The sequence below is a fragment of the Poecilia formosa genome, unplaced genomic scaffold (assembly GCF_000485575.1).
Source record: "Poecilia formosa unplaced genomic scaffold, Poecilia_formosa-5.1.2 Scaffold65, whole genome shotgun sequence".
NCBI lineage: Eukaryota > Metazoa > Chordata > Actinopteri > Cyprinodontiformes > Poeciliidae > Poecilia > Poecilia formosa.
In genome coordinates, this window is record NW_006800004.1 from 1,759,296 (window position 1) to 1,865,974 (window position 106,679).

Here is a 106,679-nt window from a genome sequence, read left to right on the forward strand (position 1 = left end):
GATGGATGGATGGATGGATGGATGGATGGATGGATGGATGGATGGATGGATGGATGGATGGCCTAATACAGACAGCTGGTCAACACAGTTACACAGGAAATAAATTTTATCTATTTTTTAATTTGTCTCATGACTCACCTGCTCTCTTTGAGAAAGGATTTATCCCAGCCGGGGATGATGGGAATGTGGCAGCAGGGAGAGCAGCAGGTGGAGGAGGAGGGTGGTGGCCAGCAGCTGGGAGCTGGTCCAATAGATCAACACATTAATATAAACCTAATTTTTTAAAAAGTGATTAAATCAATTATGTTTTCCATCTGCTGACATCTCACCGTCTGAGCTGGGATGTCTTTCTCTGTGTTTTCCTGGACATCTTTTGGTTTGGATTTGAACCAGCCACTGAACCACCCAGCCTTAGTGCTCTGTGTGCACAGAACAAAGACTGAATCCATGTCACCTCCTGTCTGCTGGCAGGAGCTGCACTTCCATTAACCATAAAAATGTGCACTTTGAAATTACAAAAATAAATTTGCCTAATGGAAACATTGCAATTTCAAAAAAAAAAAAAATCATGTTTTTAATAAAGTTTTTTGCACTAGGATGCAGTTTTACGGCCATATGAAATTAATTGTATTTTGCAAAACAACAATGGAAACACTGTTTTTTCCATCACGCAAGTGACACAATCAAAAACCAGATGTTACTACTGGCAAAAACCACAAAGAAGACGACAGGAAGAAGTAGAAGTATGATGGTTTGTTTTTGTTTTTTTCAATGTACAGCTGACTCCACCAGAGCTCTCACAGCATCACACTTCATAAAACGTTTTGTGTTGTTGATACATGTTGAATATTTTAACTCTTCTATAAAATAGCCAACTACAATTTCCCCAAAAAACAACATATGTAGTCACTCCCAAATAGGTGGGGCTTGTTGCTCCAACGGCTGAATAGGACGCTCTGATTGGCTGATAGATGATGAGCGCTAGCTCCATGGCTGAATTATGAATACCATAATATTTCATGTTACTGTTTACATCTGTTACTGTCATGAACAATGTGTGATTTTAATTTAATTTTTTATTTAATGGAAACATAATAATTGCATGTTCATCTCATATAGACCAGAATAAAGAGGCACATTAGTAATGGAAACACAGCTGGTGCAGCAGCTCCAAACACCCTACCTGTTTAGGAACCTCTTTGGGCCCCTCAGGCTCCTCCACAGCGCCAGTGATGACCCGCTGGTTTTGACTATGACCGAGGCTAACCTCCAGCATCTGATTATTCATTTCCAATAGAAAACAAAGAGCTGGTTTCTGAAATAAATCAACAATTGCTCTGCTGTTTTGAACACATAATGACTACGAAGAAACCTCTCACCATCCCGGCCCCGGAAGACGAGTCTGCCTCTGGGAATGAAAACAAAGTAGTTGAGCAGAGAGCCGACGGTTGTGAATGTCTGAACAGAGACAGGAATGAATGACGTTTGGCAGGGGATCCTCACCATCAGCTGCCAGAGAAACATTACTCAGAGGACAATGTGGCAAAGAACTCCTGACTTCAACACCATCCGTGTAATGATGACTGAAGTTTTGGCCGGCGGGGGCCAAAGGAGCATGAACTGCTATTGTTGGCATGGAGGGAGCATCGGCATGAGGCCTTGACAGAGTAACAAGCAGAGAATAGCAGAGCTGGTCAGAACTGAGCTGCCATGTATGAACCAACCTGAGTGATTTACAGTGTGCTAACAGTTCTCTACCTTTGCTGCATTTCTGTGTCAGTGTTTGACATCATTTCCTGCGTTTCCTCTCCACTCCCATGAATGAGGCTGTCCTGATGCTCAGAGCTTTGAAAATAGAGAAACTCAGGTTCCGGATTCTGGTTGTGACAACTTAAATCATCCAGATCAGATTCTGTACAGAGAGATGGATAAATTGATTTTTATACCAAATATATAAGAAATACATTTCAAACTAGATGTTTTCATATCCTTTATAAAAATAAAAAAAACAGACATTAAGTCAGATAAAACCTTTCCTGTTGTAGGTCACTTTGGATTTCTAAAAGAAGTTTGCTTAATGACAGAATAACTAGAGAAATATACATATATAAATATATATAGATATAGCTGCAAACATTACATAACCATTTGAAAATTATAAGTATCTACAACAGAAAATCTGTTGTAGTTTTTAAAGAACAATCATTTTTTGAGGATTTCATGTTTATAAATCTATTGGCAAATAGATTGTCATGATGTGATATGGTTGGCGGTGAGAATGGCGCTCATAGGCGCAGGCAGACATTTTATGAAGAATTTAATGATGACTCCACAGAACTCAAGCACAAGGAACGGAACAGACAGGTAAGCCAGACGAAGACAACTGACATGCTACGTTTGACAAGGACCCGACAAAAGACAAAGACAACAGATGGACTTAAATACACAGGGAGGGTAATCAGGGAATGAGACACACCTGGGAAGCAAACAGGGAAGACAAGACAGGAACAGGACTAAACACAGAAAACCTCAAAAATAACTACACAGAAAACACAGAACACAACATAGATAATACATCTCCTGTGGTCTGATAAAATTAAAGTCATCAGTTTGACTATTATAATCATTGTTATTTCTGAAAATAAAAGAGGGGAAACTAATATCTCATACTTTCCAACTGTGAAGTGTTGGAGTGGCAGCATCCTGCTGTGTGGTTGTTGCAGTTAAAAACGACAATATTCGTAAATATTAATGCATACATTTGTGAACTAAAAAAAAATTCTGAATTTAGCTGGTAGAAGTAATTCTGGCTAAAACAGGAAACGCTCAGTCTGATTCAGTGTCAGACAGTGAGAACAAATGATCTAGTTTTTCAAGTGTATAAAACTGCTCAGTAGTAGGAAACTTCACAGGCAACATTTGAAGAAAATCTTACCCGGGTCCAGTTGGCTGTTCTTGTAGGCCAAGGCATGGTTTGCACAAACTGCTTGATTTATATCAGTACCATCATAAATCCCCATCTGAGAACAATAAATGTTATCATTAGACTATGATAACATTACTCTTAAAGGTCTAACAGGGAGTAAACCTTTAATACAGCTATCTTAGCAGCTCTTTAAAGCTGCACTGTGAAGAATTTCAGCCTGGTAACAAACCCTAAAAATGATACATTATTTAACTTATTAAGTGCAAGTCAGAATGTGAGACATTTATGGAAATGTGACTGGTGTTTCAGGCATCTGATCATAACCCTGTGAGTGGTCAGATCGTAAATTTGATCAGATGCTAAATAAAACCCCATCGGTCCATCATTCATCCCAACCTGACGTGNTTGATAGGATGGGTTATGTAAACCATATTGCATGATGTGTGTTTACCTTAATAAGCTCCTCCATCAGCACATAGTGAGGCTCCTGCTGCCTGAGCACGGCCTGCCCTACCACCTCACAGTAATGGAAGGCCTGGGACGAAAGCCCACAATCCAACAGCCGACTGGCATACAGGACCTTATACACCTGATTACAGAGCATCAGACATAGCAGAATAACCCTGAGATGACTTTAAATTTATTCTTTAAAGTTCTAGCTAAAGGCGCAGTAGGTGTGAGTTACCTGAAATGATGGGATTGAAAATGACTTTCCTCCGAGCGTCTGACAGTACTCGTATAGCTCAGTACACTGGATGGCAGAATTTGACGCAAAGTTTCCAAAAGGCTGCCTGAAAGAGAGGACAGAAGTGTGTGAGTGAAATATAGGAGTTTTAAAAAGAAGTCTCTTTACCCTGGAAAAATTCATCCATCATCAAACGAAAGGGGAGATCCACCAAAGGCCTATTGACATTCAAGATCTGGTGAGATCATTTCACATTAAATCATTCATTAAAATTTCTTTTAAGTCATATTTGATATGTGTAGCATTTTTATAGCATCTAAAGATAACAGTTATTTGATCTGATTATGCTGTAAAATGTCATCATGTGCCTGGAGGTTTGAAGCACAGCTCACCTGTGGCTGCTGCCTAGAAGCACGAGTCTCTCTGCCTTCTGTGGAAACAGGCCAAAGGAAGCGGCAGCCGTCAGGTAACACACATGGGCCGCATGCGTCAGGCCCCTGGAGGCTGCAGGGGGAACAGCAACCCCACACATCAGTGTGTGTGTTTGTGTAGAACCACCTGTCAGTCAGTGTTTCTATACCAAGTGAGTCCCCCATGGTGAGGATGGCCTTCTGCTGCACGGCGCCACTTCCTGTCTCGTTGGACAGCATCACGGCCAGATGGGGCCGCCAGTCGCCCCACTTTTCATTCCCACAGCACTGGATAAGGAACAACATAATTAATGCCGTTGCTGGGGCTTCATAAAGTATTCATGAGTGGGACATGTGATCATTTTATTGCAATATTTTACCGCAGATGCAGCTGGGATTCTCCCAGACAGAAGCTGGAAGAGAGTCTGGAGGGGATCATTTGCTACCAGCTGGCTTGTAAACCTGCCGACACAGCATTTTTGTGTAATTTCACATCATAACACAGGCCAGCAGCACTTGGTGTCAGTTTTCACAGCCTGAAGCAGGAACTAACCTATTTAAACACAACCCTTCTGCCTGACTTTGGAGAGTTTACACAGTTCACCCCGACAGCTCAAACTCTGGCCCTCCTGTCACTCACAGATCTTAATCATGCTGGTCATCTGATGGCCCTCTCCCCACACATTCCTCCTCTGGCTACCCAACACATGCTGCTGTGTAATATGCTGCTGATTTTAAAAATAGTCTGAAAAAACGGACTAGATTGCATTAAATCTGTCACGGTTCAGGAAGGGAAGTGGGTGGCGAACACATGGTTTGTTTCTTGAACAAACTTCCAACTTGATTGTTTGAAATACATATTTCCAACAAAAAAATATAGACAAAACAATAACAAAAATATTCTTGCAACTTAGTTGAATCTTACAAGTTCAAAAAGTGGTTCAATAAATTATTGTAAAATATTTGACAAAGAAAAAAAATATCTCCACCGCGGCCTCAGATCCTCCGATGTGTTCTTAATCTCTGAAATTAATGGAAGGTGTCGAAAAGTTGCCAAAGTAACCTTAACAAATCTGAATACAAAATCAATTAAAGAGTTTGGTTCTAAACTGACATAAGTATATTCTAACTGCCTAAAAAATTAATAGAACATAAATGGATATAACAAAATTAATGCATACCTGTAGATTAAAACATTTTTTTCATTTTTAAAAGGTTTTGTTAATAAAATGTGGCTTTCTCTAATCAGATGACACCAGTCTGACTGATGAGCTGAGCAGAAACAAAGAGTCTTTCTGCATTCAGTTTTCCTGCAGTGTTTTGCTACATTAAAGTCTGGACCAGGACCAAGTCCTGATAAAAATACACACCAGTTACTGTTGTGTTGAGGCAACTTTAAAGCGCAGCAGACACATTAAAGCCAAGGCACAGGAAGACTTTTTGAACAAATTATCACTTCTGCACTTAAATGTAATCCAATTTCAAGAGCTATCCCATTTCAAAGGTCTTGGCATTTCTCACCTGTTCAGTACTGTGGTATATGATCTGCTGCCCATCTTGCTGGCCAGAAAAAGTGCATGCCCCCACAGACCGCTGGACATGGCAGACTCCAGGGCCTCCTGCTGACCACATGGGAAAAGTGAGAGAAACACAAAAAGCCAAGAATAATTACAGTTCTGTGGTATGAAACACACTTTAAAGACTCAGTATTATGTATTTTCAGGCACATTGTGCTGTAAAATGGCACAGACAACTGTTTGTACCATTTTGCAATGGTGAAGGCGGGGCTAGGTCCACCAAGCTGTTTAGCACAGCTGAACAGTTGCCATGGGAGATTAAAGGATTTCTTAAACATGCATGAATGAATCAAGGCAACACTCAAGGTATTTTTTTGATGATTGAATAACATTATAGCATGCTGAAAAGCTAAAAAAAAAAAAAGTAGATTTTAGATAGTACTGCGGCAGCAGTGGCTCATAAGGTAGGAGTTTGTCCTGTAATCATTCAAAACATTAGGAAATCCTCCAGGGCCAAATACACATGAACATCTAACTTGACGTTTGGTGGTGGTTGAAGTTTATGAAGATCTTGCTTCTGTTAGTCTGCCTCAAGGCAGCTGTGGCTACAATGTTGTAGCTTGTCAGCTATTAAAGGATGGGTACTCCCAGTTTATGCTAGTCCAGCATAAAAATTTGAATCACTATAATAACTATACTAAAATAAACATTTTTAAATCTAAAACTTCAAGTGAGTTACAGTAAAATACGGGACGACAGTTGTCATCACTGCATCCAGAAATATAACCTCAAACTTATCAGGTGTGGACACAAGTTTAGAATGAACAGAATGTATTAGCCTTTCATTTCCACAGCATTGGTGAACAAGGTGCTGCAGGAAAATAACACTCCCAAAAATCACTTCCCCACCTATTTAACAGTGGAGCACAAGATATCCTGAAACACAACTAACATGTTGAAAAACTGTTCCTCATGAGGCCACCATGCACTGCACACAAGTGCACCACTGCTGCAAAATCAATGCAACAACAAAAATCTCACATGATGCTCTCCAGATGCTGCACTCACTTCAGCATCTGAAGTGAGTGGAAACTGAAAGTGAAACTTATCATTTAGCAGCTGATCGATTTGGTTAATCTACTAATTTCAGGTCTTGGGGCGTCAATAGAGCACTGAATCATGGCATATGGAAAAAAAATCCCAGAAAAGCATACTACCAGTACTTGACGCAGCAGAACACTGTGCCGACACACAATTCAAAACATACGTCAAAATAGTTCAGAGATCTCCTTCCTTTCCTTTATGTTAGACCCAGGTATTTTTCAAAACTTCAGCATGCATGGCAACTCATGATAAACAAGGGCTTTGTGGCACAAAGAAGCTACATTCCAACCTGATTTTAGGAACAATGTAAGACGTTTGTGCCAAGCATCTTTAATAACACCAATGAAGCAGATGCAACCCATGTTTCCTTGATAATTTAAAGTAACTTTGCTTTGCACAGCACACAGTCCAGATTTATTTGTCATTGAAAATGAAAGGCAAGGTCATGAAAATAATAACCACTCTGTTCTCTATGAGTCAAACATGTAAACAAATATAAAAGTAAAAACTGAGACGTCAGACGACAGCTGGTAAGAAAATGACTGAACCTTCTTCCTTCCAGCCAGCAGCAGCTGAGTGTAGCTCTGCAGCGCCCTCTCTGGTCTCTCTGCACCAGCGGTGCTGGGACCTCCAGTGAGCAGATCGTCTCCGCCGACAGGCGGCGCTTCGGCAGCTGGATGCTCGTCGAAGTCGATGAGTGTGGGAACTTCTGGCTTCCAGCTTCCATCTGAATGGGAATCCTGCATCAGGAGCTCAGCGATATCTGAGCCAACTATTTGCTGGAAATATTAGAATATGTATTCACATGTGAGGTGGTGTGGAAACTGTAATCTCAGCTTTGACTCTTTTATGAAGAGCACACTTACTCCATTCTGTCTGCAGAGAAGTATCAGAAGGTTCCACAAGAGGGCAGCAGAGCGCCTATCTGGCAGCTGGCCGTCTCTCATGCAGGCTCCTGCCTTTTGTTGAGCAAAGTCTATTGCATCCACTTTATGCAAATCTTCCCTAGTAAAATATGCAGAGACATTTTCAAAGCAAATAATTTTTCAGATTCATTTTTGATTACATGTTCTGCAGTAGGCAGCATCTAGCATGCAAGTAACAAAGCAGTACCGAGTTAAAGGCCCTGGGAAGTTTCTCATCTCCTGCTGTTCCTGCGTCTCACTCAGTATGAGCTGTGCAGATGGAGAGATGATGTTTCTTCATTATCCCACATTAGAAATCCAAACTAAAATCTCCTGCATTTCAACACTGATTCATTTTGAACTAACTTCCAAACTGTGGATTTCCAGCGGACTGGATTTCTCCTGTGCTGTCGGGGCTGGAGTGACCCGTATGAGCTGGCCTGCAGGCCCGAAGCTCACAACCCCATGAGGGACTGAATACTTCAGAGGAACCGAGGTCTGACGTGCTGCAGGTAGGAAGCAGAACATGTCACTCAAGGTCACCTCACATAATTTGGCATAAAAGAAGACTCAAACTTGAAACACATAGTAAAATTAAGTACAAAATAAGATTTGAAATCCAACCAAAGGGCATAGGCTACATAAAACAGATACTTTTTGAGTTTGGATTTGAAGTGTGGCAAAGAGTCTATGTTACAGAGATCAGGGGGGAGTGAGTTCCAGAGTTTGGGAGCACAACGGCTGAATGCCATAGAAACAAGACGGGCTGTTACTATGGCATTCAATGAGATGACTAAGAGAAGAGGATCTGAGGGAACAGACGGGTGTAGCAATGTGAAGGAGGTCCAAAAGATATGGAGGGGTGAGGTTGTGGACACCTTTGAAAGTAAGAAAGAGCATTTTATAGCTGATCCGATATGAGATGGGAAACCAACAGAGTTGTTGTACAATCGGTGTGATGTGATGGATTGAAGAGGTGTGATGATACGAGCACTCACCTCTGTCAGAGCTGAGGACAGGCTGCATGTCTGAATCACAGACATCAGATCCATTCATGTACTGACTCAGCTCATAGCTGCTGGAAGACAAGCCCGAGGTTTTGGAACTCTCTAGAGTCCCGGGATGATAAGAGGAAATCTCCTCATTGTCTCTGGAAGGGTTAGTTTCATAATCACTGAGGTAATGCTGGGAGATGTCCCTCCTCTGGTCATATCTGAAAGAAGGAAAATCTGGCTTTAATCCATTATCATTTTACTAGAATAACAATGCGGCAAGCACATCTCTCCTCATATGGACCACAAGAAATCCTAATGTGGTATCAGAGGGGATGTACGGTACAGATGTACAGTTATCCCATTATGGTCACTTTCCAAACATCAACCTCTCCACTTTACCATCAAGACAGCAACTAGGCAGATCTAAGGTATCAGACACCATGAATGGAAGATTATTTAAGTTCTAGGACATGCAAACTCAGGCAAGGTCAAACTACCCATGGTTATTTGACCTCTGCTCACACTGCTGGTATTATCTCACATAAGTTTCTCTTGGGTCCACCAAGCAGATGTTGTGCACCACCATGACGCACAACATTGGACAATAAATGACCAACGGTCACTAAAAAAGCAAAGTGGATGCTTGATACCTGATTGGCTCTAAGGAGTTATCTGTTCTGTTCCCTTTCTATATTTCAGGCAATTAAATTCCCTATAGCTGATGACAGGTTTGCATAGTTTTTGGTTGAGCTCAGGATCTGTCATACCAAAGATGTGAAAAGTTTGGAAATGATATATTGCGGCCTCAAAAAACTGAACAGAGCCATTGTACACTACCAAACCCTGTTAATGCAGTTAAAGGAAATATTTGTTCTGTGGCTCACCTGTGCTCCTCTGAATTGAGGCTCGCTCCATGTCCCTGCACATGGGTCCTGTCAGGGTACTGATGGGTTTGCCATGATTCTTGGGGACCCCACTGTACACCATCTAAAGAAGTAGAACAACATGTCATTTTACAACCAGATGTCTTAGAAATGGGTCGAGCAAATCCAATGCCACGTATAGTCCTGATCAAGGCATTTCCAAACAAAGTCTCTAAACTCAACTCCCAATATCTGTTGTTGATATTGTGTATTATATGTTCAGCTAGCACTTTGTTGACCAATGTTTAAAATTCACAGCCTATTAACATGTACACTACTAGCAAAACTGTAATAGAGGTTCTTCATCTAACAAATTTGGGTTTTTGCTAGCTTTGTCTGTAAACCTGTACTTGCTGTTCATGTTCACCATATATGTGTCGTGTGCTAAGACAGCTGTCCTTGTTAGAAAGAGCAATACAGAAAGCAAATTCGTAGCCAAAACATTAAGCACATGAAGCANTACTGTATTTATTCTGGATTTTTAACTGAATAAGTAGAATACTGTTTAAAAAACTTAGACTAGTCAAGCTTGAGATTTGATGATGGCATTTGACAAAATGCAAAGTTTACTGCTTTGTTTAATAATTGGTTACTGTATTACTGGTGTGATGTACCTTGAACCAAGGTTAGTATAATTTCTAATATTGAGAAATAATTTTAATTAACTGGAATAAATAAAAACAGTAATTAATGGCCAAAACTATAGCTAACTAGAACTATAAAGTGCGTTTACAAAACTAACAATACTGAAATTATAGATCAAATATCCTCCGTTTTCATGTTTATGAATTTAGACTCTGGCCTTCCTGTCACTCAGTTCTATTAGACTTTCAGTTCTAAAGGCTAATAAATAGCCTTCCTCCCCCCATTTCCCAATAAATGTATACATGATCAAATTACAATAATTTGACCTTTGTGAATTCTCTACCAAAAAATTAATCTAAGTATGAGAAAACTTAAACTGCAACCATAACGAATAAAAAGTTAACTAAAACTAAATAATGTTTAACTACTAATAATAATAATGAATAACAACTATCAAACACACTAAAAACTAACTAAAGCTAACTGAATTAGACAAACAAAAAGTCACAAGGATATAAATGTGAACTATAATGAACAACTCAAAACTATTATAACCCTGCTTTGAACTGCCTTGTTGCTGAAATGGGCTATATAAATAAACAACTTGACTTAACTTGACATAAAAGAATAAAGCATTTTAATGGACATTAATAAGTCCAAGATCATTCTTAGTAACATCAGCAATCCGTCTACTCCTGATAACAAATTGGACTTCAAACTTGAAATAAATTTGCCTTCGTTACAGTGTCTGAATTCTGTGACGTTTAGAATTAAGGCCAAATGTCTTCCTTCACAGACCTACCCTTGGTCAGCATGGTGTGAAATGAACAGACTGGTCACCTGTAAGCGTTGGTGTCGTGTCCGAAGGTGTTTAAGCCACTCTGGTTCCTGTTCTGCTGCAGTAAACCCAGCTTCACTGTAATGACCCTCAGAGAACCTCAGTCTGTCTGACAGCTGCAGGGGAAAATACACACACACACACACACGCACACACACACAGCATATGCAGACTCTACTAGATGCAAAACGTTGATAGGATGGGTTATGTAAACCATATTGCATGATGTGTGTTTACCTTAATAAGCTCCTCCATCAGCACATAGTGAGGCTCCTGCTGCCTGAGCACGGCCTGCCCTACCACCTCACAGTAATGGAAGGCCTGGGACGAAAGCCCACAATCCAACAGCCGACTGGCATACAGGACCTTATACACCTGATTACAGAGCATCAGACATAGCAGAATAACCCTGAGATGACTTTAAATTTATTCTTTAAAGTTCTAGCTAAAGGCGCAGTAGGTGTGAGTTACCTGAAATGATGGGATTGAAAATGACTTTCCTCCGAGCGTCTGACAGTACTCGTATAGCTCAGTACACTGGATGGCAGAATTTGACGCAAAGTTTCCAAAAGGCTGCCTGAAAGAGAGGACAGAAGTGTGTGAGTGAAATATAGGAGTTTTAAAAAGAAGTCTCTTTACCCTGGAAAAATTCATCCATCATCAAACGAAAGGGGAGATCCACCAAAGGCCTATTGACATTCAAGATCTGGTGAGATCATTTCACATTAAATCATTCATTAAAATTTCTTTTAAGTCATATTTGATATGTGTAGCATTTTTATAGCATCTAAAGATAACAGTTATTTGATCTGATTATGCTGTAAAATGTCATCATGTGCCTGGAGGTTTGAAGCACAGCTCACCTGTGGCTGCTGCCTAGAAGCACGAGTCTCTCTGCCTTCTGTGGAAACAGGCCAAAGGAAGCGGCAGCCGTCAGGTAACACACATGGGCCGCATGCGTCAGGCCCCTGGAGGCTGCAAGGGGAACAGCAACCCCACACATCAGTGTGTGTGTTTGTGTAGAACCACCTGTCAGTCAGTCAGTGTTTCTATACCGAGTGAGTCCCCCATGGTGAGGATGGCCTTCTGCTGCACGGCGCCACTTCCTGTCTCGTTGGACAGCATCACAGCCAGATGAGGCCGCCAGTCGCCCCACTTTTCATTCCCACAGCACTGGATAAGGAACAACATAATTAATGCCGTTGCTGGGGCTTCATAAAGTATTCATGAGTGGGACATGTGATCATTTTATTGCAATATTTTACCGCAGATGCAGCTGGGATTCTCCCAGACAGAAGCTGGAAGAGAGTCTGGAGGGGATCATTTGCTACCAGCTGGCTTGTAAACCTGCCGACACAGCATTTTTGTGTAATTTCACATCATAACACAGGCCAGCAGCACTTGGTGTCAGTTTTCACAGCCTGAAGCAGGAACTAACCTATTTAAACACAACCCTTCTGCCTGACTTTGGAGAGTTTACACAGTTCACCCCGACAGCTCAAACTCTGGCCCTCCTGTCACTCACAGATCTTAATCATGCTGGTCATCTGATGGCCCTCTCCCCACACATTCCTCCTCTGGCTACCCAACACATGCTGCTGTGTAATATGCTGCTGATTTTAAAAATAGTCTGAAAAAACGGACTAGATTGCATTAAATCTGTCACGGTTCAGGAAGGGAAGTGGGTGGCGAACACATGGTTTGTTTCTTGAACAAACTTCCAACTTGATTGTTTGAAATACATATTTCCAACAAAAAAATATAGACAAAACAATAACAAAAATATTCTTGCAACTTAGTTGAATCTTACAAGTTCAAAAAGTGGTTCAATAAATTATTGTAAAATATTTGACAAAGAAAAAAAATATCTCCACCGCGGCCTCAGATCCTCCGATGTGTTCTTAATCTCTGAAATTAATGGAAGGTGTCGAAAAGTTGCCAAAGTAACCTTAACAAATCTGAATACAAAATCAATTAAAGAGTTTGGTTCTAAACTGACATAAGTATATTCTAACTGCCTAAAAAATTAATAGAACATAAGTGGATATAACAAAATTAATGCATACCTGTAGATTAAAACATTTTTTTCATTTTTAAAAGGTTTTGTTAATAAAATGTGGCTTTCTCTAATCAGATGACACCAGTCTGACTGATGAGCTGAGCAGAAACAAAGAGTCTTTCTGCATTCAGTTTTCCTGCAGTGTTTTGCTACATTAAAGTCTGGACCAGGACCAAGTCCTGATAAAAATACACACCAGTTACTGTTGTGTTGAGGCAACTTTAAAGCGCAGCAGACACATTAAAGCCAAGGCACAGGAAGACTTTTTGAACAAATTATCACTTCTGCACTTAAATGTAATCCAATTTCAAGAGCTATCCCATTTCAAAGGTCTTGGCATTTCTCACCTGTTCAGTACTGTGGTATATGATCTGCTGCCCATCTTGCTGGCCAGAAAAAGTGCATGCCCCCACAGACCGCTGGACATGGCAGACTCCAGGGCCTCCTGCTGACCACATGGGAAAAGTGAGAGAAACACAAAAAGCCAAGAATAATTACAGTTCTGTGGTATGAAACACACTTTAAAGACTCAGTATTATGTATTTTCAGGCACATTGTGCTGTAAAATGGCACAGACAACTGTTTGTACCATTTTGCAATGGTGAAGGCGGGGCTAGGTCCACCAAGCTGTTTAGCACAGCTGAACAGTTGCCATGGGAGATTAAAGGATTTCTTAAACATGCATGAATGAATCAAGGCAACACTCAAGGTATTTTTTTGATGATTGAATAACATTATAGCATGCTGAAAAGCTAAAAAAAAAAAAAGTAGATTTTAGATAGTACTGCGGCAGCAGTGGCTCATAAGGTAGGAGTTTGTCCTGTAATCATTCAAAACATTAGGAAATCCTCCAGGGCCAAATACACATGAACATCTAACTTGACGTTTGGTGGTGGTTGAAGTTTATGAAGATCTTGCTTCTGTTAGTCTGCCTCAAGGCAGCTGTGGCTACAATGTTGTAGCTTGTCAGCTATTAAAGGATGGGTACTCCCAGTTTATGCTAGTCCAGCATAAAAATTTGAATCACTATAATAACTATACTAAAATAAACATTTTTAAATCTAAAACTTCAAGTGAGTTACAGTAAAATACGGGACGACAGTTGTCATCACTGCATCCAGAAATATAACCTCAAACTTATCAGGTGTGGACACAAGTTTAGAATGAACAGAATGTATTAGCCTTTCATTTCCACAGCATTGGTGAACAAGGTGCTGCAGGAAAATAACACTCCCAAAAATCACTTCCCCACCTATTTAACAGTGGAGCACAAGATATCCTGAAACACAACTAACATGTTGAAAAACTGTTCCTCATGAGGCCACCATGCACTGCACACAAGTGCACCACTGCTGCAAAATCAATGCAACAACAAAAATCTCACATGATGCTCTCCAGATGCTGCACTCACTTCAGCATCTGAAGTGAGTGGAAACTGAAAGTGAAACTTATCATTTAGCAGCTGATCGATTTGGTTAATCTACTAATTTCAGGTCTTGGGGCGTCAATAGAGCACTGAATCATGGCATATGGAAAAAAAATCCCAGAAAAGCATACTACCAGTACTTGACGCAGCAGAACACTGTGCCGACACACAATTCAAAACATACGTCAAAATAGTTCAGAGATCTCCTTCCTTTCCTTTATGTTAGACCCAGGTATTTTTCAAAACTTCAGCATGCATGGCAACTCATGATAAACAAGGGCTTTGTGGCACAAAGAAGCTACATTCCAACCTGATTTTAGGAACAATGTAAGACGTTTGTGCCAAGCATCTTTAATAACACCAATGAAGCAGATGCAACCCATGTTTCCTTGATAATTTAAAGTAACTTTGCTTTGCACAGCACACAGTCCAGATTTATTTGTCATTGAAAATGAAAGGCAAGGTCATGAAAATAATAACCACTCTGTTCTCTATGAGTCAAACATGTAAACAAATATAAAAGTAAAAACTGAGACGTCAGACGACAGCTGGTAAGAAAATGACTGAACCTTCTTCCTTCCAGCCAGCAGCAGCTGAGTGTAGCTCTGCAGCGCCCTCTCTGGTCTCTCTGCACCAGCGGTGCTGGGACCTCCAGTGAGCAGATCGTCTCCGCCGACAGGCGGCGCTTCGGCAGCTGGATGCTCGTCGAAGTCGATGAGTGTGGGAACTTCTGGCTTCCAGCTTCCATCTGAATGGGAATCCTGCATCAGGAGCTCAGCGATATCTGAGCCAACTATTTGCTGGAAATATTAGAATATGTATTCACATGTGAGGTGGTGTGGAAACTGTAATCTCAGCTTTGACTCTTTTATGAAGAGCACACTTACTCCATTCTGTCTGCAGAGAAGTATCAGAAGGTTCCACAAGAGGGCAGCAGAGCGCCTATCTGGCAGCTGGCCGTCTCTCATGCAGGCTCCTGCCTTTTGTTGAGCAAAGTCTATTGCATCCACTTTATGCAAATCTTCCCTAGTAAAATATGCAGAGACATTTTCAAAGCAAATAATTTTTCAGATTCATTTTTGATTACATGTTCTGCAGTAGGCAGCATCTAGCATGCAAGTAACAAAGCAGTACCGAGTTAAAGGCCCTGGGAAGTTTCTCATCTCCTGCTGTTCCTGCGTCTCACTCAGTATGAGCTGTGCAGATGGAGAGATGATGTTTCTTCATTATCCCACATTAGAAATCCAAACTAAAATCTCCTGCATTTCAACACTGATTCATTTTGAACTAACTTCCAAACTGTGGATTTCCAGCGGACTGGATTTCTCCTGTGCTGTCGGGGCTGGAGTGACCCGTATGAGCTGGCCTGCAGGCCCGAAGCTCACAACCCCATGAGGGACTGAATACTTCAGAGGAACCGAGGTCTGACGTGCTGCAGGTAGGAAGCAGAACATGTCACTCAAGGTCACCTCACATAATTTGGCATAAAAGAAGACTCAAACTTGAAACACATAGTAAAATTAAGTACAAAATAAGATTTGAAATCCAACCAAAGGGCATAGGCTACATAAAACAGATACTTTTTGAGTTTGGATTTGAAGTGTGGCAAAGAGTCTATGTTACAGAGATCAGGGGGGAGTGAGTTCCAGAGTTTGGGAGCACAACGGCTGAATGCCATAGAAACAAGACGGGCTGTTACTATGGCATTCAATGAGATGACTAAGAGAAGAGGATCTGAGGGAACAGACGGGTGTAGCAATGTGAAGGAGGTCCAAAAGATATGGAGGGGTGAGGTTGTGGACACCTTTGAAAGTAAGAAAGAGCATTTTATAGCTGATCCGATATGAGATGGGAAACCAACAGAGTTGTTGTACAATCGGTGTGATGTGATGGATTGAAGAGGTGTGATGATACGAGCACTCACCTCTGTCAGAGCTGAGGACAGGCTGCATGTCTGAATCACAGACATCAGATCCATTCATGTACTGACTCAGCTCATAGCTGCTGGAAGACAAGCCCGAGGTTTTGGAACTCTCTAGAGTCCCGGGATGATAAGAGGAAATCTCCTCATTGTCTCTGGAAGGGTTAGTTTCATAATCACTGAGGTAATGCTGGGAGATGTCCCTCCTCTGGTCATATCTGAAAGAAGGAAAATCTGGCTTTAATCCATTATCATTTTACTAGAATAACAATGCGGCTAGCACATCTCTCCTCATATGGACCACAAGAAATCCTAATGTGGTATCAGAGGGGATGTACGGTACAGATGTACAGTTATCCCATTATGGTCACTTTCCAAACATCAACCTCTCCACTTTACCATCAAGACAGCAACTAGGCAGATCTAAGGTATCAGACACCATGAATGGAAGATTATTTAAGTTCTAGGACATGCAAACTTAGGCGAGGTCAAACTACCCATGGTTATTTGACCTCTGCTCACACTGCTGGTATAATCTCACATAAGTTTCTCTTGGGTTCACCAAGCAGATGTTGTGCACCACCATGACGCACAACATTGGACAATAAATGACCAATGGTCACTAAAAAAGCAAAGTGGATGCTTGATACCTGATTGGCTCTAAGGAGTTATCTGTTCTGTTCCCTTTCTATAGTTCAGGCAATTAAATTCCCTATAGCTGATGACAGGTTTGCATAGTTTTTGGTTGAGCTCAGGATCTGTCATATCAAAGATGTGAAAAGTTTGGAAATGATATATTGCGGCCTCAAAAAACTGAACAGAGCCATTGTACACTACCAAACCCTGTTAATGCAGTTAAAGGAAATATTTGTTCTGTGGCTCACCTGTGCTCCTCTGAATTGAGGCTCGCTCCATGTCCCTGCACATGGGTCCTGTCAGGGTACTGATTGGTTTGCCATGATTCTTGGGGACCCCACTGTACACCATCTAAAGAAGTAGAACAACATGTCATTTTACAACCAGATGTCTTAGAAATGGGTCGAGCAAATCCAATGCCACGTATAGTCCTGATCAAGGCATTTCCAAACAGTCTCTAAACTCAACTCCCAATATCTGTTGTTGATATTGTGTATTATATGTTCAGCTAGCACTTTGTTGACCAATGTTTAAAATTCACAGCCTATTAACATGTACACTACTAGCAAAACTGTAATAGAGGTTCTTCATCTAACAAATTTGGGTTTTTGCTAGCTTTGTCTGTAAACCTGTACTTGCTGTTCATGTTCACCATATATGTGTCGTGTGCTAAGACAGCTGTCCTTGTTAGAAAGAGCAATACAGAAAGCAAATTCGTAGCCAAAACATTAAGCACATGAAGCATAACAACTTTCTAAAATGGCTCCACTCTTCTAATGGAATCACACTAGAAGAGTTTACAAATCATATTATCAAAAAGTCTAGCTAAAAGAAAGTAATCTTGCTAATGTTAGCCTAGCATTCAGCTAAGTGCATAAAGATCATCAGTAGGATTGAGATGTTTTCATTATAAAAACTGCATGCGGCATGTTTAGTATGTCTTTAGAAACATCAGAGGCTGACCTGTAGAAACTGCTATGAAAAAATATAAATGTTAGAAAACAGAGACTGCCGCCTTCCAAACATCAACAGGAAGTGAGGTATCTGGGACAAAATCATAATACAAATGTAGACTGTGTCATACTGGAAATGTGTTCTTCCCGTAGTGCTACAAATTTACTAAACTTTCAAACTGATACAATGCCTTAACCAATTCAGGTCGTCAAACATATGTTAGAAGGGTAAAGGGAAAACCTGGGTAAATACAAAATCACTTGCCACACCCAGGTTCAATTACTTTCTGGCATGTATAACCAACAAATTACTTTTATAGACTAAAACCAGTGGCGCAAAAAGTGGGTATGCAGCGCATGCAACGCATAGGGGCGCTGCACCAAAGGGGGCGTCAAAAGCCCGTCTGGAGGGGGCGGGGTAGAACAAGCTATGTTTTCTACGCTCCTTCACCCTGACGTACCTTCGTTCGGGAGTGGGGAGGGGGCGATTTATGTTTTCGCATCCACTTGAATATTTTAGTCTATTTCATGTCTAAATAGACTAAATAGACTAAAATATTTCAAAAAGTGGAACATCACATTCCAATATAAGGAAGGAAAGTCAGTATAGAAAGTGTTGCACAGCCTTGGAAAGGCATTGTCCCATGATTCAACAATAATAAAGAGACTGGGCAAAAATGGTATCCAGAGGGTAGTCATAAAAACTCCTGTCAAGCCCAAAGAACACCAAAGATGTTTACCAAAAACATCTTTATGATCCCCATGACTTTTAGGGAAATATTCTGTGGACTGATATAAAAAGTGCAACTTTCTTAAACCTGCATCTGAAGAGAGAATAACATGCCACTTTAGAAAAGGATCTCATCTCTTGTCAAACATGGTGGAGGTATTGTGATGGTCTAGGGTTGTTTTAGTGCTGCTTGACTTGGATGGCTGATGCTAAGTGATGAAACCATGACTGTAGCTCTCTAGCAGAAAGTAATGAAGGATGATGTCTGGCCATGGATTTGCTACCTTTAAGCTCATGTGTGTTATGCAGCAGGATAGTGATTTAAAAAACACCAGCATATCCACATCTAAATGGCTCAAACAACTAAATGAAGGCTTTGAAATGGCATAGTCAAAGTTTGCATTTAAATTTAATTGCAACCTGCTTTAAACTCCTCCAACATAGCTGGATTAAAACAATTCTGGAAATAAAAGTGTGTCAAAAAGTGATATAAAAGACCTAGTACCAGTTATTGCAAGACCTTGATGGTAGTTGTAGCTGCCAAATATAGAACAACTAGATGTTAACTTAATGTTTCCATCAGAAAAATTTTTGAAAGTTACAGAAATGTGGAGGTGCAAAAGCAGGCGTCATAATTTGGAAATAATGTTGTGTGTGGCCAAAGGGCAGGTGCAGGGACAACACAAATGATGCACACCCCCTCACTCCCATTCAATGAGTCAACTACAAAGCTTAATCTATGTTTACTGTCACTGTTATTGATGTATAAATAAACTGTTTAAAATAAACAAAAATGGTGGGGGGCAAGTAAAGCCTTGTGGCCCGCCAGGCTTAAAATACACTCTGGGACATTACCGCTTCACATACAGTGGAGTAAGGTAATGTGAAACTACATTGTGTCCAGGTCATCTTTGCCTAATATTAAAATTTGTTTGATGATCTGAAACACTTGAAGTGCTGCAAAAAAAGCAAAACAGCAGAAATCTGTTAAGGGAGAAACACTTTATCACGTACATGGTACTATTGTTAATGAAGAAGCAAGTCAAGTTTGGTGTCTGTCATGTAAAGTACTACTTGGCCCTCCCTACTGTAAATATCTTGAGTTGCTTTGCGTCAAGATACCTTGCTGTGCATGGTGGCCTCTGTAGTAGTCATAATAGCCATAGCCGTCTTGGTAATCCCAGTGATGTTGAGAGGAGTAGTCATAGCCATGCCTACAAAAGAAATTAATAATCTCAGTTTAATCTGTGTATCGGCAGCAAGGTCTTACAGAACTGCACAATGCTGCTATTGGCATAAAGAGGAAACAGTCATTTGATTAGCACGCTGCAAATGTTGCTGACTGTCAAGATACAAAGATACAAAAAATTCACTGCAATAACCAAAACATTCAGTATATTTTTAATGTTTGCCTGCAGTAACTTATATGGAGAACTGACCTGGACTGAGGTCTGTGATGCTCCTGCCACCCATATCCATATGCATATTCCTGGGAGTTATATGGAAGCAGCTGAGGTCTGGCATGTGGGCTGGTGAAATGGCTCACGTAGTGGGCATCGGGACGACCCCAGTGTTGGTCCGGCACAGGGTAGTTCAGATCCCATTCCTGCTGAGAAGACCTGGAGAAATGCTCCTTGTCTTTCTTTCTGTGGGAGCGGCGGCCAGAATCAGACACCTGGTGACCCCTCTGGTCCATCTCCAAGACTAGACTCTAACGCCTTGTAAGTAGAACAAGGTGAGTTTTAGAAAGTTGGACTTATTTTTAAAAATACCATTCACAAAAAAGAATTGGGGTGAAGTGTTGCTGCGGTACTCACAGCTCAGACATGTCAGAGGAAGGCAAAGTACACCCACAGCTGCCACATCATTCAGCAGAAACACACAACATGAGCTGATAACTAGTCAGTCTGATAACAAGAGGAGAAAGTTCACACACTGTGACCCAAAATAGGAATTTGCGTGTGCAATTCAGCAGTGGCAGAAACAGTCCGAATGAGCATAAAACAGAATCAAACCTCAAGGAAAAAGTTTGCATTTTGAAAAGTACTATTTTGTTTTAAAGATTAGAGATTATTAAAGCAGGGTGTGATAGACCGACGGTGGTTGCCCTAACGATGAAAATTTCTTCATCCTTTGCATCCAATGAGTGTTCTCAGAGAGATTTAGGTAAACAGTGGAACACGCCCTGACTGACTGTTGTTCCTGCAGAGATCCATCCTCTGGTTGATTATAGAAAAAAAAATCACTCACATTCTCCATGATGTACAGGAAAAAACCGGGTCCTCGATAGTGGTTTCATGTGTTTGGATTGGGGGGAAAGGGGCAACTTTGCAAACACTGACTGTTGCCACGTTGTCGGTAGGAAGGTTGTGTAGGGGACGGTTACAATGAGCGGCGCAGAGAGGGCTGGTCTCAGGTCAGCCATGGTAAACGTTTCAGGAAATGGGAGAAACGGAAACTGACTTCAAAACAGATCTAAAAGCGTTAGAACTGCACGGCTTTGAGTCCATTTAACTTTTCTCCACTAGAGGGCGGAAGAGTATAAATTAAAGCGAACACTGGAATATTTCAATGTGCGTATTCCATATATGTCTAGATCCTGTTGCTCTAAACTTTGCAGGAGAGAGTGATGATAGTTAGGCTGCCTCTAGGGACAGTGAGAAATATTGAGTTGAACAAATGAACTGTTATTCTTGTCGCCTACTGCCAGTAGATGAACTTTGACATCTGACATTAAGCTGAATTTTGAACCGAACCGTATTCAGTTTCTAAATGTAAACACCAAATTTAAGGATTAAAACGGATAAAAATAAATAAATGAATAAATCGTTACTTAACCATGTAATAAATTAATGTTTAATTCAATCTTAATTTAATAGACAATAATGTATTAAAAATGTCATTACATGATAAATATGCAAACTTATAATATCTCTACAATTATATTAGTTTGCAAACTATTATAATGCAAACAGATATTATAAGTTTGCATTATAATATCATGCAAGTACCTTCAGGTGATGCTTATGACTCCTGTACCTACAGCATCGCCTAGAAACAATTTTATCTGTTAACCCTCCTATTAACATCGAGGAGCCGGGCTTACACTGACCTGTTGGACTTCATAAAGACCGGTACCTCAACTTTGATGGACATATATAAAAATATATATCTTCTACCTTAACACTCCATTTTAGAGCTTTAATGACATATAAATTCATTGTGTATCATGTAAATTATTAAACTTTTAACTAAGCTTTTAATTATTTCTCAGTACATATAATTAACAATTTAATTATGTATATATTAAATGAGTTTTTTAACCCTCCTAATATATAACTGTTAGCAAATACAAGCGAAGATTTTCATACATTCTGCACTTTTGATCAATGCAGAAACATGTTCACTAAGTAATAAATGTAAAGCAAATATTGCAGTGTGTGTAGAATGGATAGTGACAGAGTAAACAAATATATATTCGATAATATAATGCAAAATTAACAGTTTTAGCTGCAGCTGCCATTACATTTTAGCAGCAAGGCAGCCATTTTTAGATTTTAAGTTGAGGTTGGTGATTAACAAAAACTTCTGACTTCTGCGGATGTTTTCTGTGAAGAAACTGAATGTAAAAGTCTGACAATCACCGGTCTAAAGGCCACGAGTTCCCTATGATCACATGTTGTTGCATTGCACCCACAGGGGGGCGCTGTTTCTACACAAGTCCCGGGTTTAACGGGTTGAAACCTGGCCGTGTATTTTGCATGTTACCGGACCAACAGCCAATGGGAGGCCTCCATGTAAATGAGTTCTGGGCTCACAGGCTGTCTTACTACAGGGAACACTCAGTTCACCGGGCAAACAGCGAGCATCGCACCGCCGCCAGCCGCAGCTCTCCATCCGCTCTGGACTGTGTAGGACACCGAACCGCCTGGATGTGCAATATGACTTTTGAAGAAACTGGAGGAGAAAACTCTGTAGAAAGGTCAGCTCCTTTTACTACACTTCGAACATTTTTGCATTTCTTGTCCATTGAGTTTCTAAATTGTTTCTTTTATGTCAAAGTTTCTCACTTTTAAACATTGCGACGTTGCACCAACTGTTTTGCTACGGCTTCAGTTTGGCTAGTTAGCATTAGCTTCAAAATAGCTTTGGAAGCACAGCTGGAACAGCCGCTGGTTCTGTTCGCGTGTCTCTTCGGGCACAAGCAGTTCCACCCTGCATGCAGCATCACGTCACGGACTGACATCAGCCACAAATTAAAATGAACAAACAAACTTAAGCAACCACTAAGAAGTTAACAGTGCGCCTGCCGGCAGTATTGAACCCAGTTTCCCCGTTTCCCTCCAGGATGGAATCGGTGGCCCAAGCCCTGGAGGAGGTCCTGAGCTCCGCCTTGCCTCAGGGCTGTATCACTGTCGGGGTGTACGAGGCTGCAAAGTCCCTCAATGTGTAAGTTTATCACATCCTGGCGTGTGAGTGTGTGTGCGCACTCTTTAAAGATCCATGATCGAAGGTGATCACTCACTCCTTCATTTATTTATTTTTTTGTGGTTTTCCTGCCTGCAGGGATCCAGACAATGTGGTACTCTGCCTACTGGCTACGGATGATGAAGAGGACGTGGCTCTGCAGATCCATTTCACCTTGATCCAGGCGTTCTGCTGCGAGAACGACATCAACATCCTGCGAGTGGGCAACATGAGGCGTCTGGCCGAGATCCTGGGGGGGGTGAAGCCAGGAGGGGAACCCATGGACGTGCACTGCGTCCTGGTTACGGTAAGCATCATTCCTCAACCTGAACTGTGAGCAAGTCTGTTGAATCGTATGTTCAAAAAACAAACCCCAGCATGCATCTGACTGTTTTGCTCCGTCTTGCAGAACCCGCAGTCGGCCCTGTGGAAGAACCCAGCGCTAAGCAAGGTGAACCGATTCTGCAGGGACTGCCGCTGCCTGGATCAGTGGGTGCCGCTCATCAACCTGCCAGACCGATGAAACCACTTGGAATATCGTCAAGAATCGTTTGCATCCGGGGGCGAAATTAATATCAAAAGAACACCCGCCTGCATTAATTGGAAAGCCTTCCTCCTCCTTCCTCCTCCTCTTTCTGCTGCTGCCCCCCCACCCCGACACACCACCCAACGGAGGAAATCAACGGGGGGGCGCAAAAATTTTAAAGAGCAACGGGAAACATGAACGTTTCGTCAGGGTGAACTCCAGGGTCAAGAAAGAGTGACTCAGCAGTCCTCTGTCTGTCTCTCTGCCGAGAAAGGAGCGGTGTTTTTACGAGGAAGCGGCAGCATCATGTGAGCAGAGTGAGCGCACGGCGTGGGGAGCACGTGTCTGAAGGGAGCGGGGTGGGGGGAGAGCTGGCAACACTCCAGGAACCGGACCGCGCCGAGAGTCGGCACCGTTCCTGTGACAGTTCGACCAAACAGAAACTGTTTCTTCAGCTTTTATTTAACGCTATTTAAAGTATTGTCACTTTGTTAACTTAAAACCAAAAAAAGAAAGAAAAAGGGAAACTTTTCTCCTCCTGTTGTTATCTTAAGGACGGCGTGTTCCGAGTTGTCCGTTTTGTGTTTTTTTTTAATTTTTTTTATTTTTTTATTTTTAATGTCGTTAATTTAATGAATTTTTTTATTTATTGTGCATAGTTTGGCTGCAGGATGCCATGTGAAACTGAATGAAATAAACACAGAAGATTCTCAGGGTTGTTCTGCCTCACTGATTTCCAGTAATACGGGCGCTGGGAGGAAGCAGGGCGTGTTTTTATGACGCCTTGTTTTGAGGTCATTGCCTCACAGTGCTTGGCGCTTTACCAGCAGGTATCTGACGATTCCTGCAGCATGCAGACTAATGCACACAGTGTAAATATCCGTTTAAATTAGGATGTTACTAAGGAGACGCTGCATAAACAGAACATAAACCAGAACTGTAGCATACAAGTAAATGGATGCATGGTTTTATTTGTTTGCATCAGTCTGTACCGGGGGTCTGCAGCCTGTGGCTCCTTTGATATTTTTCTAAAACTGATAAAGAATGAACCAAAGTTTGTGAATATAAACGTAATAAAGTGTTGCAGTTATGCAGTTATTTTCCTCATTGCATTTCTACAACAGAATGACTCTGAACTGTATCTGTAATGTTTTCAGATCTATTTTTTTTTCTTCTCATTGGGTTGGAAATTTTTACTTAAAATACTTTGATAGATCCATGTTTTTCTCTCTTTCAAAAGCTAAAAATAGAAATAAAAACACATTTCCAGCTGTAGATGTTCATCAGAAAGTAAAGTCGTCTTTTTCTGAAAGGTCGTGCAACGTTTGATGCTAAACGAGTTTTATGTAGCTGAACTGGGCAGAATGTTAAGGTTTGTAAAAAGTGCAGACCCTTTGACTAGACCTTGCAGAACATTTTGCTGCAGCTACATTTGGATGTAGCTGCAGCATCCAAATGTAGCTGCATTTGACTGACATTACATTGCAAAATTTGCCTGTTCTTTTCTGCAACAAGCCCTGTCAGCTTTAGACTTTAACTAGAAAACTGCTGGATCTGGCTGCTGATTCTGCCTCCATGTTCTCTTTCCTGGCCCTTCTACAGTAAAGCATGATGCTGCCACCACCATGTTGCTTTTCATTTTGATCTTGTGAGACCAGAGGAACCACCTCCTTCCTCATATTTGTTGTCGCCCGCATTCTGTAACTCGTGGCAAACTGCAGATGGGACTTTCTGAAGGCTTTGGTCTGATTCTCTCCACTCCTCCAGACTGACGGTCATCCTGTCAGCAGGTCAACTCACCTGCCTGCACAAACCAAACAGCCACTTCGCTCTCAGGCCAGCCAGAAAAATACTGTTTAGAATCACAAATGTCACAAGACTTGGAAAAAAAAAATACTTCTTATAATTTTAAATAGACATCTATTTTAGGAAATTTGTTGTAATCTATAAAGAACAACCATCTTATCTGTACTTTTAGGGTTTAAAATAAAGATAAACATACAATTCAATTGTATGTTTGAAATTCAATGCAAATATTGCAGGAAAAAAACTGTTAAAACCTGCAGTTGTCATTACATTAATATTTAATACAGGAGCTGGCTCCTGTTGTTTTTTAGCTATAGTGACTAAGAGTCATTGTAGAAGATCCAAAAAGCCAGCTGTGGCTCCAGAAGATGCTAGAGCAGGGTCCAGCCACAGCCCTGAACTCTGCCAGGGTCTTCACAGAACAGAAGAAATTAGATTAAACACAAACAGATGATTTTTAATAATTAGGGGACTTCTCAGGGCAAAGCACGCACGAATCTTCAGATTTTTATTTGTAAAAAGTAAAAAAAATAAAAATAAAAAAAAAGAGTTGGGAAACCATCAATTTCCCCTCCACTTCACAGTTACACATTACTTTGTCTTTCTCCATACATAAAAAGGTTGTAGCTGCAACAACAAAGAGTTGGAATACTTTGCTAAGGCAAAGCAGAGGGGGCAAAAATAACTAATGTTGGTGAATCTGTGTAGGATCAGAGCGATTGTGACAACATGTTCTTTTCAGCCATCAACTTTAATGCAATCCAAGATAAATTTACTGCTGACTGGATAAAAATAGCAAAGAGGGAAGGGAAAAAAAGGCAGTTGAAGCTGAAGACCCTCTGAGGCTGTAAAAAGAGAAAACCAGAACTTATTAGTGCCTGTAGCTCAGAGGAGAGGGACAAAGCTTTTCCAAACACACACACGCACATGCATGCACACACACACACACACATACACATACACACACATAGGGTCACGAGACAATGGCCGCATGAGTCAGGCCTATTCAGGTTTCTCATTGCTAGAGCTGTACAGTAGTTTAGCTTTGAGGCTAAAAATAAGCCCAGTGAATAGAGGCGTTCCCCTCTGACCGCTGACACACGGGCAACGAGGGGCAGAGGGTGGAGGTGAGGGGTGGGGCGGGCTGCAGAGACATCAGTCTGCAGAAGACAGCGGGCCTCTGTTGGAGGAACTGGGTCAGAACCAGGGAGCCACAGAGGAATGTGGGTGAAGACCGTAGCTGCAGAATCTGGTTGCAGGAAGCGTTTGCTACAGTTTAATTAGATGTGCAAAGTTCAAAATGCAGAAACATGATGGAAGGTATAAAACTTTGCATAAGCACCACTTTGTTTTTTTTCTTCTCGTTTTGTTGAAAATACTCTCTCAACATTTCTGTGGAAGCTGCCTCTCTGCAGAGTTCAGACAGTTTCGGTATGAAGGCCGGGAATTGAAATACTTCTAGAGAAATACGACAGTCGTTCCAGAAATACCAGGATTTGTTGACTGAGACGACATACGGAAGCTGACAAGAGAAAAACACACATGCACGTGCGCACATGCACACACACACACACACACACACACACACTGCTTTCCTGTTAGTCAGAGGAGCGGTCACAGAGGAAGAAGTAGGTGAGATACTGGAGACTGTGGATTATTAGCTTACCACAACATGCACACACAACAACGCATGAAATCCAGTTCACACACACCCAACATCATCCAGCATCTGATTGGAGGAGGGATTGCATTGATGTGGGGCACAGAATACGGCTTGACCTGGTTGTAAGTGTAACCTCACACCTGAGGAGCCAGAGGGGGGAGCAGAGGAAAGGGGGAGGATTGTATAATAAGCAGCGCATGGTTCAGGGAACATAAACACTTGGGATGGGAAATTAGAGCAAACATGTTTGTGCGCCTGACCTTGTTGGCTCTCCCACCTGTTTGAACACAGTGACCTGCGACTGATCGCTGCCTCACCACCATTTTAATCATAGATCAGGGCGGAAACGTTTCAGCCCTGTTGGAGCTCTGAAGACACGGAGCGGCCAGAACAGAAACCTGTCTGGGTACTGAAAGCTTTGAACGTCACTTCCTGCAAAGCAGCTCAAGGTCAGTTCAGTCAGGTTGGATGGAGGTCATGACTGGACAGTCATTTCTGATCCTACCTCAGATTCTCCATTGGGTTCAGTTCTAGGCTTGAACTAGACTGTACTGAGCCATCCCATCGCATCTCTCGCTGTACATTTAGGAAAGGTGAGCCTTTGCTTTAGTCCTTTGCTGCCTCTAACGGTTTGTTTTTTTATTTTTTGATATCTATATATTTTTCATGCTAACAACAAGCATCTCCAGAGCATGCTGCCGTCTCCATCGTGTTTCACTTTGAAAACCAGGAACACACACAGATAAACGTTACATACCCTTTTCCCTCTGAACAGGAAAGTGCCCTTCTGAAATCTATTTGCCCAAGACAGCTCATGGCGATTGATATGAAAAGCAAGATAATGAGGCAGCAATTTTCGACAGCCTGACCAAAGCATTTAAAAGTGTGTAGTAGTTTCCAGAGGTGGGCAGAGAACCCAACAATGGTACTCAAGTAAGAGTAGAACTACCTCAACTTGTTTTTACTCAAGTAAAAAAAAATTAGTCTTCCAAGAAATGACTCAAGTAAATGAAAAAACTGTTTGCTGAAAAGGCAATTTGAGTACCGAGTCACTGATCAAAACATCAATTATCAAACCAAAATATAAAGTTATGTAAAGTTATATGGACATGTAGATATTTTAAAGACCAAAAAATCAGGTAAAAGAAAAAAAAATCTAAATCTGTTTCTTTCAAAATAAAACTGCTGAAACTTTAACAAGTGTCTGTGCATGGTGAATGTTTGGTAAAAGCAAGTTTGGTCTTCCTTCAGTGAACTTAGCCACAGTGGGCAGAGAATCTAGAGGTTTGACCCAAATGAGAGCAGCAACACTTCCTAAAAATTTTACTCAAGTAAACGTAAAAAGTACAGCCTGGCAAAAAAAACTCCCAAAAGTTCATGTTTTTCACTTGAAACTTTACTCAAGTAAATGTAATGGAGTAAATGTAGGTAGTTACTTTACAACTCTGGTAGTTTCATATTAGTGCATCGTCAGGTTTTTTAAAGACCAATTAGACTCAGTATCTTTTTTCCTTTATCTTGTGAGATTTCCTTCTGCATGCTGGATATCAGCGTCTGATTTAAATCCCGTCTGATGATGACTGATTCATATCTTATTATTGCCTGAAGTTGCACAACGTGTCAACTTCGGCTTTTGGAGAACTTACAATAGATGCACTTCTCGAGAAGATCTGGGGAGTTTCCTGACCACAGGTCCCATGCTTCAATCTTTGAGCCACTTTTATCCCTGAAGCCTTGTGACATGGCGCTCCATCATCCTAGAAAACTCACTGGACTGTACCTGGATTGTTGAAAGCAGTTGGACACGTTATGCTGCTAAAACAGAAAGTTTTCAGAAGGTTTTTGTGTCTCTCTCAAACCTTTGGCTATGATTTTTCCGCTGTGTTGATTTCAGACAAACCAGTTCAACAGAAATGTCTTCCACTGGGATGTTACTTAAAAAACAAACAAACAAAAAAACAGTTGTCACACTTATATGGTCATACATTTGCTTCAAACACTAAAGAAGAATTATGTTAATCAAAAACAAAAATGAAGACACATGACTAGATGAAATTAACTGGGTTATTAAAAAAAATCATAAAATAACTGAATCAGTCAGTACTGTCCAGGAAAGTAGATGATGGAATACCAAGAGAGCATGTGCAACAATATATGGACAGAGAATGATGGAAGACAATGTATTTATGGTCTACAGTGCCGTTAAGAGGTCTTGGTCCACATAGATCATTTCTTTTCCTCTTTTGTCTAACTTGAATAGTTCATATTATAAAAAAATACTTTAGTATAAGATAAAGATATCCTAAAAAGTCAAAATGTGCTTTTAGAAGCTCTCCAAACTTTTAGTGTGTCACGGTGGGCAGCAACAACAGCCATCAGTATTTACAAAAACTACCAACGGGTTTTTTACGTTCCTGTGGTGAAAGTCTGCTCAGTGGTTTTTTACAAGATTTTTAATTCAATCACTTTGGAAGATTTTCTAATGGCCTCGTTAGACTCATCCCACAGTATCTCCACTGAACTATTGTCCTTTTTTTGTCTAGACTCCTCCAAAATCTCATCTTTTTTTAAAGCCAATTAGAGGTAAACTTGTTATGGTGATGATTAACTTGCCACATAATTACATCAACTTCAACAACTTGAGCTTAAGATCGTGAAGAGATGAGCAGATTTTCTTTTTCTCCAAAATTCTTCACACAAGAAGTACTTTCCAAAAAGTTCAACTCACAGAATATTTATCCAAAGGTCTTTGGGAAAATGTGAGACGGGTCTTTGAGAGCGTCTTGGTCAGAAGCAGTGTTTGCCTTTTTGAATTGGAACTCTCCCACACGCTCTCTTTGCCCAGACTCTCTTAGTTATTGTTAAATCATGAACTCTGACCTTAGCTGAGGAGAGTGAGGCCTGCATTGGTGTAGATGTCGTTCTGACCTCCTGGATGGGTTGTTGATAAGAAACCCGGAAAAGTTCACCACTGTTCCATGTTTTGTCTTGCCTTAGGAAGATCGATGACTTTGCTTGGATTAGGACATGATGTGTTGCTCTCTGAGATCTTTCAGCCAACTTCAGCTTTTCAAACAAGTTTAACTCAAAATTTACCAGTTGATTTTTCCAGTAGGGCCAGGTTGTTTTGGATAGATTTTACCCTGAATATCAAATTTCTGTTTTCTCCCCCATTATCTTTGTCTGATTTTAAAACTTGATGACATGAATCGTTTAAGCATGACAAAAAAAAAGAAAAAGAAAAAAATCCAAAACAGGAGAAATCCTTAATGGGGCAAATACTTCTTCACCATTTATTGACACAAATAAGCAATAATTCATTACACTTTGAAAAGCAAACTACTCACTTAAAGCCTTCATTATTCACAGTATTAGCCTAAAGCACTTATGTGACAAAAAAAATGTAGCTCTCAGAGTTGAAGCTTCCTGGCTTCAGGAATAAGACTCTGGCAAAAGTAAAACTGTAACAGCAAACAAATTAAAGATTAATTGAAACAGTTAAGGAGATTAAGAGCACAGAATGTCTGTAAGTATAACGGTCATCTTAAATCCAGCTTTCACAGTCCAGTAACCCATCAGTGAAGAGATCACAAAGGAGATTTAAAATGTATAAAACAAAAGAAAGGTGCCAAAATAACAGCAAAATAACTCCCATAAATAGGAATATGCCCCTGGAAACAAATATCAGAACCACAGTTTTTATTCCAAATACCCAGCAGGGTTGTGTTTTACTTTAGGACATAACGAATAGTAACAAAAGAAAAAACAAAATGAAGGAGTTTTTTCTGTTTGCCCTTTTTCTCTCTGAGCTGATAACAAGAGTAGTTTTATTCAGCCTCAGTGAGATGTTTGAAATACTGTCAGAGAGAAGTCCAGCTGTATTTTCTAAAGACATTTTCAGTAAATTAGAATATTTTTCCCAATGCGCCTCGCTTTGTCAGATTAAAAGTAGCTTTTGAAAATAAGCAGTACTAAACCTACTTTTCCTTGCTGTTTTTGCAGATATATTTTTTATCTGTCTGATGTAATATTTTAATTTTAAATGTCTTGCTTTCATTAGCTGCAAGTGGAAAATCATCATAACTAAACAGTTGTCTGAGTGTAGTTAATCTTTATAATGTTTTACTTAAAGATGAAGTTCCTGAAATAAATGGGCTTTTATTCCAATTGCAGTACTTCTGTATCCAGCGGTATATTGATATGCGGCTGTGCTTCTTTTAGGCTTTCAGCAGAAAAGCAGAAGGCTGAGCGTATTCCAGGAAATCTGCTCTTTTATCCATTTGACGATTCAACATCTGCCCATCGTAGAAGATGTTGGGTTGGAAAATGTTTTTTTTTCTTCTTTTTATAAATCTGTAAACTAAGGAATGAATCCACATTCTCTATGGAACACACATGGACACTGCTGTTTGGAGCGACCTATAAATGGACAACACCAAGCATCATCTCTACTTGTGATTGTTAGTCCATGGCTGCCTGAGGCAACAGCTGGCCATCACCAGCAACAGAGCTTCACCGTCTCCATTTGTCATGTAGTAATGGGCAGCAGCCTGTTGGTCCACTGACGGGACGTCATCATCTTGAATGGTCCTTATCACTAGAGCACAAACTCCCTCCTTCCTCAAGCAGGCATGATGAAATTAAGAGGTAAAGGCTTTTCTATCCGATTGACCCAAAGAGTTAAGGGTCTTGTTTAGGTATGATATGGTAATTATTCATCAGGCGTTTGCTGCCACAGAGGAAATGTGAAGCCACCACTGGGCTAACACGCAAATTATACCTAGACCTGAAAATTTCAGACTTCTGCCTGTTCTTTGGTTTTATTTTTATTTAAAAGGTACCATATTTTCCAGACTGTAAGTTACCCCGTAGTATATGGTTGACTTCGTCCATGTTGATGAAAGGTTCCAGTTGCTTTTTAACAAACTCATGAAACCGGTGGACTTTGGCTTGGTAGTCTGCTGGCAGTTTCTAACGCACCGATGTTCGTGCCATAAATCAGGTGGTCAGAAATGACTCCGCCAATGTTCTGACGATCCGTGCTACCTCGTCAGATTATCCTAACATAGGCGGTGAAGTGCGGTGCGGAGCGGAGATGCCTGGAGAGAGGCGGTTGTGTTCAATGAAGCTGTTGCACCAAGAAGACCGGCCTGCAAAGTCATATGTTCATCTCCTTGGCAACATTCAGGACACAGAGATGTAACTACACCATTCACAACACATTGTTGAGGCAACACACTCGTTCCTCCAGGTCTGGTCACCTTCCCTTCCCCACAGCTGCAAACTGTGTTGTTTAATCCTTGGTTCATCTCCGTCAGTATGAATTAACATTCAATGCATCAGTCAAAAAATACAAGAAGAGAAATAAAAGAGAAAAAAAAAACCATACACAAGTCACACTAGGCTATAAGATGCAGAATCAGACAAACTATGAAAAAACCCTGCAATTTATTATCTGGGGGGAAAAAAATTGTAAATGTGAAAAAAAAGTCAACCACCACCGAGGCTTTTAGGCAAGTGTGTTCAAACTACTAACAGCCATGTTACATAAGAATCTAGAAAAGCAACAGTTTGGGTATTCAGCTACAAAACGGTGCAGGGCTTCTTTTCTTTGAAGGGGTTCTCTGAGGTTGGGATGCCCATCAGGAGAGGGTCGTTCTTGGCATGCTCTCCACAGTAGCGCATCAGGTCTGATGAAGCCTTGGACACCTGCAAAAACACACCAATCAATCCACACCGGCTTAAAAAAAACATTCATACTGAGTCTTTTCATATTTTATTACATTCCAACTCTAAAGTTGCTTTTTGGGACTTTATTTGACCAACCCAATACAAAGTAGAGCATAAGTATGAAGTAGGAAGAAGAGGACATGGAATACAAACAAATCCTAAACATTTCTGATTGCTATGTGTAGGAAAAAACAAAGACACCTGGTGTCCTAAGTGGATAGAGCAGATATGTGTGACTAATTCCCAATATGGACCCACTTTTATCCTGTCGATGCGAGCTTCCCTCCTCAGCTGCTGCACCGTCCGCCTGGCCTGCGCGACGCTACTGGAGCTCGGCGTCTTGGAAGACATCTCTGCTTTCAGACGACAACTCTGCTCGAAACTGTAGTACAGAGAGAGATATACTTGTCAACTGGACATTAATTAGACAAGGCGTACAGATGATATTTACACGGGGTAAGCCAACAAAGCCACGGCAGAATTAGGCTGTTTAAACATTGACTGACAACATGATGTTCCTGGGGGGATTAAAGACGCAACAAAAGGTCAAACTGCTGAAAAAAAAAATGCAGCCGTGGCTCCAGGTGCTTTATTAGAAAGACAATAAAAGCAGCAACTAGGCCAGCAAAGTATTATTTGATACTATAATCAACGTTATCTTCTAGCAAAGAACCTCATTTAGAAACCAAGGTCGTCTTCTTTGCATTGCTTGACAGCTATTTGCCATTCGTCCCATGTGCAGAGTGTCTGTTCAGCTAAAGTTACAATATCAGTCTCTGGTGTAAACAAGAGCAGCTCGTAAGAAACAACAGTAAACATGATGCTGAGAGCAGGAGTCTGGTTTTGGTGAACAGATTTATATAAAACAAATGAAAAGAAGTTGATTAGAAACGAAAAGTACCACAGGTTTGTTCTTCTGCAATAAAATAAGTGTTTCATACAGAGAGAAACAGACAAATAATACATATAACAATAAAACACTACATGGTCAGTACGTGTACAGTGGTTCATCAAGTCCAGACGACAGCAAATTCATTCACCCATTCACACACTGATGAATAAAAAGTCTGTGTCATGAATATGAGACATAAAGCTGCTCATTTGCAGAAGCGGAATGGACTTTTTTAACTCACTGCCTGTCCAACTTCTGAGAAATGACTGTTGACTTAATGTTGAATTGACTCAATATGCGTAGAAGCTCTGACCCAACCTAACAGACTCCTGTTTCACAATTCCCACTTCCAGGATGCAATGGTTTGTCTTTACCGGCTCATTACGTCACTGCCTGTACCGCTAGCAGCAGAAGAGGCTGCACAGTTGCTTGATTCAACCCGTCATTCCGGTCAACTGCAGAGCAGAACTCAGAGTGGAAACAGAGCTTGAGTAAAAGTCTGATGTCTCCAGGCTGAAGGGCCTTACCTATCTGGCGGCCGAGCAACTGCTTCCTGGAACAAGTGAGACGATGCAAAGTTGTTCCTTTGCATTAACCTCTAAGGGAACAACTTTGAAGGCTAATGCAAGAGGAACAGAACAAAGTGCTTTTACTGTTACAGTGGGACATGGTGCACAGTTAAGCAATGGATTAGAAACCCAGAGTGGCTCAGTTCTGATCACTTGAAGCTCTTGTTCTTGGAACAAATGAAGAAAACTGCGGGATGCAGTGTGGTGACATGTGGTGCTCGCTTTGTGCTCTGATGCCGGATGTGATTGAGGAGTGGGGGGCCCGAGGGGGCGACCGGCTGAAATGCAAGTCAGATGAAACATGGGAAACTGCAGGGCCAACTACAGAGAGGAGACGAGACCACGCATCCCTCTAATCCCAACTCCTCTCCCCTCACCCACTGCCCTTCCGCTTCCTCCACAGGAAACTGGATCCCCAGTCACCCTGCAAAGCATAAATGATTAAATATGGGGTGGTGGCTTTAAAAATAGAAGCTTCCCACAGATGAGTTACCAGGGAAACAGAGAAATGAGCTCTCCTGCAGCTATAAATAGCGGGTAGTAGTTTTAAAGCACGCCTTTAGGTCGAGCATCCCAGCATTTTAAAATCACAGGCAATGTTACACTTGTTCAAAGTGCACACACTCGCTCAGTGTATTGTTGTGCATTTTGCCTTCTTGACCTTTGGACTCATTGTTCCATGGTGTGCCTCTCGTGTCAACACAGCTGTAGGGTTTAAACACACAACAGCAGCAGCAGCAGCAGCTAGGCGTGAGCGGCTGCGAGAGGGAGAGCTGCGTCAGAGCAGGGCCTCCATCCACACTGCGTGACGCCGGCTGCTAACACACACATGCACACACACACCAGAAAGTTCTACAACTAACCCCGGCACTGTGGGATCACCTCTGACATTAATCCTTTTTTTTTTTTTTTCACAAGATGATGTGTGCAAACAAATGTGCTCTGGAAAATTGATTAAGTCATCTGTGCGTCTATGCCCTCTATGTTTAGAAGGTAGAATAGCAAAGGATATTGATAAATATAGCAGCAGTAGCAGCAATGTTTTCCAGATGTTGTACTTTTGGAAACACCATCCTGCCTCGTTGAGACTTTTCCCCATTTCAAAAGGCTTCATTCAGAGAAACAAATCAGCAACATCCTGTTACAAAGCTCAGCAGAAAGTGTAAAAATCCATTATAGTCTGCAAACTAGCTAGATGGAAAGCCAGCTAGCTTAATTAGCCGCAACAGGTCTACAGCTAATGAGACTGGCTGTTGTAGAACAGGAGCATATGTGCTGGACCACAGAGGTCACCTCCAAAGAAAATCTGGCAGCAATCGTCACTTTGCATCAAGTCAGTCCGTGTGTATGATGAAATTGTTGCTAAAAATATCCCATCTGAAAGATCAGCTTCAGATGATGAGAGTGCATCTGCATATCCATCCATCCATCCATCCATCCATACATACATACATACCTGCTTATCCTTGCTGAGTTGTGGATGGGTTGGTGCCCATCTCCAGGAGGTTATTGTGAGGCATTGCTTACACTGTGGACTGGTCAAGAGTCCACAGTGTAAACTGTAAACCATGAAAACTTATAATTGAGGACAATCCAGAGTAACCAATTAACCTAACAGTCATGTTTTTGGCATATAGGAGGAAGTACACAAGAAGGACAATGAAGACTCCATGCAGAAAGACCCCAGACTGGGATTAGACCTTCTTGCTGCAAGGCAACAGCGCCACCAACTGTGGGACCCTGCAGTCCGACTGCATGTAGGGGAAACTAAATGAATCAAGGCCATGTGATATGAAGAGCAGCAAAGGAATTACTTTGGGACAAAAACAGATCAAGAAATGAAGAAATGACATATTTTGTGGGAAGTACAATGACAGACTAGAACAAGCCTCACTTGCTTTAAATACAGAGCAGCAAAGACGTGTTTATGTTCCCACGAGAGTCCCAAGGATCTTTGAAAATAAAATTGAATGGATCTACATTACACACGTCTACATACATTATTACATTGACAATGACATCATAAAGTTGATTTTTACTGTAACCTGCTGTAAGTCTTTGAAATCAAAAATAGTAGATGTAAAGTTTGTAGAGTTGCAGTAGACCAGGTCACACTGGACCCATCTGAAGGTGGAAGGAGCTCCAGCTTCCCTCCAGCCTAATCTAAAGAATTTCCTGCTTGCCTTTCATTTCATTGACCAATTTAAACAGATTTATTTTTTTTTATCAAGGTCTTTCCTTTAATGTCTGTTATGTTTCTTGAACAGCACAATCTTGTTGAACTGCACTATATAGATAACTATGAGTCAGTCAGAACTGACAGCAAAGCCGCTTTTATAAAAACACATGACAAAGAATAAGCAGCCTACATTCTCTGAATGTCGGGGACAGAACATCAGGATCAACATGATACATACCAAACATTACACCACAGTTTTACTGAGATTTTATTCTTAAACACTACAAGTTTAAACTTTGATCTAAACCACGTCATCGTAGCGTTAGCTGTGTCTAGGATTATTATCCTGACGGAAGGTGAACCCCCAACATGGGTCACTTTGTCATTTCTCTCATTAATAATAATTTGCCATATTCATTCTATCCACTTTGAGAGCAGTGGATAGAATGCTCTCAAAGTTGGCACAGGATCACAAACATAGCTGTGAACGCTGCAACAACTCAGAATCTAACAAAGTATTTTATTGTCTTTTTGTTTTTAGTGTAGATCTCTGAAATTATAACTGAGTCACTTTTTAAACAGCTTGTTAAGTCAATAATAATGATTATTAATTCCTTATTATTGCTGAAAAAGTTCCACTGACTTATTTCACTTATAATATTGGGACAAATGTCTTGTTATAAGTGAAATAACCTCCCAGTGGGAACAGAACCTTTTAAATCAATATAAAGAATCTACAGAAATTATTGACTTAAAACGAGCTCCTATATCTTGCTGCAAAAGTTAGCTGTAAGTTAGTTTTATCTTATTTCAAGTCCAGTAAAATTATTTGCACATGAAAACAGACAAACAATACTAGAAAAGTTTTGTGTTTTTGCAGCAAAAAATGATTGAATCTGTGATGGTTACGATGTAAGTGTGATTGAAACAATAACTTTATTTCTGAATTAGCTCTTCCTCTGAGTTTAGGATCAATATCAGCGTGTCTGGAACAATAGTGTTTGGTGCAAGTATGTAACCAAAAAAAAAAAAAAAAAAACAAGTTCATTGATATTTTCCCTCTTTGAGTTATGAGCCACAGCAGAGGTCTGTAGGGTACTAAGTGTTCTTTTCTGGGCTGCAGCAACAGGAAGGGACCTTTGAAGGCTAATTACATTGACAGTGAACACTCCTCCCCTCAGGCCAGTCGTGCCTCATGTGCCTCATTGTCTACACTTAGTGAAAAGGTGAACAGGGTTTGCACACAGACCCAGCAGGACTGGTTAGTATATCACATGCAGCTAGCTAGTGAGGCCCTTCTGGCCGCAGGCACCACAGTGCCGTTCGGTCCTACTGAAACACACACCAATTAACACACACATCATCCTGATGCATTGCACTGTCCTGATTGTCGTCCCTGTGCATGATGCACAATATCTGTTTTGGGAATTAAAGAAAACACCTCAAATAATTCTGAAAAAAAGAAAAGAAAAAAAGAACAGAAGGTCCTGGCTGTTTCCTGAACGTTCCATGCTAAGCTATGCTGTCTCTATGGTTGCACCTTTCCATTTAACACTGTGTTTCTTTAAAAAACAAGAAAAAGATTTGGAATTGTTTTGACTGAAAGTGGTTCCTCCTCTAACACTTTGCTTGCCTGTGTTTCTGGGAGCCTCAGCCTGCACTGCAGCTGGACGTTGTGTCTCTGTTATATTAGTGCTACTTGAACATCCACTAATGTTTCTGTCTCACAGAAAGTCTCCCTGACAGACGGGGAACATGTTTTTGTAGGTTTTCTCATGCAGGAGTTTGATTGAAAAGGGAACATCTGCAGCACTTCAGACTTAAGGACACGTTGACTTTGTTTCTGCAACTTTCTGACACACAAGCCCAAGACGTAATATCTGTGGTCCAAAATAATTCCAGATGAATAAAAAGGGGATGTTTGAGTCACAGGTTTTCACAGAGCCTTGTAAAATTATTCGCATTTTTTGGAGTTCTCCACCTTTTGTTACATTAAAACCACAAACCTGAATATGTTTTATTGGTGTTTATCAGCATACTGATAAAAAGTACCATCTAACAATAAAGACAGCATTTTTTACTATTGCTTTAAGGACAGAAATTTGAAAAGTGGTGGGGGTGCTTTTGCATTGAGCCCCAATGACTCAGTAGCATTTAGAACCATGTTCTGCACGTCTTAAGGAATATTTATCTTCCATCTTTATTTGTCTGTTTTCTTTGCAACAGTTCAAAGTCAATGCAGTTGGATGGAGAGCATCAGCAAACATCAACATTCAAGTCTTAGTTTTTCTACCTAACATTTTGCATTTTAAGATGTATGATTGTTTCAGCAGACATTTGGCACCATAAAATTACACACAGTCGTGATGCACTGATTCCAGTTTTCTGACCTTTACGAAGCCTGACCTGCCGATTCAGATTTTGGTCGATATCAATTTTTTTTTTCTGAAAAGACATTAAATATAGCAGCAAAGTTGCTGAGTTAGTAACAGTGAGGTGACTGTTGCTAACTGTGACGTGAGCTGATGGACAGGTTCGATCCATTTGCATGATCTGACCTGAGATGAAAAGGTGTTCAGCTTCTATGCACCACAAATCTGGAACAAACTCATAGAAAACTGCAAAAACAGCTGAAACACTGAGTTGCTTTAGATTAACAACTGGAATATTGATCAATGTATTTGATGTATTTTTGCTTGTTGGTTTTGATGATGGCATCTGAAAAGATGTCATGTTTATTGCTTGTTCCATAATTGGTTACTGCATTATGTTTTATGGTGTGAAGCACTTCGAACCACCTGGTTGCTGAAATGCGTGACACAAACTTGACTTGTTCATTATTTAGTGAAATCTGGAGGCAGTAGGACTTTATTTAGGGGTGTCAGAGCAATATGCATGCAACACCTTTTCAGGTTTCTGTTTGCAAAACATTTTTAAACATTTTCCTTACAAATCAAGTCAAATCCAACAAATCTGCAACTGTAATGTAGAAACATGTGAAGCAGTTTAAGGGTTATGAAGACTTTTACAAGTCACTTTATGTAGAAAGACAAAGGAATTAGATTCTTGGTGAAATTCACCAAAGTGACAACGCATGATGGAGCAAATGTTAAAAAACAATGAATCTTAAAAAGTGCATAAACACTAAAACACTAAAAGCATAAAGCTATTGAGTGCATTGACTTCCTTTATTCTGCACTATGTCTGCTAGGAAGCAGATTCTAAAAGCCAAAAGCAATTAAAAAAATCATTCAGTTTATTTAAAGGGAGCCAAGTTACAAATGTAAGGTAAGTTATAAAACAAACATGTCCGATCTAAATCTTCGTCAATGCAGCGTCAGCTCTTTATTCTTTGTTCTTGCTTGTGCATATTTGCTTTCTGCAACAATTAAAGGTGATAAAGAAAAGCCTCTTACATGCACGTTCAGAAACTTGCATGTCAAAAGAGCCATTCTAAACATAAACACGATAAAACAACCAGTTTCTGTCGCAGCCGGGCGTGTTCTTCATATGCAGGCCGAGACTTCACAATCCTACAAGCCAAAGGAATGTCTGCAATGCTGTCAGCTGTGGTGACTCTGTCTGCATCCAGCGTGAATACTCGTGTGTAGTACATGTAAACACAAGACTCGCTGAAAGCATTGATAAAAAAAAAAAAAGAAGTAAGTCTTTGATCAGGGACGTTCCTTTGATGCAGCTTCAGGACTTTGTGCAGATGGTCTGTCTGCGTGCCAGCACACAGAGTCCTGAAGAGTTCAGGACAGCGGCTTTAATCCTGTGGTTTGTAACTCAGCACAGAGCTAAGTTCTGCTGCCTGAACAAATACTCTAGTATTTGACTCTACTCTATTAAAATCCTCATTCAATGAGAGAATCCACTCAGCCTGTCTTGCAAATGTAGCACAAAAACATCAATTCATACACAAGTCAGTTGAACGAGCCGTACAGAATGAGCTGAAAGCTAAATGTTCTGATTGAAATGTTCAGCGACTGAGAGGTACAAAGTGTTTGTCAGGTTTTCGCACTAATCCCACTAGCATGCAGCAGCTGATAGGAAACTGATGCATGAACAAAAGTCCTGCAGCTGGTCCAAACCCTGCAGTGGTTTCATGCTTCATGAAGGAGAACTGAGTGTACCGAATATGAATTTGTTCCGAACATCTTGTGGGATCACGATAAATGGAAAATTTTTAAAACATCAGCCTAAATAACTGGAGAAAGTGTCAGAATCTTGCATCTCTGTAAATAACAGATACAGCTCTCCAGCACTAAAGTCATGAGATATTGCCCATATCTCGGCACGTCAAGGACGCTAAGTTATATAACTGTAATCAGAAAGAAAAAAAACTGGGACAGCATGAAACAAACTTCTTTTAAATTGATTAAATTTGCACACATTCATCTTTTTGACCTTAACTCCAAAGGAAGTTGGGATGATAAAGATTGGTATTTTGTAGGGTTAACATTCACTTTCAGAATGCTCTGGAAGAAGAAGAAAAGGGTTGGGGGGTGCTTACTTTTTAACCTTCAGTGGTGCTATGTAGATGAAACTAAAGTTTACAAACACAGACTTCTAAAAAGTCCACTTTAGTCTCATTTAGACCGATTTAGATGAGCTTTTAACGCTTTGTAGCCAACGAAAAGGTTCCAACATGGAAATGAGGGTTGAAGTTGACCCACCCATATCATGTCTACAATCCGCTTATGGAGATATTGAGGGACTAGTAATGATTAGGAGGGGAAGACAGGACTGACAAACGAGTGTTCTGAAAAACACAAAGCAAAGCAGGTGCAGAGAGAGATCAGATGATTCTCCAGAGCCTTTCTGACGTGAGGAATGTGATGGCAAGCAGAGTCGGATGCCAATAATAACATTAATGGTACAAAATGACTTTTCAAATGTTTGTAGTGTAAATAAACCTCAAATAAACAGTTTTTGGTTTGCAGATAAATCATAAATAGATCCTTAAAGCTGCAGGATGTGACTTTTAAAAAGAATATATATTTTTCCGTATTTGTTAAAACTGTCACCATGTCAGGACAGAGATAAACTGTGAGAAAATGGAGCTCCTCTTCTTTCTGTTAGTGCTAACTAGAAACAACCAATCAGAGCCCAGAGGCGGGTCTTGGCACTGTCAATGATGATTATGTACATGTTTTTCAGCCATATTGTTAACTTAAAACCAACCTTTTGCTAACTAAGCGAAACGTATCAGATGATGTAACCGGACAATGCAGAGAAACACAGAGCATTCTGTCTCCGCTTTCTAAAGTTGTGACTCAGAATCTTACAAAGGAGAAAGGTGTCTTTGTATCACAATCAGAAGGAATCCTCTCCTGTCTGGTTTGAAAAAAAAAAAAAAAACAGACAAGACACGGCGTTTGTCTGTTATCTACCAGCTACACAGCTAAACTGCTTGAACACAACACAAGTCGCACATGCATGCACGCACGCACACACACACACGCACACACACACACACACACACACACACAAGCCATTCTCGGGACAGCGATCATTCTGCAGCAACCTCCACAAAGGACTCTGAGGCTTTGGCACATTTGAGAGGCATGGTGACAATGCAGACAGCCTATCAGCATTGTGCCACACTCACAACGGTTATTTGTGCATTGAATGGAACCGAGACAACTGGAATGGGAGTCCAGAGCTTTTACAAGTTTAACTGTGCCCTCATGAGCTCTAATCTGAACCCGCCTGATGCTATCTGGGAGTCAGACTGCCCAGTGAGGCGTGCAGCACGCCGAGACACACGGCTCCCGAAGAGAAACAAACACACTCTATTCTGAGTTGTGGAGGAGACGAGCTGTATGACTAATGCTGCAGCTTTCTAGTCTGTGCACAAACTTCATGGATTATGAGCTCCGATGGTGACAGATTGGTGAAGGCGTCCTGGGTGCTGTGGAAGACCCAATCGTGTGAAGTCAGTCGACATGAAAAGAAACACAGGAGGAATGTGCGTTTGAGCTGCAGACTAAATCAGGAGACGTGTATTCCTAAACCCTGAGTCACAAACTGAGACTTTCTCTCCGGGCCCCATGCTTGAGCGCGCGTCTTTCTCTCGCAGACAGCCCTGTAGAGGCACGCAGCATCCCGACTGAAGGTGAGGTCACCTACGGGACAGCCGAGTCTTCCTGGGCCGCCGTCCCACCTGGGCCCCACGTGCAGCAGAACAGGTTCCTTTGAGTGTGTGTACTCAGTCACAGTCATTCTATAGTTGAAAGCTCTGGGTAATGTGCTTCTGATTCCCACAGAAAGACCTTCATCTGAGACAATTAACACTCCCTGCAGAGATGCATACTGAACAATGTCCAGGGATTAGGGATTCCTTTGAAGTTTGTGCAACTTTTTTTCATTCATGCACTTGGAATTCGGTCAAAGCAAAGCAGCTGGAAAACCCCAAACCAGGTGGCCCCAGACTTTATGTACACATAGTAGATTTTCAGACTTGCACTGCCTCATGAGAGACATGCAAGTTCACCCAAAGAAAGTGGTGCAGCTAAACTGGATTTAAAGCTCGGTGTAAAGCCAACAAGATGTACCACAAGCTGACTCCATAAATACACAGATGTATGTGGGTGGGGGCAGTGCAAAAAGACATCAAGTGATGAAGAATGCTATCAAACCAAAGGACAACTTTTTTCCTAACTTAAAGGAAAGAGATTCAAAGAACAATTCACCAGAATCAGCTGTTGGTTCCTTGCCTTAGTTGGAGGCAAAGGAACCAATTTCTAGGTACCAGATTCTATGAAATCTAATGTAATTATTTCAGCTTTTTAGGTGAATGCACCATACCTACATCATTCACCCTCTTCCGTTTTTCTTGTTTCCTCAACACAGACTATTTCTTCACCACCAAGTCACTGAGTTCACCCCTATATGCCGCATAGAATTTCTCCCTCATCATTTCAGTTTATATCCACAGATCTGGTCTGATGACACTTCACTACAGTCCAGGTGGGGATGTGTTTCAGCACCACACGGTTGCTGGTTTTGTTAGTCGCTTGTCCTCCGGGCTCTAAGCACTAACAGCAACACTCTTCAGTGTGAAAGTTGCTTCAGCTACCAGTGAGGCGTCCAAAGTTAAGTCACTGGAAGCTGAAAGACTTTAGAGAATCTGAAAAGGAAACAGTAGGCTGTCTGTTCCTCCAGGCTACTACTTTAAACAAGAGGTTAGAGTTCAGAGGATAACAATTATCTGAACTTATGGCATTGAAATTCCTCTGGTTTATTATGCTGTAGGGTATTCAATCACTGAGCATGTTGCTTAGCTGGAAATTTCACAGTTAAATTAAGGTTCTACTAAGTCTAATGGTAATACTCAAAGAGAGTGATGTTTACATTTAGTAATGCTAAACATGCTAATTGTGTCAAAGCTAAAACAAGTGTGATAAAAGTTTAAATGTAGGTTAGGGTTAGTCTTGGCGTTTTTTCCCCTTGTTTTCTATTAACCTGTGTGACGACCTCATTTGTTGAGTTAGAGACGTAACATCGATTCACATCACTGCAACTGTTCTTTCATAAAACACACAGAGATGGCAAAGAGTCCTTCATCTGACCTTCAGGTGTTTGGTAAAAGGGGTTCAGGACACATGTCGCTTTTCCCATAATATGGAGGATTTAACAGCATTAGTAGAGTTTGAATGATATAATGAAACAACTCCGTAACTTTGGGATATTTTTGAGAAATTTTGTTAAAAAATATTGTTAAGGCAACCAATCAGCAATGGCAGGTCAGAGAATGGAAAAATGATTAGAAATCTGGCAACATTTCTGATCGGTGCACCTGTAAAAGTAAGGGCTATGTATTCATCAAGAAAACGTGACAAAATGTATTGAAAGCCGTTTTGCTTATTTTAAAGACACGTCCATATAAGGAGCAACATTCAAGTCAGGAGAATTTTGCAGGAACTAATTTGGGATAGGCATCTGCAGGTTTATCTCTGTCTTTTCCCAGACTCTGTTATCTTCACTTTGGCTTTGGAAGCTCTTGCTGTCAACACCAAAGCTCCTCAGAAAACAATGAAGTCGTCTCAGCTCCAGTGGAATGGCACACGTGGAAGAGCCCTGAGGGAACGGCTGAGTGTAGCAGTTAATGAACCCTTAGTCAGACCCGTTTGCGCGGCGATCTGACGCTCTGCGAGCCGTCACGCTGGCTTTCCTTCACTTTGTCTTGACGCAAACAATTACTCTGAGACAACGGAGCCGCACAAAGTGGCTCCACAAGCAGGGAGCAGAAAATCAGCTTTTATGTCTTGGTGTCACAAGGTAAAGTGAGTGATACTTTACAGGAGCTTGTGTGTGTATGCGTGGGTGTGTGTGTGTGGCAGTGATTGTGAATGCTCACCAGGCAAGATGAGACATCCTACTTCCTGAGTGGGAGACATGAAAGCAGGAACCTTTTTTTTTTTTTTTTTACACAGTTGATATCAACACGCATATACACCATGCTGTCTCCACCCTAACATGGGAGAAAAACTCCAACCACAAAAAACCACACACTCCAAGCAGCAGGCTGCATGCGCTCACATTCCCAACGGAGGGAGACGTGAGCAGGATGGAAGGAGAAAAAAAAAGCTGGGCCACTCTCTCCAACAAACGTCTACTTCCTGGAGCCTGGTGCAGTCCTAGATGTGACAACTGAGCTTTGTCTAGACAGAAACAAATGCTTTGCTCACCAGACAGGAATTCAGTGAGACCACAGCCCCTCCATTTCACACCACCTTTAGGCTGCTGCCCTCACATGGCTCACAACAAGCAAGTTACACTCACCATTGTCTCAATAATCCAGCATTTATACTCCCAGCCATCTGCACCTCCCTGTTATTCAGCAACACAACAGATAACAGTGAGCCTAATTAAACAGGATACACTATTTTTGGCTTACCTTGTGTCTGTCAGTGAGGGAAAACCTTCAGGTTTGCTTTCTTAACTGTTTTATTATTACACATATGACAGCTGACATATTCGTAATATTCTTAAAAACAGGAAGGGCTCTAATCTTGTCTCCACTTTCCTCTTTTGTTCACACCTCCAAACACACACATCTTAAAAGCTGATTGTCTGCAAGCCAAAAGTGGGGATCACAACTTATAGACTCGCTGGTAAACTTTTTCTCTCCAACCCTGGTTCCAGACATCTATGGTCCTGCAGGTTTTAGTTCTGAATCAAATGAATCGTTACCAGGCCTTTATTACCTTTGATGGCTTGCTGAAGAAGTTACTCAATCATTAATTCAGTTGTGTCGGGGAAGGGATTCATCTAAAACCTGCAGGATGGTAGGTATACAGGACCAGGGTTGGAGACTTCTGCTCTATGATGTTGGAAGAGAAGTTCTGCCCAACAGTCTAACCAAAGTCAGAAGAGGCAGAGTGCACATACTGACACGGCCCAGTGCGGGGTTTCCGCCGCTCATAGTCCGGTTGGGGACCAAACCTGCAACATGTCTTACATTCTCAGTAGTGTGGTTCTTTTTCACACTGCACTGAGTCAAACCAACCAAGCCATTCTAAGAACCTGTTCCCCCCTTTCGCATGAAGATGGCGCTGCACCAACAGCCACTTAAAGAAACAACACAAACCTCTGAAGAAGACACTGAGTGGAACCATCAGATTTTTAGCTGTTGTAGGATTTCTCTTCCTCTTTGGCAAAAAAGCCACACGTCATTTCTCCCACTAGCACTAGACTCGCGTTTCTTTTGGTTGTATTTACCCAGAATGCCCTGCACTGTAGTCCGCTTCCTGCTTTTGGATTCACATATACATTCAAACTGCATCAGAGTTCACTTTAGTCAAACAGAGACGTTGGTCTGTACGGTCATCAGAGTTTGGAGCATTAACTGGACTTTCTAGGCAAACAAAATAGAGTTGAATTAAAGCAGACTGAACAAAACTGGTGTGAATGCACCGCATGTAGTAGTTTAACTGCCTTCAGTTCATAAAATGTTTCATTTCTGGTCTCTTGCCACAAACCAAAAAACTGAAGTATTTTTGTTTGTTGTTCATGGATAAAGATGGAGCAGGTGATGGAAGGCTAGATTGGAGACATGAATTGGTGTAAAATACTTTGGTGTAAAATACAAAACGGGAAGCTTGTAAGCTTCCCGTTTTGCAGACAGGTTTGTGTTCCACGTCTGGAACACAGACAGCTTTCAAGACTGTTTGTGTTCCAACTTCCACCCAACTTTGGATCCTGTTCTTTCAGGAAGTAGCTTCAACCACGAAGTCTCATTTCATGATGAACAAACAGCACCATGGAGACAAAGGAATATTACAGACAGATCAGGCATGAAGCTGAGGAGACGTTTAAACAGGGTTAGGTTCTAAAATGTAACCCTGGTTTTAAGATGGATGGATCTAAATGCAGGGAGGAATCCTGTTGACTGAGGCTTAACTTCCAGTTGACCACAAACACTAAACATTCTGTCAGAGCTATAATAGGGTTGGGACCGATCCACTTTTTTCACTTTTAATATCGATCCGATACAGAGAAACAGCTGGACTGACTTTAAACACAAACATATATGCACATGATGAAAAATACAGCTCACTTAAATACACCAACAGCTTCACAAGCTTGGTCGAACATGTAAAAATAACTTTAATTTGTTCAGTCAAAGACTGGTGAGCAGAACAGCCAATGTAGAATAAATAGCAAAGAAACTGAAAAACTGAAACTGACAAAAATTATAGGTGACTATCTTGGTCAACCATGGAAAATAACCAGCAACAAGCCTTCGTTCAAATGGTTAACAAAGTGCAATTAGGAATTATAAAGACAATGTAAAAAAAATAATAAAAAAAAATGTCACTCAGAGCAAAAAGCATAGAATTACATTGAATAGATCTTATGGATCAGATTCATCGTCAATTATACTCGATCTAGGACGTTTTTCAACATCAGGACAGATACAGATGTTAATATCAGATCAGTGCATCTCTAAGCTGTAATGAACTGGATTAGATTTGTCATTCCTGGCCCAGTCAAAGTCCATCCCACCTGGGCTGTCTTGCAAAGAAGAATGTGCACAAATGTCAGTGTATAGATGTGCAATGCTGATTGAGACCTGCCCAGAAGATTAGCTGCTGCAACGGCAGTGAAAGGCATTCCTAACAAAGCATTCACTCAGGAGGCTAGAGTAGAAAACCTGCATTGCACTTGTGAAATGAAAAGAAACCGCTGCAAGTGCAGCATGAAAAGAAAGATTCTGACTCATTTGATTCAAAATAGCAGAAGAATGAGATCACCCTTGTGTTTCTGTTGTTGTCGGGAAAGAAGTGGATCTAATCAGAACCCAGCAGGTCCGACATGAAGACGGTGGCTGCAGATAGACACGCTTGTTACTGCTGCCTTCTGATGGCTTATCTTGACGCACGGGACACAAACACCTACAGGGAAGAATGAAGGGAGCAGCTGGGGGTGGGAGGAAAAAGAGGCTTCCAACCTCAGCGACACCACCTCCACCTCCACCTCCCGTTCTCCTTCCTGTGAACTTTGGAGCACCCCGAGCTGAGTCAGCAATAAAGTCTGCATAATGAAGAAGCATAGGGGGGCACAGAGGCGTAAGAGAGACCCCCACTACTGATTACAGATTTTGCAAAGTCACCTGGTTGCCTTGAAGCCACCTGATCACCGGCTCCTGCTGGCGCCCTTTGGACAACCATGTTAGAACCATAAAGCATGCATACAGTAATAAAGCAGATAATGCTAATCAAAAAAGAATCCCAAACATCCAACACACCTCGAGCCAACTCCTTTAGTCACCGCATGCAGACAGGGAGGATTCCTAAATGTCACAGTGAATGCAGGTTCCTGTTTAAGGGGATTAATTGTATTCACAGCAACTTCTACTGACAACGCCACTGCCTTTACAATAAACAGATCACTGTGGGAAAACAAGATCTCCTGCCCTGATTCATTTTAATCTCACTGGTATTTACATGTGCACATAAATAAACAGTAATCAGCCAAAGTTGTTCGTAAGGTTACATTCCTATATAAATACAGCAAATAAGAGGTCAGTAATGACAAACTTCACCTTTTTTGGTGGAATGTAAAAGTAAACCTTGAAACTTTTGAATATTGTTAAAATCTTATTTTTGTAATTCATTTCATACTATAAAGCAATAAATCAATTAATCGCATTATCAATTAAAACTCAGTCATTTCCATTTTAATTTTTCCATTTTCTACTAAAAACTGGATGAAAAGTTTTCAGTCTGGTCCTTTTTTTTGAAGGACAATTCATTTGTATTTGTTGTTTTTGTCCTTTAGTTTATTTATTTTTGGACATAAATGTCTTCCAGTTCCAGTGTTAAAGTTTATTGATCTTTCAGAATGGGTTCTTGCATTATTTTGCCATTCGCCATTATATGACTTGCAAATGGTCTAAAAACAATAACGTTATTGTTTATCGCAAAAACTTCTGGGGCAATTTATCAACCTGCAAAACTTGTTAGCGTGACAAATATTACGAGCATTTCTTTCTTGTGATTTTGATGGTTATAGTGTACTGATAATCCAAAATTCGTTACATTTGGAAAAATAGATTATAAACTAAGATCAATAAATGAAAAGTACATTGAGTTCAATGGGTTTGGTTGGTTCTCCTTCTGCATGAGTTACTGCGTTAGTGCGGCGTAGCATGGATGCAATCAGCCTGTGGTTCTACTGAGGTGATGGAAGCTCAGGTTGCTTTGACAGTAGCCTTTTGAGACACTGAATTTGGGGGCTTTCAGCATCTGTAAGCCCTAACCATCAAAGTTAGCAAAAAAAAAAAAAAACTCTATGAAATGAATCAGGGCTGCACAATGGCACAGTCTGTAGCACTGTTACCATGCAACAAAAAGGTCCTGGGTTCAAATCCTGGCCTGGGATCCGGTTGGATGGAGCTTGCACATTATCCTGATGAACTCTTTAGTGCGGTGTGCTTCAGTGTTAACAGGCTTTGACTCCTGTACTGCAAAAACAAACCCTCTGTTTCTGTAGCGGTGCAGTCGTTCCTGTACTGAGCCTGTTTACAGTGTCCACAACAGCAATGAGTGACTCCGAGAGATACAGAGTGTATGTTCCTGTCCTGCAAGTTAGACTGGACTGTAAATAAGGGGGGGAAAGGTAGATATGCATGCATGCAAACTAAAACGCTCCATAAAATTCCCCTTTTTGTAACTTTTCAGCGAGGCGATCTGAGTGACCTGACCTGCTGTGTCACCATCGCTGAATATGAAAGTCCAGCCGAGCGCTCCGGAATGCACTTTACAACAAACCAGTAGATCATTTATACGAGTGAGAATCTCCTTCCCAGCACCGGGTCACTAAGACCCGGACAGGTCCACTCACTCTCAGCAGTGGGGAGATGTGCGGTTTAATTGCGATGTGAGCCATTAGCCAAAACGCTTCGTCCCAGACAGCCGAAATGAAGATGACAAGATACGATACAGTCTGGTGCAGAGCTCACACAGAGGCTGACGTTTCCAGCCATGCATTCTGGAAGCGCTTCATTCAAAGCAGCGACCAGGATCTCACAGGGAAAGTATGTGCGGGCCGGTTGGAGTGGTTTGTTTTCAGAACGGCGTTAACTCCAATGGAACGCGGCTGCAGACCCGAGCAGCATACCACCCTGCTTCTCCCCTAATGAACATCAGTCAAAAGCACTTTTTCACAGACCACTGAGTGTATGCTTCCAAGGCAAAGCAATTCACTTATTTCTGGATTGGAAAATATTTCCTTTTCCACTGTCTTGTGAGGCAGGGAGGGCGGAAATTTTGGGACGGGGAAATAAAAAAACAAGAAAGAAACATTGAAGTGGAGAAGAGCAGCTTGTACAGGAATGCCAGGCATGTAAATGGCGGCTGGGCTACCTCTGGGCAGGGTGACATCCCGGCAGCTGCTCGGTCTTCCTCTCTTAGCTGCCAGACCATAATATTTGTTTAACTGGGACCAATGATTCCCTGAACGGCCGAGAACGGAGAGGATCGGCGCGGCTGGAATTCCTGCCTGGCAGACACGTGGCAAAGGAGAAGCCTGAAATGGGACACGGCACATCGGCCAGCTGGATGGACTGGTTACTGTCAAAGCCCAGCAGGCGTGACAGAGGGCACTTCCTGTTGCTTTGCAGAGAGGGATGCTGCATTTTCATTACAAATGCAAGCAAAACGTTGCAGTTATTCCGCTAATGTCGAAAAGCACAATTTAGCAAATGCAGTGTTTCCAAGCATGTAGCGCCATCATACTCCTACCACTTCCTGTTATCTTCTTTGTCTTTTCTGCCAGTAGCAACATCAGGTTATTGATCACATGCCCAGTGTGATACGAAGAAAATGTTTCCATTGCAGTTTTGCTAAATACACTGCCAGACTAGCTGCTTTTCCATTGACCATAAAATTGCACAAATTGGAATTATGAAAATAAATCTGCATAATGGAAGCACGGCAACTTCAAAAAAGCCCATGTTTTTCGGTTGGATGAGGTGGAGTTTTTGGTCATCTCCAATGCAAAACACATGATCAGCAAGCGGATGTCACCACCGGCGCAAACCGTGACGAAGAAGAAGATGACAGGAAGTAGTTGGAGGGTCAAATTTATTCATGTGCGGTTTTTATTGCATTTCTTATTTAATGAAAACATTGCAAATGCGAAATTGTATTTTTTTTAAATTATCAGAATAATAAAGTTTTGCCCACATTTGTAATGGAAACAGAGCTGGTAACAGCAGTGCAGTAAAATCAGTCTGTTTGTACAGTAAAAGAGTGATTCACTCCAAAACAAAACGTCTGCAGCTATACGTGAAGAAAAAGCAGAAACTGCTATAGAAGATGTTCTGATTTACTTTCGGAGGATATGCAATACATTGTTATTTAAATTGTCCTGCATTTGGCCTGTTGACTTTTTAATTCAGTCCTTGTGGATGCAAAACATAACTCCTGCTTGAGTAGCTGTAGCTTTAGAGTACCCTTTGGACTTGGACGTACTGTTTGTTGAGGAGCAGTCAGTGCAGACGCTGAATGATTACTGTGTTCTGTCAGAGACGCAGAGGACAGACAAAGGAAAACAATCTAACTTATTTCCTGTGTTTATGCAGCGCTAGCCACCCTCAGAGGCTACATTAGAACTACATTATTGCTTCTCCAGGAGCAATCCTTGAAATGTAACTAACTCCTACACAAGAACATGTTCTGTACAAATGGATAACTCTCCCAATCTGGGACAGACAGGATGCTGCTTTTGCTTTTGGTTCTTCAACCATCAGAATGGAGCAAAGTTCCATTCTATCCGTTCATTTTTCCAGAGTTTCAGGAACTCCTGTTTCATGGAACTTCTTTAGAAATGGACTGTGGACTCTGACATTAGCGTTGTGCTGCTGTGCTGCTGCTACATGTTTAGTATTAAGATGCTATTTTAGGCCAGAATAGCTTCACTGACAGCCCGTAACTTGAACAAAATGTTTTTTCCAGCGTCCAATCAGATCTTTTTATGAAGCAAAGATAAACCCTTAGTGAGCCCCCAGAGAAACAGCGTTATCATCCATCACTGTTTGTTTGCCTATATAGTTTGTGTGTCAGATTTACAGGGCGTAGTAGAAACAAAGCAAAGATTCTCGCTCAGGACTGTAAAAAAATTAAATTAAAAATTGCACTAAGCATTTTAATGCCTTAAAAAATCCATGTAATTAATTTATTGAAATTAAAATGTTAATCATCGTCCACGACTTTTTGAAAATGTTGAAATTAATGTTATGACGTTTAATATCGGAGAATAATTTCTCCGATACAGAAATTATTTCTGAATTGAATCTGAATTCAAGAGATATTTACAAGTAATAAGTATATATTAATAATATATGTTAATAGCAGTAAAATATTGCAGGTCTGTGAAAACATTAGAACATTTAATCCACTGTTATTTAAAATGTTTATGTTGAAACCATAATACCAACCAACCAGTATTACACATTCTCATATCGTGAGAATCTCATACAAGCTTGTGCCAACTGCCAAATGTTATGTGGATTTGTCAAGGCCTGGTACGAAGTTCAGCACAACACATGCCAAGAGAAAAAAACTCCAATAAATACTTCTTCCATTGTAGTTTTGTTTGGAAAAGACTGTTAAGCAGGAACTATTACAACAGGTGAGTTATGACTACTCCCTAAAAACACACCCACTTTAATCCGGCAAACTGGTGAGCCATGAAGGAATTTGCATGAGTTTCTGCAGCAATACTTGGGGTAAATAGGTCAGGAATGTCAAAGAAATTAACATTTACAATCTTGGGTTTTTGTTCATGTTGACAAATCAAATTTCTGTTTCCAAACTACAAATGAACATGATGTCAGGACAGCAGTAGGCATATTCTTTAAATTCACATTTTAAACTTTCTTCAGCATCTTCTATCAGTGATAACAGCAGTTACTAGTGAAACTAGAATGATACATGCAGCAGTCCTGGTGTGCAGTAGGGAATGCAGACACTTGCCTAAATCTGAAACTTCCAAAACTGTGTGAAGGAATCCACACGTGTTTCGTAACAGAGTTATCGGAAGTTAAAGGGAAAGAAAAGCAGAGCAACGTTGCTGTAATACCTTCTGCCTTCCTGCTAACATGGTTAGCATAGCTCACATTCCTACAAAGCAAAGCACACTGTATTTCAGAGGATGCAGATCTGCAACTTAACTTTGAGTTGAAAAGGCAACAAATGTTAAAATCCAGCTTTTCACCCCAGAGATTAAATTCCAAACAGAATAAATCAGGATCTTTGTTGCACTCTATGCAACCTTTCTGTTGCCTGCCTAAAGTTTTGCTCTCCCTCGTCCTACCGCAGCATAAATGAGCCACGTTTTGACATACCACAGAAAATACTTTCATTTTAAAAAGGTTCTTACATCTCGTGTTTCTACTTGAATTGATTTCACTGATACAGAAAATAGATGTTTCACTCGATAACAACATCCACACTGAAGAGCATATAAAAGAAAGTGTGTTAGAGTCTCTGCATCAGTCAGGTTGAGCCAACCAGTCTAATCCTAGACATCAACTGATTTTTCAGGGCATCTCCAGTGCATATTGTGTGTTGTGTGCATGGGGTGAGTGGAGGATGTCAGAGCTGGTGGGTTGTAATGTGCAGTCAAGTTATTTTACTTAAATTGTTCATGTCTGTGCAGATATTTTCATGTAAATTTGAATTGACATGCAAATATCTACACTTTTCAAATAAGATATAAAAAATTTTCTGTTTCCCAGATCATTTGAAAATTCTCAGCTCGGCAGGGAAAGAACCTCTTAGAGTTAGTGATGCACTTATAAATTAGCCAAAACTGATTTTATATATGCAACTGTCCCCTTTCTGCTATGCCATGAGAGCGGGCTGACCGACAGACCCGCCCACCAGGTTACATCTGCACATCTGCGTTTAATAATACTCACCTCACTGTGCCCAACTTAGCAACTTTGTTGCTATATTTAGCAACTTTTCACACATAAATCATATCCTACAGATCTGGCTTTTTAAAGATCAGTGATCAGCCAGAAAATTGCAATCAGTGCACACCCACTTAGTACATTTCTAAAGCCATATCCAAACTCTATCTAAAGTTAAAAATAACACACACAACTCATACTTGTAACTCCATTCACCCCTCAGAAGTGAGGTCAGTGTCTTTCCAGGCATTTGTTTCAAAAACTGCTCCATAGTAACAGGATCTGCAGTGACCTAGTTGTGGAAGGAGCTGATAATATATCACAAGAAGAACAACAGGGAGGGCGAGATTCCATATCTGAATCCCTGATCCAATAGTTTCATGTTACACATGTAGTGCTGCTCACTGGAAATGCATTTGTAGAAGATATCTTCCGGTTCTGTTAAGACGCCTCATTATTTTGTAATATTCTCTAATGCTACTCTTCATTGAATATCTAGCGGCTGCTGAACGCCTCCAAGGATTCTGATGCAGAAGCCTGATGCAACTCTTAGCCCCACTTCAAAACCAATCAGTATTTGTGTTGCAGCCACGCTGCTCTGAAGGGTCTGGCCAGAGCCCACCCAGAGAAACCCCAGCGCTACACTCAACCCCAACAACCAGGGAGCCACCAGTAACTTCAGGAACATGAATCTCTGTTAGGAGAGAGATTTATTTTTGGAAGCAACATGTTCTCGTTCCTGGGAACAGGGCAGTGCTGAAAAAGGGCAGAGCATGTGAGAACAAAAGGTCCCCCGATTCAATCACTGCCGTCTTCCAAGGATGGAAACAAAAATAGATTTCTTTTAAAGATCTTGTGTTCCCACCCTTTCAGGACAAAGTGGAATGCATCGTGCATTGTCTGCAGGCAATAAAGAGTCCCACATGCAGACATAAATTATTGTAAACACTGCAAACACATGGCTTCGAAATGCAATGGGCAGAATGAGAGTCGTCCCGCTGGCCATGGAAGCGAGCCATGGAGTGAGTATTAACCACATGAGTTCCTGCTTGGGGGGAAAGCCACTCCCAGAACTGAATGCAGTGAGTAGGAGTTTGAGATTGCACATGTATGTGTGTGTGTGAGAAAAGTTGAGGCATTTTTTTGTGGAAGGGTGTGTGTGTGTGTGTGGGTGGAAGGGGGGGGTAATGTTCAGGAAGCGGACATGGTGTAAGCAAGCAAGAGGAAGGAGGACGTCCATATATGTCCAGATGCCGACGAAACGGGATGGAGTCGTACATTAGAGGCATGTCTTCCAGTACTGGGATCTCCCTGGGGTGTGACAGGGGGGGGAATATTCAAACCTCCTTTTTCACAAGGGTCTTTGATATACATGAGCAAACACACACACACACACACACACACACACACACACACACACACACAAGCACACGCACACACACACACACACACACTGCTGCTCAGAACCCTACCAAACCCCGAACCTGACATAATTCTGACATGAACCCTTCTGGCTTTCATCAGACGCGTCACCTGAAACCCTTTCAGCAGCTGTGGGAAATTCAGAAGTTATGGTCAAATTAATGATTTCCCTTGGAGGCCGACTGACCGGCCGGTGGCTTTCTATTTCTGCCAGGTTTGCACAATAAATAGCAGCCCAGCAACCAGCTAGCAACACACCTGGACAAAAGCGAAAAAAAAAAAAAGGCCTTTGTTCAACACCTGCACCAGTGTCACTGATTTACTCCCAGCCAGTTAAACGCTGGGTGCTTACGGTAAAATACGTCTTTGTTTGCTCGTGGTATTTATTTAGCTCTTTTGAGATACATTTGAGCCCTGACCTTTCGGTGCTACCAGGATGTGAAAATGTATCAGTCGCTAGAATAACTCTAATAACTCTAAGGTTACTCCAACACCACAAATGAGAGCTATTTCCACTTGGAAACACCGACAGCACTAGAAAATAACTGCACATGTACATCCAGCTTCTGGTGACCAGGTGACTCCCAAACTATGAATGTCTGAAAGGAATCATAGCAGTTTAGGATGATACTGACCCTCAAAGTGAGGCAGTTACAAAACTAATAGACTGACTAATACTGACACCATGTGGCGACTTTTTAAAATGAACTGTGAGTTTATTAACAGTAGACTTTTTTCCCCTCATTTTTCGCTAACATTAGAGGCAGGGGCGCCAAAAGTGGAGCCCGGGGGCCATTTGCGGCCCCTGGACTGATTTTGTGCGGCATCTGAAATTCAAGAATGATACAAACTTATCCCCCTCATGAACAGGCTGTTGATGCAAATTGAGACTTTTTATTATTTTTAATTAAGGCAAAATTATTCTTAAAGTATTTAAATTATCATATAATGGAAATTGTTAGGTACAAAACAAAGTCTTTGTCTATTGATAACTACACTTTTTGCATACTCTTTAATTTTATAGTAGATAAAACCACATCTAACCAATGACTTTTACTATGATGGCAGAGAATAAAGTACATTTTTCAAAAGAATTTGCCAATTCAACGCTTTTATCTTAATGAGGCACTTTTTCAGTTACACGCAAAAGCTAAAAAGAACTTTACACATTACATCAATCAGTAGGTAATCAGACATTAAGTGTAAGGCACCATTTGACAGAGGAAGAGCTGGGATTGGACCAATAACTACTATACCCAACAGGCTTTGGATCCACAATGAGCTACATGAAATCAGGGAGAATGAAGGAATCCAGGAATTACAAAGTGGGGGAAGGAACATAAGGCCAATCACCGATCAGCCTGACCTGCTGATTCTGATTTTTGTGGATACTGATTTACATTTAAAAAGTTGTTATGTTGGGTGACGATAGTTAATCATGTGTAACACCTTCTAAAATCAAGGAAATCTGTGTTAATTTATTGGTGCACCCTTCATTTTTACTATGCAGATGATATCTTGGTTATCAGACCAAACCCTGACACATCCCTGCCTCACTTGATGGATACTATTGAGTCATATTTTAAAAGTATCAGGCTGCAGCCACCTAAAGACAGGAAGTATTTAGGAATCCAACTTAGCCAAAATTTGGAGGAAATTGCTAATACAATTTACTCTATGAGGGAAGATTCATATGATTAAAATGATAGTGGCACCTAAATATAACTATTTGTTGATTATTCTGCCAATTATAATCACCCCCACAATCTTTAAACATTTTATATAACTGTTTTATGGCAAGGGAGGAAAAAAGCAAAACTCAAACTGAGTAAACTTTGATCCACTAAGAAAAATGAGGACTCGGCTCATCAGATCCAAGCTGGTGTAGATTATCTTCTGCAATCACTAAGTTGCCTAATAGTGGAAATCCAATAAAATATCAGAATTGTTGGATATTGACAGTGAGTTATGTTTACCAGTTAGTTCAAAGGAGAAATTGTCTGAAAAGGTTGATGCCACCAATCCAGCCTTCATGCACTGTGTTTGAACCAGAGTACATCAAATTATCATACCATCCAAAGAAGTACGCCCCCATGTGGTCACTCTGCCATTTGCACTGGGAAAAGACCAGTATATTTAAAAAATGGAAATCAAGTGGTTTATCTACCATAGGACCATTTAAATCATATGAAGGAAAAAGGAGTGAATAGAAATATGAGGATAAACAACACTTCTGGAAATATCTGAAAATCAGAAAGTGTGAATTCTTAGCCTTATATTAGCTCAGAAAACCCTGTCTCATATCACTTGAAGCTAACACAAGAACAAAGCATAACTTCCTGTTTTTAGAAATTAACCAAACTGCCAACTAGTGGCAAATTCACAAGTGTTCAGCTGCTGAGGCAAAAAGACCTGGGAATGAGTACAGAACAGGAACATGTGGAAAATATGTTACAATGAGTAACACTTCCCTTTGCTACAATAAAGTTGACTATTTTTTATGTCGAATGGTTCAGAAATAGTAATGCTTAGTTCATTTCTGTATTTTTTGCCCTGAGACTATTTTGATTTGACAATTTCAGTGGTCACTCAGCTGAAGACTTGGTATGGCTATTTAAGTTAATCAATGCTAACTAGTGGTGATCATCTCATTTTTTTGACGTTGACATGTTTTACTCACAACAAAATCTGGTGTTTCAGTTCAGCAGCACATCTTATGTTGTGAGACACACCGTAGAATTAGAGAATTAAAGATGGCTGACAATTTACATTTAGGTTATTCTTATTTCATCCATTATCTTTTGCTTATCAGAGATTGGGTTGCCAAGGTAATACGTCCAAGAGGGAAATCTGGACATCCCACTCCCCCAGTTTCAAACTCCAGCTCATTCCTGGAGATCTCAAAGAACTCCAGGATCTGAAGGGATGCATACAAAGTTGGGATCTGCCCCGGAGTTCCCGGCTACCCCAGAACCTCCAAAGTGAAGTGCCCTGATCAGAAACACCAACCAACCAACCACATCAGCAGACTCCAAACTCCCAAAAGATTCTGCAACTCTAGTAAATAATAACTTGTATTCTCTTGTTGAAAACTGCACCTTGAACATCTCTATGAATGTAGCCGAAGTGTTACTAAACTTTAGTGAAAGCGTACAACCTTTCAGGCTTTGAGAGCAGGTAGAGAGAAGAGCATTGCATTTTGACTCTTTCAGAGAGTAAAGTGTATTTTATACCAAAGTACAGAATTAGCAATATATCCTCCAAATTTTGGCTAAGTTGGATTCCCAAATACTTCATGCCTTTAGGTGCCTACCGAAATTTCATGGCACACTGATGTCATTGGCATGGCTTCAGATTTGTTCCAGCTGATTCTGCAGCCTGAGACTTTTAAAATAGGACTGTAAACTTCGCTGCGCTCTCAAGAGGGCAGCAGATTACAGACGGTCTTCAAAGTCTGACCTGGTATATGAAATACTGGTGGGGACTGGGCCTGCTTAATTATAGATAAAGTGTGTTTGCAACCGGAGCAGCCTCACAAATTTACAAAATGCCCAGGATGCCTGGCTTCCCCAGAGCCTGCAGGAAAAGACACTTACTTACCTTTAAGGAAGCAGTTTGGATGGAGCATGTACCAAAAGTGTTCCTGAGCGTTTGGTCAGCAAACATCTGGAAAAAAAAAACAAACAAAAAAACAAAGAAAAGGTTGACAACCTCATCCTGCTAGGTAAATTGTGAGACAAGAGAAGCAGAGAGCAGAAGCAAACAGTCCAGCAGAGGGTAAACAAGACCGTTAGTACATGAGGTGACACTATTTACTTCATCGCCATCTGTCAACCACGGAAAACTGCAGTGGGTGGGAAGAAATCTGCTCTGTGCTCCACTTGCTTCTATTTCTCCATTCCAGCAAAACCAGTTAGAGGACCAGTCAGTCCTGTGGTCAGACAACCGTCTGTGTGCTGAGTGGAGGCAGCTAGAGTCAGCTAACATGAACTGAAAGGTCTAACCCTAACCCTAAAATTTAACACAATTAAAAAAGGAAACTTCTAACATATATTCCTATATATAAACCTTTAATATGAAATAAAACGAGTAAATAAATTAAAGAAAACTTTCTAATGACCCATTATCTTTTCTTCCTCTGCATAAGATTAGCTTTAAAGAAACAACCCTAAGAAACGGACCAGTCTGAGAGTTTATCACAGGATCAGGATCTTTCTCAACTACGTCACATTATCTGACTCGAGCAACGTTTACAAAGCTTCCCGCAGGTAAGAATCAAGGTACAATTGCAAAATGTAATTTGTAATAAATTTAATCAAAGTCACTTAACACAGAATTAATATATTTTGTGTTTTCTTTTTTTTTTGGTTTATTGTTATAAACCAAAATGTTTATAACATGTACAGCAGCAGAATGTTACTCCATGTATATTTAAAACTTTAAGTTGCCATTCACATGCCATATGCATTCTATATAATCACAAAGAACACATAGAAAGTTTAATAAGGTTTAGTACGGTGTCAATGGTTTAGCTGTATTACCTGCTGCCTCTTGTCCTTGCTAAGCGGCAGCTCCTTTCCTCCTCTGGTTTAATATTTACCTCAGTAACAACAGAAGGGGCTGTGAGAGTTGAGCGTTTACGGCCACGTGCAGCACATTTAACGCCACACAGCCACCATTTATCTCCAGCTAACACTCTCTGGGGAAATCCAGATAACACCATTTCAGTTTCTGTACATACAACAAAAATATTTTTCACATATCAACACCCTTTACAAGACACATTCAATTCATATTCACATAGTTAGATTCCAGTTCAGTCGCTGTCACACAGTGTTTTCAAATTCACCTTAGAATGACAACTGGAAGAAAGAAGTCTGTCAAAGGAAGTATTTTGAATCATGGCTGCAATTATTCGTCCTGAGCAAGCATGGGGGCACAGTGGAAAGAAACAACTCCAGTCCTTCATCAAGGAGAGAAACAGATAAACAAGTAATACAAACTCTGGGATGAAAAGGAGAGTATAATAGGTTCAGTAATAGGTTCAGTAATAGCAGCAGAAGTGCTGCAGCATGCTGAGATCTGGATGAACTGGACGTCACATTATGTGGGAACAAAGCAGGTGCTACAAGTCTGATGGTTATAGTAGCTGACATAGTTACAATTAAAGCAGCAATGGTTTAAGACTCCAAAGCAGCCTGCATAAGCAGAAGAGGAACGTTGATGTCACACAGCAGCGCTATGGTTACAGAGGTAAAAATAGACGCCGCCGTCTAAGGAATTATTTAAAAGCTAATAGGAGCCCACAGCATCGTCCCAATATTAAGTTGAAGGAAGCTAATAAAAAAAAAAACACAACTAATAATCTTCTGCGGAGCATTAAATGCAACGTCTGTAGAGAAGTCTATTTGGATGCGCAGCTGGAACCAAGAGTAGTGGGGTTGCAATGTGTAATTATAACAATTATTTCAGCCGTTGGTTATGACCAGATTTACTGCATCTGGCTTATGCTGGTGAAGAATTGTGATGCATGTCTCATATTAATGACGTAAAAGTTGGATTAAATGCAACATTCAGATTGCAGATACTTTGAAAACTATCAAATATGTATCCAGTTTAGTACAACATATGAAAGTGGTCCAGAGCTGATTTTCTTTGTAGGCGTGTGGAGAAGTTAAAATTTAAATTGGGCTGTTCAGGCTTTCTTGAAAAAATAGGATGGAGCAAAAAAAAAATAAATTGCATTTGGGACACATCTGCCGCCGTAGCCTTTGTGACTCTGAACCAAGCACTAAACTGTTTTAAACACAAGCCGTTAAAATATACTATTACTGTGCCTCTGCATGCAATAACATTAATTTTTGTTTTTTTTTTTTGAAGCTGACAAAACACACCTAGCTTAATAACAACCCACAGAGCAGCTAAATGGAAGATCTCTGAGCCATGGAATATGTTAAAGAAAGGACATGTGAAGATAATTCAATTTACAGTAACAGCTTTACCAAAGATGTTCTACAGATGTACACGGCTATAAATATCCTGCAGATGCTACTGTATGTGACAACTCCCACAATGCCACTGAGCACAGACAGACCATGAGTCAAACGGTGTCTGTCACAAACTAGCTGCTGGGAAGAAAACCTAAAACTATTAGCGTCTCATACTAAAAATTAAACATAGCAATAATATCAATGGTACCTAAAAGGTAATACCCAATTTGTCCCACATTCATTGCGAATGTAAATTATTTGTCATGATATATTTTTTTAAACTGAAAGCAGAAGTAAGGTGAACTGATGGGCGGAGCCTCATCAGGCCAATAAGCTGTCATTTCTGTTCTTGTTGGGCTTTAAGCGTTTGCAGTTCAAGCGTTACTGAATTACATATTCACATTTCTCAACAACGGTGCCTGTAAGGCATGAGAAAAAGGCAGTGTGTGGGAGACTGTTAACCAAGTAAACATTAAGAAACCTACTTTCATCTATGGTCCTTCTATGACACCATGGCAGCACTCATATAAGAGTGAAAAGACATTTTAATCATCATCAAAAAAAAAAAAAAAAATCTTAAGTATGAGAGAAATAAGGCATCCAGCTGCTACTTCTGCATGTGTGCTCAGAGCTCCTTCAGGACACGCCATGCAGGGTTTGGCTATTGAGAGGCTGTGAATGTGACAATCACCTTTGAATTTAAAGTGATTTCAAACTTGTTTTGGAATATAAATACTGTACAAAAAAAATCGTAATCATAAGTTGTGGCTCGTCCTCGTCTCTTCTGCTGTGTTTCCAAAGCGAATCGCCCCGAGACGTGTGACTGCGTGAGTCACTGACATTTGTTTTAAAGTCTGCTACAGTTAGATCACATTCTATCACTGATTATAGTTGTATTGCTGATAATCCAAGTCTGTTGTTTTTTGATGATGTTTCCTTTTTAGGAGACATGTCATTCAAACATTTTTTAGCCTTTAAATACATTTGTTGTGTAGAAGTCTCTAGAAGTGCAGACAAGTTGAATTTAGTCTCTTCTGTTGCCTTGTAAATGTTTAAATTCTGTTTGGGACACATTTTTCCATCTGTTCAGTTTTCTCTATTCTCTTTTACGCTTTTTGAACTATAATGTCACTAAACAAAGTCAATAGCATTCAGCCAGCCAATTTCCCGAATCCACTCATGTTATTTTTCACAGTAGGTTTGTAGTCCAACTTCAAGGATGTGGAAGCTACAAGTGGATAAGTAAAAATCCTCAGCTGTTGGATGTATTAGTTCATTACTAAGTTCTCCAGAATCAGAATCTCTTTGAAGTGCCTGGATAAATGTTATTTTCAGTGGGGACAGTCCACTTTGTTTCTTTGAAGCACTTCAAAGATGAACGCTTCAGCGACCTCCACCAGTAGCAAGAGGGATTTGCCAAAAGACTTTGACTGAGGCGTCAGCTCCTCCTGACTATGGAAACGACAGACACAGCAGAGCGGTAAACTGCTAATAACGCTGCTAAAATGACAACAAACTTTATTTTAGACATAAATGTGCTGACATGACATCTTGACTATTGTTTTGCTAGGAGTAGTCCCTTCTGCTTAGGTTAGCACTGTGCGCTACCTATTAGTTCTCTGAGGACGTAACCATACTCCATATTTTCAATAGTATTATTACATAAAAAAGTTCGCTTTGTTTTTGCCGGTTTTGTCATGGGGAGAGCACATGATCCAAATGCATTCAGTGACATTCTTAGCTTTAGCGTGAGCTAACTCGTTAACTGCGTTTGAGGCCTTGTTTACAATACGTCTTCGTTCATATTATGTATCATATTATATTCATTTTTCTGGCTTGTACATCTAAAAAGTATTAAGTTTTTGACGTCTTTTAATCAATTTGGGAATACAACCTTTCTGCACTATCAAACTACAAAGATGGCCAGATATGGTGGAGTGGAACGCTCTGCAACCCGAAGTGGAATTTAAAGAAACGGCACCAAAACAAGTTGCTCTCAGATGAAGAACAGAGGTAAATGTTTCATATTTGTGTCCTTTGGGGTCACAAATATGAAGAATTCAGACCAAAGCATTGCAGTTCCACTTCACACAAACCACAACTGAATAGTTTAAATGTCAAAAGGCAGGATTTCAAAGCATGATATGTTCACTTTAAAATGCATATCAAGTACAAAGAAAGTTTTCAGTGGCTTTCCTTATAGCTGTTAAATTGTAATCACTGAAAAGAACTGGGATCAAAGGCAGCATCTGTCTGATTTCACAGCTTTTTGAATCGCATTCTGGATTCTATTGCTGCGGGCGCATTTTGCTGAACACGGATCAGTGAAGCTGCACGAATGACAGTTGCATTAGCAAACAAATAACATAAAATAAAATAAAAAACTTTCTGGAAAATTCATTTTCAAGGAAAAAACATTCTGGAACGGAAAAAGATGAAACACACCAAAAACTTTGTGAATTACTGCGTCAAGGCTGAAAAGGCCTTTATTTAAGACAGTAGTGTCCAAACAAGAGAGCTAGAATTGTCCAATCTCCTGGGGACATGAACATTCATTTTTGTCAAATAAAAATGTACAAACTACGTTGTGACTTTTTCCATTTTTGGACTTTATTTTTCAATAAACTAAAAACATAGGATTTTGTTAAGAATTTAAAAAAAAAATGTATCTTTTAATCAATATAGATCCCAAACATAAAAAAGGTCTGCCGTGACTGTGTCATTATAACACAGGTCTACAGTCTCTAAAAATGTTGAAAGTGACTGTTTACCTTTTTGGGCCAGAATATTTTTATTTTAGCCTCAAGCTAAGAGGTTTTGTGGGTCAAGCCTGAATAAAAGTTGTTGGATGCTTGTGGTTCCTTATAATACAAATTTCCAATAAATGCAATAAATGAGAAAAAAAATTGAGTTGTACATAATATTATTTTATTTTAAGGTTGATTTGCTCCAATCTAAAATTGCAATCAGGAGGCCACAGAAAATTATTCAGTGGGCCACAAATGGTCCCTAAGCCGCACTTTAGACACCACTGATTTAAGAAGATCTTACACTTGGAAAAAACATCAGTTTGGGATTTTTTAAAAATTGATATGTTTTACTTGGCTGAAATCTAATTAAAAAAAAACTGGCACCATAGTTGCATGGCACACAAAAGAGTTTCAGTTGAAATATTAAAGGATCAGTGAAGGGAGGCGAACAGAGCCCACCGTGAACGCTCCCCTCGCCGGTTGCTAAGCAGTTAATGCGTTCTGCACTCGCCAGCCTTCTCACATATGACACACTCTCTTCACAGAGAGGTTGCAACACCTTCATCCCTGCCACATGCGTTATTGAGGAGATTCACACGTGCATCAAAGCAAGGGGAGGGGAGCAGCTTCTTTGTTTTTTTTGTTTTTTTTGTTTTTTTGGGGGGTTTTTTGATAATACTCTGGACCTGCAGAGGTGGAGAGGCTGACTAGAAACATTCTCTGAAGGTCTTTGTGACCAGAGCAGTGACGCACGGAGGAGCTCCCCAGAGGCCAAGCGAGGAATTTGAGTCGAGGGACAGACAGAAGGAGGAGGGCTGGAGGTGGGGGGGTGAGTTAAACCATGCTAAGGTCTGCACCAGTGGTAACCCAGGCAACGTGGACGAATCCACTTTAACACCAACAGGCCAGTCAAGCAAAGTCTCACCAGACTGCCAGAAAACAGATCCCTGGTGAAAAACATCAGACCCAAACTTAAGAGAGTCACACACACACATATCTGCTCGTTTACAGAAAACACACCCACTGCGTAATCCTGCTGACCAACAGCCCCTCCCACATAACTCGGTCTCAGTGTGTCACGCTCTAAACAACCCTCCCTTTTGTTGTTTGCAGTAAACATCAGAGCTGCTTGTTGGGGGGGGGAAACAGGATTACACTCTGACCCGATGCAGTGGGAATGGCTGCCCTCCACTCTGTGGGATGATCCTGGAGATTCTGCTGGGAAATAAACTGATAAAGTAACACCTGTGTAGTCTGGCAGTCAACAACCAGGCCTACGCACTGCAAAGTTTGCTCATGATGACCACACATTCTTGGGCCATGTTTGCGTTGATAGGACGGCGATAGGGGTTGGGCAATATGGACTTGAAGTTTTATCACGATATTTTGGGGTAAAAATGATAAAAGTGACAATAAAAACATTGTTTTTTTCCTTTTCAGATAATTGTATGACTGTGACTGCATCATGGCCCCACAAACACAAATAGTGTTCGTAGAAAATATTCCCATTTGTAACAAGCTTCTTTAGAATTGGTTCTGAACCATAATCAATAAAACATGAATTAACATTGTGATGTGTAACGATGGCACTTGACAAAATGTAATGTTTCAATAGTTCACTGTGTGTTTCTATGACTTTACGATGTAAAGCACTTTGAAATGCCTTGTTCCTGCAATGTGCTATACAAAGAAACTTTACTTTACATGATTGCGATTTGTATCCCTAAACTGCATAACAGTAGCTGCACTGAATCATATTTTCAAATGTTTTGATATTTATTGATACTCTCATTGAACAAAGAGTGGAGAAAGTAAGAAAACTAATAACCCCATCAACATGGAGGATTTTATTTTTGGAGGATTTTAAACATCATTCATTGGAAGTTAGAGTAAAGATGACACATTAAAAATTGTTCTCATGATGAGAAATTTATCATGATAAATGATAGATGACACAGTAACTCCCCAAACCTAAATGGCAGCATAATAAAATAAGGACTATACTGCATTTGGACAAATCAAGTAATAACTGTTACAGTTTTTCTCAGTCGCTTTGGTGCATTTCTCAAATCACACTCAACACTTGCAAAACAGTAAGTGCATTTCTCAAAGCAATTCATACAACAGGTTTACCTGCAAAAAGCCAGTCTCTTTCGCAAAATCCTTAGTTCATCTCGCAAAAGTAAATTTCAAAAGTCATTGTTTCATTTTGTACGGAAAAGACAGTCAAACTGATTAGTCATACTCTCAATACGGCAGTGTGCTATGAAGGTGTGTTCTGATGTAAACTATGGATGGAGTTTTGGTGGATGACAAGTGTTGTAAATTGTAATTATGGGAGATCAATGGCAAGAGACTGGACAAGATTCACATTTACATTTTTACTGCATATTGTTGACAGTGTATGTCATTGTGATTCAAAAAGGAAAAGACAGAACTGCAGAGCACAGAGAATGAAACAGTAGAAATGGGAACATAAGACCTCCCCCTGAAGAACGCTCTGCATGCAGCCTTCCAAAGTAAAACTAGAAAAGCATCCCAAGAACGTCAGACCAAAGGGTCAAACTAGGGGCTTTGGAGGTAGCACTTACTGTGAAATTGTGATATGTAATTAAACTGATTTGAACTGAATCCTGGAACACTTATCACTTTTATCATTCTCTAAAGGTTTCACTTTACTCAGTTACTTTTATTTCCAAATGTTTCAGGGAGAAGAATGCTTCCATTATCATCTCTTGTTTATATAGAAAGGCCGTTCTAATGTGATTTTTTCCAGTCTGATCTTCTTCAATCAATTCACTGAATATGTTTAGAAGAGAGGAGGAACAAAAATTGGTGCAAAATCCCCCCATCTGCTGGACTTTACAACCCTGGATGAGCCTGCATGCATTTAATGGTATCTGCTTTGTGAATCTGGTGCAAAAACAAAGAAAGCAGCTTCAGTTGCAAAAAAAGAAAAAAAAATTGGTTCATTACAGGACTGTCTTCCCCACAGTTATTATGATGTCAGGTTTCCCGAAGTTTCTAGATTTGTCTTGTCATTTGAGCACTTTGTCGAGCCACTGATAGAGTCCAGAGTGTCTCTCTGAGTAGTGAAGGCAAAACAATCAGGGGGAAGAATGGGCTTTAACAGGTCAATATTTCAGAGACTTTGCACCAGGATACTCTAAACTGAACAACAGTCACCGTTCTACATTTATTCTTAAATATCTCATTGGTATTTGGAGCAACAGCACAAAACACGCCTCTTTGGCTCTAACTATTACTATTACATAGTTTTTGTAAATATGCTTCAGGTTTGATACCGTTGACCACCCTAAAGAGTTGTGAAGCTACTGACTTCTCATCAAACACATCTACGTAATATTTCAATGGTTCGCTTGTAAATCCATAGAAAACCCCCCTTATACTCCCCAGGCACCGTTCTGCCTCTTATTAACAGAATGTCTGCCTTCGCTGGGTTAGGGGAAAAAACATTATTATTCTTTGTGCTGCTGATACTCACCTGTGGTCTGTTTTGATGCGAAATTTAGGGATTTTTAAACTCCAACCATGAAATATTCCAAGGTGGTCTCCTTCCCGTCCGCCTGAAAACTTTCCCTGTGACTAAAACACATTCAGTTGTGTCGGAGCGAAGCAGGCAGACGGTGGGCGCAGGCGGGCTTCAGCCGCTGGCCGCTTCTGCTGAGCTGTGGGCTGGGCTGCACGCTGCCGGAGCGTACAACACTGCCCCCTGCTGGTAGCTCCGTCCGATTGCGAAGGAACTAAACAGGATCTACAATCCATAAAACCTTATAAAGTGGAAGTAGGCCATTTATCAATGGCATGAAGACAGTGTCTTCATTATTAGAAATTTAAGGACGATTATGGGCATCTTCTCTTAAATGTTCTTATGGAATATAATGACAGGTAACATTTAATTACATAGATTACAGATTATCCCAGGATCTTTTCATGGTTCCCCTGGGTTTACCTCCATTCATTGTAACACAAACTCTGGTACCATCTTTTTATTTATTTCATAAACTTCATCACTAATGAAACATATTACTGTATATAGACTGATTCTGCACAGACTGTTTTCCAACATTTATTTCTGGTAATTCTGATTTCCAGCTAACAGCTAACATTAATCATTCATTCATTCAAGATTAGAATACTTATCAGATCAATACAAAGAAAAGTTTTAACACAGAAATGCATCTTCAATGAAAGCTATATAGTATTTTTCTTAAATGTTTCCAAAAAGTTTATTTTTTTAAAATGTGGAAAAATGAGCCTCATATGTCCATATATTCTAATTATCATATACGACTGTAAACAGGATTTTTTTATAGCTTTCTTTCTATAATTACCATAGTTACCATGGGCCTCTGGACTGCCTCTCTGGTGAATATTTTGTTCCTTGATCTTCAAGATACTGTTTCAAATTTTTGTTAAAATAAATCTTTATTGTCTTTACTATGCATAAATTACAATTGTGCTTCACTTCATGTTATGAACGTTGCTATGATAATGTAGACTTCTGGGAAACAAAAAAAAAAACTGTATTCTGAGAAATAAGTATTTTTTTATGAATGTATGGAAGCAGATTAGGGCCAATGAAAAGAAAATAGTTGTTTTTTTCTCATTGGCCCTAATCCTTTTCCGTACATTCAGAGTGGGAACAAAACACACATTTTAACAACCTGATGTCCTATTTCTGCTTAAATGAAAGGCTCGTCTTTTTACTTAGGGGAAGACAGGGGGAAAACATTGTCTCCCATTTTTTGGTTCTCAAATCAGATTCGCCACATCTGTCATTAACGGGAAGAGAACAGCAGTGTGTATAAAAAAACGATGCCTTTATTGCTGAAAGAATACAACTTTGTAATAAACTCAAGTGAATGTGTATCACAACATTGTTTTCTTGTCTGTACAGTTAGAATTGACCAAAGTCACAATGCTAGATACTGCACCCAAAGAGAAGTAACAAAATTCAGCCTGGATATGAAAGCATCTTACAAAGTTAGACGTTAATATTCCTCAACATCGTTTACACTGATCTGGAGTCAGCAAAGGGAATCACAGTCGTGCCTACACCTTTAAAAACAAACTCTGGGCTTCTTAGACTGTCTATCTTTGGTTCTAGGAGACAAAAATATTCTCTCTCAAAGGTGTAGCTAATTAGCAATACTGTGGTGGTTCAATGAAGAACAAAAATGACACAAAAATATTCAAGAAAAAAAGGAGCTAAAAATTAAACAAAACTTCCATTTATTTCTTTACATAACATAAGAACTTTATATTCACAACCCCTCAAACAATCCACTGTTGAACAAATATACCAAAGGGGCAGGGGGAAGAAAATTCCTTCTTGGGAAAAAAAATGACCATCAAATATTTAATAAAGAGGAAGAAGATGCTGGAATCATTCACAAGTAGTTTATCTAAACCACCGAATGTCACTGACTCACAAGTCATCTGGTGCAGCACTAGAGGGCGCCAAACTAACAACGGAGAGACCTCCAGCTGTGTGTATACAGCGTGTTCAGAACATATCCACAAACCTACACAACAGAAAATTAAAGGTCGTTTAAACAGAAGCAACTAAAACCGGGAAGGGTGGGTTTGAAGTCATTTTCATAAACATCAACAGTTCTTTCTATTGGTTTTCAGGTACTGGTGTCTGGAGAGGGGGTCTGTCTTTAGATCCCCCCTTACATCTGTTCCTGTTCGTTCCCAATGTGAGTTTTCCAGTGCTCAAAGAAGTCCTGCATCTCCGTTGACGACCGCTCTGGGAGCCGTGTGTGTCCTCCACGCCGTCCTGGGACAGAACATGGACAGGTCAAAAAGCGACCTGGGATCACATGTCGTCCTCGTCGTCTTCGTCCTGGGACGAGCTGGCCTGCTGTGTCATGCTGGCAGACGCCGCGGCCATCTGCGCCTGCTGAGCAGCCTGCTGCATCTGCAGCCACTCCTGCTGGGCCAGCTCTGCCTGCTGCTGCCGAGCCTGCAGGGGGCGACAAGGAGACAGAGATCATCTGAAGGCAGGAAAACCACGTCATAATTTAGTTCAAAAATGTATTTATCCCAAAGTGAAATGTTGTCATAACTCATATCATCCAAGCTTCTTCAAAAAGCCATTGTGGATGTTGAAGGGGTGAGCAGGAAGGATCACTAGTAGCAGTCAGTCTCACAACGAATCCAAAGATGCCTCCGACTGAAGATTGCTGCTGTATTTCTCATGACTGTCATGACATGCTAACCGATCCATTTCTGAGTGATATTACACAGTAGGGCTGTTGTAGACGATTATTTTAGTAAAATGTTGACTATTCTTATCAGTAACTGAATAGCTACATGAGCTAGTAAAAGAAATATATGAAAGAGAAAATGCTTGTAAAAGACAATGCAGATCTTTTTTTCCCCTTCTTTCCATTCCTCGATCGTCTCCTCCATAGCTGCTACTAGCGCCTAGCATTGGCCAACAGCTCATTGGCTGAAATGAGAGCGTTGCTAAACACAGAATAGCCATCCGGCCGGAACACAACGCGTTGGATAGTAAAACAGTTTATCGAAGAATCGAGGAAGAAAATTTACCTCATGAAATTTTAATCATCGACGTCCTCAGATCATTCCATTACTTTTTACTGTAACATATCCAGAATTTTCCTTGTTCAGCAGATCAAATTAGTTTTTTTCCCTAACACATAAAATTAGGAACTTCTGCCATTTTGCCATGTCAACAGAAACAGCAACAAAACATGTTCAGTGAAGACTAGAGGTGTGCTTTGTTGCATAAAAGCAGACAACTTTGTAATTCCTTCATTTTCTTTAGGATTCAAAATTACTATTTATCTCAAATAACTTGCATAACACTTTTTGTTTAAGGTCTTATAGTCCTTTAAGGACAAAACAAAACATCCAAAACTAAAAGTGGTAGGAGAAACCGTAAGAAAACTAGAAAGACACTGCAGCAGAGGAGGTATGCTGCTAAAGGAAGGCTACGTTCACACAGCAGGGCTTTAAACTCAAATATGAATTTTTGCATGGCTGTTCATACAAATAATTAAATATGACCGAAATCAGACCTCTGTGTGAACAGTTTATGACATCAAAGCGAGCTGCATGTTAAAAAGAAATGTAGCCGTCACACAGCAGTGCTCTGTTTATGGAAGCAAAAACGGACGCCACCATCTGTGGATCAAATTTTAAAGCTATTCAGCAACGACAATATTGTCAAAAATTATAACATGAACGAAGCTGATGAAAAGAAAGCACAGCTAAAAGCGACGACCTTGACTGCAGCTTCAGTAGAGGAATCCGTTTGTGTGTGTGGTCAGAAATAAGAATGGTGAGATTCAGATGTGATGCTTCACTGAGACTTCTTTTGTAATTTCAGAACTATTATTTTGAGCCACTGATTACCTCCGGATTTACGACATGCATTTTCTTCCGGTTCAGAATTATGATGGCGCGTGTCTCATGTAAATGACATAAAAACCTGATTGAAAGCAACGTGACCTCTCAGACTACGAAAACCATCAGATATGTATTCCAATTAATACCACACAGGGAAGTGGCACAAAGGATTTTTTTGAAAGGTGAAGAGATCAGAATTGAGCCGTTCAGACTGCTGTGAAAAAGCTGAATATGATACAAATGATCAAATTTTTTTAAAAGTATGATTTGTTCCGCATTCACCTGCTGTGTGAATAAGTATGTTTCTGAGTAAATCTGACTCCACTTATACCTGTCTTTTGGAGGGCGTGTTTTTATCAGAACATGGCTGTGTGACAGATAAACAAAAGGGAAAGAGGGAGCATCTTCAAAATAATAATAAAAAAAAAGGTTGTCACAGGATTAAAACATAATCTACATACTCTAAGAATAACATCACTTCCTGACTGTGATGCAAACTGAGGTAGACTTCTCCATCCTGGCTCATTGTTAAAAAGGACATCATCCTGCTTTCCACAACACAAACTTATGCAAATAACCCACACCACCAGTAGGTGTGATGCGCTTTTTTTTTTTTTTTTTTTTTACCTTTGCAAATAACTCCTGCTGCTGCCTAAGCAGCTCCTCCTCGGGGATGCCCAGGTTCTCCAGTCGGGAGCTGGCTTTCCTCCTCTTCAGAGCCACAGTTTTGCACTCCTGCAGGACGTCTTTCACCTCCGTTATATACGATGCGAAACCGAGGCTCTCTAGCGCTGCGGTGCGAAAACGAGAGGAGAAAGTGCAGCGATTACTTTCAGTGGTTTCAACCCCGAACAGACAGCTCCACGCCCCCTCACAGACTCTAATCCCTAATGTGTGAATCTAGGAGAGCTCTCACCGTTGATGACATGTTCTGGAGAGATGGTCTTCTTGTCTGACTTGTTGCATATTTCGTTGGCTTCGGAGGAGATGAGGTGGATGAACTCCGTGCAGCAGTTCACCACCAGCTCGCGAGCGTCGTTGGCCACTCTTACGTTAGGAAGAGTCTCTTTGATCATCTTGTTGATTGCCGCTCTGGGGATTGTGAGGTCGTCGTCGTTGCCAGAGGAAGAAGCCATCGTGGCCCAGATATTTGTTTTCCTCCCAAATATGTAATAAAAAAAACCCAGAAAAAAAATAAACTCTTCTTGAAAGTGCGGGCTAGATCTTGCCCAACTAATTTCCTTCGTGAGTCAAATGAAGCCGACCAGGTTGACTGAACGTCAGTACGAACACAAACGTCATGAGGCGAGACGTTTCCTCTAAGTTAGCTATCCAAACACACGACCCCCGCCTGGTTTGCGCGCTTTAAAACAGTGGACCGGCTCTGTTAACTTGCATTAAATAAAATAAGGGTCTATTAAGCGACACCCTCCGACATACATAACGAAAAGACAGCACTACAGGAAAAAAAAAGCTTAACTAGCCAGCTACTAAGCTAGCTAGCAGCGGTGGTCCCAGCACGGAACAGAAATGAAAGCGGCACAGAGCATGGCTAAAGCTAGGCTAACAATGAGCTCCGAGCGGAGGCGGCTTTGTAAGCAGCCCTTACGAGAATGACGGCAGGAACAAATTCCTCACAGCACAGCAAGTTACTTTGCATCATCAAAATAACCGAGCAATATAAATAGGATTAAAGGTTCTAAATATTTATTTAGGATAGTGTATTCTGGGTAACATTAGCCTAATTTTGTCCGGATACAACGTCAAATAAATTACCGGAAGTACAACTTTCCTGTCATGGTTTTTTGAAGTAGGACAGCTGTTGCATACTGCCACCTTCCGGGCAAATGGAAGATAACATAATTTTTTATTTACTTTTATTTACTATACTTTAATGTATGACAGAGAAGCTCCAATACAACATGAAAGAAATTCATTTCAATATTATGTATGACGGTTATCCATGTAGTGACATTTTTCAACATAAATTTAATATAAATGCCTATTCTTGTGTGTTTTGTGACTCAAATATAATAAATTTTTCATAAATGGCATTTTTTTTTTTTGAAGGATTTCCAGGATTGGGTGTAGTAAAATATTACTATATTTAAGTTTAATCAACTGAAACATGGAGTTAAATTAATTTAATTTCCTTTGTGCTTTCTTGTACAATGGCAAGAACGCAATTCTAATTATAAACCTGAATTGTTGCAAAATATAAGATGTTTCATATGACCGAAATTAACAATAATCAGGTTTTTAAGCAGCATTTAAGCGACACTTGAACATATTGAAGTAAAGTCCATAGTCTTGTTTAAACATGAAATCTTCTGGCAGGAAACTGCTTTTCAAAATATGTATGATCTTGGTTGAGAAAATTCAGGTGCAGTTATGCTAGGTGGACAGAGGGTGGCAGTGAATGCGAAGAAACGCCATAATCTACTGATGTGGTCGGCGCGCAAAGTACACAATCTACACAAATTATCTCTGTAAATTAGAATTTCATCAAGAAGTGCATTTATTTCAGTAATTCATTTGAAAAACGGAAACTTCTGTATTTTAGATCCATAGCAGTGCTTGTTTCTGTTCTGATATTTAAATGTTCTGATATTTAATGACCTACAAAATTATTGAGAAGACCAGCAGTCAACACACTCACCGTAGGAAAGTCACAAAAACTCCTGGCTAAAGCAGATGGCTACTCACAGACAGCTGTATCCAAGAATATGGGTGGAAAGTTTAGTTGAAGTAAAAGCTGTGGTAGAATGTAGGATGTCCAAGCAACAGGAATAATCACAGCTGAAGCAAAGTTTTTTCAAGAATTTGGGGGATATTCACAAGACATCAGCTGTGATTGGAGTCAGAGCTTCAAGAGCTATTCAGCCATACGTTAATGTTATGAAATTAACTGGATTATTACAGCCCATCCATTTACTGAAAAAAAACAGTAGAACCAAAATGTTCTGCTGGATTCATATCAATAAAGATTATCTTTATCAAACACAGTATTTCTGTGTAACAGCTTTGTTTAGACTTTGAAATATTTTCGCTCAATGGCATAAAGATTACTGTAAAACTAATTTAATTTAACATGACTGTGTCTCAAAGGTCCTGTAAACAGGCCAGCTCAGTGATTCTTCTGTATTATATTCTGTATATTGTATTCTGTAGTGTAGAAAAATGCAGAGACACACTTTTTCAGAAATTAATTTATTGCTTTACAAATTTATGATATTTTAGTTTACTTTTCCATTTTAAATGTCGTTTCACTACAGCAGAAATAGAGCTAAACCTGCAGACAGCTTTGGTAGAATGTATATTTCTCTCACACACACAGAAAGAGATCTGACGTGTTGTTACTAATCCTCTCAGGTACTCTTATCTTTTTCCAAGGTAAAACTCTTGCGACTCCTCCAACGCAGCAACTTGAGGAAGTTCAGGCTGGCATTGAAGACTTTGTCGTGTTCAAACACCATTTTGTAAAACGTTTCGATGGGAAGGTCTCCGTTGGGATCGGCATATTTCAGTGTGGTCATGGGTGTGTAGAGAGTGTTTGTCTGATGGCGGAAAGGAGGATTGTCCATGGTGATGATCTTGTGGGTGTGCTGGAAACAAAACACACAGCAAGAAGTTCAGCCTACAGGCACTAAGAACTTATAATTTGCAGAAGTGTTCACTCCTTCAAATTTGTTTACATGTTGTCACATTACAACCTCAAATGACAACGTGTTTTATTGGGCTTTTATGAGATAAACCAGCACAGAATGGTTGATAGCTGGGAAGTGGAAGGAAAGAATATGTGATTTTGAAAATGCTTTCTAAGTTTGAAATTGACAGTTTGTCTTAAATATGGGAAGTTAGAGGGTGGGTCAAAATTTTAGTCCAGAACTGGGACCGTTTTCAGCAATTTTGTTTTGAAAGTAGTCTTTATTGAACAGAAAAAAACTGAAAACCTATGATGACGAATGGAGCACACAGGAAGCAAGGACAGAAGAGCATAAACAAACTGATACCAGGAAAATTCGACAAATGTGGAAGAGGAGAGAGGAGCTTAATTACTAAGGGAGTTCTGGAAATGAAGGGCTGCACAGTGGTGCAGTTGGTAGAAGGTGGTGGGTTCGATTCCTGGCTCGGGGTCTTTCTGCGTGGAGTTTGCATGTTCTCCCTGTGCATGGGTTGCTTCTCTCTGGGTACTCCGGTTTCCTCCCACAGTCCACAAACATGACTGTCATGTTAATTGGTCTCTCTAAATTCTCCTCAGGTGTGAGTATGAGTGCGTGTGCGTGTGTGTGTGCGTGTGTGTGTGTGTGTGTGTGTGTGTGTGTGTGTGTAGGTGTGCGTGTGTGGATGGTTGTTTGTCCTGTCTATCTCTGTGTTGCCCTGCGACAGACTGACCGCCTCTCATCTGAAACGTTCGCTGGAGATAGGCACCAGCATCCCCCCCCAACCCCACTAGGGACAAAGGTGCATAGAAATAGGATAGATGCTGGAAATGACAAGAAGAGCTAGTTACAGGTGAGTGGGTGCAGCTGGGGAAGGGAGAAGGTACAAGAAAACGAGGAAATAATTAACAGCTGGGATGGGAAGCAGAGTGGTAGGTTGAGGATGAGATAGAAAAACAAATAGAGTATAAAAAGGGGAAAGGAAACCTGAACATTAACCAGAAATGAATACTAATCAAATTATTTTAGTCAGACTAGATAGTATTGCTGAACATTCATTATTATGTCTCTTGGTAAGTTTTGTGACATAATCTTTCTTTTATGGGTGATGGTTTGAAAAGTGCTCAGTAAATACAAATACACACTACATGTTTGTGGTATATATTTAGAAAATATATTTAAAAAATCAAAGCTGGAAGCCTTCCATCTTTTACTCTCTAATTCACAATTATGCACTACTTTCTGTTGGAGCATTACCTCAGATTCCTGTAAAAGCCATTAAATTTTATTGTATCAAAATGTGGAGAAAGTCAAAGGGTGTGAATACTTCTGCAAGGCACTATAACTTTACAGATTATAACAGCATTGTAAGATGAAACAAGTAGGGTTGCACAGATAAATCAAACTGCAATTTCTTGATTTTAGGAAATCTGTGATTGATACATGACAGATCAATGTTATCCACAGTTCTTATCTTCATCCACAAAGGTCTGAAAATAAACCAGTTTCCTCTTTGACAATAGTCACCCAACTGAGGCCAACTTTGCAACTTTGTTGCAAATCTTCAGAAAAAAATGTAATTTGTAAAATCAGAATTAGCTTTTAGAGGAATGGTGGAAAACTGCAATTGGTGCAACAATAGAAACATCTTCCAGTTGACCAACATAAAGAACAAATACCTCTGCTACATCCTCTGCTGTCTGACCAAGGGTTTCAAAGATCTGGTTGTAGTTCTTCAGGTAGATGTTTGTGAACATGTCTGCAGTCACTTTATCAGCTTTGCTGAGGTCCGTCTTCAGGCCCTCTTCGTAAACCTTACGCTCAAACTCTGTGATCACCGGACCTGGTTCTATCAGGCTGATGCTGGCAAAGAAGTTGAACAAAAGTAGAGTGAAAAAGATGATATGAAGAAATGCTTAACTCTACCAGTAATCTAATCGGTGCCAACATGCATTGAGAAACTGATTGGCTCTGTTAGAACCTGCAGACTTCCCTGTTGCCATGACAGTGCAATTCTCATTATTGTGTCTTTGGCTGTTGTGCAGCATGTCTGCACACACGCTCCATTCAGACATCAGTATTATTTGCGAGTCTCATCATGTTGACGATGCACTTTGAACTTACTTCAGACTGAACCTCAGAGCTTGAACTGCCAAGCTTTCACAAAAGCCTTCCACTGCAAACTTAGACGCTGCATAGACATCGTTGAACAATATTCCTAAAACAGAGACAAAGAGAGAAATTGTTAGGGAAATGTTTCAAACAACATTGGGACTGAAGATGAGCAGGTCAGCCTCTCCTCACCTTGAATACCCATGACGCTGCTGATGACCACGATATGACCTCTCTTCCTCTTTTTCATGTCAGGCAGGATCTCCTTCAGCAGACGCACAAGCCCAAAGAAGTTGGTGTCCATGACCGTCTTCATCTCATCGATAGTCTGGCACTCGATGGGTCCAATCAGTCCCATCCCTGCATTACTGACTGAGACAGGTGGGCAGTAATATTAACCTTTATATTACTTTCTGCGTTGTCACAGTTTTTAGAAATATTGCCTTGCAGCAAGAAGGTCCTGGGTGCAATTCGTGGTCTGGAGTCTTTGTACAGGGAGTTTGCATGACCTCCATGTGTTTGAGTGTGTTTTCTCCAGGTTCTTCTGACAGTCCAAAAACATGACTGCTAGGCTAACACATCACTAAACTGCTGTTCTGCTTTGTTTGATCGTCTGAATTCAGGGATGTGTGTCTCTTTGTTCCCAAATTGATCAGTCCAGGATGGAGGTATAGACAGAGGATGGACAGATGGATGAAAGACGGTAGCCTCAATTAGGATTTCTTGTGTGTTTTCAGTTAACTTTAGGGTTGAATACAGTAGACTGAAACAGACTCTTTCTGAACTTCCCGATGTTTTGTTTTATTTTTTTTCTAGTTTCTGCTCTGTCATGTGGATTCTTCACTTTTCCACACCCTGACCTCCCTCACCATCCTACAGTCCCTACATATAATACATGACAGTCAGGAAGAATATTGTCATTGGTAATAAACTAAATGTCAGCTAGTAGCAGATGGCTTCTCTGATTGACATACAGGCACAGTGTAGTTTCCTCCCTACTGCACTGTGCAACTTTCAAATACCATATCCATACAAGGACTGGCAAGATGTGTGCTTTGTGTGCCTTAATGTGCTTTGTGTCTCTGGCTGACCACTAATTCTGTAGGGTTGTGTAATTTTCCTGAACTTCCATTGAGTTCCCAGTAGATGGCAGTGTATGAAGCAGCACAGCAGAGTCCAGAGAAGAAGCCAATGTGAAAATTGAGGTGTATCATACTATATATTTTGGTATTGATCCAATAACAATACCGATACCGATACTTTGTAGTATTTAAGTTTAACATATAATACAACTCTAGACTTTTAGGTGTTTGTTTTTCTATTTAGTTATTTTTGTCAAAACCTGGGAAAAAACTTGGATAAAGTTTATAGGTGTCTAAAAAAATACATGATAAACAGAAACAATAGGAAAGCAGAGCAAATTTCTGTGCATTTTTCTTATGTAAAGTACAAAAACAAAAATCATCATTTGAATGCACATCAAAGCTTTGGGATAGAGTTGAGAAACTACAATAGAAAAATGAAAGCAATTTCAAGAGGAAATCTGAAACTAAAGTATTGATCCAATACTGATCCTGACTTTATTATTGATATTTTGGATTTATCCCCCCCTCCCCTGGCATGTACACCATATTTACTCTTACACATACAGAACAAGAAAACTGTATTGCCTCACTGTGGGATGTACTATTCAAAATTTTGGCATGTATTGTGCAAGAACTGTGTTTTAGTGTTTCTACAGTGAAAAATGTGTGCACAGAATGAGTGAAGCTTTGAATGTGTGGGTGTTTTTGCAGCAGGTGTGTGTGCAGGCTTACTGAGGATGTCCACCCTGCGTTCCGGCAGGCTGTCCACGCAGGCTTTGATGGATTCCTCACTGCACACGTCCAGCTGCTTGATCTCCAGGGTCCTGCCCAGAGTCCGGCCGGCCGCCTCAACCAGCAGTTCAGCCTTACCCACGTTTCTCATTGTGGCATAGACTACAACACACAAAGAAATAGTCATCTGAAAGAAGAACACAGCTGTGTTTCATGCAGGTCTACACGATATGTAGGATAACATCCTACTGCACATTTATGATGAGACATACTATGGGTTTATTTTCTAATTAGGCTCCTACTTTGCAGACCAGCAATAATTCAAATGGATAAACTGTGCTGTCAAAGTGGTGGAACATTGGCAGCTGTTCAGATCAACTTCATCTGCCTTTTTCTGGATCGTACGATGAGACATTATTCATCCCATTTACTCAGGATAATCCCTGGACCTCAGGGACTTTTCTTTCCAAGAGAATACTGTATGAAAGCTGTTCACTGGGATATTGTGGTAAACAACACAATTAATAAACACATGCCTCCACGATCTTGATTATTTAAAATCATAAAATGTTTTTCACCACTGAGTTTTTTGTGCTCTCTCATTTATTTCTCTCATTAAACAAGGAATCAAATTCCTGAAACTGGAAGGTATGTAAGCCTGTCACAATAATCCAATAATCAATTAATAGCACGATGAATTAAAATAAGCTCAATAATTCCCATTCTGATGATTCACGGTTGTGGTTGTAAGTGCTTTTTTTCTTCTGTATTATTTATTGTTTGTGTTTTGACGTGTTTTATTTTGGGTATTTAAAATATCTTCCATTTCCACTTTTAAGTTTTATTTATAAAATTAAAGTGTATTAGTTTTGTGAGAGGGCAAATTTGCATTGTTATGCACTTAATATCTTACTGGCCTGGAAACAACAATATTATCATTGATCTCTATAATTACTGGGATTATTTGTTATCCAATTAAATTTGTTACTGCAAACGACCAAGAGGAATGAAATTGACAAAAATATGAATTAATCTTCAAATTTCTATGCACATGTAAACTGTTTTGTTATTTATGCTAACTAGAAGTCAGGGGGAAATGACTAGAGCACCCAGTCAGGTAAAAACACAAACACAAAATCTTAAGTATTTTTGGTCTAGTTTCTAGTGAAAATGTCTTAGTACATTTGAAATAAGACAAAACTAACTAACAAGTAACTAAGCAAGAAATACGAGATTGATTTAAGTAAATGAATCCTTAATATTGATGAAATATATATATTACCACACAGGTAATATATATATTATATATATATTATATATATATATACACACACTGCTCAAAAAATAAAGGGAACACTCAAATAACACATCCTAAATCTGAATGAATGAAATATTCTCATTGAATACTTTGTTCTGTACAAAGTTGAATGTGCTGACAACAAAATCACACAAAAATCATCAATGGAAATCAAATTTATTAACCAATGGAGGCCTGGATTTGGAGCCATACACAAAATTAAAGTGAAATGTTATCAAATTTAACCCAACACGTTCAAGCTTTGAGGAGAAGCAGCGAATCGAAACAATTTACCCATGAACCTCTTCTTCTCGTCTTTAGCGATCCGGGCCGCCAGAGCCAGGCCGATCCCCGAGGAGCAGCCCGTGATGAGAACCACCTTCTGGTTCATTGTGCCCGCTTTGTTCGCGTTTGTCTCGCAGAATGAAGGAGAACAAAAGGGTGAGCGAGGTGATGTTTGGGGCGCTCTTAAAGCCCACTCCTTAATCCACAGACCTGCAACTCAGCAGAAACCTTGTGCGCAGGACCCGAAGATTACAAACAAGCGTGGCCAGCACATGGTGCAGCTGCACAGGAGGATTTAGGTTAATGATAACACGGCTATTGTCGTAGGAAAACCCAGGTGTGGGACAAATCAAAGGCTTGTCAGACAGAACATGGGGTCAGATAAGAGTTTTATTTATTTATTTTTTATTCAAATTTAGGTTAAACATTTATCTTTACAATCTGGGCCAAAACATGCAAAATTTGATGTCAAATTCAAATCTCTACACTGCAAAAACACAAAATTGTACCAAGTATTTCTAATCTTCTTTATAGTGCAAATATCTTAGTGCACTTGAAATACGACAAAACTAACTTAACTTGTCAGCAGGATATAGGAGCTTGTTTTAAGTAAATAATTCCTTAATATTAAAAAACTACTATTTCCACTGGCAGATTATTTCACTTGTAACAAGAAAAACATGTCTTGTTACAAGTGAAATAATCTGACAATGGAATTAGTAGATTTTCATCAATATCAAGGAATTGTTAACTTAAAACAATCTCTTATATTTCAAGTGTGCTAAAATTTGCACTATAAAGAAGATTAGAAATACTTGGTACAATTTTGTGTTTTTGCAGTATAGAATTATTTGGACCTTTTTTAAAAAAAAAAAATCTCAGTTTTTGAGGCCACAAAGCTCGGAAAACAAGATTGCATAATGTTGTTTTTTTCTTAATGAGTTGCAAAAACCAGCTGGTTTACTGAATACACATGAATAACAGCAAAGGAAAATGGCAGGAGGTTTTGTCGAACATATTTCAAACACTGGGTTGCATAGCTTTAAAGTATTTTTTTCCCCACTAATGTTTTTTTTTTTTTTAACTTCCTGAAGGCGGCTATGGGTTCCAACGGAACATGGGGTCCCAACCATGGAACCAGCCAGTGAAGGAGGGCGGCTCCTGCCCCTGCTTGATGGTGGTGATGGGGATGCCGCGGCGACCAGAGGGGTCTGAAAACAAGTACTCCTGGGCTGAAAGGAAAATAAGGAGAAATTAAGAACCTCAAAGTCAGGTGTGTTCTGGAAACATTCTTAACAGCCGGTGGTGTTGGGTTGAGGAGCAGGCGGTTGTACCGATTTTAGGCGCTCCAGTCTTCTCTGTTTCATTCGCATCTTTTCCAATCCAAACGAAGACCTGAGAGCAGAAAAGTCGGAGTGAGCTTAAACACAGGAAATTACATGAAAACACATTTACCACAGAACCATGTCATCGTTAGCGGACCTGATCCCACGTGTCCAGAATCATGACGTCATCAGTTGCCAAATCAATCTGTGAGAAGTCGCCTGGCACCTCTTCTGCCTGCACGTTGTCAAACACATGCTTATGTAAATATGTGGTGCTGTGCAAAAGGTATTTTAATCCTTTAAATATTTAAACATCAGATTCACAAACTTGGGATTTATGTGACAGAGCAAGACACAATAGCAAATAATGGGGAACTGGAAGGAAAATTATAACATTTATTCACTGGAAAAATCTGAAAAGTGCAGTGTGCATTTGTGTCCCCCTTGAAATCAAAGGCCTCAATAAAACCCGGTTTAGATTAGGGATGCACCGATCCACTTTTTTCACTTCAGATACCAACACCAATAGGAATTGGATACCAATATGCAGTAGCATTCATGTACTGAAATACAAATGTGTCTGATAACTCTGCTCCAGTACAGCTCACTTAAATACACCAATAGCTGCATAAGCTTGGTAAAACATGTAAAAATAACACAACTTTCATTTGTTCAGTCAGTGAAGTTAGGAGTAGAACAACCAATGTAAAATAAACAAGAAACTGAAACTGAGAAGACGGTGTTCTGCTAAGATGAGAACAAAATGAAGCTTCTTGGCTAACATGCAAAATGCTATGCGTTGCACCAAACTGACAGCAAGATGTTGCAGGTGGCAACATCTTGGTGAGGGGATGAATGCAGAAACGATGGGATGAACTCAGGGCAAGACTGGTAGCAAACCTGTTATAGCATGCAAAAGATTAAGATGGGAGCAGAGGTTCCATTTTTACAAGTGCGATGATTCTCAATCTGTAGTTCCATGGCCCAGTCAAAGCCCTGCCCTAAATTTGACTGAACAATTTGATTCAATCGAAGACTGGTCTTCACAGATTCTCTCCATCTTATCCAATTAAGTCATTTTGCTATTTTTTCTTTTTCCTCCATTTTCTAATTATTTGATATTTTGTGTTGGTCTATCACATAAACAACATATTTGTAGCGGTAAACAAGACAAAATGTGAAACTTGAACACTCACAATGAGCTGACCAGTCTTATTGGAACAGGCAAACAGTCTTGGTGGTTTCACTATGTTCTGGAGGTTCTTGGAGGTCTGGTATTCTTTCTTCCCTCCCAGCGCTGCCCAGAAACCAGCTGCCAAAAGGATAATATCTGATTAACTCAACAAAGCACTGATCGCATTGCCATGTTGCAGTGATTATGCGTCTACTTTTGCCTGTCACCTGGTTCCTTGGATTCCTCCACCTCTGTGGCAGTTCCACCCAGCAGGCTGGCAACGTATTTGGCTGCAGTCATCTCATCCGGACTTGCTCCCTTCCCCTTCCACACGAACAGGGAATTTGCTGATTTGAGCACAAACACGTCGTTAGTGTTCAGACTGGAGGCCGTGGCTTCCACCTGGGTAAAAGAGATTGAAGATTTCCACAGTTCAGCACAAAAAGCTTCACTTCCACGTCAACTTTTCTCAAGAATCAAGGCTGACCTCAACAGCCCGCAATGCTTTGGTGGAGCTCTGGCGGATATGGAAGAGGCGAGTGCTGGCGGGTTTGCTGTCTCCACCCTTGCGGGACGTCCCACCCAGGTGGATGATTAAAGGCTTGTCCTTAAACAGGCTCACCAGGTGAGGAGGCTCTTGGCTCTGAGTGACCCGGACCTGTAGAGACACAGATGATGCATCAAGGAAAGTTGTGTACCCAACGAAAAACCAGAGGGAAAATATCTGGGGCTTAATGGTATTCAGGGAACCAAGGAGGAGTTAAAGTAAGAGTAATATGAAGATGTAGAGAATCCATGAAAGCTCGGTATTTTAACTGGATGTGGGTTCTTTCTATCTGAAATCTACTTGAGTGGAGTTTCTTCTTGTTTCCTACCAAAAACACTAATCTGAACAAAATGATTCCATGAGGTCAACCGGTTATACTTTGATTTGGTACCAATGAGCAATTTTCTTTAGTCCTGGGTAGTCAGAGTGGTAGTGCTGCTTGGAGATCTTTAGACACTGTAGAGCTTCTTGGTTTTCTCTTGGTAAGAAAGTCCTTGGTTGGAGATCTCTGTTGGAACCAGGGAGGTTGTGTAGAGTCTAATAAGCTCTTGGCTTAAAAATTAAAGAATTACAAATTCAGCAAAACACAGAAAGTGGTGCTGACATCATAATGAAACAAGTCAGAGTACCCAGAGAGAACCTGTTTCTGCATCGGGAGAAGATGCAGAAGGACCGAGCCTGGGATTCGAATACAGGACCACAGTGCTACCAACTGCCATTACGTGACCCATTACGCGTGAGAGCATAACAAATGTGCTGCCTGTCACTTTAACCAAAAAAAATGAATGAATGTTTGTTGCATTCAATAAAAATACAAGATGGGGATAACACACCTGGGTGGCCACTCCTCCCATTGAATCGTCCAGTTTGACTGTGAGGAAAGCTGAAGCAGCCAGTTCATCCTGACTGCACTTCTGGCCTTGCCTGCAGCAAAGCAACACCAGGTTCAGAGCTATGAATGCTTGTTTAAGCTTTGAGCAAAAGAAGCAAGAAATAAATTTTCTGCATTCAGTCTATTAGCTAATATACATCATTTGTTTAAAGGATAGATACATAGGAATGCTAATTCTCTGTTGATGTTGTGAATAACAGGAAATTTGGTCATTTCAACTTATGCAGATAGTTAAACTCGTTAGAAGGCTAGAAGAGATGTACATAACACCAACAGGGACCAGTTTGTCTGTAGCCATCTTACAGATGATGCAAAGCTGCACCCACCAGGTGTAGATGATGTGCTTCTGCCTGCCTCCATCGCTGTAGGAATACAGCACCAGATAACAGTCTCCTCCATAGAAATGTCCATAGCTGGACGGGTTCACAGGGGCCTTGTCCCCTCCTTCCACACGCCAGATCTACAAACACCCAATAGTGTCATATGTAAACACTACTACTACTACTGCTATTAGTAGTAATATTAATAATAATAATAATAAAAAACAATACATGCTTTGTTATTGTGGCAGAGCCCGTGACCTCACCTGGACTTTCCCAGAGCAGTCATCCACCATGCCATGCTGGGCGGCCATGGCGTTGTTGCTATGGAGTTTTGAGGCATCGAAGGGAATCTTCTCCACTTTAGCAATTCTACCCACAGTGTAGGTCTGGCCTGTGGCTGCTCCCTCCAGCCATTTGAAAAAGAACTGCTTGAACAGAGTGGTCTCACTCCCCGCAGGAATGATCTGGACCTTTTATTGGGAGAAACACACCAAGCAATGAATGTGTTTCCATCACACCATCTAACTGACTGCATTACCTTTGTTCTTGGAGAGTAATTCTTTTCTTTGATGAACTTTTGGGCCATGGTCCACGCTTCTTTGCGCTCAGTTGTGTTTGCATTCGGTCCTGTTATGTGGGATGTGGTACAACGGTCAGAGCTGAACAAATTTAGTCTGTTCTCCAATGGAGAAGTAGCAGAATACTAGCAGATGCTATAAGCACAAATTGTTCATCAAGAAATGTACAAAATACAGCAAAAAGAACAGAAATCAAAAGCCTAATACCTTTCCAAACAAATATGTTGCCATCAACTCCATTATCCAAGATGTAGCATTCACTGGGAGAGAGCATGTCTTGTTTGAATGGGTTTGAACTGGCCACTAGAGATGTTGACATGTTTCCAGAAGCATCAGAAATCTACCAATAAAAGATATGACTCAGACTTTTCAGTGTACCACTCAAATCTATTAGATACCAGCAACATGCAGGCCTGTCACAATAACAAATGTTACTGGACAGTAAATTGTCCCAGAAGTTACTGTGATAAATGATCACATTGTTGTTTTGAGATGATTTTCAAATAACATAGTGGTAATGGCATAATGATATGAGAACACATTCTCAGAGATTAAATTTAAACAAAATTTTTTTTTCAGGTAGAATTGAGAAACTATAATACAAAATTAAAATAAATGTGCAAGAAGCAATCTAAAAGTAAAGTATTGATTTTACCATGCTTGTATCGATCAAATCCTGAAATCGACTTGGAATCAGTATTATCCATATTTTTGGATCAATCCACCATCTAATTCAAATACAACAGGAAGTACAAATGCTGTTGCTCCATAAAAACGGTAGTGCTCCAGACCGCTAGGGGGAGTCAACCACCAAATCATATAAGACCAGATCCTCAGTAAAGATGGGACATCCAGTAGTAAGTTGTAGTCTTGTTCAAAAACACAGTCTTTTACTATGACATAGAACAACAGCATATTTACGGAGGTAATACCTCCTCCTATTGGTCTGGAGCATTTTCATTTTGTGGCACGAGTTCGCAGTGTTTTGTACTTATTGATGTTTTTTGTTATTTGTGGCATTTCCCCTTTTTTGGCCAGTACAACATTTAATCACCAGGGAGACAAAACACAAAGAAGTGACACTGCTGACAAAGGAGTCATCCAAAAGAATGCTTTACTTCCACAGACTACAAATACAAAATCCATTTTGTTTGACTTGGTTTCTGTAAACTTTTGAGATAAAAAGTTACCAACATTTCATTGAGGTATGATCACCAGTGGTATATTTACCTGATACAGAGATGCCTTATTCTTCTTGGGCTTCTCATGAGCCACATCACAGTTTCCTGAAGGGAGATTCGGCTTTGGACCAAGTTCCTGTTAACGAGCAGAGATTATTGTTCGTAGACCTCATGGAAACACAACCAGTGACAAATATTTTGTGTCCTTTAGTGAAGAGTCGAAGAAGAAAACAGCTCACCTTGATGACAGCCTCGGGTTCATCACCCTCATCAATCATTTGCACCTCAGCACGGCCATGTCTCTCATTGTCACGGATGTCTTTGGCCATCTGAGTAGCCTTGAGACGCTCATAGCGATTGCTCTCACTGCCAGACCACTGGTAGATAACCTGTTGTTGCACCAAGCGAAAGAGAAGGAATCAAAGGGAGGAGTCTTAGTTGCTGCAAAATCTTTCTAATTAAGCATTGGTTTTCTTTAGCTCAGACTTTGTCTTACCTTTCCCAGGTCGATGATGAAGCAGTCTCCTTTGTTGAAGCTGTCCCAGGACAAGGCCACCTCAGTGGCTCTGACTGTACGCCGACCTTTGACGTGCAGCAGCCGCTTCACATTCGTGTCGTTGGTCACGACATGCTTGAAGCCTGAGTTTACTCCACCTTTCTGTGGATAACAAACCATTTATACCTCTGCTGCCCCATTCAGAACAGACCCGCAGTGGTGAAAACAATGAATATGTCAGACGTCATCATCCTTCTATGAACTTTGTTCATTTCATTCTGGAAGGACAGAGACATGCTTCTTTCTAAAGCACACACCACCCTGTTTGTTCGGCTCTCAACAACCAAAGCAAAAACAAATGAACAAATGATCCCTTTGTGATCCGTCCATCTGCCCCTTCTTGGAACCAGTGAATTTTGACAGGCTTACAGGTAGCAGGCTAAAGTACCAGGAAGTACACTCCCATTAGCCACAAATGCTTTTAAAGCCACAACTATTTAGGCCTTCTGTCTAACACCTTATTATGTCTAGATGTAACAAAATACAGCCTTCTTAGTCGTATCAAATTCATTTTGGTTAATTGGACTGAAGGATAAGTTTTGTTGTGCTTCCAACTAGAAATTCAGAAAATCTGAGTACAAAGATAAAGCTCCATTACAGTCCAGCGATTCCCATTAAGAAAATAAGAAATGATCTTCCTAAAAATGTTGGTCGATGAAAATGTTCATGTTGCAATTGTGGTCTTGGTTAATTTATTTACAAGTAATGCCAGAGTATTACTTGAGTATAACACTGGTATTTTCCAGTGTTATTTCATGGATCAGAAGCTTACAAGTTTGGGATATTATCATGTAAATAAATCTTAAGATTGGTTTCATTGCAGTCCCAATGAATCCAGTGGATTCTCCAGGCATTCTGAGGCAGGAAATCTGAAACGGACCATCTTCAGGACGGGGTGAAATGGAAGCAAGTCTGTGCAAAAGTTTTGGACAATAAAGCAGTTGGAATGTGGTGACTCACGGCATCATGGAGCAGAATCTCAGAAGAATGTTTCCAAAAGCGAGATCCTGTCTGACATTCTTGTTCTTGTTTTTTGTTCTTGTTTTTTTTTTCTTTTTTTTTTTACACAAAAATCTTTCAGATTCAAGAAAAGAGTGATATTTGACAGAATGTAGAAGTTCATGGCATCTGTAGCAGTCTGGTATTTTGGCATTGTCAGAGCATGTCTCTGTTTGGCAGCTCAAACTCTCCATGGAAACCCTCTATGGAAAACCAGGAGGAGCAGGCAACCACGGATCCCAAAAATAAGCCCACAAATTCAACTGCTCTGCTTAAAAAGTTCCATTACTTTTAAACATGGACAAAAAAATCATAAAAAACAGAAGATATCTAAGTAACACTTTATGTGAAAGGGTGTTCATAAGACTGACATAACACCTGTTATAAACATGAAGGAGTCTTCATGAATGTTTATGACTGTTGTCCTGAAGTGTCATTCAGTAAATAATGACCCTTGACAATACAAAAAAAAATCAAAGTTGAACTAAAAGTTGCATTAAAAGCTCATCAAAAGGGTCAACTTTGCATTATTGGGAAAATAATGAAATTTTTACTGCAAAGTTGCATTAAAGCTTGCATTAAAAGTACATTTAATGTAAAGTGTCATTAACTTTGCATTAAATGTGTCAGTGCTTACCAAATGACACTTTGTGACAACAGTCATAAACATTCATGAAGACTGCTTCATGTTTATAACAGGTGTTATGTCATGTTTAGCACAGTTTCATGTCAGCTTTATGTTCATCCTTCAACTAGAGTGTTACTGATGTGTAAAATGAGAACAGGAGTATTCCACCTTGTACTTGATGCCAGACTTGAAGTAACCCTGAAAGGTGAGCGACTCTTCGTTTTGGAACTCGTTGAATTGGACCGGACCACCACCAAGGTGATCATCCAGCTGAGTGATTAGAATAGCAGCAGTTCCAGCCTCATCTTTGGTGGCTTCATGACCTGCAAGCGGGACAGGAGTTCAAAAAGTGGCAGGAAAAAAGAACAGGGGTTTGTAGGTCGGACATACCGATCCATGAGTGCACGTTGTAAGAAGGAGCCGCGGTGGTGTGGAGGACGATGTAGGCGTCCCCGGTGAAGAAGTCTCCATAGAGCTGTGTTGGAACCGGTGCCAGATCCAACTTCTCCACCCGCCATATCTCCAGGCCGGGCTTCTTCCCAGCTGTCTTAAACGCCTGCTGTGCCATGGTGCTGAAGGCCTTAGAGGAGACCAGTTTTCATTAATGACTTGACCATGCTGCAGAAAACTACCTGATAAGTTTCTTGCATGGAAGAAGTTTAAATCATCTTCAGTAATGTAGCCGTTTGAGTTTTCTGACTTTTTTTTTTTCCGTGACTTAAACACGTACCCACAGTTATGCTCCAAGACAAGTTAAAAAAACGACCACTAGCTTTGAGGATTAAAGCGTCGTTCATGAACTCAAACGTTGAACCACATCATCATCTGCACATTAGTGTTCTTTGTTTTGTTTCCAATAAACTCCAGCAGGGTTCCAGGAACATTTCATTGCTGAACCTGTAATACAGGCACTTTTATTTATTAACTCAGCTGCTCTTGAAGCAGAATGTACTGGATGCAGCAGGGTGTGTCTGGCCAGCCTTCTGCAGAGCCATACTGCAAGTCGTCTGTGGGGCGTTTTTAAAAAACGAGCAACCACACCCTGAGAAAATGCATCTACAGACGCTAATTGTTGAAAGTATGATTATGCCCAAGTGAATCGACAAAACCGTCCACACCCAAAATATCCAACATACAATCACGTAAAAATTCTTTGTTTCCATGACACCAAATCATAATGCTCATTATTTAGTCATTCTTGGTTTTACTTGCATGCAGCTTGTGTTAAAAGTTTGTTTCAGGAGATGCATAATGCAGATGGAGTTCAGGCAGAAGCATGATTAGCCTGGCAGGAACTTGTTGCTATTGTTATTGTTGTTGTTATTGTTGTTATTGTTGCTATTGCATAAACAGTGACACGACGGGAAAGATTTACAGATCCAAGATGTTTTCCTTTACCTGGGTAAGGAGAGAATCAGATGCTGGTTGTGGAGAAGCTGCACTGCTGCTCTTCCAATCGTCCGCGGAGCCAGTTTGAGCCGCCGTGGGCTATATAAGCAGTCAGGACATCCTCCCTCAGACGAAGAGAGGCGTGTTCAGCCACATCCAGGCCCGGCCCAGGCTGCAGAACCACACGCACACACAACACACGCACCTCCTGATTCTCACTCTTACATAACTTCAATTTTAATTGTGGGGATTTTAATTGTCACTTTTAATTTACTGCAGATCATCTATATTTGAACGTGTACAGAAAAAAACAGGAAGTGAAATCTGAATGAGATGTAAGCAACTTTAACGTTTACTCTGCATGTGATGGTTTTACTCCTTCATAAGGACTTGTGTCCAACAGAAACACAAATGTAACACTGCAAAACTTTCAGCTAGAATATTTTTCCACTAAGCTAGTGCTTAGCTTAAAGTTCAAAAGTATTTATAATAATCTAGAGGTTTATATATCTGGGCTCCTCAGAATCCCCATTAAGGGGAAATCTGAACCTCATAAAGCTGACATGATTCTGAGCCTTTATCCTCCCCGACTCCTGCAGCTTCATGAACCCCCCTATGACTGCAGCCATGAAACTGTTTTTACTTCTTTTAAAAGAAAAAATAAAAATTATTTTAGCTTTTCCATAGCTGCTTGACCTGGGGCTAAGGCGGCCATGGAGGCAGGATGGATCATTAGTCTGATGAAATCTATCAGAAGTTTATTTAAAATTTCCTGACATTTCAAATATTTCATGAAGCTTTGCATTCTAACAATGTCCCACAACATTACAGACCCTCCACTGTACTTTTTTTTTCTTTTTTTTTACATATTAATATTTTGCTAAAGTTACAGTAGCATTTAGAAAGCTGGCATTTCTAGATGTTTAGAACAGAAAAAACCTTTTCCCAGTCTTGTCTAAACTTACATCCTCACCCAGCTGTTCCATATGCACTTATTATTGATAAGTGTATATTATCAATAATAATATGCAAGTTTATGTCACTCAAACTTGCTGACATAAGCAAGTTTGAGTGAGTGTATTTTTTTAGAGATTCCTACATAATTGTCTATTGAGATTCTACTGTACACAAACTGAAGGTTAGATTTAAACAAAAAAAGTGATTTAATTTAACTCAATAATTGATTAATTTAATACATCATATATCATAATTCCCAGGAGTGTTTTTGTGTTTCAGAGTTAAAACTTCAACTTTGCAATAGCATTACATAAATATGTTTTCCATTAGATAGATTCTGTTTTACCTGGTGTTTTGGTTTGTTGTTAGGTGACCTCTGTTTATGCAGAGGCTTGTTTTTCTGTGTTTACATCTGAAACTAGAAGCCAGATTTCGTTGTATGAGATGTATTAGATTTTTTTTTTTGCTACCAAACAGTAGAAAACAGGAAGTAGACTTGCCAGTTGCAGACATTTCCTGTCCCGAGAACTGTAAGCACATCCGTTACCCAAGTTTCAGTTTCGTCAGGGTGGTAATGCAAACTCTGGTGAAGGTGGACAGTTTTAAGTCTGTTTGTTTTGTCTTAGTTCTTTTTATTGATTTGTAAAGCAGGACGCCTCGCTGAAATGAAATATGGTGGTCTAAGTACTTCTTCCCTTACAACGTAATGCATTTAGTGTGTCTGTGAAGGCACTTTACATGGCGGCCAGGGAATTTTAGCTGCACTGTTCAATTCAGAGGTGAAGAGAGGTGAAACATTGATGAAGGTGTGTTCAAAAAGCAGATGAATTCAAAAACCAGACAGTTAAACTGCTCTCTACGTACACATTTTATGAGTATGTCTAATACAAAATTATGACTCATAATTTCTCTCCAGCATAAAAACAGCTCCAAATATAGAACGTTGACTCATCTGTTTCCTGAGTTTCTTGCAGCAGCTCTAACAGGCTGGTCGCCTCTTGGAAGTTATGATAAACGCCCCTCTGTCCTGCCACCACAGTTGATTTGGCAATTAGATATTTGTTGCTTTAGCCCGCGTGTTTCTCGATCACGTGGCTTTTGCCCGTCCAGTGGCCCCTAAGACTGTGGCCCCGCAGACGCCCATGTGGCAGCGTGACAGAGAGCGAAGGCCCAAATCTCCTCTGTGAGCTCCGGCAGTCGCCTCAGGTCAGGGCTGGCTCCGTCGACTCCCACTGGCAGAGCTGCGTCAGCACATTCTGCCTCATTGTGCAGAATACACACATATCTGTCCTCGTCTCAGACATGCCAGCTCCAACACCCACGAGACCAAACAGATGCAACACATTGCCTAAGCGGATAACAACGGCCACATACACACGCACACCTACACACACACGCACACCTACACACACACGCACACACACACGCACACACACACACACACACACAGGCCTGTTCTAACTTGTGAGCGCTCAAACCTCTCTGAGTTACAGGTTGCATAACTCTTGGGGAAAATACGTCTGTTGTCCTGACCACGGAGTTTCCCACAAACACACAGATTGCGAGTAGCTGCATTCTGGTGAAACATATGGTGCAGCGATATAACAGGGATTCTTTATGACTGAGCATGAGAGGCGGATAGGAGCAGGGATCTGGCGGTCCCCGTTGCCCGCGGCTGCCTCTCAGTTTTAATTTCCTGCTGCAGCAGCTCCGCTCATGTGGAAGATCATTTGCAGCTGGTAGTAGACCAGAACTGATGCTGATGTACGTTTCAGTTTAATTATTCGTAAAAAATAAATAAAAATTCTACGTCTGCTTTCTCACCAAAACCTTTCTCAGCTGCAGAAATGCAGAATGGAGTGGTTTCCACCCATGTCACTTCGGAGGAGTTAACTGTCTGTCAATTCTGGAGCGATATCTTACCGTGGCCCTACTAAGATACACTAAACTTAGAAAAGTGTTTTCTTTTATTAATGTTTTCTTTTATTAGTGCTGTTAAATGTTCTAAATCTGCAGTTAAAAATGTGCCAACATAGTTTGAAATTACAAATGCTGATCTAAAAGAATGGACTTTCTACTGGATGTTTGGTGCATTTCTCATCTCATACCTTTGTAGTTTTTGTCTAATAATGCATAAAGGTTATCACTAGCATGTTGACCAATAGTAATACACTCCATTCAATCATTATAAAAGCTAAAATGTGCTAAAATGCTAATGTTAGTGTAAGTGCTTATTTTAGTATGGTGGCTAACAGTAGCAAGTCAGCTAACAATGTTTAATGCTCCATGTCATAATCTGTCATATTTCATAAGAATAAACTTGGACCAAACAGGGATCAGAACCAAAATAATTGGAAATAGGTTGAAATACGAAATCTCAGATTATATATTTATATATTTAATTAACTTTTTTTTTTTAGATTTGAGCATTTCCATGACAATTTATTTGCATAATTTAGGAAAACGCCTAAACTACAAAAAAAAAAAAGAAAGCCAAGTGTATCTGTTTTGGTAATTTTGGAGGTACAGCTGATATATATGAGATATCTCCAATATGAAGTAATTTAGCATATCCCAAAATACTCTAGATGTAACCCGTAAAAATTGTTATTAGAGTCGGCAAACATTTATATAACAACTTAAAAGGTATTTCAGGCATCAGTTACTGGAATAGTGACTGCAGCTATTTAGTAGAATATGCTTACAAAGGTGACTTTCTGCATGTATTAAAAAATGTGTTAACTTATTAGGAGGTGAAATAAACTGTATGGAGGAAAAACTATTGAAATTATCTGAAACATTTAACTTTCTTCCAGATATCTGAAATGTTTGCTCTGGGGAAAAAACATGTTTTCATGATATCTGTGAAAACTGATGTGATTTGTTTTATCATGGACAATCTTTCAGATACCTGAAATGTTGATTGGCAGAAAACTCAGGCAAAATATTTGGAATATCGGAAATGTTCTTCATAACTCGCTAGAAGCAGATATCTGGATACTACAGCATCCTGAAAGGCTTTTTAAAAAATATATTTTGAGTGATAATTTGGGTAGAAAAAAGCGTACGGTAACATCCACCCTAACAGCAACCAAGAATCACAAACCTCACTGATCAGTGTCCTTCCCCTCAAACTTCTAAAAACTGAAGGTTGTAGATCAACAAATCAAAACTGTATTGCTTTCGAAAAGATTTTGGTTCCATTATGAATACATCCACCTCTGCATTTCACAAAAGATTTGCTCAAAATCAATATCCACAAATATTTAATTTCTTTTCTAACAACATTCCCTAAAGATACAGTCACTGAACTCCAGATCCAGAAAGATTTGAAAAAGAAACAAAGCAGGAAGGTCAGTTTTTTTTTCTTTTTTTCTTTTTTTAATATACTTAGATGAATTTTGCAAGGCAATATTCTTGGATCATCAACAGTCTGTCTAACCCTTCCTCTAACACCCTGCCTTTCATTTTACAAGGTTTACCTTAGATGTATCAGGGATTTTTGAGTGGATACACGGGAGGAGAACAATAACCTGATGTGAACACGGCGTAATGCTGCAGGGGAGAAGAGGATTTGAGTTTGCCGCTCATCACCAGGTTGGGGTCAAGACTACAACTGGACATTTCTCTAGCGCAACGTAGTAAAGCTATATATGTATTTCTGAGTGTATTCGTGAACTGTGTGATGACTTACCTCAAACTTTTTTTACAGCTAGCAGTATTTGTTTGCAATAGACCAGGAGCAAATCAAGAATAGTTGTAAAGGGAAAGAAAGAAAAAAAGAAATAAAATCTACAAAAAGTGGATTGCAGTGAATTCAGCCCCCTTTACTCTGATAACTCCATATAAAATCTAGTGCATGTTCTTCCTGAGCACACCATCCCTGCAGCCAGGCAGGACGGGTGTTTGCATCATGATATGGGATGTTTTCCTCCGAAGGGACAGGGAGGTGGGTTAGTGTTTATGGGAAGATGGATGGAGCAAAAACACAATGCAATCCTGAACACAAATTCCTGCTTCATTTTTCAGTTTTTTACTGCAAAAAAATTAAATAAAAATCATGTATTTTTTTCCTTCCACTTCACAATTTTGCACTACTTTTCATTGGTATATTGCATGAAGTCAAATACATTGCTTTTAAACTTGAGGGTTTAAATTGACAAGCTAAGAGCAGATTTGAAAGGTATGGATGCATCAGCAAGGAACTGCAGGCAAAGTTTAAAATAAGTATAAATACTGTCTGAGTCTTGTCGCTGCATCTGGCTGACAGAAAGGGAAACCTGGCCCTAATAAGAGGACTGCTGCTGGAAGGAATGGAAGGGAATGGTTTTGTTTAAAACACATGCTAGCTGTTCTCTGCTGGCTGGGTCAAACAGATAAAAACGCTGGGAAGAAAAAGCAAATTATGAAGTATCAAGACAGGAAAATGAAGGGAGTATCTAAAGTTAAAAAATAACAAACATGGTAAACAAAAGGACATCAATATGAGTCACTGTGAGCAAATGACAGGAAACTGGCTGAAGGAAACAGGATTTCCAGGCTTTAAAGCCAAATGTTAATTAGTGCTAAGCAGAGGAAACCAAAGGTCCACCGAGCTAAACAGAACCGGCTACAGACAGTTAGCTGGTGGAAGCCATCTAGAAATCCATCCATCCATCCATTTTCTTTATACCCTTGTCCCTTGGTGGGGTCGGGAGGGGTGCTGGTGCCTATCTCCAGCTAACGTTCCGGGTGAGAGGCGGACCCTGGACAGGTCGCCAGTCTGTCGCAGGGCAACACAGAGACAAACAACAATGCATACACACGCTCACACCTAGGGGCAATTTGGAGAGGCCAATTAACCTGACAGTCATGTTTTTGGACTGGGAGGAAACCGGAGTACCCGGAGAAAACCCACGCATGCACAGGGAGAACATGCAAACACCATGCAGAAAGACCGGGGCCGGGAATCGAACCCAGAACCTTCCTGCTGCAAGGCAACAGCTCTGCCATCTAGAAATTATTCAGAATTATATTTCATGCTAGGCACAGATTCTCTGGTCTGAGTAAAAGTCACAATCTTCTAAAATGCAACACATTTCTACAAAAGCTACTTCATAAAAATGTGTATTAAGTGGCTTTTGTTTGTTTGAATGTTGTCAGATGTTTCAGGCCTTTTACTTGGTTGATCACATTCTCCGTTGTCAGACTTCATAGTTTGGTGGTGATCTCAGATCCTGTTTAAGAAATAAACCACATCATGTCAGCTTGTACTCATCTAATATGTGGTGTTCCTCAAGGCTCTGCTTGGGCCCAATTTTGTTGTTGCTAATATATACACCCCTTTGGACTGATGATTAATACATTTCAAAAATCTCTTCTAACCTTTATGCAGATTTTGCTCTTTCAAAATTCAGGCTATGGGTGGCATCAAAGGAGTTACAAACTGGTTCAACAACTTCTCTCAACTGAACTTGGAAAAGATCACTGCCTAAAGAGAGAGCATGTTACCTTTGATCAGACCACTGAACTGTCAATGTAGCAATGTTGGATGAAGAACAGTCGAGATCCATTATTCCAAAACTCTCATCCATATTCTCTTCCCTTGATGAGTACAGCATCACAGGTTGACCGATGATCCCCCAACGGACATGAGGCAGGTATTGTCTTGACAATGCATTGTGAGGCAACCAACAATACACCCACATACCAACACCTCATCTAAATGAGATGCTTAGGTACTCAGAGAGTATTTACCTCTGCATCGGAACAACAATCAAACTCCAAAAAGGAGCCGGATTTGATCCCAGGTCCTCCTCAATGTCAGGTTACAGTGCTACACTTACGATAAATGGACTGAACATTTCCAATCGTTTTGACCACTCAAAGCACTTTACACTAGAGTCACATTCACCCATTTGCACTCACAATCAATAAGCAGATCAGTAGGCAATTTAGGGTTCAGTGTTTTGCCCAGGGTTACAGCAACATGTAGCAGGAAGAAGCTGGAATCAAACCTATAACCTTCCAATCAGAAGATCACTGCTCTACCCACAGAGCCACAGTCATCCATATCCAGTTCAAATACAGTTAATGGTAACAATGTAGGACCTGATGAGTGAGCTGGAATATCTTTATTCCAATGCTAAAATTACAAATGCCTCAAGAAATTTTTTGAATTTGTTTAAAATATTCAGTGCAAATCTCAACTGATTTTATAAGTGTGTGTGATAATCGTTGCTGTGATCACCACATTCATTGTTAGGATGCTTCTGGTTATGGCTGTCAAAACAAGGATATCTTTCATGATGTTGTTGCCTCTACTTACAGTATACTTAACATCAGCAAACAAGCAATTTTCAAACCATTTATCAAACCCAGTGTTGTTGTCCTGCCAGTCCTTGGCCAACCATACACCGGCTGCTGGACGCAAAATCTGCAAATAAAAACAGGAGAATGTGGCAGCAGCAGCAGCAGCAGCTGAGTGATGTGTGTTGAGGGTAACTGAGTTCTTCTGGATGTGCTCGACACATGCGAGCGGTGCTTGGTAGAGCTCCAAAATCTCATTCTAGAATTTTGTCGACATGCAGAAGAACCAGTTTTCTGAGACTTTCTGTAACTCTTCTTTCATTGCGGTTTGAGGATTTATTTCAACACAGCTCTCCCACGCTAGTACTTCAGATATAGTCTGAGGTCTAAACTTTGACTAAACTTTGATTGGACCTGTGGACCACCCTGAAGTATTTCCTGCTATTTCTTGCTTGATTTGCTGCTTTGTTTGAAATCCACTTCAGTGTTTCAGCTCATCAAAGATATTTTAATAGAAGACAAAAACTACATTTCCACTGACCATATAATTGTGCAATTTGAGATTTAGAAAAAAAATCTCAAATTTTTATACTTTGTTCTATTGCTTAATAGAAAAATTTATTTTTCAGTAAAAAGTTGTTGGATCTAAAATGAGGCGGATCTTTTGAATCGCATCAAAATTTATTTATTAAGAAAAACTGCAATGGAAACACTTTATTTGCATTATACGAGTCACATGATCAACAACCGACTGTTGGCACTGGCGCAAACCACAAAGAAGAAAACGACAGGAAGTAGTTGGAGGGTCCTAACACGGCATGATTTTTGACTTATTGCATGAACAAAGATACTCCCGTGTGATTTTAATTGTGTTTTTTTATTTAATGGTAACGCTGCAATTTTGAAACGGTTTTTGTTTTTCAGCATTAGTGGAACATTACATTTTGTGCACATTTGTAATGGAGATGCAACTAGTGATAACCTGAGTGAAAACAAAAAGTAATTTTCAAATGGATACATTTCCTTTATAAAGAGAAATTAGTCACCAAAACCAACTGGACTCCAAGTGAAAATGTAATTCAGGAGGACAAAAACATGGTACTGTGTGTGCTACTAAACCTATTCAGTTTAACACATCTTCTGATATGTTGGAATATATATGTGTTCCATGTGCACTTAGTTCACTGGAGATAAATGAGTTGGAGGTCAAGGGTCAAAGCAGATGTGTGTTTTGATGAAACCAGCTTTGCCGCCATCTAGTGCCCTGGCATGACGACGGTGGATCCAGGCGTTTTGGTGATCTCATCTAAATAGTGACGCAGTGCCATCTAAATGTCAAACTATCCCAGCCAACATCTGAAAATGCCGGTAGTGTCCAAACAGCAGGCTTGGGGAAGGGGCTACAGAGACGTCATGGGACTTCTGAGTACCACAGTCAGAGCAATTATCCAGAATCATGGAGCAGTGGGGTGGCCTGCTTACCAAAGTTACTCAAAGAGATCATCAATGAGTCATTCAAGAGGTCATTAAAGAACCCAGAGCATCTAAAGCTCTCCAGGCCTCACTTGTCTCAGTTCAGTTCACAGATCTTGATTCAACAATAAGGAAGAGAGAGAGTGGCATCACTTAGAATCCCAAGACCAAAACACATTTAGTTGATCATTCCTTGACTTTTCCCAAAACCTACAGAAAAATACTCTTTGGAATAATGAGCCTTAGGCGGAATTTTTTGGAATGTGTGTGTCCCACTATGTCTGATGTAAAACTTACATGAAAAGAAAATCATACTTACAATTAAAAAAAAAAATAAAAAATGAGACAGAAATGTGACAGTCTCTGGCTATTTTGATGCTTCAGAACTCTGGCAACTTCCTATCATTGATGGAACCAAAATTAGAGATGTACGATATACCGACATTTACGTCTGTTTCGGTCAATAGTTATTTTTTAAAATATTGGGAATCAGCTTGATAAGTACGACTGGGCCAACATTAACAACCAGCGTTTCCATCTTGTTGCTGTTTGTGAGTGTGTTTTGGGAGCGGAGTGGAATGATTACATGGTTCTTGTCTGGGCATGTGACAGCTGTAGCGCTGCAGCACCAGATTATGGGCTGTTTAACTGAAGCAGAGAGGCAATGTCTGCCGTGTGATCATTTTTTTATTGGTGTAGAAATAGTAATGGAATATATATCATACCAGTACATATTGTAAACGTCCATAATAGCAATATGAATGTCAGAAATTGATATCAGCTCAAATTCCTGAATCATTATCCAAAATCTTCCAATGTGGCTGAACAAAAACAATACTGCAAAAAAGACTGAGTCATCACTGAAATTAAACAATATTTGAAAACTGCATTTTGTATTTTTAACATCCTCATATTAAAATTCATTTCATGATTGTTACGACTACCTTAAGGTCATAACAAAAACGGAAGATCATGCAGGGGTTAAAGTGCATTCAAATGAATATTTATTAACAAAAACAACAATGGATTGTGGATATCAGTGTATCAGTGGTGTAATGCAAATGCTTGGATGTGTTGTATGAGTGCATATGGCAGTGTTGAAGTGCAAAAGCAAAGACAAACACAAATCTACAAAAAGGAGGGGAGCTGAGGCCTGGCAACAAAACACCACAAGTGTCAAGCAGCAGAGTGGACGCTGAAGGCGACCCAGAAGACAGAGACAGCCAGGTTCAAGTACTCTGCTCTCCAAATGAACAAATCAGCAGCACCTGTAAAGGGGAGGAGCACAAAGACAGACAACAAGACCTGCAACCCAGGCCCACAAGGCCCAGGGCCGTAACAATGATCTGAAATGTTCAAGTGAGATGAAAAAAGAAAACAAAACAAAAAAATCAATAAGAGGACAATTACTTTGTCAGAACGCTGTAGTTTATGTTACATTTTATGCAGTTGGACAGATCGCCTCGGATTTATTAATAAACAGAGGAATTCATGGTCACATTCTAGACTGTGAGGTACATAAATGCAGGAAAACGATCCCAAATCATCACCCAACCACCACCGTGCTCCAATGGTTTGTTCTGGTTTGCTGTTTTTAGAACTCTAGAAACTTCTGTGCTGCAGTCACACACTGTCCGTTAAACGACGTCTTACAACAAGTACAACAAGTACAACAAGTTGATCATTTACGGAAGCAGGGTCAATGCGTCTTTTTTCCTTCAAGCAAACTTTCTTGATCACCTTGTCAAATTTGTTTAGCTTAGTTTACTTTGACTAGCAGTCATGTCAGGTATTAACGGCTTCCCTTTAGCAGTACTGCATCACTTCACATTTTCAGCTGTGTGAGAATCCAGCTGACAGTCATTTACCAGAACATATTTGTACAAGGGGCTTACTCTTCCTGGAGACTGATTCTGCTCATCTGATGGGAAACTCCTTAACTTCTCATGTCCTGTGGACAGTAGCTTGCAACTTTTTACTTTTCATTATGTGAAAACTTTAGACTTCAACAGATTTAGAGGGAATATACCTGGCTATACAACTTAAAATAGTACATGACTTTCATTACAGTTACAACTATACTGAAAAAGCTGGAGAGAAGATGAAATAAGCACAACAACAAAAAAAAAATAATTATTCAGAATTTTTTTAAGTATGACCTGTCCAGGGTGTATTCCGCTACTCGTCCCTCGTTGAAGATGCTGGATGGAGATGCTTGTGGCTTAAGAGAGGAGGAATGTGGAGTCAATGTAGCCAGTTAGCCATATGGACACAAACTGGGGACTGATCATCCCCACTGGGTCACCTGGGAGAGGGGGTATGGTAATGTTGAAAGACCCGAAACATTCAACAATTCCACAAACATAATGAGGACGCATCCAGATGTATCAGTGAATTCATTATCACTTGAACACTCTGAGACATCTGTGAAAGGCAAGACTGGATGACAACCAGGAATAGCGTGGTGACTACTGGAGAGTCAGTGACATCTAGATGATATGCCTACAGGGACGGGACAGACTGGTAGCCTATTCTGTGTCCCCCGAGAGGAGGACGCCCAAAATATATAAGTATTTTTTTTTTCACTTGGGAGGTGGGTGGACTGTGTGAGATTATCAACCATTCAGCATAGTTAGCTTAGCTACAGATTACTGTTTGCCTCATTTTCACTAATTAAGGAAAGAAATTACAAAGATAGTCATATATTTAACCTGTCCCTGAACCTTTTACCACAACAAGCTGGAAATAAGTATCAGTTGTTAATATTGGCCCCGTTTTATTTATCGGACTGATGTCAGTACGTTAAAAATGAATAAAATCAGCCAATACCAATGTTAGTAGCGATATATCATGAATTCCTAAACAAAATGCATTATTTAAAAAACAAACAAAAAAATGTATCATTTTCCTTTCAGGTCAAAATTATTCACTGCTCTCTATTGTTTTGGTCACATAATAAAATGCAAAAGGCAATGTACAGTTGTTGTTTTCTAGTTTCACACTTAAATATGTTGAATGGAAAAAGATTTTCTTCTAAAAGTCTGCAAAACAAAATCATTCTTCTAAACACATATTTTCTTTATATTTAGGTCCACTGAACACTGAACGTGGCTCTGCTTTTCTGTTGCAAGCTGATTTTTGAGAAGTCTCTAGCGCCCCCTGTGGGAACATCGAGTGTGAACATCCACCATCGACAAGCCTCTTCAAACTCCCGAGAAAAGCAGCCTCTTTCTCACCAGCTGTCTTTTACTCATTTCAAAAATAATAAGACAAGAAATGCAGAGTTGATTTCTGTCGCTTTATTTCACAATATCATCATCTTGTTTCTCCCCCCTGCCCAAAAATAGGATCATAAATCTGCATCACTTCACATTTTCAGCTAAATGTACAAGTGCAGACCTTGTCTCACAATGTAACAACATCCAATCTCTCATAAACAGTGGTTTTTGTTGTTGTTCTGATCATGCAGAAGCAACTCAGGACGGATGAGTCCATCATGAGCAGAAAACATTCAGTTTATTAATGAACTCTCTTCTCTTCACAGCATGTGACGCAGTGTGAAACGACTTCTGATCACATCTCTGCCACAACATACCTCTTTGTCTTCAGGGGAGCAAATCCAGAAACACAACAAGACATTTTCAACACAATGAAATCTTTTTATCACATGTATGGAACTACACAGGAGTTATTACTTTGCATATATTGGGAGAAAACAGTGAAAGCAGCTTTATCTGGTCTTCTTCAGTTTAGTCATTGTACAGCTGGGGTGTGAATAAACGGACTTTCTGCACAGCCTTGCATGGCGACGGAGGATCTGGAGCAAGAAAATGGCCGACAGGTCGACTCTAGAGGAAGGTGGTTCACCTGAGGCCAGCGGCCAGCTTCTCCATGGCCGCCTTGCGCTCCTCCGCCTTCTGCTGGGAGCGCCGCAGGACGTTCCTCAGCTCCTGGAGGTGGTCCAGCGTTCCCACCAGCTCGCCCTTCACTGTCTTCATCTGGCTCTCCAGCATCTGCGTATGGTGGAGGGAGTTCCTCCTGTAGCGCCTGGTGGAGCGCACCTTCTCCTCCAGGTCCTCCACTGCAGGCGGCGGTGGAAGGTACAGTGTGACACCAGAAAAACACGCACGCACACACACACACACGCACACACACCAAAATTTAACAAATGTGAAGCTACAGACCCATGTTCTCCTGGTAGGCCTTGCTCTCTGGACCGGAATCGGTCTTCTTCTCCATCATGTTCTTGGTTTGCTGCAGCATCTTTTCCATCTTGGCGAGCTCGGCGGCCTTGGTGTCGCTGTCCCGCCGGATCCTCAGCAGCTCCTGCTCCCTCTGGGTCAGCTCGCTGGGGAACCTACTCATTTCCAGTCCTGGAAAATCGAAACGCCAACAACCGGCGTGCCAAACCTCTTCTAAAACCCCAGACAGAAGGATGATACTTGGAAGGTGTGTTTTCAGCATCTGAACTTGAAAACTCTGAGCAGCTCGGTCCTCCCTTTCACATGAAACGCTGGTTTGTCTTGCAGTTCAGCTGCTCTGCTGCTGGTATTTGGCTTTTAATAGGCCGTAACCTCAGCACACGCCTGCAGGTCATCTGAACACAGCCTCTCTTAGTACAAAACATTACAATTAGCCAGTCATAAGACTGTTACTGCACAGCCCTGAAGAAACGGATCATTTTCACAGTCAGTCAGAGGCTGTAAAGAGCAAAGCAGAAGATTTAAAAATAACTCAGTGGAAAAAATAAACTGATAAGACTGAAACAAAACTATTGATGAAGTGTGGTAAAGTTCTTTTCAAACAAGAACAAATCATCTATCAGCCATTAGAGGAGACATCGGCATTTTATTCAGGCGTCGGAGCGACAAGCCCCTTGTACTTAGGAGCGGCTACATATACGACATTTTGGGGAAATGATATGTGCCTGTTTTACAGAAGAGTTATATATTCAGCACATTCAAATGACTTACAACTTTTTATGAACTGTGTGATGCTGTGGGAGCTCTGAAGAAGTCAGCTGCACATTGTCTGATAAAACAAAACAAAAATCCCCAAAAACAAACCATCATCCTAATTCTACTTCCTGTTGTCTACTTTGTCGTTTCCTACAGTAGTAACATAACATCCAGCTGTTGATCATGTGACTCGTGTGATGCAAAAAAAGTGTTTCCATTACAGTTTTGTAAAATACATTTATTTTAATATGGCTGGAAAACCACATCATCCTAGCTCAAAATTATTTATATAGAAAAACGTGAGCTTAAAACAAAATTAGCTGGTTTCTATTTAGCTAATTTTGTATTTTCAGTTTGCACAATTTTGTGGTTAATGGAAGTCTCTCAGAATGAAAATCCTAATCATTAAAATTTAATTATAAAAAACTATGTTCATTTTTATGCTAAGTACAACCTGAGTGAAATTGGCCCCTCCCCTTCTTCAAATCAGAAGATATGAATTAAAGTTCAAAGGCAATTCTGATTTCGTAAAAGTGGGGTGTGGGGAGCTCATTGACATTTTGACCTTTTTTCTTTTATTAATATCTTCAAAGCCAAAGCAGCACAAACAACCATTTTTACTGCACAAACATAGTCGAGTTGATTGACACCAATTTTGTCTGATTTGAAGAAGATGGGGGAGGGGCATCTTCACTCAGGTCTAAGTACAGCATCATCCTCTTCACCTGCCCCACGCTGGTCTTATATTGTCCTGCTGAAGCTATACCCGTTTTAATAAGTGCCTTGAAAATGTATCCCTACAAACAGAGATGTCCAAAGTGCGGCCCAAGGGCCATTTCCAGCCCTCTGAAAAAGAAAATGCGGCCTGCAGGCATAGCAGCCATTTTGAAAGAAAAGTGACCAAGATCTTATTGTTAGAACTGAAGATGAATTTCTTAAATGAAGCCCAAAACAATTTCAATTCATTTTAATTCAGCAAAATATAATTTTCCATAAAATAATTTAAAAACTCTGACTACTTTGTTTAAGTTTTGTATGTTTGTTTTTGGCCTACTTTTGACTACTTTGACCCAGAGTGTTTGGACACCTCGGGTTTGCAAAGTGTGCCTTGTTTCTGTCAGATTTTGACTAAATTAATAAATAAATTGAGAGACTCAAGGCATGTTTGCCTTGCAGGACTAAATGCTCTGCAGATGCTCCGTTTTACACCCCAACGCCGTCATGTCACCAAATAAAAAGCACAGGTAGAATGAGCTTCTCTACTGGGACACATTCTGCTCCTTTGATTCCAGTTGATCAGAACCTGATTTGATCGCAGGTTTAATCGGCCTGTGCTATTATTATTATTGCTTCGCGACGCATCCCTGTTGCCTCCCAGGCTATTTGTGGCTTTTTTCTTCTTCTGCTGTATGACTCGTTCTTTCTCTACAGCCACCTTCGTCCCGCAGGCTGATCACATGCAAAGAATAATGACAAAAAAAAGAGACCAAAACAAAAATCAGATCGTTTTGAAAGCAGACAAAATGGAGGTGATTTTAAAGCGGGGGAAAGAGAGTTTATTTTCTGAACAGAGTTGATATAATGCAGTATTGTGTAAGAGAATAACTGAAACTGAATGAAAGAAGAACAGTGTTTTGTAGAACGATTCAGCATCCGGTTCAGATCGTTTTTTTCTCCGGAGCTAACCGGATAGCTGACGCCATTCATCCCACAGAGTGCACGCGCTGCACTATATTCACACGCTCACCGCCAAACAAGTTCATTTATTTCAGCCAGAAACTTGGCGCTGTTAATGAAAAGAGTTTTGCTTCTGCTGCCGTGTTTGTGCTCTAAGTCCTTCTGTTTATTACAGGTCTTCATCTGCGAAACGCTCCGCAGTAGGAGAGCAGAAATATGAGTGGGTCGTCCTTGATAATATTTAACTCTGCAGGCTGACAGAGAAAACATTAGTCATCGCATTTACATAAAGTACGCTCAAAGTCATGCTATCGCGCCATCTGGGATGCAGTTTTAAGCCTGGGCTGCATATTTTCAGAGACGCTGCAGAGTAAAAGTGCTTCACTGTGCGGGATGTGAGAGTTTCTCTGAGAGAGACACATCAAGGAATTCTCCATCTGGAAGAAATGACACGAGTAAACCAGTACTACCAGACTGTACTGGTTTGTACTGTACTTCTCTATAGAAATCACTCAAATACATTAGATCAACATGTTCAAATAATGAGCTAATTCATCTCAGGCCGTTCAGACACTAACAGGCTCCTGCTGAGGCTACAGCCCGCCACCTTGTGGTGGCTGAGGTACACAGCAATTTAAATTCACCATCCTCTGCAGCAAAGATGGAGCAATTTTAATCCCGTCTGGATCAAAGATATTCCATAATAAATTCAAACTTGTGCTGCTGACTCAATTAAAGGGGCAGTATTATGTAAAATGGACTTTTTTGAGCTGTAAATCATGTTATAATGTTATTCCCTCATCAGAAACAAACCTGGAATGTTGCCTTGATTCTTTCATGCATGTTTGAGAAGTCCTTTAATCTCCCATGGTAACCATTCAGCTGTGCAATACTTCTGGATGGGCTGAGCTCCGCCTTTGAAACGCAGCTCCTCCTCTGAGCGTCCACCTCACAGAGCAGCCCAGACCAGCCAGCAGCAATTAGCAAACACCTGGGGGAGCTGTGGGTAGCTGAGCTCATGAAAGGAGCTAAAAGGTTAATAGAAGAGCCATGTCTGACTTCCTGAAAGTGGAGTTTCAGAGCGAGCAGGAGTTTTTAAAGAGGAAGTCAAATTTCTTT

General features: G+C 40.4%; 6 protein-coding genes across 15 annotated transcripts in view; 1 reads left to right on the forward strand and 5 right to left on the reverse strand.

Annotated features, from left to right (window-relative positions):
* sec16b (SEC16 homolog B, endoplasmic reticulum export factor) overlaps window positions 1-21,349 on the reverse strand; it is a 23,925-nt gene extending 2,576 nt beyond the window's left edge. Inside the window, exons 1-24 of one of the 7 annotated variants that reach the window (XM_016672730.1) lie at window positions 20,431-21,349; window positions 20,053-20,331; window positions 19,736-19,827; window positions 17,179-17,281; window positions 16,298-16,512; window positions 15,666-15,805; window positions 15,508-15,569; window positions 15,261-15,399; window positions 14,943-15,173; window positions 13,295-13,392; window positions 12,154-12,235; window positions 11,944-12,061; window positions 11,752-11,863; window positions 11,360-11,465; window positions 11,126-11,263; window positions 10,891-11,004; window positions 2,936-3,020; window positions 1,759-1,912; window positions 1,638-1,658; window positions 1,504-1,607; window positions 1,380-1,408; window positions 1,184-1,276; window positions 330-419; window positions 139-247 (exon numbers count right to left, since the gene is read on the reverse strand). In XM_016672730.1, coding sequence (XP_016528216.1) covers window positions 139-247; window positions 330-419; window positions 1,184-1,276; window positions 1,380-1,408; window positions 1,504-1,607; window positions 1,638-1,658; window positions 1,759-1,912; window positions 2,936-3,020; window positions 10,891-11,004; window positions 11,126-11,263; window positions 11,360-11,465; window positions 11,752-11,863; window positions 11,944-12,061; window positions 12,154-12,235; window positions 13,295-13,392; window positions 14,943-15,173; window positions 15,261-15,399; window positions 15,508-15,569; window positions 15,666-15,805; window positions 16,298-16,512; window positions 17,179-17,281; window positions 19,736-19,827; window positions 20,053-20,309 — 2,692 coding nt within the window. In that variant the 5' untranslated portion in view covers window positions 20,310-20,331; window positions 20,431-21,349. Of the gene's footprint in view, window positions 1-138; window positions 248-329; window positions 420-1,183; window positions 1,277-1,379; window positions 1,409-1,503; window positions 1,659-1,758; window positions 1,913-2,935; window positions 3,021-10,890; window positions 11,005-11,125; window positions 11,264-11,359; window positions 11,466-11,751; window positions 11,864-11,943; window positions 12,062-12,153; window positions 12,236-13,294; window positions 13,393-14,942; window positions 15,174-15,260; window positions 15,400-15,507; window positions 15,570-15,665; window positions 15,806-16,297; window positions 16,513-17,178; window positions 17,282-19,735; window positions 19,828-20,052 lie in introns of all 7 variants that reach the window. The other 6 variants (XM_016672726.1, XM_016672724.1, XM_016672727.1 and 3 more) reach the window with 6 other exon arrangements.
* A 901-nt stretch (window positions 21,350-22,250) lies between these two features.
* On the forward strand, window positions 22,251-24,696 carry gadd45ab (growth arrest and DNA-damage-inducible, alpha, b). The gene is made up of 4 exons (XM_007554679.2): window positions 22,251-22,595; window positions 22,961-23,062; window positions 23,180-23,387; window positions 23,490-24,696. Exons 1-4 carry the CDS (start codon window positions 22,282-22,284, stop codon window positions 23,601-23,603), a joined length of 738 nt encoding a protein of 245 aa, XP_007554741.2. The 5' UTR covers window positions 22,251-22,281; the 3' UTR covers window positions 23,604-24,696.
* Window positions 24,697-30,341: 5,645 nt separating this feature from the next.
* Window positions 30,342-67,744, reverse strand: gng12b (guanine nucleotide binding protein (G protein), gamma 12b). 3 transcript variants are annotated; one of them, XM_007554681.2, is made up of 5 exons: window positions 67,544-67,743; window positions 59,840-59,997; window positions 58,899-58,964; window positions 33,064-33,187; window positions 30,342-32,784 (listed from the first exon to the last, which is right to left on the reverse strand). In XM_007554681.2, exons 4-5 carry the CDS (start codon window positions 33,154-33,156, stop codon window positions 32,659-32,661), a joined length of 219 nt encoding a protein of 72 aa, XP_007554743.1. In that variant the 5' UTR covers window positions 33,157-33,187; window positions 58,899-58,964; window positions 59,840-59,997; window positions 67,544-67,743; the 3' UTR covers window positions 30,342-32,658. The 3 variants fall into 3 exon arrangements, with proteins under 3 accessions (XP_007554743.1, XP_007554742.1, XP_016528242.1); XM_007554680.2 differs by lacking the exon at window positions 59,840-59,997; XM_016672756.1 differs by lacking the exons at window positions 58,899-58,964; window positions 59,840-59,997 and having other exon boundaries at window positions 67,544-67,744.
* Window positions 65,019-81,213, reverse strand: LOC103139842 (retinol dehydrogenase 8). Of its 2 annotated transcripts, XM_016672755.1 has the most exons (7): window positions 80,625-81,213; window positions 79,034-79,195; window positions 77,409-77,588; window positions 77,229-77,322; window positions 76,784-76,967; window positions 74,770-75,047; window positions 65,019-65,035 (listed from the first exon to the last, which is right to left on the reverse strand). In XM_016672755.1, exons 1-6 carry the CDS (start codon window positions 80,719-80,721, stop codon window positions 74,811-74,813), a joined length of 954 nt encoding a protein of 317 aa, XP_016528241.1. In that variant the 5' UTR covers window positions 80,722-81,213; the 3' UTR covers window positions 65,019-65,035; window positions 74,770-74,810. The 2 variants fall into 2 exon arrangements, with proteins under 2 accessions (XP_016528241.1, XP_007554747.1); XM_007554685.2 differs by lacking the exon at window positions 65,019-65,035 and having other exon boundaries at window positions 74,717-75,047.
* On the reverse strand, window positions 68,864-73,227 carry dr1 (down-regulator of transcription 1). Its single transcript, XM_007554682.2, has 3 exons — window positions 72,359-73,227; window positions 72,070-72,233; window positions 68,864-70,030 (listed from the first exon to the last, which is right to left on the reverse strand). Exons 1-3 carry the CDS (start codon window positions 72,576-72,578, stop codon window positions 69,884-69,886), a joined length of 531 nt encoding a protein of 176 aa, XP_007554744.1. The 5' UTR covers window positions 72,579-73,227; the 3' UTR covers window positions 68,864-69,883.
* Window positions 81,214-81,490: 277 nt separating the features above from the next.
* On the reverse strand, window positions 81,491-90,323 carry scinla (scinderin like a). Its single transcript, XM_007554683.2, has 17 exons — window positions 90,217-90,323; window positions 89,209-89,398; window positions 88,987-89,141; window positions 87,132-87,293; window positions 86,875-87,024; window positions 86,685-86,771; window positions 85,662-85,794; window positions 85,415-85,503; window positions 85,140-85,346; window positions 84,880-85,013; window positions 84,495-84,585; window positions 83,602-83,772; window positions 83,342-83,516; window positions 83,137-83,252; window positions 82,098-82,175; window positions 81,950-82,010; window positions 81,491-81,847 (listed from the first exon to the last, which is right to left on the reverse strand). The coding sequence occupies exons 2-17, from the start codon at window positions 89,384-89,386 to the stop codon at window positions 81,714-81,716; spliced, it is 2,121 nt and encodes a 706-aa protein (XP_007554745.1). The 5' UTR covers window positions 89,387-89,398; window positions 90,217-90,323; the 3' UTR covers window positions 81,491-81,713.
* Window positions 90,324-106,679: the final 16,356 nt, after the last annotated feature.

Excerpts from the sequence above, each read along its gene's own strand:
- gadd45ab (XM_007554679.2), top strand. The coding sequence starts at position 22,282 with ATGATCACATGTTGTTGCATTGCACCCACAGGGGGGCGCTGTTTCTAC. Across the intron at positions 22,596-22,960 it reads GGAGAAAACTCTGTAGAAAG|GATGGAATCGGTGGCCCAAG; the intron begins GTCAGCTCCTTT and ends GTTTCCCTCCAG. Across the intron at positions 23,063-23,179 it reads GCTGCAAAGTCCCTCAATGT|GGATCCAGACAATGTGGTAC; the intron begins GTAAGTTTATCA and ends TCCTGCCTGCAG.
- gng12b (XM_016672756.1), bottom strand. The coding sequence starts at position 33,156 with ATGTCTTCCAAGACGCCGAGCTCCAGTAGCGTCGCGCAGGCCAGGCGG. Across the intron at positions 32,785-33,063 it reads CTCGCATCGACAGGATAAAA|GTGTCCAAGGCTTCATCAGA; the intron begins GTGGGTCCATAT and ends GTGTTTTTGCAG.
- dr1 (XM_007554682.2), bottom strand. The coding sequence starts at position 72,578 with ATGGCTTCTTCCTCTGGCAACGACGACGACCTCACAATCCCCAGAGCG. Across the intron at positions 72,234-72,358 it reads TCCAGAACATGTCATCAACG|CGCTAGAGAGCCTCGGTTTC; the intron begins GTGAGAGCTCTC and ends TTCGCACCGCAG. Across the intron at positions 70,031-72,069 it reads AGCAGGAGTTATTTGCAAAG|GCTCGGCAGCAGCAGGCAGA; the intron begins GTAAAAAAAAAA and ends CGCCCCCTGCAG.
- LOC103139842 (XM_016672755.1), bottom strand. The coding sequence starts at position 80,721 with ATGAACCAGAAGGTGGTTCTCATCACGGGCTGCTCCTCGGGGATCGGC. Across the intron at positions 79,196-80,624 it reads CGAGAAGAAGAGGTTCATGG|TCTATGCCACAATGAGAAAC; the intron begins GTAAATTGTTTC and ends TGTGTGTTGTAG. Across the intron at positions 77,323-77,408 it reads CAGCGTCATGGGTATTCAAG|GAATATTGTTCAACGATGTC; the intron begins GTGAGGAGAGGC and ends TCTCTGTTTTAG.
- scinla (XM_007554683.2), bottom strand. The coding sequence starts at position 89,386 with ATGGCACAGCAGGCGTTTAAGACAGCTGGGAAGAAGCCCGGCCTGGAG. Across the intron at positions 87,025-87,131 it reads TCATCATCGACCTGGGAAAG|GTTATCTACCAGTGGTCTGG; the intron begins GTAAGACAAAGT and ends GTGCAACAACAG. Across the intron at positions 85,795-86,684 it reads ATAAGGCATCTCTGTATCAG|ATTTCTGATGCTTCTGGAAA; the intron begins GTAAATATACCA and ends TTTTATTGGTAG.